Here is a 126,386-nt window from a genome sequence, read left to right as displayed (position 1 = left end):
ATAGATAGATAGATAGATAGATAGATAGATAGATAGATAGATAGATAAATGAGAGGTGAACAATAAAAAGATTCCAACAGAAAAATGGTCAAAAATAGCAACAGTTACTGAAGAAGCAAGTCTACCTAAATCACCTGAGAGTGCCAGGCATGGCAGCTCATTTCTGTGATCTACTGGAAGCCTGAGGCAGAAGGATCTCCAGGAGTTCAAGACCAGCCTGAGCTCCACACTGCAGAAAAACTATCTAATAAAATAAAATAAAGTAAAGTAAAATAAAATAAAAATAAAATAAAATAGAATAAATTTAAAAAAATTGTTTTGGTTTTTACAAGACAGGGTTTCTCTGTATAATAAGCCCTGTCTGTCTTGGACTCGATTTGTAGACCAGGGTGGCCTCAAATTTACAGTGATTCGCATTTCTGAGTGCCGGGATTATGGGGGTGCTCCATTGTGCCTGGCTCAAGAAAAAAATTAAAACACAAGAGAAAAGATGAACGTGAAGGGCTGGGTGTGTGGATGGATAGTGGAGTGCGTGCCTAGTTTGTGTGCAAGGGTCTGGTTTCGATCCTTAACACCAGAGAGAAGGAGAGAGAGAGAGATGAAGAGAGACATTGAAGGAAAGAGAAAGAAAGCAGGGCGAGGTGTAATCCCAGCACTCTGGGAGGCAGAAGCAGGTGGATCACTGTGAGTTCAGGGGCCAGCCTGGTCTACAAAGTGAGTCCAGGACTGCCAAGGCTACACAGAGAAACTTTGTCTTGACAAAAACAACAAGAAGAAAGAAAGAGAGAGAGAGAGAAAGAAAGAAAGAAAGAAAGAAAGAAAGAAAGAAAGAAAGAAAGAAAGAGAAAAGAGAGATCAGGTGAGTGGCTCACACCTATAAACCCATCTTGAAAGTTGAGGCAGGAGGATTGCCTCAAATTCAAGGTCAATCTAATCTACATATACACTTCCTTTCTTTTTGTTCTTATTTTAAATTTCATTATTTCTGCTTGGAGTGAGGTACACCTGCATATGCAAATGACTGGAAAGGAATTGGCCCATGTTTACGGATTGCAGGTGGAGGCCAGAGGACCACTTGGTGGACTCGGTTCTCTCCTTCCACCTTTACATGAGTTCTGCATATCAAGTTCTGGTCATCAGATTGGCAACACAAGGGCCTTTACCCATTGAGTCATCTCACTGGCCAGACCGGTGTCTTTCTTTCTTTCTTTCTTTTTCAGGTTATTTTTATTTTTATGTGTAGGTGTTTTGCCTGCATGTGTAAACATGAGAGCCATATCAAAGCATGTGGCCAGGTCCCCTTGGAATTAGAGACAGATTGTTGTAAACCATAGTGTGGGTACTGGAACTCAAACCTGGGTCTTCTGGAAGAGAAGCCAGTGCTCTTAACTGCTGAGCCATCTCTTTGGTTTCCCCACTGTTGTTTATTTTAGAGACAGAGTCTCATAGAGCTCAGGGTGGCCTTGAACGCAATAGTAGGCAAAGATGAGCTGGAACTTTCCATTCCCCTATATACATTACAGCTGTGTGCCTCCATGTTCAAGCATGTTACATGAACTCTTTACCAGCTGAGCTGCACCTCCAACCTCCTCCAAAATAATACCCAAAAATGTTTGAAGGCAGGGCTGGAGAGATGGGTTAAGAACACTGTTAAGAACACTGGCTGCTTGCTCTTCAAAGGCCCAATGATTACCAACATCAATATGGTAACTCACAGCCACGTATAACTCCAGTTTCAGGGGATCCAATGCCCTCTTCTGGCTTCTGTGGCTATTGCAAACAGTTGTATACAGGTAAACATCCATATACATCAAATAAAAATAAGTAAATAAATAAGCCAGGCCTGGTGGTACACACCTTTAATCCCAGTTCTTGGTACACAGATATAGGTAGACCCCTAAGCTTGTGGCCAGTCTGGTCTAAAACATGAGTTCCAAGACAGCCAGGGCTACACAGAGCTACTGTCTTAGTTAGGAATTCTATTGCTGAAATCGGAATGCATGACCAAAACACTACTTGACCCCATGACCGAAAGATCACTTGGGGAGGGAAGGGTTGCTGTTCGTCATTGAAGAAAATCAGAACAGGAACTCTAACAGGGCAGGAGCTCTAACCTGGAGGCAGGAGCTGATGCAGAGGTCATGGATGAGTGCTGCTTATTGGCTTGCTCATCCTGCTTTCTTATAGAACCCAGGACCACCAGCTCAGGATGGCACCACCCTCCATGGGCTGGGCCCTCTCCATCAATCCCTAAGAAAGAAAATGCCTTGTGGCTGCATCTTATTGAGGTTCTCTCCTCTCAGATAACTCTAGCTTGTATCAAGTTGAGAGAAGACTAGCCAGCAGAGAAACCCTGTCTCAAAAAAACCAAAATAAATAAATAAATACGTATATTTTTAAAGGACTTGGACTCTGTGGAGGTGAGGTAAAATGTATTTGGAGATATTTTGAGTTAGTTCTAGGTTGTCAAGAGAGCTCCTGTCTCCATAGTTGACCCCGTATGTTCTTAATTTTAATACCAAGTAACTGGGAAAAACAACACCCTCAGAATATGAGTCCAAAAGAATCCTGAAGGAGAGAATTCACCCTTTACACCACGGCTGTTCGGAAACAGGAGAGGGAATGTTCACATAATGCTGGAGGCAGAAGCCTAGAGGGAGTTAGTCTCCATGTCCTGTGAAACAGTTCTTGGCCTCAGGAAGTTATTCTTGTTATTAAGATATTACCCAGTCTCGCTGAGCACTCTGGCTTGCCTGAGACCGAAGGGTCACCAAGAGTTTAGGGGAAAGTAGGGTGGGGTGGTGCAGGCTTGTAATCCCAGCACTTGGGGTGGCAGAGGCAGGTGGAGCTCTGTGAGTTGGAGGCTGGCCTGGTCTACAAAGTAAGTACAGGACAGCCAGGGTTACACAGAAAAACCCTGTCTCAAAAACACCAACCGCCCTCCCAAAAAAAAAAAGTGACTAAAGGAAGAGTGCAGATTGTATCATGTCAAGCCGCACTAAGTGCCCGTGATGAAAGTGGGTGGGGGTGGGGTGGGAAAACACCTGTGCTGCTGATGGTGACAGAAAGTGGTGGCAATGCAAGTGCAGGAGGGAGGACAGAGGGAGACAGAGAGAGATATTCAGGCACTCATGCAGAGGAGAGGGCCTGTGTGCTCACCTTCTATCTTGTTTGAGACAGAGTCTCTTTTTCTGTTTGTTAGAGAGAAACCATCCCGGTTCATCTTACCACGTTTATTTATTTAATGTGTGTGTGTATAATCATGTACACATGTGCCTTAACTCCTGTGGAATGAACTACATTAGCCGGGTGGTGGTGGCAGCAGCACCTGCCTTTAACTCCAGCACTGGGAAGGCAGAGGCAGATGGATCTTCTGTGAGGACAGCTGAGTCTACAGAGTGCATTCAGGACAGCCAGGGCTACACAAAGAAACCTTGACTGGAAAAAACCAAACCAAACAAAAATGCTGAGACTCATAACCAAGCTTTGGGCAGACTGCAGGGAATCTTATGAAAGAAGGGAGAGATAGTAACACCTGGAGGGGACAGGAGCTCCACAACAAGAGCAACAGAACCAAAAAATCTGGGCACAGGGGTCTTTTCTGAGTCTGATACTCCAACCAAGGACCATTCATAGCTATAACCTAGATAACCTAGAACCCCTGCTCAGATGTAGCCCATGGCAGGTCAGTATCCAACTGGGTTCACTAGTAAGAGGAACAGGGACTGTCTCTGACAGAGGTTGGCTCTTTGATCACCTCCTCCTGAGGGGGGAACAGCCTTGCCAGACCACAGCGGAGGACAATGCAGCCAGTCCTGATGAGAGGTACGGTCAGATGGAAGGGGGGGAGGTCCTCCCCTATCAGGGGACTTGGAGAGGGTCAAGGGAGGAGATGAGGAAGTGAGGATGAGATTGGGAGGGGATGAGGGAGGGTAGGATTCAGCCAGGATACAAAACAAATAAACTGTAATTAATATAAAAATTTAATTAAAAAAAAACAAAAATGAAAGAAAGAAAAAGACCAGCTGGGGGTAAGGTGGCACATACCTGTAATTCCAGCACTTGGAGAAGCAAAGACAGGAGGATCTCCTTGAGTTTGGAGCCAGCCTGGTCTACAAAGTGAGTCTAAGACAGCCATAGATACTCAGAGAAACTTACTTTGTAGACCAGGCTGGCCTCAAACTCACAGAGATCCTCCTGCCTCTGCCTCCCTGAGTACTGAGATTACAGGCCTGTGCCACCACACCCAGCTTTGTTTTGTTTTTTCTTTTTTGAGACAGGATTTCTCTATGTAGTTCTTGATGTCCTACAACTATGTCGACCAGGCTGGTCCCCAAATCACAGAGATCCTCCTGCCCCTGTTTCCTAAATTCTAGGATTAAAGGTGTGTGCCACTGAAACTGGCCTTATGTGTGACAAAAGCCCAGAGCAACACAACACTCAAATCTAATCAACCCCGGTAGGGAATCCATCACTGACCAAAGTTTAGATACTACCAAAGTCCAACTTGGTGAACCAGTGAGTTTTATTGTGTTACATGTAAGAATATAGGTAAAGGGTTGCTTTACCTAATTTGAACAGTAATGACTCAAAGACAGTTGCATCACCAAAGTCCACCCCAGCATGGGTGACAGCTTACCAAAGCTGGGAACCTGGAGCACACTGCACAGATTTCGGGAAACTCAATAGGTTGGAGAGTGTCCTTTCCAGGTAACTCATTTGGTCTAAAGCTCTTACAGGAAGCTCAGCTGGTTTCTGCTTCTTCCAGGCCATTGGCCTGATGTCATTCTTTGTAGCTTGTCTTGTCTGGGAATCTTCTTTGCAGCTTTTATTGCTTACTCTGGCAAGGAGAGGCTAGTGAATCTTCTCAGTTTCATGGACGTACAAAACCTATTTTGAATTGTTCGCCTTAATGTTTAAGGAACTTTCCTGGAGGATATAATGTTTCAATCTCAGAAGAAACAGTTACACAACTCTGATCAAACAATGATAATACCTGGTAGTGACTGAAAATACCCTGGGCTTGTTCCCAACTTCCTTCAAGGGCCTGGGGAAGACTGTCTTCACAAGACAAAGTGAACTGCCAAGAATAAAGAATAAACTCTGTATCTGAGAATAAACATTTCTTCTGCCCACAGCACATGGGCCCATCTGTTCATCAAATTGGCTACACTTAGTTGCCTGATGTGTTTGTCATAAATCTCGCTATAAGATCCCAGAACTAAAGTGACACTCTCTCTGAAAAGATTAAAAACAGGTAGCCTGTAAATATCTTTTGTTGCTCTTAATATGTCACTATTGTAAAATGCTGTTTCCTTACTCTGTTTTTCTTTTTTTGTGTTGTTTTGTTGTTTTGACACAGTAGTGCAGGCTGAGCACAGAAACAAAACTGTTTTTAGTACCAGCAGGCAGAATAACAGTGTCACACATGGGCAATCCCAAGTACAAGGATCTGGGGATTCTGACTTTTCCAACCAGCAGATTGTCTGTGTGGGGCTTTGATTGTCAGCGCAGGGAAGGAGGGTGCCACTGACATCTAGCTGGTAGAGGATGCTGCAAGCATCTTACAACAAACAGGAGCTCACCAGCCCCAAATTACAAATGTGCCGAATTGGAGAAAAATCTGTTGTTATTATTATTATTAGATTTTTTTTTGAAATAGGGTTTCTCTGTGTAGCCCTAGCTATCCTGGAATTAACTTTGTATACCAGGCTGGCCTGAAACTCAGAGATCTGCCTGCCCCTGCCTGGCAGAATGCTGGGACTAAAGGTGTGCACCACCAAACCTGGCTAGATTTGTGTGTGTGTGTGTGTGAGTGCACGCGCGTGTGTGTGTTTTGCCTGCAGGTACATATTTGTACCATGCATAAGCTTTGTGTGCTTGGAGTTCAGAAGAGGGTGTTCAATACCCAGGAACTGGCATTACAGGTGATGGTGATTCAGGTATGGGTGCTGGGAACCAGACCCAGTCCTTTACGAGAGCAGACAATGATTTCAGCTGCTGATCTTCTAGGGTCCGATTGCCAAAGTCTCTCTTTGCTTTGGCAAGGGCCCAAGGTCTAGGGTAGGATCTGGGATGGAATGCAGAGTTCCCTTGTTTGCTTTATCTCTTGGGTTGCGCAGCTGAGCTGATGGCTCAGGCAGCCGATAACAACTGATCACAGGAGATGATTGAAAGAAAAAGAAATAGAGGAGGGAGCCCAGGATTGATTCCTTCTCTAGGTCTAGGGACTGGCTACATTGCTTCTAGAGAGGAAAACTTTAACTGGTCACCCTTTTCCCAGCAGCCACGACTGTAAAAAGCAGCCTCTAGCCTACACTTACGGGGTTGTAAAAGCAAAAAAACAAAACAAAAAAAATGGAGCTCTTTAATCTGAGATTAGCTCCTGCTTAGAGTGGGGCGTTGGCCTCCATAGGCTAAAGTAAACTTTTTCCTTCTTGTCCTAGGCTGATGGTTAGATCAAGGTTTGTACTTAATTAGAAATTGCTTGGTAGTCCCATTATAATTTGGGTTCATGGGAAGTTTAACCCAACTTGCTTATGCATATGGATCCCTAATGAAGGCTTTTCTTGAAGATGTAGGTCTGTCTCAAGCCTGTCTTCTAGTGAAGCACATAGAGGTCCACAAAGATATTTATTGCAGCCACAAACTTTCTAAAGTGGTTTCGGAAGTTCTAAAACAGTTTAACTTTTAAAATTGTTTAAATCAAATCAGAAATTCTATAATCAGGAATTAATTCATCCGAACAGCAGTAAATACCCAGAAAGTGACGACTCCCACCATACAGATAGTAGAGAGATGCAGCTGTGAAAAGATGAGTGTCAGAGACTGGAAGCAATTCTGGGGTGTATCATAGAATAGACTTTGCAAAGGCCTGGATCCCTATCCAGAAAGCCCACCTGCCTAATGAGAGCTCCTTTAAAACAATGGTTCCTGACAGCCGAGGAACCAACTCCTATTATCTGGTTTTGTTTTTTTTTTTTTTTGGCTTTTCCAGACAGAGTTTCTTTGTGTATTCTTGGCTGTCCTAGACCTAGCTCTGTGGACTAGACTGGCTTCTAACTCAGAGATCTGCCAACCTCTGCCTCCCAAATGCTGGGATTAAAAGTGTGTACCACCGCTACCCAGCATACTATTTATATTTGTGATGAGGTGTGTGGGTTTCTATGTGTATATCTGTGAGTATGTGCCCATGCATGGGTGTGTGAAGGTCAGAGTGACTTATTTTATTGCCCTCCACCTATTTTTTTGAAGCAGGATCTTTCACAAACCCCAATGCTCACTGATTGGCTAGACTGGATGGCCAGTGAGCTCTACTCATGTGTCTTTTTCTGGCCTGCTTCCCTCCTCATAACATGGGCTACAGACACACACTGCCACTCCATCTTCATGCCTCTCTTTTTTGGTAGGTGCTGGATCATAACCCACATATAATGTGTGTATGCAAGTGCTCAGAAGACAATCCTCAAGGAGGTGTCATTGGAAAAGAGTCTTTGCAATGAAAAAGCGCCAGTCATGTGTTAAAGTAAAGAGAACAGACCATATAAAGGCTTTGGGCAGAATTATATTTGTGTGAGTGTAGGGGACAAGCATGAGAGACAGAAGTTAAAGGTAGAGGGGTGGGGAGTGGTGTAGGCAGAAAGATGGCTCATCAGTTAAGAGCACTGGCTCATCTTTTAGAGAACCTAGGCTCAATTCCCAGCACCCACATGGCAGCTCACAACTGTCTGTTACTCCAGTTTCAGGAAACTGGCACCCTCACATATGCATACATGCAGGCAAAACACCAATGCACATCAGTAACAACTCAATTATTTAAATTAAGTTTGAAGCTGGAGGACAGTGTGTGAATCCTAAGCATGGATTTTATTCTTAGTGTGGTGTTTAAGCAGGAGTCATAACACTACAATTCAGTGTTTTTCTTTCCTTTATTTGGTTATTTGTATGCATGTATGTATGCATGTTCACATGGGTATGGCCTTGTCTTCATCACTTTCTATTGCTGTGAAGAGACACCATAACAACAGCAACTCTTATAAGGCAAAACATTTAATTGGGGCTGGCTTACAGTTTCAAAGGTTTGTTCATTGTCATCATGGTGGAGAGCAGCATGCGGATAGACATGGTCCTGGAGAAGGAGCTTAGAGTCCTACATCCAGATCTGTTGGCAACAGAAAAAGAGAAACCCTGGCTTGGGTCCTTGAAACCTCAAAGCTCACCCTCAGTGACATAATTCCCCCCACAAAAACACACCTCCTAATTTTTACAAATAGTGCCACTCCCTGGTGACTCCCTCAAATCTATGAATGAGGCTGTTCAAACTACTACAGGTTATATGTGTGTGAAGGACACTGGGAGTCATCCTGGATGCCTTTTGACCTATTGAAGCAGAGCCTCACACTGAACCTAGATTTCGCTGATTCTGGCTAGTGCAGCCAACCAGCTTGGTCCTAGGATGCCATGTCTCCATCTCCTAAGTATTGACATTACAGTGGTCTCTGTGCCTGACCAACTTCTCCATGGCTTCCGTTTCTCACTCTTGAGGAATAAGAACTCTATCTACTGAACTGTCCCCTCCGCCCAAGTTTTCTGTTTAGATATGGTCTCATATAGCCCAGGCTGGTCTTGAACTCCCTATCCTCTTGCCTTGTTGCCTGACCTCCCAAATGTTGGGATTACTTATAGATCCAGTGAGGTGGGGAATTGAACCTAGGCCTTCATGTTAGGCAAGCACTGTACAAACTGAACCCAAGTAGGCTTCAACTAGGTGTGTGTGTGTGTGTGTGTGTGTGTGTGTGTGTGTGTATGCTCATGTGTGTATATGTGGAGGACAGAGCTCCATGTCAGGTGTCTTTCTCCACCTTTTATTTTGAGACTGTTTCTCACTGAATCTAGAGCTTGCTGTTATGGCAAGAGTGGCTTGCCAGCACACCTGTGGAAACTCCTGTCCTTGAGCTTGGATTACAGGTGCTAATCCCTGATTCAGGGTTGTTGTTGTTGTTTTTTAATTTTAATTTTTTGGTTTTTTGAGACAGAGTTCCTCTGTGTAGACTTGGATGTCCTGAACTTACTTTGTAGACCAGGCTGGCCTTAAACTCAGAGATTCGACTGCCTTCGCCTCCTGACTACTGGGATCAAAGGGTTGTGCTAACATACCAGGCACTGATTCAGATTCTTACAAAGATACTTCTGGCCGGGCAGTGAAGATGCATACCTTTAATCCCAGCATTTAGGAGGCAGAGGCAGGCAGATCTCTGTGAGTTCAAGGCCAGCCTGGTCTACAGATCAAGTTCCAGGACAGGCAAGGCTACACAGAGAAACCATGTGTCAAAAACAAACAATACCCCCCAAAACCAAAACCACCACCATCACCCACCCACCCCCACACACACGCAAGATATTTCTGTTCTATAAAGAATGAACCAAAGATAACAGGGCTTGGTGGTGCACACTTTTAATTCCAGTACCTGGGAGGCAGAGGTGAATTTTTGTAAGTTCTTGAACAGCCTGGCCTAGAATAGCCAAAGTTACATAGTGAGATCCTGTTTCAAAATAAACAGACAAACAAACCAAAAAATGGGGCCTGGACGTGCTTGGTGGTATATGGGTTATTAATCCATTTGGAGGCAGAGGCAGGAGGATCTGTGAGTTGTAGGGCAGCACAGTCTATGCAGCAAGTGACAAATCACAAGTATGACCCTGTCTCAAAAATGACAAAAACAAAACCAGAAAGTGGTTTTATTTATTTAATTTTATTGTGTGTGTGTGTTTTTAAGACAGGGTTTCTCTATGTAGCCTTGGCTATACCAGAACTCATTCTGTAGATCAGGCTGGCTTGGAACTCACAGAGATCTGCCACCTGCCTTTGCCTCCCTGAGTGCTGGGATTAAAGGAGGCAGATTAAAGCATGCACAAGCACTGCCTGGCCTTATTTTATTTTATTTTTTTAAATAATTTATTTAATTTTATGTGCGTTAGTGTAAAGGTGTCAGATCCTTTGGAATTGCCATTACAGACAGCAGTTGTGAGCTGCCGTGTGGGTGCTGGAAATTGAACTCAGGTCCTTTGGAAGAGCAGACAGTGTTCTTACCCACTGAGCCATCTCTCCAGCCCTCTTATTTTATTTTTATTTTATTTTATTTTATTTTAAAGGTTGTGATTGATTAGTCACTGAAAAGGCAGAGGCAGGTGGATCTTTGAGTTCAAGGCTAGCCTGGTCTATAGAGTGAGTTGCAGGACAGCCAAAGCTACACAGAGAAATCTTGTCTCAATAAACCAAATCAAACCAATATAAAACAAAACAAAACAAAACAAAAAACATGTGATTGAAAACAACAATGACAAGTACACAGAAAAAACCCAATGTACTAGGCAGTGGGGTGCATGCCTTTAATCCCAGTTGTTACACAGAAAAACCCTGTCTCAAAAACAAAACAAACAACAAAACGAAACAAAACCAAAAAAAAAAAAAAAAAAAAGGAAAAATCCCAGTGTATTTACTGTAGTGAAGAAAAACAAAAACAAGCCCCCCCCAACAAATTACTTACAATTCGACCACTCCAAGACAATTGCTTGTCAATGTGTTTTCTGCCTAAATTATTTTTAAATTGTGAAACACAATCTATTTATTATTTATATTTTTTATGTGTATGGGCATTTTGCCTGCATATATATCTAAACACTAGGTGCATTCAGTAGCTACAGAGGCCAGGAGAAGGTGTCAGATTTGGAATTACAGACCGATGTGAGCCATCAACCCCTGAGCCAGCTTTCCAGGTCTCCAGCCTCGTTAATTATTATCGCTGTGCGTGTACACAAAGAGGTGTGTGTTCACTTGGACTATGTGTAGATCATTTGACACCTGTGGATTCCTTGTTCTTCTTTCACTTTCTAGGTTTTGGAGATCGATACCTATAGGAACTCAGGTCCCCAGGGTAGTGTGGCAAATGCCTTACCATTCTAGCTATATGGGTCGCTCTTGCTACCATTTGTTTGTTTGTCGAACAAAACCTACACAGGATTTCTCTGTGCAGCTCTGGCTGTCCAGGAATTCGCTAGGTAGACCAGGCTGGCCTGGAACTCAAGAGATCTGCCTGCCTCCGAAGTGTTGGGATTAAAGACCTGCGCTACCACCGCCAGGCTTGCTACCATTTTTTGTTGTTGTTTGTTCTCAATAGTACACGGTTATAATTTTTCCCTCATTCTTGCACACTCTGTCAGACTTCCGTTTCTTCACGAAAACTTATACCTTAGTTTTCTAATTTAAACAAAACAAAGCCCCACCTATTTGATTTCATCACTCGGAACCACGCTGGCGAAGTTGGGGTCCCCAAAGCGGAAGTGACGCATATCATCTGCGCGTGACGATAAGGCGGTCACGGAAAGGGCGGGTCGTATCGGCACGCCGCGCTCACGTCCGGAAGTGGCTGCTTGTACAGCATGCTGGCCGAGCTAGGTTTCATCGGTACAATCGGTGAAAATGACGAGGTCCCGGTTGAGCCCGAGTCGGACTCCGCAGACGAGGAGGAGGAGGTGGGAGTGACGGGGGAAAGACCCGGGGGCGGGAGCGGCCCGGAGCGAGCTGCCGGCCCTAGACGGCCTCAGCGTGGGAGGTGTCTCCACGCAGGCCGTGCGAAGTCGACGGCCCAGGCGGTAGTCTCGGTGTTGGGCGGTGGGGATGTAGCCTTGAGCAAGTGGCCGTCGGGCGAGTCGGGCGAGGAAAAAAAACAAAAACAAAAACAGCTGCGTGTCTCACACTTTCATCTGCTCTCCTGACACGGCCCTTCGGAATGCATGCGTCCTCTGCAGTCCAATTTCCTCTGCAGTCCGATTTTGCTAAAGCTTTGCATCTCAGGATGGAGCTGTGAGCTCGCTTTGTGTTCTGCAGGCCAGTTTAGGCGCTTGTCCAAGGCTTCTGCCCTCTGTCCATCCACACACTTTTTTGTTCCTCCCACTGTTAAGTTACACCTGGACACCTGTAGCCCTCAGGCTCGTGATGCGGTCTCATGATGCGATTCCAACCCTGCAGCTGCTTACCTGTGGCTTTCGGAGTGGGTTAGGCTCTGTTGTCCTTGCCACTGTTTGACTTCCACAGCCCTCCTTGTCATTATGACACTGACATCCGGTTCCATTCATTTCTTTTTTTTTTCCCCAGAGAAACACAGGGTTTCTCTGTGTAGCCTTGACTGTCCTGGGACTCACTCTGTAGACCAGGATGGCCTCAAACTCGGAGATCCGCCTTCCTCTACCTCCTGAGTGCTGGGTCTAAAGGCTTGTGCCACCACCTCTACCCAGGTTTCCCTCTGTGCTGTGTAGGCCAGAGGTTCTCAACTTGTGGGTTGTGATCCAACTTGTGGGGTTGTTGTTGAAGGGATCGCATATCAGATATCCCGTATATTAGATGTTTACATTGCAATCCATAATGTTAGCAGAAATTAGTTCCATTACAGTAGAAACAAAAATAATTTTATACTTGGGGTCACCACAACATGACAAACTGTATTAAAGGGTTGCAGCAGTGGTCTTGATACATCAGTCTGCTCTGGCTCTTTGTTGTGTCCCCCCACCGCAGCCTCAGCTTCCGCCTTCAGTCCTTTTGTGGTACCACTGTACAGGACAGTAGTTTCCTGATATCTGTCACTGGAATGAGGCCTTTTAAATAGGATTCAGCCTCGGGACTGTGAACCTAAAGTGTCTGGGTTGGACTTCACTGTTTCCCTCCTGACGCGTACCAGGTGGTGATCTATGAGCTGCTTAGCCAAAGCATTACCTCTCCTGTAAAGTGGAAGTGCAGTGATGCCTCGCTCGGTTAGAGGCACTGGCTGCTCTTTAAGAGAGCCAGGGTTAGGTTCCCAGCACCCACATGGCAGCTCACAATTGTCTGTAACTCCTGTTCCGGGGGACCCGACACTCTCACAGAGACATACACGCAATGAAGGCACCAATGTATGTAAAATAAAAATAAGTTAAAAAAAGTAAAATGCTGAACAGACATTTTGGAATTATGCTTGTTAGGTGTTTGGTCAGATTTTCTGTGGACTTACTCACTTTTGTCCTTTATAGACTACTGACTACCCACTAACACGTGTGTTGAAAACCTCCCAGGACAGTTGTAAACTGGTCACTTCCTTATTGTCCATATTTGCCTTTTATGTTTCTTTTGTATTCTGTGTATTGATTTGAATTCAGGGCCTAATACTCGATAGGCAGGCTCTCCCCACTGATCTGTGCTGCCAGCTCTGGGTTTTTCCTATCAAGCCCCTTCCCTTCCCCCTTCCTATTCTGCTGTTTCTCCCATCTCAGCCCATCACTCTGACTTTCCTCTCTGCAGGGACCTATTGTGCTGGGCCGCAAGCAGAAAGCCTTGCAGAAGAACCGCAGTGCTGATTTCAACCCTGACTTTGTTTTCACTGAGAAGGAGGGCATGTATGATGGCAGCTGGGCCATGGCTGATGTCATGAGTCAGCTCAAGAAGAAGGTGAGACTGACAGGGATGCAGTTCCGATGATAGGCTGCTAGGGCTACGCCGGAAGTGGGTGTTAGGCTAAACCCTTGTCTCATGACCTTTTACCTTCATCTTATGTTCAGCAGCTTTTGAAACGCTTATAGTTTGTTGTTGGCTTGATGGGGTAGAAAGAGGAGGGTCCAAGGATCCTACAGTCCTCATGAATTGCCAATAGTAGAAAGCACTATAAGGTGGTCTTATTGTAGACTATAGTCAGAAACATAGTAATTTGTCTATAGATGACATTTAGAAGTGTCAGAGGTATCTTATTCCAGTTAGTGAGCTGGTGAGGGCATTTGTTACCCGATGAACTGTGTTTAATCCCTGGAACCCACATGGTAGAAGGAGAGAACTGAGTCCCGCTTGTGTCCTCTGACCTCCACAGGCTCTCTGTGGCTCTTGTCCCTCATACCTGCTTCAATAAATAAGTACGTTTTTTTCTTTCTTTCTTTCTTAAATGCCACCTGGGCATGGTGGCACATGCCTGTGATCCTAGCACAACACAGGTGAAGTATGTATGTAAGTGCACTACATATGCGTGCAGTGCTACATGCCTGTAGCGTCTAGAAGAGGGCATTAGATCTCCGAGAACTGGAGTCACGGATGTTTGTGAGCTGGCCTGGGGGTGCTGGAATGGGACCCAAGTCCTCCAGAAGAGCAGCCAGTGTTCTGAAATGATGAGCCATCTCTAGCACTAGCACCAAGATGTATTTTATTTGTGTGTGTGTGTGTGTGTGTGTGTGTATCTGCAAGGATGTGCAGGGATGTATGTGTATCTGTCAGGCGTGTACAGGTGTCCACAGAGGCCTGGACAATGAACTGGATCTTTTGGAGCTGGAGTAAAGATGTCTGTGGGCCTCCCGATGTGGTTGCTGGAAAAGGCCCTATGATTTGAGCAGCAGGATGGTCTTAACTGCGGAGCCATCTCTCCATCCTCTGCAATTGAATCTTTAAAGAAAGTGTTTGTACTGATTCTTAGTAATCTAGTTTTATTTTTATTTTTTTTAAAAACTACTATCTTTTTAATTTAATGCACTGATGTGCATGTAATGTGTTTGGATCAAATCCTCTTTTGGTTATTAATAGTTTTCAGATTGATTAAAATTTCCAATATTAGATAAGCCTTACGTGGGGTGTAGCACTCTACAGTTTGGCCTGGAACACACTTATGTAGCCGGCTGGCTTTGACTTCATGGTGTCTTGCTTCAACCTCCGAAATGCTAGATTACAGGTGTGAGCCACCATGCCTAGCCCAGCCAAGCCTTTTCTATACTAACATTTGAGTCCTGACCCCGAGACATACTGGTTTGGTGTTCTTTCCTGTCTTGATTTTACCTGCAGAGGGCGGCCACTACCCTAGATGAGAAGATTGAGAAAGTACGGAAGAAAAGGAAAGCAGAGGTGAGAATGAAACACGGCGGGGGTGGTTGTAGGCATACCCTGGACCGTGTCTTACGGCTTCGCTGTCTGAGAGTGGCGGGTGGCAGGACCAGGCGCTCCAGTCTGCGTGGTCGTTACTCCTTACTCATGGCCACACAGTCTGTTGTGGCTGTGGAGCTCAGTATGGCTTCTCTTAGGTTCTGAATTTGTTAGTGTGTGTTTTCAGCCTTGCTTGATTATATTTTTCCTCAGGATAAGGAAGCCAAGTCTGGGAAGGAGGAGGAGAAAGAAAGCAGTGCAGGCTGTGACCTGAAGGGGCAGGAGGATCTGGGAGGGAATGAGGCAGGCTCCAGGGACGAAGACTCTGAGACTGATTACTCCTCTGAGGATGAGGAGATCCTCACCAAAGCAGGTAGGCCGATGCTGAACATTCCAAATGGGGCGGGGAATGGATGGACGCGTGCACCTTGGCTCTGTAGGAGATTGCGCCAACTTCTGTGCTGGCCTCTGCTGTCTCCCCACAGTGTAGGGGTATGCTGCGCTGTCACTACACCTTGGGGTCGGCTTTCTTTACCTTCAGATCCATACAGTGTTGGCTCCTCTACAGCTCACCTGCTTGGGGTGACTGAATTACATTGTGTTCACCTATGCGGGGGCGGGGTTCTATGAGTATTTTGGTAAAATTCACTAACCTGTCACACTGTTGTGTTCTGTTGAGAACCTACTGTCTCCACTGTGCTTGTCAGGCTAGTGTCTTGTGTGCAGTTGTCCTTATCTGTGAAAGAAGGCTGGGAGAGCAGCCTCCCTGGATGCTGATGGACAGCATGGAGGACATGTGACACAGAGGCAGGTGCTGGATAAGGACTATGCTTATGGCTGTGTTTTCTCCATAGACACACTCAAAGTGAAGGAGAAGAAGAAGAAGAAGGGCCAGGTGAGCATGGGTGTGAGGCTGTTGGACAGCTCGCCTTTGAAGCCTGAAAGTACATGCAGGCTCAGGTTGCTTTGTTGAGTTCTCTTCTGTGGTCTGATCTGGTGCAGGAAGCAGAAGGATTCTTTGAAGATGCATCTGACTATGACAAAAGCCTCTCCTTCCAGGACATGAATCTGTCCCGGCCCCTCCTGAAGGTACTTGCTTTGGCAACGGTTTGTTCTTTCTTTATTTACTTCTTGTGTGTGTGAGCGCACACATGTGCTCATGTGAAATGTGTTCTTGTATGTGTACTGGTGCCTGTGGAAGCCAGAAGAGGGCATTGGATTCTCCAGAGCTGTAGTGATTGTGAGCTGCCGTATCTGCTGAGAGCCAAAGTCAGATCTTCTGCAAGAGCAGGAAGTACAGGCTAAGCCATCCCTTCAGCCTGTTCGTTTTAGACAGGGACTCACATAGTCCAGGCTTGCTCTGAACTTGCTGGATAGCTGAGGTAGGCCTTGAACTCCTGCTCCTCCTGCCCTCATCTCCCAAGGGCTGGGATACAGGTGTGCATCACCACAACCAGCTGGCAAATAGTTGATTTTTTTTTTTTTTTTTTTAAATTTTATTTTTTTTCCAGATAGGGATTCCCTGTATAGCCTTGGCTGTCCTGGACTGGCTTTGTAGACCAGGCTGGCCTGAACTCACAGATATCCAATTGCCTTTGCCTCCCTTAGTGCTGGGGTCATAGGCATGTACCACCTTGCCTGGCCCAAATGATTTATTTATTTTATATTATGTTTATTGGCATCAGATTCTCTGGTACTAGAGTTATAGACAGTTGTGAGCTGCCGTATGGTTACTGGGAATTGAACCCAGGTCCTCTGGAAGAACAGCCAGTGCCCTTAACCGCTAAGCTATCTCTCCAGCCCCAAGAGCTGATTCTTGCTGTAAGCTCCTTCTAAGCTCTTTACATTCCTCTTTGACCTCCTCAATGCTGTTGTGTGTTCAGCTTCCAGAGAGCCCTCTTGGGCCATAGGTCCCACCAGTTCTCATGGCTCCCGGAGTCCTGATGTTTACTTACAGACTCTTTCCCTTCTGGTCCCTTTTGAGGACAGTTGTAGTCTATTTTCCTTTGCACTTTCTCTTCCCTCTGCTTGAAAGATTCTTCTTCTGGAAGGCTACTGGAGTGCTCTCTCATCCCACCAGGGTTCAGTGAGTCATTCCCTGATATCCCTGTTGTGACTGACACATCCTTCCCGGTTGTCTCCAGCTCCTTCATGGCTGCATTTATCTCTCTAGAAAGGGTGTTTTTCTTTTGGTTTGTTTCTTTCTGCTGGTTCCCAGAGCTAGACTTTTCTTCTTACGTTTTGTCTCCGGCTGTCCAGAGTGCAGCTGGTGCCTTAGGTTCTGGAAGGTACTCAGAGGAAGTTGTGTACCCTGGGGGCTTGCTGTAGTTACCTTGTTGCTTGCTGTGTCGCACTCCCTGCCCACCTGCCCAGTCTGACTGTCACTTTTCTCTCCAGGCCATTACAGCCATGGGCTTCAAGCAGCCCACCCCCATCCAGAAGGCGTGCATCCCTGTGGGTCTCCTGGGGAAAGACATCTGCGCCTGTGCAGCCACTGGGACAGGTGAAAGGATGGGTGGAACAAGGAGGCCAGAACACACTAGGGTTCTCAGTTGCCCTAGTTTGCAAAATACACTTGGCTTTTTAAAGATCTTACGTGAGTCAGGCGGCAGTGGCACACACCTTTTATCCCAGCATTCAGGAGGCAGAAGTAGGTGGATCTCTGAGTTCGAGACCAGCCTGATACACAGATAGAAAGTTCCAGGACAGCCAGTACTATGTAGAAAATCCCTGTCTCAGAAAACTCAAAATAAAATAAAGATTATGAGTATTTTGCTTGCATGTATGTACAAGTATTATATGTGTGAGAGCATAGTATAGGGCATTGTATAACTGTAACAGGAGTTGAACCTCCATGTGGGTGCTGAGAACCCAACCCAGGTCCTCCGCAAGAGCAGCAAGTTCTCTAAACCACCTAGCCGTCTCTTCAGCCCCTCCACTTGGCTTTTTGAACTTTAGAAGGAGTTTATAAAGCTAAATGTGGTGCTATATTCCTCTAATCCCAGAACCGAGAGAGAAAGATTATAAATATCTGCTCAGCTTGGGGGCTGTAGAGAAAGACTATCTTGAAAAAAGTTAAAAAAAAAAAAAAAAAGAAAGAAAAAAAAGTCTGTAGAAATCTGTATTCAATTGGTAATTTTTGTCATTGTTAAAGATTTTATTTTTAATTATGTGTGTATGTATATGTCTTATGTGGGTATGTGTATGTGTGAGCGCATGTGTGTCCACAGTCCAGAAGAAGATGCCAGGTGTCCTGGAGCTGGTGTCACAGGCCTGGCATGGGTGCTGGGGGCTGCATTCATACCCTAGAAGAGCAGCAGTCACTTTTAACCATTGAGCCACCTCCCCAGCCCCTCAGTTGGTGACTTTAATAGCTTTTAAAGCTATGGGGAAAAAAAAAAAAGCTATGGGGATGCCAGTTAATCTTCATAACAGCATGCTATAGAACATTGAATTTTGGGCCTGGAAAGATACCTCAGAAGTAAAGAGCACTGGGTACTTCTGCAGAGGACCAAAGTTTGGTTCCCAGCACCTATTTGGCAGTTTAATGACTATCTATAACTTCAGGGGATCAGACACCCAGTCTCTATTGGCCTCTGTGGACACCAGGCATACATACATAATAGGCAAAATATTCATATACATACAAAATATAAAAATGAATAAGTAGGGGCTGGAGAGATGGCTCAGAGGTTAAGAGCACTGGCTGGTCTTTCAGGGGGCCTGAGTTCAATTCCCAGCAACCACATGGTGGCTTGTAACAATCTATAATGAGAACTGGTGCCCTCTTCTGATGTGCAGGCATACATGCAGGCAGAATACTGTATACATAGTAAATAAATACATCTTTTTGTTTTTTAAAGAAAAGAATAAGTATTGGGGCTAGAGAGGTAGCTTAGTGGTTAAGAGTACTGCTCTTCTAGGGGACCCAGGTTTGGTTCCCAGTCCCAACATGGCGGTTCACAGCTGTTTCTAACTCCAGTTCCAGGCAATCCAATGTTCTTATTTGGTCTCTGTGGACACACATGTGTACATTCACAGACATATACATAATAACAAATCCTTAAAACAATAAATGAGTCTCTGAGAATGTTGATTTTTGTTTCTGGTATCCACTGGTATTGGGATGGGGCTAGGACAGTAGCTGGGTCCTCGTGAGAGCAGCCTGCCTGGTAACTGCTGAACAGGCTCTCCAGCCTAGTTGTTACCTTCACACTTTTCTTTCAAATTTACATTGACATCATGTGACAGCAGGGAAACACTGCCATGCATAAGTTGTTTGTTCCCATAAGCAGAGATGTGGTTTTCTGGCTCAGAGTGGAAAGTGCTGAACCTGCTCTCTGCTCTGCTGCTGTTCTTCCTCTAGGCAAGACTGCAGCTTTTGCATTGCCTGTCTTGGAGCGTCTGATCTACAAGCCCCGCCAGGCTGCAGTCACTCGAGTGCTGGTGCTAGTTCCCACCAGAGAGCTGGGCATCCAGGTACACTCCGTCACCAAGCAGCTGGCGCAGTTCTGCAGCATCACTACTTGCCTGGCTGTGGGTGAGTGAGGGCTATTAGCCTTTGGGAGATGTGGTGTAAAAGGTAGAGGGTGGGGGTGCTTCACCCAGTCCCCAGATGTCAGGAAGGACCTTTGTGTTGATTGGATCCACCTTAAAGTTGATATTTTCATAGTGGATACTGGAGACAGGGGAAGAGATTTTATTAAGAATGAACTATTTTTTGTTTTGTTTGTTTATTTTTGAGAGTGCTCTATCTGTCTATATAGTGAGTTCTAGACTAGCCAGTACTGTACAAAAACTGAAAGAAGACTTAATCTTAACAAAAAAATTAGGCTTAGGGATGTGGCTCTATGGTAGAGGGTTTGTGTTGTCTCCTCTGCCAGTCTCTGAGTTCAATTCCTACTAACACATGAAAATAGGATTACTTTCCATAAAAACTTTTGTAATCCTAGCACTTGGAGGGAGAGGTGGGGCCCACTGGCAGCTTGGACTACATAGTGAGACTTAATAAAGATGATTGTGGTGGTACACACCTTTTTGTTTTGTTTTGTTTTTTGTTTTTGAGACAGGTGACAGGGTCTCTGTGTAGCCATGGCTGTCCTGGACTATCTTTGTACACCAGGCTGGCCTTGAACTCACAGTGATCCACCTGTTCAGTGCTAAGATTGATTTGTTTTATGTATATGAGTGCTGTATCTGCATGTACTTCAGAAGAGGGCATCAGATCTTAGTATAGATGGTTGTGAGCCACCATGTGGTTGCTGGGAATTGAAATCAGGACCTTTGGAAGAACAGACAGTGTGCTCTTAATCCCAGCACTTGGGAGGCAGAGGCAGGCAGATCTCTGTAACTTTGAGGTCAGCCTCCTGGTCTACAAACAAAAAGTCCAGGACAGCCAGGTCTTACTACACAGAGAAACACTATCTCTTAAAAAAAAAAAAAAAAAAAAAAAAGGAAAGAAAAAAAAAGATGAGGCTTCAAAAATCAGACTTGTTTTTGGTATTAAATCAATTTAGGATAGATTTTCTACTTGTTGTTAGTAATAGTGTTTTGGGAAGGGTCCTTGAAGTTACATTATCAACCAGTCTGCCTTTTACCCTCTGTATATAGATGAAAGTCAGGGATGATCTTGGTCCCCATGTACAGGGACATCATCAGTTTATACAGCTGCTTCTCTCGGACCTTGCAAGTGTCTCCGTTCAATTCTGAAGTGCTGTTTTGATGTCTGTCCTCAGCTAGTTGTAACGAATGCATCTGTCTCGTTCATTGAGAAATCATATTGCCAAGGCCTCGGGCTCTCGTTCCCCATGTATGCTCTACATTTGCCCTGAGCTCCAGGCAGGCAGCACCACTGATGTCTGACTGACTAGGCCTTCTTCTTGGGGTCTCCTGTCTGCAGGTGGCCTGGATGTGAAGTCGCAGGAAGCCGCTCTGCGGGCAGCACCGGATATCCTCATTGCTACCCCTGGCCGGCTCATCGACCACCTTCACAACTGCCCTTCCTTCCACCTGAGCAGCATTGAGGTGCTCATCCTGGATGAGGCTGACAGGTGTGCCTGAGGCGCAGGGGCTGGTCATTGTGCACACCCCCTATGTCCTCTCTAAGGCTTGCCACTAGTGTGTAAACATGTACTGTTCACACTGGGTCTCTGTCCAGGGTTAAGTCACATTTCCCTGTGGTTATGCACTCCCCCTCCCGCTCTCCACCTCTTCTTTCTCCCTTCCTCTCTCCCTCCCCTTCTTACTCTTCCTCCTCTCTGGAGTGGGCTGCTTCAGAGGTAGGAGAGGTCATTCAGGAATAGTGCTGCACGCCTATAATCCCAGCATGTGGAAGGCCAGGCGGCTAAGAGGAAGAATGCTTAGAGTTTAAGTCTAGCTCACAGTACATAGCAAGTCTCAGACCAGCCTGGGTACAGTGTGAGACTGTGTCTCCAACAAAAGCTCAGATAATGTGAGCTCTACCACTTCCTGAGATTTGAAAATGTTATTGAGATCCTTAGAACAAATCTTTTTCTTGTCTGTACCTGGAGATAAGAAAGGTGACCATCTCATGCCGGATACTAGAGGGAGAAATGCAGGCAAGGCAGTATAGCTTTCACGGGCCATGTCCAGGACTGCCCCTCCACACTTCCTGCCCTCCCCATTTACACTTCCCACCCTCTCCACACTTCCTACCCCCTCCATACTTCCTGTTCCACACTTTGTGCCCCCTTCATATTGCCCTCTCTTGTTCATTCATGTCCCCATTGGTTAGTTACTTGGGAAGATGGTTTGCCCTCAGAGTGGAGCATGGAAGAACTGAGCAGTGCCTCACAAGTGCCTCTCTCCTCAGCCCAGCTAACAGCAGCCTGGTCCTTCCGTTGTTCAGCTCTGTGTGTTTCACACCTGGTGCACCCACCATGCGCCTGTTTCTCAGCACAGCACTATCTCCTTAACCTGTTTCAGGCTCCTGCAAACCCTTACCAATCAGCCTTGTGCCTAGTATGGTTTATCAGCCCAGTCACCAGTCACCAGCCCAGTCACAACTAGGCAAATGCAGAGAGAGCAAGGCTGAGGATATTCTAGATAGAGACTAAAGAAGCATGACCACCAGCTAAAGCGCAGAAGCATGGAACAGTGGAGGAGATTAGGTCATGTCCAGATGCTCCAGTGCCTGCAGGTGGTGTGACAGTGTGGTGATGTAGGAGCAGGTTGCTGTCTATTGGAAGTATATGTGGGGGATTTGGGGATGAGCTGTTGTGATCTCAAAGGCCTTGCAGAATAGAAGGGCAAGAGTCCTTGTGGCTCAGAGGTAACTTGGTGAGGGTGAGGTAACAGCAGTCACAGGGTAAACAGGAGTCTTGGTACAGCCTTGGCCTGTGGTGCCCTGACTCTTGATGAAGAGCTCTTCCTCAGCTTGTCTGCCTCCTTTCTTTAGGATGCTGGATGAGTATTTTGAGGAGCAGATGAAGGAGATTATCCGAATGTGTTCCCACCACCGCCAGACCATGCTCTTCTCAGCCACCATGACAGATGAGGTGGGTGTGTAGAGACATACAGAGCATCCCAGCTGGGCAAGCCCCGTTTTCTTCTCCACCACATAGAGCTGAGCATTCCTGATCCTGTACTTGGCAGGTGAAAGATCTGGCTTCAGTTTCTTTAAAGAACCCTGTGCGGATATTTGTGAACAGCAACACAGACGTAGCTCCCTTCCTGCGGCAAGAGTTCATACGGATCCGGCCTAACAGGGAAGGGGACCGGGAAGCCATCGTGGCAGGTGAAGACCCAGGGCTAGACTGGGCAGGGTGGGCATCTGTATGCAAGCTCTTGGTTTTTGTCCTCTGGCTGCCTTCATCATTCTCCCCTGGCTCAAACAGTGGCAGTGCTTGCTACCTAGTTGAAGTCGCCTCTTTGGGAAGGCCAGCTGTACTGCTGCCTCCCATTTTCCTCACTCCATGATGTTGACTACATGTGAGAGTCTGTCTTTGCCTTGGCATGAGAGCCCCACAGGCAGGACCCAGGGCCTGTCTACCCAGTGCTAGCTCACTCTTCTCCCTGCAGCTCTACTGATGAGAACTTTCACCGACCACGTGATGCTGTTCACCCAGACCAAGAAGCAGGCGCACCGCATGCACATCCTGCTGGGGCTGCTGGGGCTGCAGGTGGGGGAGCTGCACGGCAACTTGTCACAGACACAGCGGCTGGAGGCCCTCCGGTAAAACTCAGGGGCCACCCTCCTGGGCAGCGCTGGGGGACTTCCTGATGGAGAGTTTGCTTGAGCAGTGGCAGGGGGCACAAACAGTACAGTGTCCCACCTTAAACACGGTGTCTGCCACCGTACCTGTAGTCCCACAGCTTAGGAAACTGAAGTGGGCGTCACTGATGCCTCAGAAAACGTTTTTGAATCTGAGTGCTGTAAGGTTGCCTGTAGTTAGAACTTGCCTGACCTTCGAGCGGGTTGTCCTCATTGCTTTCCTGTGGATCCGCAGCAGGAAACAGACATGGTCTGTGTGTGGCTTTCCCAGTCACAGGTCAGTTGATTGAGACTCACACTGGGCCAGCAGTCATCTCTGCAGCCACTGTGCTGCGTGGTCTCTGTAGGATCTGTCATTTAATTGTTACAGAGCAGAGGAGAGCTACAAGAGAGGGGCAGTTCTAGCGCCCCTTCACTCCAGGCTGAGAGCTGTGTGTAAAGAAAGGACGTTCCAACCACTGAGGCTCTGACCTCTGCTCTTTGCTGTAGTCTAGCTGGACTGTTTCCAAACTTGAGTGTGACGGCAATTGCTGCCTGAGACAGTGTACACCTGGCTTGGTGTGCTCAGGTTAAGGCTAAGTGTATGGAGGCTGGCATTTAACATTGTGCCCAACAGCCTGGGGGTGTGACTCAGGCAGAGGGCTTACACAAGTCCCGGTGTTACTCTCCTGGTTTCTTTTCCTTGTTTCATCTACCCCCATAAACTAAAATGTATAAGTACCGTGACAAACCACACTCAGCCGCTTGCACTCTCAAGAGGATTATATTATATTATAATTATTATGTTAATTTTTATTTTTGTGTGTGCTTGGATATGTGCTATGGTGCCAATGTCAAGGTCAGAGGACAACTTGGAGGAATCAGTTTTCTTCGAGGGATTGAACTCAGGTCCTCAGGCTTGGTAGCAAACACCTATACCTGCTGAGCCATTTCATGGTATTGCCGTGAGGTAGCTTATGAAACCTCTCTTTGGCTCTTTCGAGGCGCTTTAAGGACGAACAGATTGACATTCTGGTGGCCACAGATGTGGCAGCCCGCGGGCTTGACATTGAAGGAGTGAAAACAGTGAGTCTTCCGTTGCTTGCTAATGGTGGTTGTCCCTGTGCCTCCCTGAGCCTGCCCGCTGCACCTCACTGGTTGTCGGTCTGCTCTTCAGGTGATCAACTTCACCATGCCCAACACTGTCAAGCACTATGTGCACCGGGTGGGGCGAACCGCACGTGCCGGCAGGGCTGGGCGCTCTGTCTCTCTGGTGGGAGAAGAGGAGCGGAAGATGTTGAAGGAGATTGTGAAGGCTGCCAAGGCTCCAGTGAAGGCACGGATCCTTCCCCAGGGTGAGCAGCACAGGGTGGTGGGCTCAGGGAGAGGATGGTGCCAAGGGTCCCGCAGCCAGGCAGCATGGGCTCTGTCACCTCCTGAGTCCCCTGGACAGGCTTTCCTCCCCACCCTGGGCGTCCAGCTATGTGCCAAGGAGTGATGAGAGAATGGTAAAGGCAGGGTCCAGCTCATCAGAATTTCCTTAGGAGTTCATCTCCTTTCTCCTCAGCTACTCCTTCCTGTTGGTGGGCAAGAAGGTGAGGCTAGTACTCATTCTTGGTCTTTCATTCCTTTTGTTCTGTTCTTATGGGCACCCACCCTTCATCCTTCCCCCTTTTTTTTTAACCCAATAGTAGAGATGAAACCTAGGGCCTTGTCATATTAGACAAGTACTCTACCACTAAATTTTATCCCCAGACCATGTTTTATTTTGAGATGGGGTCTCATTTGTCCTCTCTGCCCTTGAACTAGATCTGTGGCTCAAGATAGACTTACCCATTTACTAAAATTGCTTGCTTGCTTGCTTGCTTCCTTGTTTCTTCTCTCCCTTCCTTCCTCCCTCTCTTCCTGCCTTCCTCTCTCTCTCCCTTTCTTCCTCCCTCTCTCTTTTTGCCTCTCCCTCTCTTCTTCTCTCTCCCTTTCTTCCTTTTTTTCTGAGATGGGTTCTTGCTTTGCTATGTAAACCAGATTGGCTTCAAACTCAGAGGCCCACCTGCTTCTGCCTCCTGTGTGCTAGGATTAAAGCGGTAAGCCATTATGCCTGCCTTTGGCTTACCTGTTTTAATGTTGCCGAGTGGAATCCACTCTTTGGAATTAGTGATGAAACAAAGAGCTCTCTCTCTCTCTCTTTTTTTTTTTTTTTTTACTTTCTTTTTTTATTTTAATTTGTTTTGTTTTGTTTTTTGAGACGTTTCTCTGTGTCCTGGACTTTGTAGTCCAGTATGTCCTTGAACTCACAAAAATCCATCTACCTCTGTCTCCCTGGGTGCCAGGATTATAGGCATATGTCACTGTGCCCTGCTTTTTCGTTTCGAGATTCTACTTATTTTTATGTATGTGAGTGTTCTGCCTGTCTGAATGTCCATGCAACATGTTTGTGTGATGTTCTTGGAGGCCAGAAGAAGCATTAGATCATCTAGAACTGTAGTGACTAAGTGTAGTTACAGATGATTGTGAGCCACGTGTGGGTGCTGGGAACTGAGCCTGGGTCTTAGAGAAACAGCTATTGTTCTCTCAGCCCTCTTTTTCCCTATTTTCACCTCCTGTTGTTAGTAAAGGAATAACTTCTGTGTGCCCAGTTTCAGTGCTTTGGGCCTACTAGCCTGGGACTGAGCAGAGAACAGAACAGCTGGTGTTCTGCTGTGAAAGTCGGTAAGTTCATAGTCAGTATGACTGAGTGACAGGAGGAGAGGAGCTCGTTTAGGGAAGCTGGTGATCCTGTTTTTACCTCCTATGTGGCTGTAGGAGTAGCTGGGATCACAGATGTGTGCTGTTGTGCTTGGCTCTATGTGGGGTGTCTGGAGACCTGAACGCGTGTTGTGTCTTCATTCTAGTTTGGCATCTCCAGAGCCTTTGTTTGCTTTTGAGATGACTTCTGGCTCTGTTTTGCTCTTGCTGGCCCAGACTCCTGGCCCAAACAGCTCTCTGCCTCCTGAGTAGCGAGGGCAATTGGCCAGCATCACGGGGCTTTGCTCTTACTGGGAGGTATTCAGGAAGGAAGCATACTGTTTTGTGTCAGTAAGTAGGCGTCTGGATTATTTCCACTAACTGCATAGTAGTCACCCTCGGTTTTATTCTTTGTTTCCTGTAAGATGTTATCCTTAAATTCCGGGACAAAATTGAGAAGATGGAGAAAGATGTATATGCAGTGCTGCAGCTGGAGGCGGAGGAAAAGGAGATGCAGCAGTCGGAATCCCAGGTGAGCTGCATGACCATCTCCCATTGTGCTGCTCAGTGTCGGCGGTGGCGCTCACCTGGCAGTGAGTGCTGCAGCTCAGCCATGGCTGTCCTGTGCCATCTCCACAGATCGACACAGCAAAGCGGCTCTTAGAGAAGGGGAAGGAGAAAGCAGACCAGGAGCCTGAGAGGAGCTGGTTCCAGACTAAGGAAGAGAGGAAGAAGGAAAAGAGTAAGTCCTGAAGGCTTGAGGATCAGGCTGAACATAGGTTTAGTGGGTAAAGTGTTTGCTACAAACCTAAGGACCTAACTTTGAATTTCCAGAACCTGCCTCACACCTTTAAGAAATTAAAATGGCAGCATTCATCTTTATCGCTATCATAGGAGTAGATGTAATTTTTCCCTGTTCAGGGATAGGTTTTCCAATTTCTGCCATTAGGCAAAAAGAATAGGAATGTCATGAGAAACAGTGAACATGTGCCCCTTAGTTAAGCAGGCATGTTTGCTCTGTAGGAGCAACTCCTGAAGCTGAAAAGGTATGCCACTAATTCTAATGGCAATTTCAAAATTATCTCTTATATAGGCTATGCCAGCAATTTTAGAAATTTGATGGGACAGGCAGGAAGGGTGAGTGTGTTAGACTTCTGTTGAAGTGGGCTGTGGTTGTTGGTGGAAGGTCTTGAGTACTAGGTAAAACTGTCTTTGTCCTTCTTAGCGGGAGTTGAGACAGTGAGCACCTTCCGGGTGCTGAGGCAGCTGGGGTTGGTGAGGTTCAGATGACCAACAGAGGAGTGTATGTGGAGGGAGACAGCCTCAGCTGCCTTTCTCAGGTGTCCTGTCATCCACCTTGGTTCATTTACTTGTTTGTTTGGTTTGGTTTTTCAAGAGTTTCTCTAGCCCTAGCTGTCCTGGAACTCATTCCGTAGACCAGGCCGGTCTCAAACTCACAAAGATCCACCTGCCTCTGCCTCCCAAGTTCTGGTACAGAACTCAGCAAATGGCCTACTCTGGCTGGCCAGTGAACCCTAGGGATCAAGCCTGTCTCTGCCACCCCAGTCTTGGGATTATAAACAGATTACCACCACACCCACTCTTCTGGTTTTTTTTGTCTTTTTTTTTTTTTTTTTTTAATGGGTTGTAGTACTTGGGTTTACATTTAACCTCAGCACTCTGATGGCAGAGGTGGGTGGATCTCTGTGAGTTCCAAGCAAGCCAGAGCTACACAGCCCCTGTGTCAAAAGCCAGTTTAAAAAACAAGTTGGAAAAAAAAATAAGGCAAGTGGATCGCTGAGGTTGAGGCCAGCCTGGTCTACAAAGCGAGTCCAGGACAGCCAAGTCTACACAGAGAATCCCTCTTTCAAAAACCAAGCAACAACAACAAAAACGTTGGTTCTGGATATGATATTCAGGTCCCCACTCTTTTAAAAATGTGTATATTTATTCTGTCACAGTTTCATTGTCTGTTAGCCTTCATTGATCACACTCCCCACCTCAAGCTGTCCCCTTCTACTCCTGCTCTGTGCTAAGCCTCTTTCCAGCAGGTTGCCTTCCTGCTTTTCATAGCTACTGCATTTAAGTCTGACATGAGCATGGCTGGGGGTTATTTTCTTGAACACAGGCAACTTTGCCAGTGGCTACATCCTTGCGGAATGTGACTCCATCTTCCCACAACCATTAACTCGGTAGCCCTTGACCCTCATTCTTATCCGACAGGCCCTTTACTAAGTGAGCCATCGCTCCCCGCAGTTATTTTTCATCTTACACTTTAAAGACATAATGAAACAGCCCTGAAACTCCATGCTCTGTTCTCACTGCAGTTGCTAAGGCCCTGCAGGAGTTTGACTTGGCCTTAAGAGGGAAGAAGAAAAGAAAGAAGTTTATGAAGGATGCAAAGAAAAAGGGAGAGATGACGGTGAGTGGCCTCCCTCAGGAGTTGGGTCCTGTGGAGCACTGGTCAGTATGTACTCATCCCTCACTCTGCTCCCAGGCAGAGGAGAGGTCCCAGTTTGAAATCCTCAAGGCACAGATGTTTGCAGAGCGGCTGGCCAAGAGGAATCGCAGAACCAAGCGAGCACGGGCAATGCCCGAGGAAGAGCCTACAGCAGGCCCTGGTAAGGGATGCCCGCACCATGGGAGGAGTCCATAGCATGGCAGTGGTCAAGCTTTAGAGGAAGTGGGGTGTACCAGTGTACTTGGCCTTCCACTGACTTTGGAATCCTCTTCCAGAGCATCAGGTGACTTAGCAGCCTCTGACCCAATTTTTTTTTTTTTTTTTTTTTTTTTTTTTTTTTTTTTGGTGTGTGTGTCTGTGTGTGCAGCCAAGAAGAAAAAGCAGCAGAAGAAGTCTGTGTTTGATGAAGAACTCACCAACACGAGCAAGAAGGCCCTGAAACAGTATCGAGCTGGGTGGGTTTTAAGTGCTGCTCTGCCCTCAGTGTGCTACCAGCTAAAGCATGTGTGTCCTTGCCCACTTTCCACCCTTACCAGCTGAGGCATGTGTGTCCTTGCCCACTCCCCACGCTTACCTAGAGCTTCAGAGTGCCGTGACGTGGCCTAATGTGTAAGGGCAGGAGCGGTGTCAAGTGTGTCCTTCTGTAAGCGTCCCTGCTCTAGAGATCTCAACGGGGCTTCTCAGGAAGGGCCTCTACCCAGACTTTAAAGCTTGTAGCTAGCTTCCAGAAAAGGATATTGTTTTGTACACGCTCACAGGAGCCTGAATCCCAGACACTGAGACTCAAACGGCTGCACCCATCCCACCTCACCTTTCTGTGAGGGCGAGGTGGGGTGACATCATTCCCATGCCCCACAGCCTGCCCATCACATTTCATCTCTCTTACAGCCCTTCCTTTGAAGAGAGGAAACAGTTGGGTCTGTCCCGACAGAGAAGAGGGAACTTCAGATCCAAGTCCAGGTGATGTGCACTGTGGAGGGAGAGGCGGTGTCTGTGGGCGGACAGGCAGCCTGTCGTGGGAGGCAGCACTGCTCCTTTCTGCCTTTAATTTGTTGATTTTCTTCATAGGTACAAGAGAAAGAAGTAGCCCCGGTGTCGTGAAGAAGCTGGTGGGACAGTTTTATATCCCTTCCCTGTGGGAAGTTGTCTTGGTCTGTTGTTTTTTTTTTTCCAATTTGTAAAACAACAACAACCCCTGTTGTACAAGCCTGATGTGGGTGTATTTGTTGTTTTTCTGTCTGGGTGAGTTAATGCCTTACTGTCATTCATTCATCCCTGGCTCCTTTTTAAGTTTTGAGTGTGTCACTGTATCCCAGGTCAGCTTGGAACCCGCTACTTAGGCCTCAACCTTGTGGCACTCTAGATTACTGGGGTTACAGGCATACCCTGCTGTGCCAGGCTGTGGCTTCCTTCCTGACCAGCTTTGCTACAATATACCCAATGCAAGAAGTCCATTTTGTGAGTTCACATTCCCTCACCTCGGTCTGGAAATGGTCACTTCTCCAGCTACACATAATCTGGAAATAAAATCTGTTCAGAAATACTAAACTCACTCACACTATACTCACTCACTCACAGAAGATAGGCTTCTGTTTAGAAGGCTGAGGCTCGAGGGACTTCGAAAAGTATGGCAGAATGTAGGCTGCACAGGACTTTACCCCCACCTCAGTACTCCCTTACCACAGCAGCTGGTTTCCTGGGATTTGGAAGGAAGGAGGCTTGATATTTGGAGTTCTGAGGGATGACTACTATATTGATGTATCAGTGACTACCTGGATGTTTTCTGCCTGCGACTGTACTTCCAAAGGACTCGAGATAGGAATGTGACTGGCCTAACTCTTCAAATGGACCACTGAAGTTCTCTGAAAAATTTCCGCTCTCCATTCCCATTTCTCGGATTTTAATTCAGGCCAGGCTTAGAATATTTCTACATCCCCTCTGCAATCCAAGATAATGGAAGAAAGTCCACTCTAAAGCTCAAAAAAATTTTTTTGTGAGACCAACAAATAGCTGTATGAAAACTATAGGTGTTCATGATTGTGGTTTTGATGTTAACAAAGTAGAAAATTCATTAGGACCAGCAGGTGGCACCGTTCGTGAGTCAGCTGAGCCATCCCATGGTGAGAATGTGACACAAACGCCAAGGATACCCAGCCACCTTTTGGCAGTCCTACTGTTCCTACTGCCGATGGTCTTGATTCTATTGTATTCTCCTTCTATCGCCTGCCATAGAGAACCATCAGAGTCTTAGAACACCAGAGATCCACCTAACTGTTCACCCCAAGAAAGGACTTGTTACTGGTTTTTGGCAAATGTCAGATTCCTGTTTTTTCTTAACCTGATTTCTAAGCAATAACCTGGGGTTGTTGGGGGCTAAACTAGTTGCTGCCTCCTTCACCCCACCCAGCCCTGCCCCTAGCCATTGTCCTAGACCTCTTACCCCCTTACAAATTAAATGGCTCCAGATGAAGTGCTGAAGAGAGAGAAAGTGGAGATTGATCTGGTGCTGGGGGTGTGGTTCAGACTAGGCTATGCCTTTGGCAGAAAGATCCCCATGTTAAAAGGCACGGATCCAGTGAGAAGGCTTAGCTGCTGAAGGCAAGACCGCCCTGAGGACAGGGCATCCTGGGGACCCACACAGTGGAAGGAGAAAACCAAGCCCTGCTGGTTAAACACCACACTCAGCCACAAACAAGTGTATTTTAAGTAGCCAAATGCAGAACTCATTAGGAATATGAACTGCTATATAGATTGTCTTCGGAGACATTTTCTTATGGTAAGGCTACCTGGGTAAAATTAGGCTCATCAGCTGAATGACACCCCCCCCCCCCCCAAAAAAAAATGACACATGCCTCACCGTATGCAATGCCCTATCCACAATTCTCTGGTCCCCCAAGTTGTTACCGAAAGGAAAGTGGACAAGCCACTGGGTAAGGCTTGCGATGCTTGTAGAACATAGCAGAAGCCCTGGGTTCATCAGTTACTAATACAGCAAAAAGCAAGCAGAGATATAGACCATAGACTTTTTTTCAATCATTTTTATTAATTGGCTTTATAGGCTAAAGTGCATAGTAAAGACAAAAAAAGGAAATGCATACATAAGAAAGGGGCTTTTGTGGCCAACATTAGAAAGGACCTGAGATGCCTAACTGTTCTACGGAACAAGGAACACGGAAAGAGATGCGGAGGCAGGCAGTGGGCCTGGGGCCGGGGCCTGCAGAAGCTGCTGGCATGCTAACCCTGCCCAGGCAAAGGCTGCCAGGGAAGGGTGCTGGGATGAAGGCTCGCAGGAGGTACTGCTGACGCTGGACCCTCAGGCAGCACCACCACAGAGCCTCTCCTACAGAGACGCACCCACCCACCCCTGCTATTTGAGTGCAAGATTCAGGACGGTGCAGGGGTTGCTCAGCCTGGGCCTGCTGTGGGAGCCCCACCCCGCTGGGGACAGTGGCTATGTAATGGGGTCAAGAGGAGTTGGTGAAGTGTCTGTCACAGGCCTCCATCTCCGGGAGGGCAGGAGCCCAAGGAGTAGGGTGCCGGCGTTCTTGTGCTCCTTGAAGGGTAAGTGGTTCCTAAAGCTCTGGGCTGCTGTTATTACAGTGGAAGTTAGTCAGCAAGTTAGGGCCTGGCCATAAGAAGCAGTGCACCCTGGGAACACAAAGAAGTGCTGACCACACCAAGACCCAATTACCCTAATAGCCCTGGGTGGAGGCCAGATGCTCCAGGAGTCCTGCCTACTGCAGGCGAGGAGCTGAGAGATGTGGGCTCTGCTCAGTGCTGGAGGTAAAGTGCTTACTCTAGCGCAGGGGTTCATCTAGAATCACATGGGCAAGCCCTAAAAGTGGATCCTTAAACAAGTGCGAAGACTAAAGGGCACTAATGAACTGCTTCCTCCACAGGGGAGCCAACCTGGCTGAGGTGGCAAAAGGCTTTAGGGTGCCAACTTTACATCATCCTGTGGATCTCCTCAAAGTTCATCAGGTTGTTGGCTGTGTCTGACCAGGCAGGGTGCTGGGCTCCATCCATCTCAGGGGCAAGCTGGTTGCTTCTCTCGAGAGTATGATTTTCACCACCAATCACCTCCTGACACTCAGGACAGGTGGCCCTCTGCATGGCTCCCCCACACTCAGTAATTACATAGATGTGGCCATTGGGGCACTTGAACCAATGGCCTTGAGAAACACCCATGGCGGTGACAATCTGCACCCGTTCTTCCTCTGAGATGCCCAGGCCAGAGCAGGGAAGGGTGGTTTTCAGGGCATCCATCTTTTTCTTCACAAGCTGTTCATCTTCCTGGGTGAACTTAGATGTTTTTTCGAGAATATTCCGGATGCTGGAGACCTCTTCTGCTATGCTGTCTTTCAGATTCTCTGCCATCTTGCAGCGCATCAGGAGGTTCACCAAGTAGGTGAGCCTCTGGATTTCACTCTGGAGGTCGCTCAGTTCCTGGCCGCTGAAGCTCAAGCGCTTTTTGGCCAGCCACTCGTAAACCTGTTCCAGTCGAGTCCTCACTCTCTGCTTTTCTAAGTAATGCACCTTTTCCAGAGATCCCTCCAGGTTGGCCAAGTGGTCGTAGAAGCTGATGGAATTCTCCACATGGCCCAGGTCCTTCACTGACAGGTTTTTCCGAGCCAGCTTCTCTTTGAGCATCAGGAATTCCTCAGGACGCAGCTGGTAGAAGAGGGTCTTGCTCTCCAGCAGGGCCTTGAGTTGTTCCTGGCTGGCTGCGATCTCCCCTGCAGAGCCCAGGATCTTGCCCTTGACGATTTCTATCTCTTCCAGTCGCTGTTTGATGCTGGCCCCATACCTCAGGTTTTTGCGGATGGGGACCTGGCAGATGGGGCAGACCTTCAACTTGATGGCAACCTCATCATCCTTCTGCTCGTTCATGTAGCGGTCCAGGGCTTGTACCTCAAAGATGTGGTTGCAGTCTTCCAGCTGTACAAAGCGGGCATCAGGCTCATCCTCAAAGCCAAAAAAGATTTGGGTGACCTCATCCAGTTGGCAGACACGGCACTTCTTGGGACATGGCTCCCCACACAGACCAATGCAAGGGTGGCCGCAAGCCAGCAGCTTAGTACAAGGCACATAGCATGGAGGCCGATCGCAGGGCTCTGAGCAGAGTTTGGTACACTGGTAGTGCTGGCAGCGCCAGACACAGGGCTCCACGCAGGGGCTGCACAACTCCCCACACTTCTTCTTGCACTGGCTGTGGACACAGCGGTTCTGACATGTCCGCTGGCAGGGTGGGCACTCACCAGTGCAGGGCTCCTGGCACTTGTGTGAGCAGATGAGCAGGCGCTTGCAGGGCTGTTGACAGCGCTCATGGAATCGCCCTTCAAAGCAACTGTGACAGGAGCCTGGGCAAGGGTGGCCACAGTCTAGGATAGCGCCACACTTGGTGGCACACTTGACTGGCAGACCATATTTTAGATTTTCCACCTCACCACACTTCACCAGTTGACTGTGCCCACAGTTAAGGTTCACAGTGACCTTTTCTGAACACAGACGCACACAATCCTCACCACACATGTGGCTGCATCTGTGGCCACATCTCAGTACCTTGGGACAAGGCTCCTGGCAACAGAAATCTGACTCTGACATTGAACAAGGGACCATCTGTTTGTGACCACACTGGAGAATGATTTTGGGCACTTGCACCTGACAAGGCTCACACTCCTGGAAGCAAACAAGCGGACACCGGTGCCCATCCTGGCAGATGACTTTCTGGCATGGCTTCATGCACTGGAACTCCTTGTGGGAGGAGTCATATGGGTGGCAGGCACGTGTGCACACATGCCCACAGGCCAACCGGAACTCACAAGGCAGGCTGCAGCCTCCTTCCGGCACTTTTTGGAAGTCAGAAGCTTTGGATACAAGGGTGTGGGTGTCAGGGTGGTTCTGGCAACAGAGGCGGAGGGATGGGCCGATTTGGTTGTTCTCTCGAAGGGTATGGATGATCCTGCTCCACAGAGGCACCTTGGCAAGCATCTGCATGTTCCCGATGCAGTACATCCCCTTCTTGGCCCGGGACAGAGCTACGCAGATGCGGTTGGGGGTCTGGAGAAAGCCCGCCTTGCCCTCTTGGTTGCTCCGCACTAGTGAGAGGAGGATGATGTCGTTCTCTTCCCCTTGGTACTTGTCCACCACATGGACCTTGATGCCAGCAAATGTCTGGGCAGGCATGAGTTTTCGCAAACAGAAGAGCTGCCCAGTGTAGGTGGTGAGGATGGTGATCTGGGAGGGCAGGTACTCCTGGCACAGGAAGTACTGGCACAACTCCACCACAAAGTGTGCTTCGTGCTGGTTCTGGTGGCTTTTGCCTTCTTGGATCTCCTGTTCAGGAAAGTTGTGCTCCACAAAAAAGAGGTTGGAGGAGACCCCCTGAAAAGCAAGGTGGCAGCACATCAGAGACTCCCTTGAGGCGCTTTCCTCCTCAGCACTGCGGATGGAACCCAGAGCCTCAAACATGCTAAGCAGGTGCTGGACCTCTGAGCTAAACCCCAGCTCTTGGCACTCATATTTGTTTTTTTTGTTTGTTTGTTTTTTTCTTTTCAAGACAGGGTTTCTCTGTGTACCTTGGCTGTCCTAGACTTACTTTGTAGACCATGCTGGCCTCAAACTCACAGAAATCCGCCTGCCTCTGCCTCCTAGAGTGCTGGAATTACAGGTGTGTGCCACCACCCTGCCAGGCTCTTGGCACTTCTTTTTCTTACCTCATGGACACTGACCACTGACTCTACCTCAAATCTTTATCTTTGAAGTTAGTGGCCATGTGTTTTATCTCAGGCCATGGCACTGAGATTTTAAATGATTAGCCTATTTTAGCTTTCTAAGTATCTAAATCACCTGTAATGGCCAAGGGACTAAGCAACAGTCGGTGATGAGGAAGCAGCTGATGGTGCTGAGCACCCCACTGCTGACTGCTGCACACAGACCCCTCCGCCTGGCTCGGGGACAAGGCAGAAGCAGTCATTCCCACTGCACAGAGGACTACGCCACCTGGATCTCTTGCTGGACTTGCTCAAGGTCACAAAGCTGCTAAGTGGCAAAACTGAGATTAAACCAGGTCAAGATCCTCTGTCCTGTCCCTCTTCCTAAGGCTTGGCAATCCTGAGCTGGATCTATCCCATCGTGCCCCCCTCTTTTTTTCAGATTCTATATTTATTTTATTTATTTATTTATATATATATGATGTTCTATCTGCACACAGATGCTGGCATGCCGGCATGCCCTCCCAGTTGAGGACATTGGACCTCATCATAGATGGTTGTAAAACATCATGTGGGAACTGAACTCAGCACCTCTGAAAGAGCAGCCAGTGCTCTTAGCTGCTGAGCCATCTCTCCAGACCCATGTTTTTTGTTTTTGTTTTTAAATGTGTGTATATATACCCAAGTGTGGGTGCCCATAAAGACCAGAAGATGCAGAGAGGCCAGGAAATGATCAGTACTGGATGCCCTGGACCTGGAGGTAGAAGCAGTCGTGAGGGACCCACTGTGTGTGGTAGGAATTGAACCTGGGTCCTCTACAAGAGCAGTACACTCTTTTTCTTTGAGACAGAATCTATCATGAAGCTCCTGTTGTCTTGGAGCTCGCTATATGTACACAAGACTTGCCTTAAACTCACAGAGCTCCGTCTGCCTCTGTCTCCTCCTCCCCAGTGCTGGAATTAAAGATGTGCACCATCACCCTGGCAGTATACACTCTTAAGTGCTGAGCCATCTCCAGGCCCTCTACTACTTTTAAAAGCTTTCCCCTCAACCCCCGACGGGTAACAGAAACCTCCTAGGCTGCTGACACCAGCAGAGATGGCCGGAGAGGACAGACTGACCTTAATCTGCTCATACTTGAGGACAGAGGGATGGTTCTTCAAATCCTGGTAAATGTGGGGGGTCAAAAGGCGGGCGATTTCAGGGCGCATGCGGTGCTGGAACAACACGTGTGGTTAGCAACATGAGCAAGACAAAGAGCCATTTCCTCTGGAGGCTATGGATACCAACAGGAAGCCTACAGAGATAACAACTAGGAGAAAGCATGATGCAAGTGGCTTCATCCTGAGAAGCAGGGGACCTTGTGATAGGCTACTTCAGCGATACACCAGCTCTAATTGCTGGCAGGTGGCATATACCCCGGTGCCTTCTCCCCTATGTCTGTCGTAACATGAGCCCAGCCTCACCTGGTGATTCAGACGGACGAAGGGGATGTTCACTTTTACCAGGCGTTCAAACAGGGACACCTCAAGGTTGAAGTTCTTGGCCAGATCATACACATTAGCACTGGGGCGTAGCTGCAGAGAGAAACATGAGAATTCTCTGCTGGAAACACACTGATCACCCAGCAGCATGTATTTCAAGCACCGTCTACTGGAAGGCGGCTGCTAGTCTAGGCACTGACAAGTTGAGGATTAATAGGAACCATGAAGAACCCAGGGAAATGTAAGGGAGAGCCTAAGCCTGAGGGTGGGAATTCTTTGGCTAGACCTCTGAACAGTGACCCGAGTTGATAACAGCATGGAGGAAGTTGCAAAGCCATGAACAGGGACAGGAAGGACAGTGAATCAGAGCCCTAAGCAAATGAGTGAGCCAGAGACACAGGACAAAGACCACTCTTATTTCTGAGGTGGTCTCACTATGTAGCAGCTTCTAGGCCAAGTATGGCTGTGCATGTCCCTGTGATCCCACACTTGGGAAGTGGAGGCAAGGGTCAGGAGCATAAAGCCATCCTCAGTTACCAAGCGAGTTCAAGGCTAGCCTGGGCTACACGAGACCATCTCAAAACCAAAGGAGCTTGATTTTTAACATCAAGAGTGGTGAGAAGCCCCGGGGGGGTTGAATGGTGACATGCTCACATTTACTAAGATTTAAGTTTGGGGTCATTTGAGGCAGCTGTACCAGTATGTGGCACAAACTGGCAATGCCTGGATAATTTACTTTTTTGTTTTGTTTTTCGTTGTTTTCCAGACAGGGTCTCTCTGTGTAGCCCTAGCTGTCCTGGAACTTGCTCTGTAAAGCTGGCCTCAAACTTGAAGATCACCTGCCTCTGCCACCTAAGTGGTGGGATCAAAGGTGTGCACCACCACTGTCAGGTGTGTTTCTGTTGTTGCTTTTAATTCACTTTGGCTCCTTTTAGGGGACAGACCAGAAAGTAGCCAAATGAAAGCAAGACTGAAGGAACTAGCTGGGTGGTGGTGGCACAGGCCTTTGATCCCAGCAATGGGAGGCAGAGGCAGGAGGATCTCTATGACTTCGAGGCGAGCTTGCTCTACAGAGCTAGTTCTAGGACAAGCAGGGCTACACAGAGAAACCCCGTCTCAACAAAACAAAACAAAAAAATTAATTAATTAAAAAAAAAAGACTTAAGGAACTATGCAATTGTCCATGATGAGGGCTGGAGAGATGGCTCTATGGATAAGAGCATTGGCTGCTCTTGCAGGGGACCCAAGTTCAATTCCCAGTATCCATGTAGCACCTCACAGCTCTCTGGATTTCTAGTCTAAGGGGATTTGACACCCTCTTCTAGCCTCCACAGGCACTGCAGGTATGGGGTACACCGACACCTAGGCAAAACACTCATAAACATCAAATAAATAAAAGACACTGTTTAAATAATTTTTAAAGGCATGTTGGGCTAAGCAACGTGGTACAGTTCTATAATCCCAAAGACAAGAGGATTAAAATTGGAGGCCAATCCGATCTGTATGGCTAGGGATGCAGAGTTCAGGAGTAGGGCAGAAGGCCCTGGGGGCAATCTCTGACTAGATTGGGGTTGCAGAGGAAAAGAACATGGATTCAAGGAAGAAAGCAAGCACAGAGTCACCAGTAAGCTTGAAGATTGTTAACTAGAAAGGCCAGGGTCTTCTGCTCGCCCTATTCATGAGAACACCCATCTTCTAAGAATTCTTGCTTTACCTGCTGGTGGTCCCCAATCAGAATGAGATGCTGGCAAGCTTTGCTTAGCGTGGCAATGGTGTGGGCCTCAAGAACTTCAGCAGCTTCTTCTACAATGACAATCCTAGGCTCCACCTGCTGCAGGATCTGGCGGTACTTGGCAGCACCTCAAATCAGGAAAGATGAGAGAGGCTCCTTTGAGCTAGGGGTACAAGACCCAAAGGGTCACCTCTTTTGTACCTTTCCTGGGCTGGCAGAAACTAGGCCTCCCTGCTCATCTGGGGCTGGAGTGGCCACTGAATAAGTGAGGGGGGGTGTGAGGAGTGAGTGAGAGTGGTCCTGAGCTTCACGGTTGTTGGTTGTGATGAGTTTTAAGGAATGCAACAAGTAAGAAAATGTCACCAAGAGTTTCCAAGATCAGGGCAGCTGGCAACAGTTCTCACCATGTTTTCCTTCATCTGATAGAATCTGGGCACAAGGTGAACTTGGTTTGAACAGGTAAATCCCCACACCTTCCTACCTGTGGTTGTCATGCCCACAACCTGGGCGTCTTTAAGGATGTGCAGGTCTTCCTGGAGTCTTAGCTCGGCCATTCTTTCTGCTGACGTGCGGTACTGGCGTTCATAGCTGAGGATCTTCCGGCGAGTGTCAGCTTGGTACATCTGCAACCAGAGCCTGGAGAATGAAGAAGCAGGGAAAGGAAGCCTTTCTTTAGTAAGTGCTCTCTGAGGGAATGATGTACCTGTACCTGAAGTGAACCCTAAAGCCCTACAGGGTTTATAAGCCAGATAGAGTGAATGAGGCCCAGAATTACAGAAACCAAGCTAAAAGGTACTGTAAAAGATGTGCAGGGTCCACAGGAGGGAGGTGAGGACACAGAATAGAGACACAGCTCTATTATTAACGCTTCCCAGTAGCCTTTTCCCCTCGAGCTATATGAGATCCTGCCCAATCTGACCCATCCTAGGAACCCAACAGAAATTCCATAGGAAATGATATAGACTGGCTAGGCTTGGGCACCATACCTATAAAGCTGCCAGCGAGAGTTCAGGTCCAGCTGCCAGACATCATGGATCGCTCTGGCCTCAGCCTCCGTCATGGTGTTCAGTTTGCGAAGCTCAACCTTCACTTTCCTCTTCATTTTCTTTTTCTGGCTGCGCTGGGTCTGTAGATATCAACACCAGTCAAGAGAAAGTGAGCAGGGCCCCAGTACAGAAGCAAAGGGGTTGCCACCCCCAATGAACTCTGTCTCACTCTCCCAACAGCTTCTCCATCAATGAAAAGCTGCACAAAGTTCCAGAGAACTGCCTGGACCCCAAGCCTGTCCTGTCTCTTCTCAGGCAGTGTGACCTGGCTACCAGCTTGGCAATGCAAAGAACCATGGGAAGAAGCTCCACTGGCCAGCGAAGGCTGACACTGGCTGTCTTTACTTGTGTTTCACCTTTTAAAAATCACACAAAGGGCTGAAGAGATGGCTCAGAGGTTAAGAGCACTGGCTGCTCTTACAAAGGTCCTGAGTTCAATTCCTAGCAACCACATGGTGGCTTACAACCATCTATAATGAAATCTGGTGCCCTCTTCTGGCATGCAGGTGTACATGCAGGCAGAACACTGTATATGTAATAAATCTTAAAAATAAAATAAAATAAAATAAAACAAAATCACACACAATGTCTCAGATACTATCATGATATTTTGTTTATTTGTTTGTTTGAGACAGTGTTTCTTTGTGTAATGGCCCTGGCTGCTCTAGGCTCACTTTGTAGACCTGAACTCACAAGATCTACCTCCCTCTGCCTCCCAGTGCTGGGATTAAAGGTGTACGCCACCACTGTCTGGCTCATCATAACATTTTCTAGTAAGTTAAGTGTGTCTGTGCCATGCCCCTTCTACTACTACTCCTGTCTGAACTTGTTTGACTAGCATCTATTTCCCTTTCTAAAATGGGTGTGTGTCATCAAAGTAGAGGAGGCCCAGCTATTGCTCAATGTTTTTTGGGCCGTTGCCTAGGAGCAGGTGCTTAATACAGGGCCTGCCACAAGCCTGTGACAATGGTCCAATGCACTCACAATCTCTTAAGAGGAAGCACTCCCTTCTGGATCTGTCACTGAATGAGGCTACAAGACTGTATGAAGACTGGCATGTGAAATAGATGTCACCACACTATTGACAAAATAGAGAAGCACAATAGGCAGTTTTAAGAAATGGGCCTATGCCTCTGCCCCCACGCTGTGCTATTGACTTGAACCTGTAAGGCACAAAGCTTTAGGTGAAAACTATTGCACCCACATTGTCCTTAAGAGACCATCTCCAGAAGTGTTACAAATTGGGATTTGGAGTAGCCGGTTCCCTGCTGTCGTAGTAACACATAGTAAATGTTTGACCCAAACCAGAGGAAAGTTTACAGGGGACTAACTCACACCACTCTAGCTCTAAGTAAGTGTGGATGCCAGGCTGACTGAAGGATGAAGTCTGCTTTCCGGCTTATTCTCACCCTCTATGCCTGCACTGGCTCTTCTCAGACAACATGACTGAGAAGGTAGGTGAAATAATGAGTCACGTTTTTCTGAAAGCTCCACCCAGGGGAGCACCTTGACACCTGCTTCTCAGGTGTCAATGAACCTGTTGTTCGTTCTTTCTAGGCTCCTCTGACCAACCATAGCTTTCTACCCTCAGGCTAGGTGCACGACAGTACAGCAGCCAGCTGTGAGGATGAAGTGACAAGCAGTAGTAACAGCAGTGGCCAAACCCTCCAAAGCCTGTTTCAGCAGAACCTAACCCAGGTCTGCCTGGTAAAACTGAATCCTCTTCCCTGTTCTGTTGGGGGCTTTAGGGAAGGAAGTTGGTTTACCTGCCACTCTTCTGTAGCTTGCTCCTCTCCAGCTGTAGTTCCAGGTCCATACTGGTCTAGTCTCATGGCCAAAAGCATTTTAGCCAACTCCTGATCCGCCCCATTGTCTTCCTTCTTTCTTCTCCGGGGTCTCACCACCTCTTCCTCTTCAATCACTCGGTCCGCTTGAATCAGGTCAGCTTCCTCTGCAATCTCGATTAGGGAGCCCTCCTCGTCCTCTTCCTCCTCCTCTTCTCCTTCTGCCTGGGCTGAGAGAGGAAGCAGGTGGGACAGGGGCACCTGCAGAAGCTACCACACTAGTCTCATGGCACTAAGCAGTCCTGGGACAGGAACATGGGAAGAGGGCCAATGACAAAGCATTCTTTGTGTTCATTTGTTACACTTTATGATGGTTTAAAAATCATAATAAAGAAGGCTCTTATTTTTTTTTTAGATTTATTTATTATTTATACAGTGTTCTACCTGCATGTGTGCCTGCATGCCGGAAGAGGGCACCAGATCTCATTATAGATGGTTGTGAGCCACCATGTGGTTGCTGGGAACTGAACTCAGGACCTTTGGAAGAAGAGCTGGTATTCTCAACCTCTGAGCCATCTCTCTAGCCCAAGAAGCCTCTATTTCTGTGGGCGATGGTTTTTGTTTTGTTTTTCAAGACAGGGTTTCCCTATGTAGCCCTGGCTGCCCTGGATTCTCTCTGTAGACCAAGCTGGCTTCAAATTCAGAGATACATCTGCTTCTGCCTCTCAAGTGCTGGGATTAAAGGCATGTACCACCACACCTAGCCCTGTTGTTAGTTTTTGAAACAGGGTTTTTCTGGCTGTCCTAGAACTTGCTCTGTAAATCAGGATGGCCCTTAAACTTACAGAGATCTGCCTGCCTCTGCCTTCTGAGTGCTAGGATGAAAGTCATGCACCAACACTTGGCTTTTTTTTTTTTTCACTCTGTGTGTGTGTGTGTGTGTGTGTGTGTGTGTGTGTGTTTTGAGACAAGTTCTCACACAGCCCAAGATTGTCAGTTATATAGTTAAGGTTTATTTTGTGTTTTTGTTTCTGAGATAGGGTTTCTCTGTATGGCCCTGGCTGTCTTGGACTCGCTTTTTAGACTAGGCTGACCTTACAGAGATCCACCGGCCTCTGCCTCCCGAGTGCTGGGATCACAGCTGTGGCACTGTACTCTGCTCTGGTTTTGGTTTTATGAGACGGGGTCTCTCAACAGCCCTGGCTGTCCTAGAACTCACTATGTAAACTAAGCTGGGTTTGAAGACACAGAGATCTATCTGCCTTTGCCTACCTAGTGCTGGAATTAAAGGCATGTGTCACTATGCCTGGCTTGAAGTTGTTATATAGTTAAGGATGACCCTGAACTTCTGATCCTCCTGCCCCTACCTTTTGAATCCTGGGATTACAAGCATGTGCCACCATACCTGGTTTCAGGGTGCTGAGGATGGGACCTTCAGCACCTACAGTGCATGCTAGGCAAGCAATCTACTGAGCTGTATCCCAGCACTAACTCTTCAGTTTCCAACAAGCATGTTCCATGTGTGTACTCAACAACAGTGTTCTCTCATTTGTAGTGCTCCTGATCAGTCTGTGACTCACTTTCCTATAAGGCTTTTGCTGACTGACTTAGATTTGTTAAGTATTCGTACTATATTTGAGTCATGTTGTTCTGGCTTCCAGCACACTCTAGCTCATGGTGTCGTGGGTCACATGGACTTCTTACCTGTGTTCTCAGGTCCTGCTGGAGAAGCATTCTGCGTGAAAGAGCCCACACCAAGCCCCAACCATTCAAGCATCATGGAATGCTTTGAGGGCTGGACACAGATCCAGTCAGCATCCTGTGAAGGAAGAATTGTCAGTCATGAGAACTCTGTGACAGCTAGTATGAAGACAGTGTCTCTTTAAAGGACTTAAAATTCTTTCCTGAGGGTAAATTTCAAGGGCAGGTTCTTGCTTCATTTGAATGAAGCCCTGGGTTCTAACCACAGAAAATCTAAAGCCCAAACCTTACAGTTCCGAGGCTGCTGAGTTGGTGATACATGTCTGTCATCCTAGCACCTGGGAAGTTGGGGCAGGGAAATCAGGCATCTGAGGGCCAGCCTCAGCTATACAGCATGGGCTATACACCAAAGCCCAGCTCTAATACAGGTACCATACTCCCTATGGAGGGAATAATTTCAGGACACCACACATTGGATGGTCAAGTAAGGTGCTCGTCCTCCTGATTCTTGTGAAAACATATTTTCAAATATCTTTAGAAACACTTGAGCTTGCGACCAGCATGGGCTACATGTGCCCTTTGTGCCCTTGTCCTAAATAAAATAAAACTAAATTAAATTCGGAGGTTACAAAACACTTTCTTTAATACTATTTACACAAAATGCTAAAATCCAAATATCTCGCTTGTCTTGACAAAGTCAAGAGGATCATGACAACAAGGAGCTTTTGTACCAAATGGCAGCAGGCAGCTGGAGCTAAGGACACCATCCAGGTGACCACAGACCTCTCTGTCCCATTGCTTCTCACTAGCCCAGTGATGCAAGGACAGCCATCTTACAGGGAAGGTCTTAGTTAGTCATTGCAGGGTCCTCTAGGCAGGCAGTGTATCACACATCTGCTTAGTTGGGATCATACTGATATAAACCCGCATTCAGTCTATACACTCCACACCGTTGACTCCTAAGTTCCTGAGATGGACTATACTTCTGGTTAGGATTTTCTTCCATATGACACTTATAACTGGGCATGATGTCATAAGCCTATAATGCCAGCACCTGGGAGATGGAGGCAGGGGGATTAGGAGTTCTAGGTCATTGTGGTCGTGGGTTACATAATGAATGAAAGGCCAACTTGGATATATAAGACTGTTTCAAAAACAAGCAAATGAGCTGGAGAGATGGCTTAGCAGTTAAGAGCACTAATAGATTTCCAGGGAACCTGGGTTCAATTTCTAGCACCCACATGGTAGCTCACAACCATCTCTAACTCCAGTTCAAAGTGATAGTGCCTTCTTCTGGTCTCTGTGGACACCAGACACAAAAATGGTACACAGACACAGGCAAAACACCCATGCACATAAAAAGAGATTTAAACAAAAACAAAGCACCATTTAATCACAGCACTTGAGAGGCAGAGGCAGATGGATCTCTGTTAGTCCGAGATCAGCCTGTTCTACATAGTGATACCAAATCTCAAACAAAAAAATAAAACAGACAATTCCAAACATAAACTTCACAAAGGCTTATAAATACTAACTTTATGTCCAAATAGTAATCCTCTAACAGTGAAGCTGAGCAGTAAAAAAATTTCCATTTTTGTTGTTTTTTTGGGACGGCATTTCAATGTGCAATCTGAGAACTTACTGTAGTTAACCCAGGCTGGCCTGGAGCTTGCAGCGATCCTCTTGTATCTGTTGCTGGGTGCTAGGCATGTACCACTGTATCTACTCAAACTGCCATGTTTTCCTAAGCCAAAATTACAAGTGGTAGCAATTTCATAGTGCTCAACTTAATGCTACTATTGTCCATATGTGTGTGCTTGTGTGTGTGTGTGTGTCTGTGTGAGTCTCTGAGTCAGTCAGTCAGCCAGTCTGTCTGTCAGTGTGCCTGTACTGGGGACCAAACACAGAACCTTGTTCTCATTAGTTAAGTACTCTTCTACTCAGTAAACCCCAAACTCCAACTTAATGTTATCCCCATCTTAGAGCAGAGTAAACCGGCACATAGATCCAATAACCTGTGCAGAGCAAAGCCATCCAAAGCCAGTAGGTGGCCTGCAGAGCTTTGTCCCTAAGGACCCTCAACTGCTTATTACAACAGGAAGCGCGTCACTCCAGCAGCATTGGGTCTACAGACAAATAAGGCTTCTGTTGGAGCTACCTCCATGTGATGAACACCCTCTGGGCAGCCCTACCTGCATGGGTCCGTTCATGAGGCTGTCCCAGTGCTGGGCAGAGATGTACTTCTCCAGGTACTGTTCCCGAAGGACTCCCAGGGTAGTGCACTCCAGGGTCTGTGCCCCTTCCTGAAGTTTTTGCTCAGACTCCTTCATCTCTGTCACAATCTGCCAAGAACAGAAGAAAGAGGTGATGAAGAAACATTCCTTCCCAAAGCCAGCTTCTGCCCTGAGAGAAAATAAAGCCAAGAAAGAAAAGGCAAGAATGAGTAATAAGTAAACATACCAGTCAACAAACCAGTTTCTCAAGTACATCACAAGGTCTTGAAACCCAAGGACCAGTGTTCAGTGGCCTGGCCAGGCAGTAGCAGGGAGAAAAGGACACAGTGGAAAACAGGCCCCAGGCACTCTGGTCAGACTTCAAGCCTCACAGCCTCTTTCCTTTCTTGATAATAAGACCTGAGTTTTGTTTTGTTTTTTTGTTTTTCTCTACTTGCTTAAGACACAGGTTCTTGCTACATTGCCCAGGCTGTTCCCAAACTTCTGGTTTAACTAATCCCACCAACCTCAGTTTTCCTAATATCTGGGAATAAAACTCTGTGCCACTCTACCCAGTTGTGATTTTGATTGGGCACCCTGCTCATATAAAAAGACTTGATGTCACACACCTTTAATCCTAGCTCTTAGGAGGTAGAGGCAGGTGGATCTCTTAGTTGAGGCCAGACAGGTCTACAGAGTGAGTTCTAAGAGAAGAGGTACACACAGAAACCCTGTCTTGAAAACCCAAGACACGCCCATACTCATGAAATCCCGGGTATGGACCTGGCCAGTATTCATGGTCTTGGCCAGTATTTAATAAAGTTCTATTCAAGTTTGGTTCAAGAAAAGGAAAGAAAACAAAAGAAAAGAATGGAAAAACCAAGACACTTCCCAGTCACTAGCTAAGAATGTGGGTAGTTTAGAGAAAGCAGACTGAAGGTCCTGGTAGGGGCAGGAGAGGAACTTTTTCAACTCTGTCTTGGGCACCAAAAGATTAGCAGGATGAAATGCTAGAAGGAAGCTATGTCCTTCAGAAGGCTGAAAAGCCAGCCAGAAAGCAGCTCCTATGCTATGCAGGTCCCTTGAGCCCCTTGGCTCTTCCAGAACAAGGACTTACACTCATATAGGCCCTTCGAAGGTGCATAGGGAGGACGCGGCGGAATTCCCGCTTGTTCCTCAGCTCCCTCAGGGTAAACTGCTTCAGGATTTCACTGTTGCTCCTTCCACCCACTCGCACAATGCTGGTCTTCTGGCACCTGTAGATGCCTGTAAAGCAACGTGCAGTATTCCAGAGCTGAGAAGGGTGATGTTGACTTTGCTCAGGTGAGAGTTGTGTGTGTCTAGGATCTTATCTCAACTGGTCCCGTAACGGAACAAACTTGTGCTTACAGGATATTCATCCCATTTTGTGTGAGAAGGCAACAAAGAAGATGTGGGCAACCAAGCAGAGAAGCATAAAGCTTAAGAGCAAGGACGTGGGCTTGGACAAATGGAGAGAGGACTCTTGGCCCTGACGCCTAATGCTGTACAGCATAGGCAAGGCAGCGAGGTACCTCACTGGACTGGTGCCTCACTCTGTGTAAGAATTGGAGGCAGGAGGAATGACTGTGTGTGGCTACAGTCTGGATAAGCAAAAGCCTATTTCTGCATCTCCGAGCATGGCCCAGTAGAAGCAAGCAGCCAGTACATGTGACCCATTCCACACATGTAATGGCTGCTTACATGTTGGAGACATGGCTTTTGATATGCTTTCCTGTCTCACATCCTGGCTCATTAAACCACTTACTCCAATAGCTATAGCTCTAATACTTAAGGACCAGCTGCTGCAAAAGGACAGAAAGGACCTAAGCTAGCAGATGGGTGGAGCCTACAGGGCCACATAGGTGGGAAAAGCACAGAGAAATAAATTCAGGGCAATGTCTCAACAAAAGGAAGAGTACGTATTAGTTATTCACTAGGCCAAGTAGCATTAAGAAGATTTATTTTATATGTTTATGATTATGTCAATAGAGACCTACTGGGGACACAAGAAGGTGTCCAGTCTCCTGGGGTTGTTACAGGTAGATTGAGAGGTGTTCAATGTGGGTTCTAGAAACTCTACTCAGGCCCTGTGGAAGAGCAGCCAGCACTCTTAACCACTTAGCCATCTCTCCAGCCCCTAATGTGTACTTTTTATGATTAATTTATTGTATAAATACAGTAAAAATTTTCCAGTCCTTAATGTTTAGAGTCCATGGCACAGACACCCCCCCCCCCAAATATTGCAGGGGCTGCAGAGACTTCTCATCAGTTAAGATCATTGGCTGCTCTTCTAGAGGACTGGGTTTGATTCCCAGCACCCACACAACCATCTGCAACTTCAGTTCCAGGGGATCAGAACCCTCTTCTAATCTCTGACAGCACTAGGCATACATATAGTACCCAGGCAGGCAAATGCCCAAACATAAACTAAAATAAATTAATCTTCAAACATTAAAATACAAAAAGAAAAAAATGGATAAAGGGGACTTGGCAATGGGACAAGTCCACTGGGGTCATTTAAGGTAAGGCTTGAAGAATGAGTTGGTACAAGCTGGGCTAGATGCACTCATGCTGAGGTGGGGAGGGCAAAAGGGGACAGCCTAGGGAGAAGAATTCAAGGACTGAAGGTGATTAGTATTCCTGGGTTTGGGAAGCAGAAAGACAGAGAGAGTGCCCAAGGTGTAGAGTAGGGTAGATCAGCCAGCCTTTTGTGTGAGGATAAGGACTGTGGACAAGGGTTAGAGAGGTGTGTCTCTGTGTGTGTGTGTCCCTGTTTGCTTGTGCTCGTGTGTTGCAGAGGATGGAGGCTGGAACCTTGTAACACAGGAAGAAGTGCTCCACCACTGAGCTACAGCTACAGCCCCGGTAGAAAACCATTTTGCCTGAAGACATTCATTACCTTCTAGAAACTGGTCCAAGGCATGATTAGTGTAACATACGACCAAGATGGGGAACTTCTGAGCATTAATTTGCCAAACAGACTTGTTGGTCAGAAGGGCCTGAACAATTTTTAGACCCACATAGGTTTTGCCTAGAAAATAAGGAAAAGACAAGTTACAAAATGTATATTTTAGTTTAGTATTTTTATTCATTAACTTAAAAGGTGAACGGCTGTGTATCTCAAATCTTATTAAATAAGCATATTCATCTGAAATTTGCCTACATGGAGAAAAACAGGATTTCAAATACCAGTTTACTATCTGCTTAAAAACATTCTCATTGGCCAAATGTGGTGGTGCAGACCTGTAATCCCAACACTTGGAAGACAGAGGCAGGAGGACTGCTGTGAATTCAAGGCCAGCTTAGACTACACAGTGAGACTGTCTTATAAAGCAAAGAAATATTCTTCCTCCTTTCATGAGAACACATTTGAAGATTAAAAGTTAAATGCATAAAAGCTAGATGAAAGAAAAAACAAATAAACAAACAAACAAATACCCAAAACCTTTTCTTTGACAGGTCTCTTATAGTCCAGGGTAGCCTGGAACTCACTATGTATCTGAAGATGACCTTGAATTCCTGCCCCTTCTACCCCTGCTTACCCCTCCCTTTCAAGTGCTAGGATTACAGATGCCAACGAACCATTACATCTTGGTTATTTGGTGCTGGCTTCGTGCATGCCAGCCATGCATGCAACTTACCTAAATGATATCCCCAGCCTAGATGAAAAGTTCTGATGTGAATTTCTTTCACTTTTAACTGTGACAATGAAGACAGAAGGCACAAGTAGTCATAGTTCAGTTAAACAATGCACACAGGACACTTGGTGCCACTGATGCTCCGAGAAGCCTTGGTTTGTCTCCACACTCACTCCAGATCACGCCTTCCTCTTCCCACGTCCCTCTCCTTACAGAAGACTCAGGCTGCCGACTCCTGTCTGTGTGCTGCACACATCACTGACTTACAAGATGGAGACTGTGGCTGCCATCTCATCTTCTGCCTTAGTTGGACCAAGACTGCCTCCCTGTCATCACAGGATGCTGGTCTCAAAATTTACACTTTGCAAGAGGGGTAATAAACTACTCAGAGCGACTACCATTCCTGTAGAGACAGTGTTCAGGCTGCGCAGGCTATGCCTCAATTCCTGAGCCCAAGTGATCCTCCTGTCTCAATCTCTCAAGCAGCTGGACTAGAGTAGGTATATACTGGCTCATAAATTATATGTTTAAAAAGTCCATTTGTTGTTGTTTTGAGATGCCATCTCATGTGGCCCATGCAGGCCTAGAACTCTTGCAACCCCTCACTCCACCTTCCAAATGGCAGATTTACAGGCACATCATAACAAAGGCTCTTTGTTTGTTTGTTGTTTTTTTCTAGATAGGGTTTCTCTGTGTAGCCCTGGCTGTTCTTTAAGACCAGCTGTCTGTAGACCAGGCTGGCCTCAAACTCAGAGATCTGTCTCCCTCTGCCTCTCAAGTGCTAGGATTTTAAAGGCATGTGCTACTACACTCAGCTAATTTTTAAAAATTCTTTCAAAAATACACTGTTATTATTATCATCAATTTATGTATTTATTTTTGTTTTTTAAATAATTTATTTAATTTTATTTTATGTGCATTAGTGTGAAGGTGTCAGATCTCTTGGATTTGGGGTTACAGGCAGTTGTGAGCTGCCATGTAGGTGCTGGGAATTGAACCAGGGTCCATTTGGAAGAGCAGACAGTGCTCTTAACCACTGAGCCATCTCTCCAGCCCCTTTTTTCTTTTCTTTTCTTTCTTTCTTTTTTTTTTTTTTTTTTTTTTTTTGAGACAGGGTTTCTCTGTGTAAGAGAGCCCTGACTGTCCTGGACTTACTATAGACCAGGGTGTTCTGGAACTCACAGCGATCCACCTGCCTCTACCTCCCAGAGGGCTGGGATTAAAGGGGTGCACTACCACAGTTGGGCTTCTTTCTTTGTTTAGATCGTTTGAATATAAGCAGCACATATGAGTCTACTAGAAAAACATACTGAAGCCATGTGGTCTTACCGGAGTAATCTGTGTTAAGATTCCTCTGTGACTGTCCAGACAGTGTCCCCAAGCCCATACATACAGAGACTGAGCTCCTCTCCAGAGACTTTCTCCTTTTTCTCTTTTTCTTTTTTAAAAAAGATACAAATAGCAGCAAATTCTTTTCAGTGTTCTTGTTTACTTTTTTCACTTAGAGTATCTTGGAAATAGTTCTCTGTCAGTCACAAAGAGACACATATCATCTGACTTTTAAGAATTTTAGCCAGCTACTTATTTTTTTTAAAACAGGGACTCCTTGTAGCTCCTCTAATCTCAAGCTCACCATGTGGCTGAGGCTGGCTCTGAACTCCTCATCTTCTTGCCTCTGAGTCTGAGTACTAGCTGCCAACCCAGATGTCCACTGACTACTGATAACATCCATATTGCTCTCAATCTTATTGACAAGGTCTCACCACATAGCCCTGGCTGGTTTGAAACTTGCTAGATAGGCTAGGCTGGCCTCAACATCACAAAGATTTACCTGCTCAGGCCTCTATTAAAATAGAGGCTCTTTTGTTTGTTTACTTTTTTCTTTATTTATTATATATACAGTGCTGTCTGCATGTACACCTGCATGCCAGAAGAGGGCACCAGATCTCATTACAGATGGTTATGAGCCACCATGTGGTTGCTGCAAATTGAACTCAGGACCTCTGGAAGAACAGCCAGTGCTCCTCACCTCTGAGACATTTCTCCAGCTGCTGTTTGTTTGTTTTCCTTTTGTAGCCTTGGCTATCCACCTACCTCTGCCTTCCAGAGTGCTAGGATTATAGGTGTGCTCTTCCATGCCCAGCTGGCAAATTCTTTAGACATGCTTTTTGTATACTATGGTACACTTGGGTTTGTGATGAGAAGAAAAACTCAAATACTTCACCATCAGACTCACAGTTATAAAGTCATTAACAATTGGCCATAAATTAAGTCTAAATTTCTACACTGTGTCAGGCTAAAGTAGCCATTGTCCTCAAAAACTTCAAGCTAACTGAGGGGGTGACAGGAAAATTGTGAGTTCAACACCACACAGGGAATGATTGGTTCTTCATTCTGTTTTTTTTTTTCAAATAGTATATATACAAGGTCCATTAGCAGATGTCAGACCTGTGCAAGAGCAAGAGATGCAGCATCAAGGGAAAGACACAGGACTCCTATCTTCCTGGGCCTTCCACACTAACAGAGGTGACAAAAGGTGACAACCACAGAAACCACTACAAAATTGTGAGCTTGGCAAAGGGAAACTGAAAACCAGCAAAACATATTAGATTGTGGACTATCTCTGGGGCTAGGGAGCCTTTTGGGGGAAGGGAAGGCAGAGAAAAAAGGGTACTTGTTGGGCAGGCTACCCACTCTTATCAGTGAATGGCTGCCAAGGTCTTCCTCCAGCAGGAGAGCTTAGATAAGTGGACAGGAGAGAGGGAGAGGGAATCTAGGACAGCCAGGGTTACACAGAGAAACCCTGCCTCAAAAACAAAAACAAAAACAGACAGGGTCTGGTCTACAGCCTAGGCTGGATGGGAACTCATCACGCAGTTCTCACCTCAAGCCCTAGGCAGCCCCTGTGCCTCGGCCTCTTGAGTGCTGACGGTCACCACTTCCGTGATGGCTCTAATTATTTCTCTTTCTCCACAATCCTGGCTGGCCTCAGAGATTCACTTGCCTTTACTTTCCAAGTGCTGGGATTAAAGGCATGTGTCACCTTGCCTAGCTTTTTTTTCTTTGTTACGCTGGCTGTCCTGCAACTTGGTCTGTAGACCAGGCTGGCCTTGAACTCAGAGATCCACCTGTCTCTGCCTCCAGAGTGCTGGAATTAAACAGGTGCATCAGCGGGCAAAACAAACAAACAAACAAACAAACAAACAAAAACTGTATTCATTAAAAAAATATTTTTATTTATGTGTCTATGCAGGCACTACATGAATGTGCAACTGACTTCAGAGGCCAGAAGAGGGCATTTAATCTTCTGGAGCTGCAGTTACATGTGGTTGCGAGCCACTCTTAATTTAATTAACTGAAGGAATACAGGTTAATCATGTGATTATACTGCCAGAAAACAATGTGACAATACTGCCCCTGTTAACATTACAAATGGAGGCTACAGGGATGGCTCAGCTGTTAGGAGCACTTATTACTCTAGCAGAGGACCTGGGTTCAGTTCCTAGCGCCAACATGGTAGGTCACCGTTGTCTATAACCCCAGTTCCAAAGGATCTAATGCCCTCTTCTGGCTGCTGTAGGTATTCGATACATTTAAATGCAGGGAAAACATTAAAATAGTTCCCCCAACCCCGACCCTCGAGACAGGGTTTCTCTGTGTAGTCTTGGCTGTCCTGGAACTCACTCTGTAGATCAGCCTGGCTTCGAATTTATGGAGATCCACCAGCCTCTGCCTCCCAAGTGCTGAGATTAAAGGTGTGCACTGTCACTACCCCAGCACTGAAACACGTTTTAAAAAATTTAGCCAGGTATGGTAGCACATGCTTTTAATCTCAACAGCCAGGAAGCAGAAGCAGTGGATCTCCGTGAGTGTGAGGAAGGCCAATCAAGGCAACACAGTAGCTGTCTCAAACAACAACAAACAAATACAATTACAAATGGATATTATTCTTGACACAGCTATAGATTTCTCTTCTGGACATACAGTGTTTGAAACATGTCACTGATGAGGGAATTTACCAAATAGCTCATAATCTGCTGATACAATGGAGTCTGTGAGATCCCTTCTGGAGTCACCAGGAACACAGCTCACACACTAATAGGGAAGCATCTCCATGACAACAGAAACAAAGTAACTGCAGAGCAGTGTTATAGCAGGGAAAGCTGAACCCAAGTGTAAATCTGTGTGTGAAGACTCATGGGCTATTCCACGGGAGGATACACAGGACAGCCATTTTTGTTATTTGCTTAAGGAAGGGGCTGGGGTGGTAGCAGGGACTTTGAAAACTGTGAGCTGTTATTTCTTAAAAGGTAATACTAAAATTAGTGAGCCAGAAAACAACGTCTCAGATGAACAAAACCGGGTATCATGCAGCTTGGCCTGAAGAGTCTGACTCACCCAGAATCCAGATTGGAAAGGAAGGCGATCCAAACTGAGCATGAAGAGGGGAAGAGGCACCTCCTCTCCCCTCCTCCTACATTCTGCACATGCTTTCATCAGAGCAGTACTTCTTGTTAGAAATAACTCTCTATTCTGCTTCATGATTTTTTTGTTTGTTTGTTTTGAGAGCAGAGATGTAGCTCCAAGCTGACCTTGAACCTGGTAGTAACTGAGAAAAGCCATAAAATCCTGCCCTGGGTGTCAGGGAACTCACTATAAAGACCAGTTTTGAATACACAGAGATTGAATACATAGAGATCCACCTGTCTCTGCCTCCTGACTGCTGGGATTAAAGGTGTGAGCCATTGGGGCTAGAGAGATGGCTCAGAGGTTAAGAGCACTGGCTGTTCTTCCTAAATGGTCCTGAGTTCAATTCTCAGCAACCACATAGTGGTTCATTAACCATCTACAATGAGATCTGGGGCCCAATTCTGGCCTGCAGGCACACATGCAATACAGAATACTGTATAAATAATAAAAAGTTATGAGTCATAACAACTTTCTTCTCTCTCTCTTTTTTTTGAGACAGGGTTTCCCTTGAACTCACAGAGATCCACCTGCCTCTGCCTCTGCCTCTGCCTCCCAGACTGCTGAGATTATAGGTATGAGCCACCATACCCGGCCGCTTATTTTTTTTTTTTTTTAATTCATAAACTGCTCTTACTTCATCCATACTTTGAAGACCTGCTTCTGCCTTCTTGCCTAGTTTTGCATATGCTTTTGGTGAGTTAATTTAGTAGCCTTTGTATACCTGTTAGCATAAATATGCTCAAAATATATGACATATAAGTCAATGTATACAAGAGTGGTCTTATGTTTGTTGCTAAATAAAAAAATGTACATACAAACACGGGACTAAATACAGGTCAGATGGATTGCTAACCACAGCTACTACCCCAGAGCAAGATCAGAGTGCATGTGGGGAAGTCATGTGTGAGTGAGAGTACTGAAGTGCAGCAAAGACAGCCAGGCCTTCCCATCTAGACTGCCCAAGTTCAAGTCCCAGGTCTGCTCACCTGTGTGAGCTTCAAAACCCCTCACAGCTTTTCAATAAGAGGATGTTTAACCTTTCCTTGACTTAGTCTTTCCATTCACAAGATGACTTTATTTACCAGGCAGGGAAAGCAGGTCAGGTGGTGCTTCGACACATCATGCTGTGGTTATATACTTGACACTACAGGTTAAAATAGGCTAAAGCAAGCAAACGAGAAGACGCACCTCTCTTTGACCCCAGCAGCCATCTTGTGAGCTTGACATTTTGGTCCATGACTATGCTTGCCTATGATCCTCCTGGGAATCACTATGAGTCGCTATGCCATGAACTATACTCATTGCATTCAGGGAAATAATGGTAAATGAGGCATTCTAGACACCTAGAGCAAAACCTCCCTTGCCTGATGTCGCAGGCTGTAAGAAATCCTCTTACCTGTTCCAGGAGGTCCTTGAATGATTGCCAGCTCCCTTGTGAGGGCGAACTGTAAGGCTTCCATCTGGGAGTCATCTAGCTTCAGGGCTTCTTTTGAGGGCCATTGGCTAAAGTCTAAGACATTAACTCTAAGACGTCGTAGGACCTCAGCACCCCTCAGAGGCTTCCCAGTAGCTGAGGGATTCTCCATTAGGGGGGTGAAATCGTATCTGCCACCCATTAGCAAGTACCTTGGCTCCTTCACATGGGGGTCACACTCTACAATGTTCCTCTGGAAGGGAACATCTTCCTCCTGGACCTCCTGTAGTCCTTCCAGGACATGCCGGTAAGCCTCAAAGTAGGCTGTTGTCTCTACCATGAGGAAAGAGTCGGAGGGCTGGACATCTGCGAGCAGCTGCTGGCTCTGCTCATTGAAGCACAGCTGCACAATTCCTCGGCAGAGATCTTCGTGCTCTCGGTTTGAAACAGTGGCAAAAAGAAACGTCTCAAAGTTGTCCTTGGACATGCATACCAATGACCCATAGAGCAGTCGTTTGGAATTCTGCCAGCGAACAAACTTCAGTGGTTTTGTGTCAAATTGCACTTTGTACACGATGCCTGATGCGGAGCACATGGGGGTGATAATCCTGGCATCAAAGTAGATGCGGATGTCATCGAACTTTCTCTTCCTCAGACACTGGTCCTCAAAGCTTTGCAGAAGCTCCAAAATGCCTTCTCGAAGGGGCCTGACAAAATCCTCGCGAAGGAGGCGGAAGTGAGTGTCTAGGTAGACAGCAGTGCTCTCATATTTCCCAGAAATGATGTTGGGGCGAAGGAAGGGCCTCTCATCCAAGTGCACTTCATTGTAGGTGGGGTAGATGGGCATGGCCCGGTAGCTCTCAACTTGGCCTTCTACTTCAGACTGCACTAGCGTGTAGGTGTCCACTCTCAAAGTGCCCTCTCTCCTCTTTTCCTGTAGATGTTCGATGATGGTCTGCACCTTTTCCAGATTCTTCTCTGTCTCCTCTTCTATGTCAACCCCAGAGGCTCTCAAAGCATTAAGAGAAGCTGGCAGGAGAGAGATGAGCATGGAGGTCTCCTGCACAGAGCTGGCAGGGAAGACACTGACAAGGTCCTGGAGGAGGGAGATGATGTTGCTTATGTGTTCTGGATACTGGTTTCGAATGTCAGGGACGGGCTCAGTAATCATTCCCACCACATAAGCTGGCAGGCAGACTCTAAGGAACTTGGAATTGTTCAAGATGCCCAACACGTGCAGAATGCTCTGACGGTCTATCCTGGAGCTGCAAGCCTTCCGGAGAACTTGGCAGATCAACTGGAGGAAGCTGGGTTTCATGGAAGAATGAGAAAGCAGCTCCTTGAGCCCTACACTTGTGGCAAGTGTGATGGCCACCTCAGAGGGCTCTTTCTGCAGCAGACTCTCCAGGAACTTGTAGCCCAGTCTTTTCGTCTGCTGTGGCTGCTCTGCTGGATTCTGAAGTGGCGTCCGCCATTGCTGGAAATTGTTACTGGACCATGGTGGTCTGCGGTTTCTACCCTCTTGGTTGTCATTTCTCGTCCTGGTGTCATTCTGGCTTTGTCTCTGGTCTCTGGCTTCATCACTGGTATGATCCTCCTGGTTTCTTCTTCCTTGATGTGGATTCCTGCCCATTGCCCTAAATCTCTCTTCTCTCTGCCGAAAAGGCACAGGATGGTTGCTGGCCCTAGGATGCCTTCCAGCTTGGTTGGTTCCACCGCGGAGTGCATTGGCTGCTGGGTTATTGGCTTGATTTCTAGCTCTTGGTGGTACTTCTCCATCTACAGGACCTAAACACAATGGGGATATTAAAAAAGCACAGAGTCATGAGTAATGCAGTCCAACGAAGACAACAAACGCTTTCATCCTCCACAACAAACAAGCAGCTCAGCTTTTGCTTGGAGAGATTTTAGGAGTTTCTCGCCAAGGCCTGGGTGATGGCTCACTGGTTAAGATCATACACTGCTCTTCCTGAGTTCAGTTCCCGGCACCCACGCTGGGTAGTAAGAACTGTAAAACTCCAGCTCCATGGGGACTCAATGCCTCCAGCTTCTCCAAGCACCTGCACACATGTGTACTTAAACAGACACAGTTTAAAAAACAGTAAACCCTTTTGTTTTTTCCGTGACAGTCTCAGTATATAGCTCTGGCTGTCCTGGAACTTACTCTGTAGGTCAGGCTGCCCTCGAACTCAGAGATTTACCTGCCTCTGCATCCCTAGTGCTGGGATCAAAAGTATGTGTTACCACATCCATCTTATTAATTTTTTAAGTTTCTCATCAAATTATGTAATAAATAAAAGCTAGAGCTACAGAGCCAGCTGTTGTGACTCATATCTGTTACATCTGAAGAGACCGAGGGCAACTTGGACAGCATAGTTTCTTAGACGCCTAACTTGAGCTACATGGCAGCCCCTGTTGGAGGGTATGGGGTATAGGCAGTGATAGTACACTTGCCTTGACTGCATGAGGCCCTGGGTTCTATCCCAGTACTACAAGAAAAGATGGTTATTACTGCTGTACAGATTAGGAAAGGACTATTTTCCTGAAATGTACAAAAGAAAAACTGAATGAGCGCCTGGAAAGTGCCTGGTAGGTGTTGGAGAGAATATCTTATTTCATGCCCCATGCTGGTGCCTAACTTTCAATTTTGGTTTATTTATTTTTTATGTAGATGAGTGTTCTAGCTACATGTACACCTGCATGTCAGAAGAGGGCATCAGATCCCAGTGTAGATGGTTGGGAGCCACCATGCGGTTGCTGGGGATTGAACTTAGGACCTCTAGAAGAACAGGCGGTGCTCTTAACCACTTAGCCATCTCTCCAGCCCTGGTGCCTAACTTTCAGAGGGTTCTAGTCTGGCTGGCACAAACATCAGAACACAGGGCAGCTGGGCTTGACCTCTTCCTCACCGTGTAGCTTTTTGGTTTCTTAGTGTTTGGTTGCTATAGATAAATGTTTATAAAATGTCAGGTAGATGCTGCCAATGTGTATCTCAGTGTTTCATGCAGACATAATCAGAGGAAATTTATTTTAATACATATAAAAATTATAAAATGTTTGGCGCTATTCTTGGGACAGTCTTGTGATTTCTGAAGCTACACTGCTGAAAACTTATCATAGGCAACAAGGCCAAGTGGAATAAACCATGAAGGAAGCACTACCCGACCTTTGCCCAGCAACAGGAAATGCAGCCTGAATGGGAACAAGGCAGGCAGCACTTCCCCCCTCCAAGATGTTTTTTACTTTTGTGGCTGACAGATTGTGTAGAGAATGAAGCACGCACATCCAGTTCCCTTGTAGGAAACTGAAAACTGAAACTTAAACTTTGATTCAGGAAACTGAAAATCGAAACTACATTTGTGCCCCAGTCCCCAGCTTATGAAGTGCCCACCTCATGAAGGAAGCCAGGGAGAGATGCAACAGCCTCCCTGGGAGCCAGCACCATGAAGGCTCAAAGTCACTTCCTTTTCCTCTAAAATGACTCTAGAGCTGACCTTAGCAGAGTGGTGTGGAGAATTGCAAAACACAGGCTGTGCACAATTTAATAATAAAAGTTAGGAAAGCTACCAATGTACGTAATACTTAAGACTAAAGATGACTGGATTAGCCAGGCAGTGGTGGCACATGCCTTTAATTCCAGCACTTGAGAGACAGAGGGAGGCAGGTCTCTGTGAGTTCAAGGCCAGCATGGTCTATAGTACCAGGATAGCCAGGGCTACACAGAGAAACCCTGTCTCAAAAACAAAGATGAGTGGACCATTCTATTACATCAGATGCAAATATCCTTAAGTGTTTTTTTTTTTTTTTTTTTTTGTTTGTTTGTTTGTTTTGTTGAGACAGGGTCTCACTGTGCAATCCTGGCTAGTCTGCAATTCACTATGTAGACAAGGCTGGCTTAAAACATACAGAAATGTGTCTGCCTCTGCCTTCCTACTACTGGGATTAAAAAGTGTCCCACCTGGATAGGTTCTCCGCCCACCCCCTGCCCTTTTTGAGATAGCATCTAGCCCTGTAATCCAAGCAGGCCTCTAAATTTTTTAAAAATTTATTATTATTTTATGTATTTGAATGTTTTGGTCCATATATGTCTATATGTGCATTAATTCTCATAAATGTTAATATCTTAATTATGAGGAAGTTAAAGAAATTAGAGCATTACACTTTATTAAGTTGCTATTAATTTAAAAAAAATTCAAGGTCAGTGCAATGGCTCAGAAGATAAGGGCACATGTTACCAACCCTGATGATCTGAGTTCAGTTCTCAAGATCCACATGGTGGAAGGAAAAAAACTCCAACTCTTGTGAAATGTCCTCTAATTTACACACACACACACACACACACACACACACACACACACACACACAGTCATAAAATTAAATGTTAGTATTTACCTTTTAAATTTCCTAATGATGCTATTAGAGGTTAGAAAGCAGTTTTTAGCTGTACCAAGCTTCTACTGAATAGCCCTGCTACAAACCAAGAGTCATTTTGTTTCTCACATCCCATCATTTTTTTTTTTTTTTTTCAGCCTCACAGTATCAGGGACCAAACAAGAGCCTTACGGAGGGCAGGTACTGAGGCAAGTGCCCTCGTTTTTGAGACAAGGTTTCACTAGGGAGCTCAAGATGGCCTTAATCTTACTGTTTGGCTGGCCTGAAACTCTTAGCTTTCTTGGCCCCCTGCTGGAATGACAGGCCTTCTATCAAAGTATCATTCACAGGTCTCCTATGAAGAATAGCTGATTTTCATGCCATTCATGCTGTAGCTAAGGAGGTCCCTTTTTTGTTTTCTGAGACAGGGTTTCTCTGTGAGGCCTTGGCTGTCCTGGAACTTGCTCTGTAGACCAGGCTGGCCTCAGATTCAGAGATCTGCCTGCCTCTGCCTCCTGAGTGCTGGGATTGAAGGTGTGTGCCGCCACCACCAGGCAAGAAGGTCCTTATCAACTGAAAAATGCAGGCCATCTCACACAGGCTTCGCCTCCTCACTGGGTAAAAACGCTGCTTACCTCTGTGGTTGGTAGGGGGATTCCTGGGCCTGGCCTCCAGATGTGGTCTTCTGTCTTCCATGTCGGAGTCCCGGGTTCTTCCACACTCACCTGACTTAGTTACCTGTAACTGTACAGGCTGAGAGTCACCAGTGCCCTTCAAATGCAGCCAGTGCCCAAACACCAGGAAGCCAGCCCTTCTGCCTTTATATGTTAATGATTTATTAACTAAGAGTAACATGCAGATTTTAATCATGGGCATGAGCACTCAACCCTGTGGATTCCCAAATGTGATAAAAACTCTAAGCTAAACTCACAATTTAGGTAATTCCAAGTGATCCAATTCCCCATTCTTGGAATCCTTCCACTTGTCTGGAGTCAGAAACAGTGTCATCAACTCCCAAACTAACTATCTGGTTTGCCTTCAACCAGGTTACTTAATCCATTGCTTAGGTTTCGTTTCCTTTCTTACAAAATGATTGCTGAGGCAAAAGGAGTTCACATGTGTCAGTCAAAAACCAGGCACGGCCTAACTGCAGTGTTCATTCATGTCAGCCCCTGGGAGGTGGAGGCCGGGGGGTCAGGAATTTAAGAACACTTGGGAAGGAGAAGCAGGAAGATCGGATATTCAAAGACAGCCTCCACTGAGTCTTAGGCCAAGATGGACTAGATGAGACCCTGTTGACACATTACCCAAGAGCTCACCATCCTACTGGGCATTCCTATGACACAGCAGTCTACAGGTTCACCCTACCACCTGAAAATAAGTGAGCTACTAGTGCTACCTCTTGGGACAAGCTACAAGTCAGCAAGTCTTGCCTTTCCTCCGTCCTGATAATTTCTGAAGCTGGGTGAAGAGGAAGGCCCTTCAGGGAACTTCTCAGTAGAACTCATGCATGTCATGTGGGTGCAAGGGGGTGGGGGGATGGTGACTCAGTTCTCAGCAAAAGGAGTTCTGAGACTGTCCTCACAGTTTTAAAATATTCATAGCTGGAAACTGTGAATAGATTTGGCATTGTGTGAGAGGTAGCTTTTATTCTTATCAGAAAAAGAGTCCCTTTTCTTCCCCCTGGGAATATTTTTGTGGTGTCTTTTCTCCTCAATCTTACCAAACCCTGTTCTCATGCTGCAGGCTCAATGGTTAGTGTTTGTTTTTAATTTTTTTCTTAGACAAAAAACCCCTTCTTCCTTATTTTGAAAAATACTAAAATAGAATGCCAGCAATTTGGGAGTGTTAAAAAAAAAAAAGAAGGAAATTAAGTGCTAGAGAGGCAAGGAAAGAGATGGAGGATCACAGAGGAGGGGAATGCTTTGTTTAGGGTTTTGAGGGAATCAAGGCAGGGAGGATAGGAAGAAGATCAGCAACAGTAAAGCAGTTGCAGGGACAAAATTTAGAGAGCTGTAATTATGGGGTGAGAGGAATAAGGATGGAGCAAGAGGTGGCAGCTACGCTGCAGGGTAAGTTTCAAGTCCTAAGAGAAATCTCCCCACCATGCATCCCTTAGAGAAACACTGTAAGGTGAACAGAAAGCAAGCGTGATCTGGGGGCTTAGAGGTGGGGCAGAGCTTAGAAACGGGGAGCCCAGGATAGGATGCTCTGCAGATGCTGGGTGAATGAGGTGAAAGGGGTGAAGCCAGAGGCAAGGGTGGTTGTAGCAGAAATGGGGACAGAGATAGGGAGGAGAGATGGAGGGAGATGGTGAGGCTCCAGAGGCTGGAATCACAGGCAGGATGGAAACTGTGGGGATGAAGTGGAGAGCTACAGGGGACGCTGAGAAAGGCTCCCAAGAATGACTGGGTGCTGAGATGATGGGTCAATCAGGGTGGGGATAGGTGAACTAAAGAGAGGGGAAGGAGGTAATGGTAGTGTTAATGTCTCAGGAGGCGCTGGGTGCTGTGGGGAGGAGACCCTGACTCTGGAGGTGATGGGGGCTGCTAAGGAGAGGAGACAGCAACTCTGGGGAATGATGCTGATGCTGATGGAAAGGTACAGGGATTTAGGGGCGATGAGGCTGCTGAGCAGAGAACAGGGACTGGGAAATGGGCTGCTGATAACCAGATATACTATATATATATATATACACACACACAAACTGAGGGAAGGATTGAGGGTGATGGTGGGAGGCAGGAAGCAGGACTCTAGGGGTGGCAAGGAGAGTGGGAAAAGATCCTAGTGGGTGATGGGAGCTAAGGGTGCACTGAGGAAAAGGAACAGGTACTTCGGGGATGATAGGAGAACTAAGAGGGGCAGAGAGGTACTCTGGGGGATATAGAGGAACTGAGGGAGCAGACAGCAACCCGGGGGCTATAGGGGAACTGAGGGAAGGGGACAGGGACTCCGAGGGCTATAGGAAAACTAAGGGAAGAAGACAGGGACTCTGGGGAAGATAGAAGAACTGAGGGAGCAGGCAGTAACTCCGGGGGCTATAGGGGAACTAAGGGTACAGGGGCTCCGGGAGCTATAGAGGAGCTGAGGGAAGGTGACAGGGACCCCGAGGGCTATAGGGGAACTGAGGGAAGGGGACAGGGACCCCGGGGGCTATAGAGGAACTGAGGGAAGGTGACAGGGACCCCAAGGGCTATAGGGGAACTGAGGGAAGAGGACAGGGACCCCGGGGGCTATAGAGGAATTGAGGGAAGGTGACAGGGACCCCGGGGGCTATAGGGGAACTAAGGGAAGGGGACAGGGACTCTGGGGAATGTAGAGGAACTGAGGGAAAGGGACAGGGACTTCGGGGGTGATGGGGACGCTGAACGGGGCAGACAGGGACTCCAAGACTAACCTGACACCCGGCCAGAGGCAGAGCGGGGCGCCAGCGGTCGCAGCACAGCAGAAGCAGGTGCGGGATGGGGCGGAGGCTACTCACCGGCTCCGGAGCGTCTTCGGCAAGGCTAGCGCTCAGCTTTGGCCCTGGCAGGTCGCGGCCCCGCCCGGCGCCGCGCACTTTCGGTTTCCAGTCCCCGCAGCCCCTGGGCGGAGCGAGGAGCCGGGTGGGCGGCCCGGAGGAGGAGGAGGAGGCCGCGCAGGACGAGGAGGCGGTGCCCCGGGCGCCAGCGAGAGGCTGGGACGAGCTCGCCTGCGCCCCCGCCCTCGGGGCGGGCGGAAGGGCGGTGTCGCCTCAGCCCCCGCGGCGGCGGCTGGACTGGCGGCTCCCGCGGGCGCGGCTGATGGGAGGGCGCGGCGGGGGGCGGGCTGACTGCGCCCCGGGCGGCCGCAAGTTTCGGCCCGCCCCAGAGCCGGGGGACGCGGCGGGCGGCTCGTGCGTGCCAAGCGCGACATGGCGCGGAGGCCGAGCAGTCCCGGAGGCCCAGTGAGCACGGGGAGGGGCTAGAGGCAGGCTGGACAACCATTAACAAGCTGGGGCCGTGCGGCTCGGGGACTACATTTCCCAGGGGGCATAGCGGCCGCTACCGGAAGCAGCTCACATTAGGCCCAGTACGCAGGCGCACGAGCCGCCCTGGTCTATATAAGGAAGGTTCGCCGCGTTCTCTTCCTTTTCGTTCTTCACACGTTTCCAGTGGTCATTGTTTGTGTGGCATGTCTCATCCCTGCGGGAGTCATCTACAAATGGTGAGTTAAGGTCTCACAGCAGAATTTTCTGTTCACTTTTTACCAAGTTTAGTTCTGTGGCTGGTCATAGTCTCCAGGCATGGCGTGTTCAGCGCCAGCCCCAGGTTGACCTTCCGGGAGGTGGAAAAGATGCCTATCTTCTTGTTTGGCCTATAAAGCGTATTTTGGCTGGTGTAAATGATGACCACTTTTTTCCCCGTCATATCGAAAATGCTGATTTCTTAGAAATATTTGCCAGTTATTTCTGATACACCAGCCCCCAAAGTCTTTATGCTGCTTTGTTCTGGTCGAGACAATATGGCGACTGACGATTTTCTTCTGTAGGTTGGCCTGGTCAAGCGATGCGGAATGGAGAATGGCGGTCGAGGAGATATCACCTTTGGGCTTCCAGGAAGATGAGAAATCGCCTACCATCTTCGGTTTCCTAATCTTGTATGTACACATGTCTTTTGGACTAATGTAGGGAACACTGAAGAACCTTTTTAAGTGGGATTTGAAATGTCGTGCAAGAATTAACAATGAGATTAATGGTTTTAGCCAGTGCTGGAGATGGGTCCACTGTTAGTATTAAGCATGTGTCCTGCTTCTCAGCTATTTGTTACATGTCCTAATGAATGGCCAGGTTTAAGAGAAACATCCAGACTATTAGAAACCCTCTTGGTACGTTTTCATGTCATCAGAACTGTTGGGTTCTGGCCCAGACAAGGAGCTGAAGTGCCATTTCAACCAAAGGGGACCTGACCTTCAGGTTCTTCCAGCATTCCTCAATCCCTAGGTGGCTGGCATACCCCTGCCCTCTACCCTGAACTTTTTTTTTAAGAAGTTATTTATATATATATATATATATATATATATATATATATATATATATATGTCTGTCTCTGCCAGTAGAGGGCACCGGATCTTATAGGTGGTAGGGAGCTACCATGTGGTTGCTGGGAATTGAACTCTGGACCTCTGGGAGAGCAGCCAGCCCTCTTAACCTCTGAGCCATCTCTCCAGCCCGTACCCTAAACTTTATAGCCAAGTGGTAGGGGCTTCTCCCTCTTCCCTATATATAATTCCGAGATTTTGGTTCTTCTGCTTCTTTTCTCCCTCTGCACATGCTCTTGTCTACCTTGCTTGATGACTACTCTGCCCGTTTTTTTTTTTTGAACCAGTGAGCCAGCCTAGAGCCCCTCCCAGTAAACCTGCATTTATATGCTTGTCTTGAATTGGCTCATTTCACACACACACCCACCACCAAAAAAAAATCTGTCAGCTGCACAAATGGCTTACTTGGAAGGGAACAGTGACGGTCAAGTATGAGATAGTTGTGTACTTAGCGTAGGCCTTATTGCTGTAGTCAGTGGGCCTTGACCACACAGACCATTGTGCAGGCTTCTATTGTACTTCATACTAGTCTTGGGAACAACCAGCTTTCCTGAGAAACATTGCTGTGTACTAATGCTGAAAGGACCACAGCATGCTTTTACAATTGCCTATAAAGGAGGGATCTGATCCTAACTTCTGCCAACCTATCAATTGAAAGATTAGACTCCTGTGGGTTAGCGGGCATGTGTGATGACAGAACTTTTTTCCCCGTCAGATCGACCATGTTGATCGCACTGTTTTCTAAGCCAGTTTGTCTGACATGCCTGCTTGAGCAGCACCTCCTGCCGTTGTATCTCACAGTTCTCGTAATTGATTGGAGATTCTTTTCTGCATTTTATCTCAGGTTTGCAGACAGCCAAGATGAGGCTTTGAATGGAAGGTGAACTTGGCAAGTAGGAGACTTGGTAAGCAGTTCCCGTGTGTCCCTTTCCAGTATAGAAGTTTGGCTGGTGCAGCTGATGACTTCACTTTTTTTCCCCATCAGATCGACCCTGTTGATCTCATAAGCTAATAGCCAGTTTTTGTCTGATGCATTGGTCCCAGGAATAATTGCTTGTTTTGTTTTTGATCTGTTTCACTTATGATTTTCGCTTCATCTGTTTACTATTTACAGGCCTGAGGGAGCCATGGGTGCCAGTGTTGGTCTGATCTTCCTTGATGTCAGGTGAGGTTCTGTTGCTGAGAGTTTTGACCCAATTCTGGGGATGTTAGTAATGGGGACTCTTGCTGCTCTGCAGTAAAGTTTCCCAGAGAATTTCTTTGGCTTGCAATCATTTGAGACATTCAGATTTACCATGCTGCTAAATGAGAAACTGGAGGGGAATTATGCTGCCAGAAGTTCCCAGGCATTTGCCTTATTACCTTGGAATGGGCCGAAAAATGAGTTAACCAGACATGGGCCAGACAAGACCATCAATCTTTTACTTTCTTCTTAGGCACTTCTGGAATGCAAACCTTATTAAAGATCAGCCCTGTTGCCTGCTTTCCAGTCCAACTCAACGGCTGTGCAGAATGCCAAGAAACTCAGTCTGGAGTGTGGTGTAGCATGTACTGCTGCTGGAAGTAGACACAGAAACAAACTTTGCCTCCTATCTGTAGAAATAAAAATCTGACCAGGTATCTATTGTGTTGATTCATTCCTGGGTAGTGCCTGCAGCTGCTTCCTGTGAACATCCTGGTACTTCTCCGAGTAGTTACTTGGGATGGACCAATGAAGTTGGGCCCAGCGGTTCCCACCCTAATGCCAGTTTGAGTTATAGGTCAGCCTGGGTGTGCATAATTTATGCCTGTCCTGGCTTCCAGAGTTGGAAGGAGATTTCATTGGTTTGCCTCTAGTACCAGATAAGGGATTTCTTCTTGCCTTGCTCATCTTGAAATAGGGGTGCTGTGTCAAACAGTGCATAGGCCTTGGAGTCTTCAGAGTGCTTTACCTTTTCCACTGGTTTTATCTAGGACCACACTGTCCCTCTGATCCATCCAAACCTCAGAACAACCTGGAACAATGAGGTCACTTGCTTGGTTCTCCATCCCTCCCATGTTTAGAGGCAGGGCAGTGAGTGGAGCATGCCAGCACCTCCCCTTGCACAGGTAGGGAGATTGGCCCAGAGCTGTCATTTTCCCAGCTTAACCTGGTGTGGTGTCCACTCCTAAAGCACTTTTTCTTCAACTTTGGAGCCATTTCCCCTGTGGTTAACATCAGTTGTCAGCAGGGTCTAGCCAGGGTTGGTCTGGGCATACCTAAGGATTTTCCCACTGTTGCTGCAAGCACCTACCGCCTTGAGCTGTGAGTGATTTTTCACCTCCCCAGTGGTTTCTAGTGTCTTTCCTGGTGAACATGGGAAGAAAGCCAGTTTCCCTCAAACTGGTAGCCTGAAGATACTGGAGTCTGCAGGCTTTCCATTCAGGGTAGCACATCCCAGGGTCAGCATGTGCTGACCTCCATGGCATGCACATGAAGGTCAGAAGACTGCCGGTCTGTTGTTCAGCTTTGTGGGTTCCAGGAATCATCACACTAGGGCATTTGTGGTAGTCCCATTTGTGTTGACCTCAAGCCTACAGAGATGGATCCACTTGACTACTGGGATTAAAAGCACCAGCCGCATGTGTTGATTAAAAGGGGGGGGGTAATGGATGGGTAGATCCTTAACAATATGCTTTAAGCAAATGTTTTCTGGAAGTGGACAAGTACTCTGTTGGCGGGAAAAGGCTGGGGGGGCCAAGTGGGTGTGGTGGTCTTTATAGGTCCAGGTGCCTCTTTGGGTGTGGTTGCTACGGGGTTTGCCTGGCCACATCTGACCCCTTTACTTTGTAAGGGTGATAACCACGGTGCATATGTATCAGGCTCTGTGCCATGCTTAGCAGCTGTTAGGCAGTCCCCACCTCAGTGGTAGCAGGGGAAACCTTTGGGTTTTCCATATCAGGGTTTACATTTACAGATGTCCTGGTCAGACCGCTCCTGCCTGCCTGTTCCAATTGGCTGAATGCCTCAACCTGTGGCTCTTTTTTGGGTTGCCCACCTAGGGCTCCAGAGGGCAGCCTCCAGGCTCTTATCTGCTGCCAGCTCTTCTCCCTATAATATCCCCTCCTTTTTTGGAAAAAAAAAATTGAGACATGGTCTATAGCTGAACTTCTATCCTCCCCAAGTGCTGGGATTAACAGCATGCCCCACCTTTTGTTTTTTGGGTTTTTCTCGGTTGTAGCCCTGGCTGGAACTTGCTCTGTAGGCCAGATGGACCACTGATGCTGGAGATCCACTTGAGATCTACCTGCCTCTGTCTCCAGAGTGCTAGAATCCTAGCACTTTTTTTTTTTTTTAATTCTTAATTATATGCCTGTATAAAGGTATGCTCATGTGTATGCAGGTGCCCGTGATTGCTAGAGTTGAAAGTAGAGGTGGTTGTGAGCTGCCGAGTGTGGTGGCCGGGAACAGTGCACAGTTGCTCGTAACCACCGAGCCATCTTCATGGCCCTTACACCTGATCTCTTTTGGGTCTCTGGTCATTGCTTCCATTGTGACCCCTGCAGATACAGGGCTCCCTTACTGTTTCCATTTCCAAGCTTTGTACTGGTTCTTGTGTTATTCTGGAATTATGCTCTGAGCCACTCTGTTCATGACTTAGGTATGGAGATAAGGCTAGGATTTGAAACCCAGACTTCACAATACCCTCTGCCAGCTACCTCCTGGGCTAGTTGCTTCTGTCGTTTTCATCTTGCTTGTACCTGCAGGGAGTGTTGTCAAATGCATTTCCATACTTTCTAGGCCACAGACCTTAGAAACAGTCCTGTTGGTGTTATCTAGCTTCTGGTACTCTCAAGCAGGTAGTTCACACACCCTGTGGGCAAAGCATTCAGCAGAGCCAGAGGTGGCAAACACATGTCCATGGAAGAGATGTGCTAATAGCTTATCAGTGGCCTCACTGCATCTGACAGTCCTTCAGATTGGGAAAAGCTATGTTCTTTCCTTCTCTTTTCTTTGGATCTACTCCTCTACAGTGTGTGCTCTGCTGGGCCAGCACACACTCTAGGCTCAAGTTATTGGAGGGGCTGACTGCATGGTGGACTTCAGAGGGGAAGTGCTCAGCTGATACTTTAAGGCAAAGACCCAGTATCTGATAGTAGTTTCCCAGGATATAGTGAGGGCTGGAGAGATGGCTCAGAGGTTAAAAGCACTGGCTGTACTTCCTTCCAAAGGTCCTGAGTGCAATTTACAGCAACCACATGGTTATGAGCCATGGTGGCTCACAGAGCCATCTATAATGAGATTTGGTGCCCTCTTCTGGCATGCAGGCAGTACAGAAATACTGTATAAATAATAAAATGTTAAGAGTATTGTAGTGAGAATCTTGGAATCTGTGGCTTTAAGAATGTTTTCGTTTTAATTCCAGGTATGAGGATGCGGGGCTGCTTCAGGCTGTCCACAGCAGCTGACTATGATTTGCCTCATGCTCTAGCAGAGCCGTGGTTTTGCCAGTTTCAGATATTTTCTGCGATTGTGTTATGTTTGGAATTCTGGGGACTTTTTAGATGGTATAAATGCTAGCTAGAGTCCTGATAGGTAGGGTCCATGGCTGTTGGGATTGGTTGGTTGGTGTCGATCAAGGTTTGTTAAGTGGTCATGTGCAAAGAAGAAACAAGAAAGATATCCCAATGTCAAAGATCAAACTTTCTCCAAGGAACTCCATACCCCTATTCGGCAGGAAGTTGTCCACGTTCCAGCCCTGACTTTATTCAAGGATTCTCTTTCCTCTATCCCTTTTTTCTCACATCTCTAGTGACAGGGGGTTAAAAGGCTGGAAGAAAGTCCACAAAGTAGTAAAAGTCTGGCTATAAAGCCCTTTTAAAAATTTTATGTGTACAGATGTTTTGCTTGTCTGTCTGTCTGTGCACTACATGTATGCAGTGAGAAGACTCTCACCCTGAGGTCACAGATGGTTGTAAGCCACCACGTGGGTGCTAGAACTCCAGTCTGGGCCTTCTGGACCACTGGGCTGTCCCTCCAGCTCTTTAAAGCCCTCTTAATGCCTAAGAAATAGCTCCCAGGTGACGGCCCCTGATCCGTAGGAGGTGCAGGAGACCACATCCCTCCAGAATCACTCGCTGCTTAGACGGCATTTCATTCTTGGTCTTTCCCATCAGCATACGGCCATTGGAACAGATCAGGGCTACTGGGAGTGAGAAGATGTGTGACGGTGGCAAAGCCCTGGAACACGAGGGTGAATGAGCACCATGGGCTCGCAGAATGGTCGCCGCGGCTTTTGTTTTCTCAGCTTCCTTTCCTTTTTTGTTCAGTCTTTTTTTTTGCTATGCAGCATGAGGACTTGAGTTTGGACTCCAGCACCCACATGAAACTGAGCAGTGTGCATCTCTGAACCCAGTGAGGAGGGTGGGGAGACAGGAGAAGCTGGGACTTAATAGGTCAGTCGGTATAACCAAATCAGTGAGCTCCAGGTTCCGTGAGGGCAGCTGTTCCACAAAATATGGTGGGAGCAGTGAGATGGCTCAGTGGGTAAATGGCTTTCCGAGTAATCCTGCCAACCTGAGTTCCTTCCCTGGACCCAGGGTAGAAGGAGAGACCCAACTCCCACTAGTTAACCTCTTGCAGACACACACACCACAACACATGGAACCACAGACCAAGTCCATGGACTATTCAAACCTTTCTTTCAAGCTGGCTATGATGGCACCCACCTTTGATCTCAGCACGCAGGAGGCAGAGGCAGTCATATTTCTCTTAGTTAGAGGTCAGCCTGGAAATCCTGTTTCCAAAAACCAACCAACAACTTTTTTGGAGGGGAGGGAGGTGCTCAACTAGTTTTTTTTTTTTTTTTTTCTTTTCTTGTTTTTGTGTCTTGAGACAGGGTCTCACCATGTAGACCAGGCTCAAACTCAGAGATATGCCTGCCTCTGCCTCCCTGTCTCATGAGTGCTGGGATTAAAGGCATGTTGTCACTGTGCCCAGCTTTGTTCTTGTTTTTAAAAGTGTTTTATGTGTATGTTTGGGCTCCTGTATGTATGAATGGGTACCACATGTGTGCCTGATGCCCTTGGAGGTCAAAACTCCAGTTGTGAGCTGCCATGTGGGTGCTGGGAACCAAACCTGGGATCCCTGCAAGAGCAGACAGTGCTCTTAACCACCTAGCCATCTCTCTAGTCCCCTTCATTCAAGTCTTGCTTTTTGCTGATATCTCGGGAGCACACTTAATGCTCTTACACATCTCCCTCTCCAGAGGATTTTCTATTAAAAAATTTTTTTCTTATGTGAGTTAGTGTTACTTTGGAATTGGCATTACAGACAGTTGTGAGCTGCTATGTGAGTGCTGGGAATTGAACCCAGGTCCTTTGGAAGGACAGACAGTGCTCTTAGCCACTGAGCCATCTCTCCAGCCCCCAGAGAACTTATTTAACTTGGAGCAGTATCTTGCTTTTTTTGTTCAGGGTTTCACTATGTGATCCTGGCCTGGCAGGCCAGGAACTCACTATCGAGACCAGGCTGGCCTCAGACTCAGAGATCTGCCTGCCTCTGCCTCCTGAGTGCCAGAATTAAATGCATGCACTGCTACACCAGGCCCAAGACATTTTCAATAGACATGTTTCATTTATTTGAAAACTTCCTCATCTCTAACTTACAGGGCTCTGACTCACCCCAGTTTCATGCTCTGCCAGGGAGGGGTGCTGAGCTGGAATATTAACACCACAGAGAAAGTGAAAAATTTAGGCTTTACCCTGAACTTTACCATTCACTGGTCAGGCTGGCCAGATGTGTGGATGGAATCGCTTGTGTCCAAGGGCACCATATGCATTTTGGGTTACCCAGCGCCCCCACACACCTGAGAAAATAACCCTTGTATCAGGCACTCTCTTAGTTCTTTGAGGCAGGGTCTCACATAGCCCAGGTTGGCTTCCAGCTCACTATGTAGCCAAGGATGACCTTGAACTTGTGCTTCTACCTCCCAAGTGCTGGGGTTGCAGGCCTGTGTCACCACAACTGGCTTTCGTGCTGCTGGAGATCCCAGGGCCTCCTGCGTATGAAGCAGGCATTCCATCAATAAGCCTCACCCCTTGCCCTGATGCTGCATCTCTAACACCCTGGGCAGGGCTGGCCTGGACTGGGCAGGGCTGAGCTGGATGTGATGCTGTCTGCATTGATAAGGGCCAAACCAAGTTACCCTTGAGGTATGTGTGGGACTGCTGGGAGGTCATTCCCTGGATGCTTCTGGTGCTTAGGACAAAGGGAAGGGTCACAGGGGACAACTCCCTGGCCACCCAGAGCACTAAGATTTAGGACAAGGTTAGGAAAAACAGAAGAGCACAGGCGGCCAACACCAACAGAAGTGCCATCTGTTCCCAGCTTCCAGACACTGAGAGGGCTGTGTTTACCCGAGCCTCGGACCCACCTCCTGGTCAGAGCAGGACCTCAGTTAGCCTGTCACCCAGGAGCCACTTCTCTGAGCAGCCAGGCATGCATCCAGAGATGTCTCCTCCTCTCCCTACGGACATGATAGAGACAGGCCCTTGGCTGCCAGCAGGTTAATTACCCAGATGGAAGCTGACGGGAGAGCTCTGCCTGGGCAGAGATCAACAGCTCTATTCCCTTCTCGGCAAGCATCCAGGCTGGCCCGGAGTACAGACACAAAGTGCAGGGAAGCCATTGCTCTGAGCACGCAAACTAGAATTAAGTTTTGCTTTTCAGAGAAAAGCCTGCTGAGTGATTAACTGCCGATTCCACACACCTCCTCAGTGTACCTGACCTGTGGAAGCTGGATTTCAGCAAAAGCCACTCCTAGAAACCCCTGGCTCCAGGAGCTCCAAAATCCAGGAAGGGATTTTGTTTGGCAGAATGACCTGTTGACGTGTGACAGGCCTCCTGAGTGTTGGGTTGAAGCCTGGGGACAGAAACTGTATAGACACATAAGTAAAATGTGCTTGTGGGCCAGTGAGATGGGTCAGGGATTAAGGCTTTCATTTGGCCAAGCCTGACAACCTGAATTCAATCCTCAGAACTCACGTGGTGGATGGAAGCATCAATCTCCCGTAAATTATCCACATGTGTGCAACGGCATCACCTCCAACAAGCAAGCAAACAAACGAACAAACAAACGATTCAAGTTGATAATGGGTAAAGATGGTGATGGTAGACAACCTAACTCCCCCCGCCCCTTGTATTTATCATAGTCACTCTCCCTGTCTGTTAGTCCCTCTTGACCCTCTCCCACTTAACTTCCCTTCCTCATCTGAATTAGTATGACCCAATGAATTTCATTAGTTTGTTTTCAGGCAGGAACACGGGCACCTTGCAAGCGGCTGCACGACTGAAGGGAATTACTGATTGTGATAGTATTGTCAAGTTGACAGAATCCAGATCCTCCTAGGACACAAGCCTCTGGGCATGCCTGTGAGGATTTATCTAGATTAAGTTGACTAGGCAAGGAGGGCCCCGTCCCTCCTTGGGACGGGGTAAAAAGGACAGAGGGAGCTGGGCACCAGAATTTATGGCTCTTTGCTTCCTAACTTCAGATGCTCTGTAACCAGCTCCATCACACCCATTACTTCTCCAGCCATGGTGGCCTGCACCCTCGAACTGTAAGCCATAATAGACCCTTTAGTTACTTTTGTCAAGTACTTTGGCACAGCAAAGATAAATATAACTAATATACTGTCGTGACAGACGTTTGGAAATTGAACCCCTACCAGGTTGTTGGGAGATGCCTCTCCCTGCTCTCTGTGTCTCTCTTCTGACATTATCCTAAGTAGTTGTCCCTACAGTAGCCAAAATGGCCATAATCGGGACGCCTTAGGGACCTACATACCCCACCATCCCTTTTCTTTACCCCCTGAGAATCATTAACGGGAACAACCCGATTGGTCCTGCTTGGAGCGCAGCTTCATTTCTGAGCCAATCACCGAGTTCAGGAAGAAAGGGAGCCGTGATTGGTCCACTCTGGCGGAGGGCGTAGCTCCTGGACCAGGCACCTTTGGAAATCGGCGTTGGAGGCTTCATGCAAGGACCGGGAGTCTCCTCCCGGTCAACTCTAATAGGCAGAGCCTTCGGAAGGCAACTCTTGCAGCATCGCGGGCTGCTGGAGGGCACAGAGGGGCAGAGTGGGAGGGGCTAGGCAGCTTTGAGCCATCTCTGGAAGAAGCCTTTCTACGCCTTCAGGCTGCCCAGCGGTGGGGCCACCAGGGGGCAGCATCACCTCGTCGTCACCGCGGTCTCTGCAAACAAGAGGCTCTTTCCAGCAGGGGCGCTCACCGTTCATCTCCTTGTTCTCTCGGACAGAGCTGGGGAGAAGTGAGATGAGGGGCAGATGGCAGTCTTATTTCGGATGCGTTGGAATGAGGAGCTTCCCCTAAGGCTTTGAAATTTTCCTTTTGAGACAGGGTCTCACCTAACTGAGGCTAGTTTCAACTCATTAGGCGAGGCAAATCTGGCTTTGAATTTAGGATCTTCCTGCCTCTACCTCAAGCATGTCCGGCAAGCACTCTAAGCTCGCTGGACTTGCACCTGCGAGATTCGCCTTTAATAGTTCTCGTGGCACTTCTTTTCTATAAGTGATCTCTTGCAAAATGCAATGTCGAGCACAAGCCTTCAAACCGCCCTTTTCCATTTGGGTCTACAGCGGGCCCGGTCTTTATCAGCTGTATGATTCTGGCTTCTTGCTTTCCTGTAGCCTTGCAGGCTTTCCCCACCCATCCGATGAGATGATTTGTTCAGCAAATCTTATGTCGTTGGGTGCTGTCTGGGGATTGAACACAGAAGCTTAAAAAAAAAAAAAAGGCTGGGAGACGGCTGTGTTGGTCAAGTGTTTGCTGTGCAAGCAGGAGCCCTTGCGTTTGAGACAAACAGAAGAGGCAGCTGCCACCCAAGCCATTCATCCTGTGTGCTGGTCCCTAGTAGGCATGTCACAGGTCTCCCCAGTCAGGCCTTATGAGAGCAGTGTTACTCGTTCTGTTGTTATTTATATGAGACAGTGTCTCATGTAACCCAGGCTGGTCTCTTAACTGGCTATGTAGCTAAGTGTGACCTTGAACACTTTACCTGAGCCTCCTGTCTCCATCTCCCAAGTTCTGGGATTATAGATATATACCACTGTACTCATATTTACAGTTTTTTTTTTCATTTTTATTTGTATAGGTGTTTTACTTGAAAATATGTCTTTGTGCCACGTGTGTGCCTGGTGCCCTTGGAGGCTAGATGAGGGTGTCAGATCTCCTGGAACTGAAGTTACAGATGGTTGTGAGCTGCCGTGTGGGTGCTGGGAATTGAACCCAGGTCCTCTGCAAGAGCAGTCAGTGCTCTTAACCACTGAGTGATTGATCTCTCCAGTCCTCCTGCTTCCCCTGCCTCTTTTTGAAACAGGGTCTGACTATGTAGTTTTGGCTGGCCTAGAACTGGATATGTAGACCAGGCTAGCCTTAAACTCATAGGGATCCTCCTACCTCTGCTTCCCAAGTGCTGGGATTAAAGGGGTGTGCCACCATGCCCAGACAGGCATTTGTTTTTTGAGTCTTACTATGTAACCCCAAGAATACTAGTCTTGTATTCTGGATCCTCTCACTCCATCTTCCCAGTGCTGGGATCCATGCTTATCTTACCTTTGAAGATTGGGCGATAGTTGTTTGTTTTCTTTCTTTCTTTCTTTCTTTTTTTTTTTTTTTTTTCTGAGACAGGGTTTCTCTTTGTAGCCCTGGCTGTCTTGGAACTCACTCTGTAGACCAGGCTGGCCTCAAACTCAGAGATCTGCCTGCCTCTGCCTCCCGAGTGCTGGGATTAAAGGTGTGCACCACCACGTCCTGCTTTTTAATTTTTTTCTTTCTTTAAGAATCCACTTTTTAAAAGATTTATTTATTTGTTTTTTATGTTCATTGGTGTTTTGTCTGCATGAATGTCTGTGTGAGGGTGTCAAAACCCCTGGAACTGGAGCTAGAGACAGCCATGTACGTGCTGGGAACTGAACACAGGTCCTTTGGAAGAACAGCCAGTGCTCTTAAACACTGAGCCAGACACAATATTTACTTATTTATTTATTTGGACAGGGTTTCTCTGTGTAGCCTTGGCCATCCTGGACTCACTTTGTAGGCCAGGTTGGCCTCGAACTCACATAGATCTGCCTGCCTTTGCCTCCCAGAGAGCTGGGATCACAGGCATGTGCCACCGCACCTGGCTCTGATATTTATTTATTTATGTATTTATTTAATTTTTTATTAGTTAATTCAATTTACATCTTGGTCATAGGCCCCTTCCTCATCTCCTCCCAGTCCCACCCACCCTCCCACATCTCCTCTCCCCTATTCCTGAGAATAGGGGAGCCCGCTACCCAGACACTCCAGCTCATCTAGTCACATGAGGACTGAGCTCCTCTTCCTCCCCTGTGTCCTGGTAGGGAAGTCCCATCAGGGGGAAGTGATTAGAAAGCAGGCAACATAGTCCATGTCAGAAATATCCCCCACTCTTCTAACTAGTGGGCTCACAGGAGGCCTAAGATGTCCATTGGACTTATCTTCTTGGGGTCTGTGCATCTTAGTATGTCTACCCTGTATTGTATGACTAAAATCCTCTCATAAGTGAATATATATCATGTGTGTCTTTTTGTGTCTGTGTTATCTTACTCAGGATGATCTTTTCTAGTTCCATCCATTTGCCTGCAAATTTCATTATTTTCTTCTTTTTAATGGCTGAGTAGTATTCCATTGTGTAAATGTACCACAGTTTCTTTATCCATTCTTTGGTTGAGGGACGTATAGGTTGTTTCCAGTTTCTGCCTATAAGGAATAAAGCTACAATGAACATGGTTGAGCAAATGTCCTTGTTGTATGGTGGCACATCTTTTGGGTGTATGCCCAGGAGTGGTATAGCTGGGTCTTGAGGTATGGCTAGTCCCAGTTTTCAGAGAAAGCACTAGATTGATTTCCAAAGTGGTTGTACAAGTTTGCACTCCCACCAGCAATGGAGGAGGGTTCCCCTTTCTCCACATCCCTACCAGCATGTGCTGTCACTTGAGTTTTTGATCTTAACCATTCTGACGGGTGTAAGATGGAATCTTAAGAGTCATTTTGATTTGCATTTTCCTGATGACTAAGGATGTTGAATATTTCTTTAAGTGCTTCTCCACCATTCGAGATTCCTCTGTTGAGAATTCTCTGTTTAGCTCTGTACCCCCTTTTTAGTGGGATTATTTGGTTTGCTGGTGTTTAATTTTTTGTTTTATTTTTTTTATATACATTCTGTATATTAGCCCTTTGTCAGATGTAGGATCAGTGAAGATCTTTCCTCAGTCTGTATACTGCCGTCTCGGTCTACTGAGAGTATACTTTGCTTTACAGAAGCTTTTTAGTTTCCAGAGGCCCTATTTATTAATTGTAGATCTTAAAGCCTGAGCTGTTGGTGCCAATATTCTATCTATCTATCTATCTATCTATCTATCTATCTATCTATCTATCTATCTATTTTTTGAGACAGGGTGTCTCTGTGTAGCCTTGGTTGTCCTGAATTACTTTGTTCTGAATCACAGGCTGGCCTGGAACTCATAGAGATCTGTCTGCGTCTCCCTCCCAGAGTGCTGGGATCACAGGTGTGCGCCATCGCACCCAGTTTGGAGGATATTTATAAATGTAAATGAACAAATGTTCAGGAAGGAGACACACCCAGGAAGAGATCAGAAACTGGCCAGTCCCACATGGCCCAGCATCTCAGCCCTCTGCATGGAGGGGACCACAGTTTGCCTTTAGACATAGTGCCTTTTGGGGTCTGGGCCTCCGGTTCCTTCCCAGGTTTATAAACACAGGGATTTTGTTTCTTGATGTAACTGAGATAAAGCAGAATGTGTCCTTGGGTATACTGTTACTTTAGCTTACATAAAGGTGGCCATGTACCGTGTGTGTGTGTGTGTATGTGTGTGTGTGTGTGTGTGTGCGCGCGCACTCACGGGTGTGCACAACTGGAGGTAAGAAGAGAACTTTCAGGAGTCAGTTCACGCCTTCCCCTGTGGGTTCTAGGGATCAAACCCCCATCAATAGATTTGAGCTGCAAGTCCTTTATCTGTTGAACCATCTTGTCAGCCCCAAATACATCTACTTTAAAAGGAAGCTTATGTTGCAGGATGGACTGCATACTTTGTCCAGATGACTGCAGAACATAGAAAGGCTGTTGCTACTGTCACTGCCTAATAGACCATCATTATTGGCTTTTTTATATAAATGGAAATATATATGCCTGTATAGGTATAGTATGAATTTTTTGAAATGCTAGCTGTGATTTACAACTTTGGATAAAGTCACCCATTTTTTGTTGTTGTTGGTTTGTTTGTTTTTGTGTTTGTGCACAGTTGTCATAGAACAGAAGTCAACAGCCACAATGGCCTAGAACCATGGGTTGTTCTAGGACCTTGTCCCTGATTTGTACAAGGGTAGAACACTGTCCCAATTATGTGAATTCTTATTCACGAGGGTTTGATGAGAGATGCTAATAAAGGACTCTCTACATGATGAAAAGCAGTTGTAACCCTGTGAAGAGGAGATGTTAGTTCAAGTTATAAATGACAATGAACAGGGGCTGGAGAGATGGCTCAGAGGTTGAGAGCACTGGCTGCTCTTCCAGAGGTCCTGAGTTCAGTTCCCAGCAGCCACATGGTGACTCATGATCATCTATAATGGGATCTGTGTCCTTTTTTGGTGTGCAGGTGTACATGCAGACAGAACACTGTATAAATAATAAATCTTAAAAAAAAATGACAGTCAACGGAGTTCAGGATGTGGCTCAGTTGACAGAACACTTGCCCAGAGTGCAGGAAGTATGGGTTCTACACCAGCATCAGACAAACCAGGTGTGGTGGCCTCTAATCCTGGTGCTCAGGAGGGTCAGAAATTCAAGGTCATCCTCAGCTACAGAGCAAGATGGAGGCCAGCCCTATATAACAACAAAAGACACCTGTGACCCTAGCACTCAGGTCCTGGGCATCAGTCAGGAGTTCTAGGTTGTTTTGCTTTTCCTGTTGGTGTGAGAAAATACCCAGACAAAAGCAACGTAAGGGAGAAAGGGCCTATTTTGGCTCAGAGTTCAAGGGCGCAGTGCAATCACTGCAGGGACTGCAAAGCAGCATGAGCCTGGGGCAGCTGGTCACATTGCATTCACATTCTGGAAGCAGACAGCGATGGATGGATGGATGGATGGATGGATGGATGGATGGATGGATGAATGAATGAATGAATGAATGCTGCTGTTATGTCACTCTCCAGATCAGGGCATGGTGCCACCCGTAAGTGTGTAGGTAGTCCCACCTCAGCTAACCTAATCGAGATAACTTTTCACAGGCATGCCCAGAGGCCCACCTCCCAGGTGCCTGTAGGTGTCATCAAGTTGACAACTGAGGTGATCACAAAGGTCATCCTCAGCGAGTTTGAGGTCAGTTTGGGCTACCTGAGACCCTGCCTCAAAACAAAATAAAACGAGGAAGCCATAAAAACAGCCAGACCATTTGGCTTCTCGAGATGCTATGTGTGAAGCCTCTTCTTGCTCTAGCAGGAAGCTCTAGCGGGAGTGTTAGATGACTGGGGTCCATCAAACCCTAGGGAGGGGTGCCCCCAGAGGACTGAAAAGCCAAGAGAGGCTTCAGACAGCCTGTTCATAGGAGTCTGCTGGATGGAGCCACCCTCCGTTGATACCACACACAGGCAGGCACTGCACTGCTCAGCCCCGAATGAGCACCGTTCGGTCCTCCCGGCATCCCACCCACCTTTGTAACTATCACTGGAGCTGCCTTAATCTCTGCTGCTCTGAAGAGGCACCGTGACCAAGGCAGCTTATAATAGAAAGCATTTAATGGGGCTGGCTTCCAGCCTCAGAGGGTGAGTCCGTGACCATCATGGTGGGGAGCAGGGCAGGGCTAGAGAACTAATTGAGAGCGTACATCTTATTTTCAGGCAGTATAAAGGAGAGACAGAGACAGAGAGAAACTGGGCCTGGCATAGGCTCACCCCCAGTGACACAACTTTCCTGACAAGGCCACACCTCCCAATCCTTCCTAAACATTTTCACCAACTGGGAACCAAACATTCAAATATATGAGTCTATGCGTGTCATTCTTATTCAGACCACAGGATCATAATTTTGGAACAGGTTTGCTCCCATCCAAAAGAAATCCTGTCCCTGTTAGGGTCACCCCTCCCTCATTCCTCCCACCTAGCCAGCCTTAAATGATGGATTTGCCAACTGTATGAATGGAATCATGTGATTTTTGGCTTTTTGTGCCTGGCTTCTCTGACTTGTGAGATGTTTACCCAGTGCCTCCGACTCTTGTCGGGTCTGCTCCGGGGATCATCTACCGAACACCTTACATCTTAGCCCCAGGTCAGGGGCTCTGGGGGGCCTGGGTGGGGAGGGGGATCAGCAATTAATCAGGTGGCCTGAGACGATGATGAGGGGGGCATCCAGCTGTCCTTGGCCTGGTCAGGAACTGGCTTCGGTTGCTGTTACTTGATCCTCCTGCCTAAAGTCGGGACTGATGCTGTCCCTACTCTGGCAGTGTGAGTCACCCAGTGAACATCTCCTCAACACCTGTGTGCCAGTCTGGGGTCAGGGGCTGGGTTACAGGAACTGAGCAATGCACCACACTGCCAGGGGCCGGCAGGGGACTGTCCCACTCACCTCAGAACAGACTCCTGTCTCCACTGGCCGTTGTTTTCCTTCAAAATTTCTTCTTTCTCAAGCGGGACTCTGAGGGCCTGGCTGTGGCTCAGGCTCTGAGCACACAGAGTCCCTCAGAGCACCTGCCAAGTGCCACTGCTGTCCCGCTTCATTCCCTTTAAGCAGCCCTCGGCACAGATGCTCTTTCCCCATGTGGTTATAAAGATGTGAAACCAGCGGTAGCAGAGCAAGCTTGCAATCCCATCACTGCTGGAAGGGCAGAAGCTGAAGGCTAGCCTTGGCTATATGGGGTCATACCACAAAGAAAAAGAAAACCACAGTGCAAACAACAAAGAAAGGAAAGGAAAAGAGAGAAAGAAAGGAAAAAGGAAAGAGAGAGTGAGAAAAAGAAAGGAAGGGAAGGAGGGAAGGAAGGCAGGCAGGCAGACAGGCAAGCAAGCTAGGCCCAGGAAGGACACAGGATGTGTTGAGACCGTAGGGCGGGGGAGGCTGGATGGAGCTGAAGTTTGAAAACGACTTGCCTGCGCTCCTGACCAAGCAGGCAGCAGAGGCTGTGTGGCATACAAAATGGTCATGGGCCAGCAGTTGGGTGCCATCCCATGGGGTTGCCTCTGAGCTGTGTTGCTGCTGTGTGACGGGTGGGGGAAATTCTGGGGATGGGGAGAGTCACCCAGCACCCTGTTTTGGAGTCTTGTTCCATAGCTGAAGCCTTTTGGGGGGATGAGTGACAGAACTCAACCAACTTTGGCAAAAGGGTGAACGTACTCATCCGTGTAGTTAAGCACTCTGGGAACTCTGCTTTTAGGTGCTGCTGGCTCCAGGGGTTTACTAGTCAAAGCCTGCTGTGTCACTTTCCTTTGGCCATGAGCTCCCTGTGTGCCTTCCATTCTTGAGTGGTCACCTCACTCAAGACAGTGACAATGACAGTGGCAGAGGTGGCTGCTAACAGCTCTGGGTCTTGTTCCCTCCAGGCTGAGAGCACAGAAAGATGGCCTCATTTCAATGACCCCGGTTAAGTGGCGAATGAAAACCCTGGGGGTTATTGCTTACCAACCTGGTTCATCTCTCTGGCTTCAGCCACCTGAACCAGTGGGGTAGGAGGGAGGAACAAACTGCTCTGATTGGTTAGGACAGAGCCAGGTGTGTGCCCTTGGACACAGAGAAGGGTCTGAAGGCAGGGAAGGTTTGATTCCCAGTAGAGATTCAGGATCCTGAGACCAGAAGCAGAGGGCATGCTGGATGGAAAGGTTCCAGGCAATGGCATCTTCAGGACAGCAGCGGGGACTGCCACCCAGCTCTGTCACACCCGTCCATATGACTGCTTCCCTTCTCTGTGCCTCAGTTTCCCCATCAGAACAGAGACGACCTCAGCGCTCTCCCAGTTCTTACACTCCTAAGGCCAGCTGATTGAGCAGCCCTGCAGTCCAGCATTCCAGTGTGTCAGAGCTGAGCTGGGAGCTAGGAACATGATCTGAGGATGAGCCTGAGGCCTGCACCTGGCCTCCGGTCCATCCCACAGGGTACAGCCTGTGACGAGGAAGGAGGTTTCTGAGGACGGCTTCGAACATCCCTAGCATTCTTCAGCTATAATCGCCTCCAAACGACATGATCTCATCCCCAAGGAAGGAAGGCTGGGGGCTGGACGTGGTGGCTGCCAGCAGCTGACACAGTTTATGACTAAACCACTTCCCCACGGGAGGCAGGGAGAGATGTCCACGTTCTCAAAGACAATGTAAAAGTTTGGGGTGGGCGGTGGGGGGGATGACGTAAAGGATAGAGGAGGCACCTCCTTCTCCAGCTTTGGGGAGGTCCATGGTGTCTCCACAGGGGTTTCAAACCAGGTATGTCCTGACCAGTGCTCACGGTGAACTCAACCCCAGCGCAGGCCATTAGAATTCCCTACATGTTGAGGTAGAGGCCTGGCCAGCCCCTTAAATGGCATGTCTCTCCTGGATTCCTGGGCTCATTTAAATGCCCATACATTAATTTGGAAGGATAGGCTTGCGGGAAGCCTGTCGCTGCACCATCTGCTAGGCGTTTGTCACGGCCGAGTTACATAAGAAGAAAGACATTTTTTTTTTTTTTTTTTTCAAGAATGCTGCTGCATTTAGTAATTGGATCGCCGGAGAAGAGCCGGGGCCCAGGCATTTGGCACCATGATTCAAAGATGCCACAGGCTTCTCTCCGGGGTGTGGCCTCCCCAGATTCCACGCAGTCTTGGCAGACACCTGAACGCAGCCTGGGTTTGGGAATCAGGCTCAGAGACCTTGCCTCATCTCCCTTTTCTCCCTCTCCCCTCTTCCCCTGGTTACATCCCTGGCGGCTCTCTCCAGTACCAGCAATAACCAACTGGTCTTTCTCTCCCAGTCCTAATTTCCATGACCTGGGCCACTGGCCTACATGTTCTGTAAATGAGCAAAGGAAAATGGGGCCTCGGTTTCTCTATCTAACTGTAAGGTTCTCAGAGCACCGCCTGAAGGTGATGGGTGAGTTTCAAGGGCCTATGGTGAGTGAGTGACAAGAGCCAGCTGTTTTATAAAGCCTGTCTGATACCAAGTAGGTACCAGGTTTGCGTTCAGTTTCCTCTCCCCTTTAGGAGACTCAAAAGTACTGAGGAAGCGGCCCTTGCTGGAGCAGAGCTGGCTGTGAGCACAGGCCCCAGCTCAGCTAATGCACCACAAATGACCCTAAAAGAAAATCAGCGTTTTATTTTAACTAAATGATTGTTTTTGTTTTTGAGGCATACTCTTGCTCAGCAGCCCAGGCTGGCCAGGAACTCACTGTAACGCAGACTGGCAAATCTTCCATGGCAATTCACCTACCTGCCTCAGCCTCCTGGGTACTGGGTACTGGGGTCATACCCAGCTGAGTCAATATTTATAATCCATCCATGGAAAAGACATGGCTTTGTTTTGAAAACTCCAAATGCCTCACTGTGGCCATTTGCATTTTCATACAGCCTATGAGGAGGAGCCTGACCCACCACTGTCCCCATATCAGCTGTTGGCTAGGACCATGGGATGGATTCAGCTTGGCCAGGCAACAGTCATGTGACCTCAGACAAGGGCCCTTTCTTCCTTTAAAATTTTCAAGAGAGAGAGAGGGAGAGAGAGAGTACATCTGTCACAGTTCAGGAGTTATGGTCAGAGGACAATGCTCAGAAGTTGTTCTTTCCCTTACCAGGTGAGCCCAACGCACACTGTGAGGGTTGGCAGCAAGCACCTTTACCGCCTGAGCCATCTTGTCAGCCCTTTAAAAAGGCTCTTTGTGTTTCTGTCTCTCTTCGGGTCGTGGGGTCACACTGCCGCATAAAGGAAGCTCTGGAATCTGCTCTGCTCGTTCTTTTGAGGTCTCTTGGCAGAGCAGCTAAGACAGCAAGGCAGATGGTGGCCACGCCAGGGGCAGGGAGCTGGACCTGCCGCAGCTGTCCGGGAGGACCTCTCCTGCAGTCTTGAGCGACACCCCACATCTCTGCTCACTTTTCCTTCACCTGAAGGGGCAGCATTCACCCTGAGAGTTACAGGCGTCGTTCTGAAGGAAAGCCCTTCAGCCTAGGCCACGAATGGCCACCTCAGGGCCTTTGCCCTGCGCTCTTGCTTTCTATACTGCTGCGTCTGGATCTTTCATGCATCTTGGCCTTTTCATTCTGGTCCAGTTTGGATTGCTGAGGGAAGCCTTCCCTGTGAGACCAGGAAGAGCAGCCCCGACCTGCTCACACATTCTTCCCAAGTGTTGCTGTCTTATTCTTGAGGGCTGCTCTATCCTGACCACTGCTGTGTCCCCAGCCTGGCACATGCTGAAGGGGAGGGAAGGAGAAAGGAAGGAGGGAGGGAGGAAAAAAAGGAGGAAGGAAGGAAAGAGGTTAGGAAGGAAAAGGGGTGGGGGGAGTGAGGATAAAAGAAGGGAGCTTTTTAACTCCTATGGCCACACTGTGAAGCAGAGCTAGAGGCCTGGAGAAGGGATGGTGACCAGCCAAGAAGGGGACCAGAAAGAAGGGAGGGACCCAGGCTTTCTGTTTCTACACCTTCCATGCCTGTGTACCCTCACAGGTAGCAGCAAAGTACAGAAGCAGGCCGCCAGCCCACAGGCCACCCAGAAAGGGTCAACTTCAGGGGGTCATGAAATGAGCTGGGTAGGCAGTCAGGAAGCCAAACTGTTTACAGGGGCTGCTGGCCATCGCCATGACAACTGAGGCCGGTCACAGCTTCTGCAAGGACGCAGGTTTGGCAGGTTTGCCGCAGGCAGGGACATGAGGACAGTAGCTGGGAGGAATGCTGGCAGGAGGGAGGGGACCACAAACACCCATTGTGGGGAGAGAAATTCCCAGAATTGCCCTAGAACTAGAAGAGCCTGGTGTTGCTACACTGAGTGTTTCTGTGTGTATGTGTGCCTGTCTCACTGTGGAGCCAGGGTGACCGGGTGTCAGCTTGGGGATGCCTGTGCTCTGACATCTTGAACAGGTGACTTGCTCTCTTGTGCCTGTTTTCCTCCCACATAAAGCAAAGGTGGCCAGCAATGGCACCCTAAAGCTCCTGTGGGGACACCATGGCACTGGAATTGTGTCTCCTATGTTCATTTTACTTTTATTTTTGGAAACAGAACCTCACTAAGCAACTCAGGCCGTTCTCAAACTCTCCACCCTCCTGTTTCAACCTCTGGAGTGCTGATGTTACAGGTGTGCGCCGCCATGCCTGGCTCTGTTTAGGTCTTTGTGTGAAGGTGGGTATGTGCGTGTGTGTGTGTGTGTGTAGGGTTCTTTTATCTGCCATACCACCCTTCTCCATCCCAATCCCTACTAACATCCCAAAACCAGGTAGGAGAGACTGAAGGTTAGTGGGGAGAGGGGGCACTGAGATCTTTCAGACTCCTTCCTGCTGATTAGGGACGCTGAGTTCCGTGGGGTGAGTCCAATCTTTGTCATCAGGGTATTTCCAACTTCTTCTCATTTCTTTTCTCATGACCACTTGACAAGTGGCAACAGTAGCACCCAGGATCATCAGGGGAAGGGGCAGCTGCCAATCTACAGCTAGCAAGAAATCACGCCCCTGCTAGTGCACAAGGCGGCAAATCATAGCCACCAGCTGTGAAGCAGCCTCTTATCCCACACCCGAGATTAAAACAAAAACATATCCACATAACATAACTGGATTTTCAAAGAAACTAAAACTCTCACTGGGACAATATCAGGTGTCTTTCTCAGTTGTTTTCTACATACACACACACACACACACACACACACACACACACACAGGAGTATATGTACTTATGTGTGTGTATATAATATATATGTGTATACATGCATATATATGTATAAATGGACGTGCACATACATGCACATATATGTTTAAAATTAGGCTTATTTATTTTGTATGATTTTTTTTGTATATGTGTGCCACATGCCTTGTGCCCACAGAGACAAGAAAGAGGGCATCCTCCTTGAAACTGGAATCACAGATGTGAGCTACCATGTGAGTGCTGGGAATTGAACCCAGGTCCTTTGCAAGAGCAGCCAATGCTAAAAGCCACTGACCCATTCATTTCTCTAGCCCTCCACCTTAATTGAGACAGAGCCTCTGACTGGGCTTTCTGATTGCTTGGCATTTGAGCTCTCTTGTGGTCCTCTTATCTGCTTCTCCAGCAGATAAAAAACTTTCTTTTTTTTTTTTTTTTTGTTTGTTTGAGGTTTGTTTAGTTTTGTTTTTCGAGACAGGGTTTCTCTATGTAGTCTTGGCTGTCCGAGACTTGCTTTGTAGACTAAGCTGGCCTTGAACTCACAGAGATCTGCCTGCCTCTGCCTCCCAAGTGCTGGGATAACAGGCATGGGCCACAGTACCTGGCCAGCATTTCACTTATACCTGGCCTTCTTACTTGGGTGCTGGGGATTCAAACTCAGGTCCTCATGCTTGTCCAGCAGGTACTTTCCAGCTGAGCCATCTCCCCAGCCTTGTTCTTCACTTCTTGAGATGGACTTCCATTTGGCTTGAGGCTGTCTTCAAGGAGCCTCATTCCCCAATTTCTCTCATTCCTTTAACAAGCACCTACTGAGCGCCAGGCAGGGTTTCAGAGGCTGGCATCTCAGTGAGTAAAGCAGAGAAAGCCCCTGTCCAGGTAGGTAGACATTATATCATGTCAAGCAGCACTAGATGCCAGGGAAGAAAGTGGGACAGGGACAGGGCAACATCTGTGTTTCTGATGGTGACAGAAAGCGGCAGCGATGCAAGTGGGTGAGGGAGGACTTCACTGAGCAAGTGAATGTTGAGCTCAGTTTGGAAGAGGTGAAGGAGGAAGTTACTGGTTATTTGGGGCGAGAGCCTTCCAGGTGGAGGAAACAGCAAGTGCAAAGGGCTGGAGGTGGGAACAAGAGCTTGAAGCTGTGTTTTTTTGTTTTTTGTTTTTCTTAAAAAAAATGAAGAGGATTTGTCTGTTGTTTGTTTGTTTGTTTTTGTATTTTTGAGGCAGGGTCTCTGTATGTAGCCCTGGATGTTCTGGAACTCTTTGTGTAGACCAGGCTGGCCTCAAACTCACAGGGATCCACCTGCCTCTGCCTCTCGAGTGCTGGGATTACACATGCAGTTTTAATTTAAAGAAGAGTTACCTTGTTTTCAATGTTTGCATGTGTGTGTGCACCTGTGTGTGGGTCTGTGCACATGTATGCAGTGCCCACAGAGACCAGGAGAGGGTGTTCAGTCCCCAGGAACCTCAGTTACAGGTGACTGTGAATCATTTACTGTCCTCTACAAAACCAGTGTGTGCTGTTAGCTGCTGAGCCATCTCCCCTTCTCTGTCTAGGCCTGCGTGTGTGACTTCGTGTGGCTGACAGGCAGGGGGACTCCTTCAGCTAGACAGCACAGTGGCCTCAGGGTATCAGCAGTGAGCACGGTCAGACACGCCCGTGAGCCACGTGCTCATGTGTACTCAGGATCCTTTGGATGACACTGACGTATGTACATATGTGGATATCATTATTTAAACTGCTGGGCGCAGTGGATCTTCTCTCATTCTAGCACTAGGGTGGCAGAGGCAGTGAGATTAGGAGTTCAAGGCCATTCTTAACCACCTATTGAGTTCAAGGCCAGCCTGGGTAACCCAGAGACCTTGTCACAGGCCAACGGACAACACACAAACAATGTGGCTGGAGCAATGAAGAGCTCTGGCTCCTTCCAGAGGACCCAGGTTCAAGTCCCAGCACTCAGCCACAACCATGTGTAACTACAGTTCCAGGGGATCTGACGCCCTCTCCTGACCCCCACAGACACGACTGGGATGCACAGATTCACATTCCCTCAAATCACCCACACACATAAAAATACATAAAATGAAAACCAGCAATGTGAAGCGATTTTTAGAAGACGGGGCTTTTGACGATCTACTCATTTTTATTTGTGTGTAGATGCCTGCCTGTGTGAGTTTATGTGCTCCGCATGTGTGCCGGTACCCTGGAGAGCTGGAGGAACTCTAGTTACGGGCAGGAGTGAGCCACCTGATATGGGTGCTGGGCATCAAACCCTGGTCCTCTGGCACAGAAGCCAGTGTTCTCATCTGCTGATCCGTCTCTCCAGGCTGGCCTTGAACTTGCCACGTTAGCAGAGGATGATCCTTCTGTTTCTATCTTCCCAGCTCTGAAGATTCTGGGCAGGCAGGACACGGAACCCAGAGCTTCAGGCATGTTAAGGATGGCTCTGTCCTGTGACGTTGGTGTTTTGTTCCCCAAAGGTTTTTGTGCTAGTACGGAGGATTCCAAAAGCAGCACTGATGTTAGTGATCTGGATTCCCATGTTTGTTGCATGAGTCCGTGATGGACACATCAGTCTTCTCATGCTGGCTGAGTCTTCAGAGAAAGGCCTGCCTGCTTCTAGTGCCTTAGCTCATCAGCATGTGACCAGAATGTAAACACACCTGGGAACATTTTGTTCCTTTAAGAGGAGACAGTTGGGTGGCAGTGGCGCACACCTTTAGTTCCAGTACTTGGGAGGCAGAGGCAAGTGGATCTCTGAGTTTGACGCCAGCTTGCTCTACAGAACTAGTTCTAGTATAGCCAGGGCTACACAGAGAAACTCTTGTCTTGAAAAAAAAAAAAAAAAAGAAAGAAGAAAGACAAGACTTTGAGTAGGGTGTGGTTGTACTTGGAAGCAGAGGCAGGAGGATCAAAAGTTCACGTCTAGCTACCTGGTAAATCTGAGGGTTACATGGGACTCTGCCTCAAAACAAAACCAGAAACAGGAGCCCAAACTCAACCAAACCAAACCAAACCCAAACCATGGGAACTGGGATGTGGCTGTTGGGGGGTAGATGGGTAGAGCCAACATTCAAGAAGCCTGGGCTTCCATCCCTAACACCATGTGTGATAATGGAACAGACAAGGGTCCAGGCTGACCACACGCCAGGACTCAGCCTGTCTCTCTTATTTCAGGTTTTCTTATAGCCACTCCAGGGGAAGACATTTGTCTAGTCCATCAATGACGTGTGTGTGTGTGTGTGTGTGTGTGTGTGTGTGTGTGTGTGTGTGTGTGCGCGCGTGCGCGCGCTCGCGTATGTCTCCAAGGTCTTTCTGTGTGACCTCAGCAGGTACTCCTACAATACAAGCCCCAGTTTCCCCACCAATAAATGATGGGCATGGTGCTGCGGCCCACTGGGTAAAAGTGAGGTGCTCAGAATAGGGCTGGTGAGGGCTGATGAATGTGGGGTGTTGTCATGGTTCTGCTTTCCTTGAGAGGAGGGGTCTGGAGCTCCCAGCAGCCCTTGGCAGCCCCGTCATCCATCTTCCACCAGACGCCAGGCCCCAGCGCTCCTATCCAGGCGGCACTTGGGAGTTGCTCCCAAGTTCCTCTTTTAATTTTCATTATGTAAATTCCACATTTCCTGGAATAGGGATCTTGACTGTCTGCACTCATTCGGAAATTGAGTCAGCAAAGGCCCTCATTTATATTAATGGGGCCTAGAGTCTCACTCGAGGGGAGCCCAGACAAGGATAGATGGCAGCAATTGCCCTCCGAGCCACGCAGGCGCTACTCATGTGCTGCCAGGGGAGCAGCTGCCTCTGACTGGAGACTGAGGCTCATGCTGAGGGGCTCCTCGCCTGGCCTAGATTCCAGCTGTCTCTGCAGCCCATTGCTTAGCACCTTGTCAAGAGACAGCATAACGGTCTTCCTGGCTTCTCTCTCCCATCTCCTACCCTCACCCTTTTCCTCCCCATCCATCCCTCCAGCCACACTCCTGCCTCAGGGCCTTTGCATTTGCTGGACTCTGCTCCAGAGTCTGTTGTCCCCACTCACCCAGTGGCAAGCTCCCTCTTGGCAATTCAGTTATATCTCACCATCACCATCTCAAAGAAGCTTTGGATTGTCCCTCTGGGACCACAGTCTCCAGTCACTCCAGTCACTTTCTCCATCGTGCCTAGTGACAACCTATTCTCTTGTCTGCCTGTGTATTTACTTAGTGACAGTCTTAGTCCATGAGAATATAAACTCCTTGGGGGCATCTTTTGTCTCCCTTGGGCCTGGCTTGGAAAGGGCATCTCATGAGTCTTCATGGAGCATTGTTTGCTCAGCAGAGCCCTTCTGAGCACCTGTTCTCGGTGAGGTTCTGCACCAGGCACTTGGAACACAAGGTGGAATAAGACAAGATGACTACCGGCATGGAAGGAGTGAGAGACAAACTGTGGCAACTGACATCAGCTGAGTGAGACAAGGATCGTTATAAAAGAGAACTCAAACTTAGACCCTGGATCCAGCCGTGGCATATACCAGCTCACAAGGCACAGAGAAGTGAAATCACTTACCTGAGGTCACACAGCTAGATAACAAAGCAGCCAGGCTCAGAGTCTGAGGCATCTGGCTCCTACCTCCTTGGGTTTATTGGCCTGTGCAAGAGATGGAGGTTAGAATCTGGGGACTTAAGGGCTGTATTTGGAGAGGTTTCAGAGGCTACAGGAGGCCAGAGGAAGCCAGGCTTTGATGGAGGGAGAAATGAAAAAATCCTGAAAATGAGGTACCTTGGTTGTATGTTCTAGATGGGTTTCCATGCCGTGATAAACAGTCTGAGCAAAAGCATCTTGGGAGAGACAGGCCTGTCTCACTTTGTAGATCACTCCATCACTGAGGGTTGTCTGGGAAGAGGACCCTGGAGGCATGGACTGAAGGAGTGAGTGTTGCTTCCTGGCTTGCTTCCTTCCCATGGCTTGCTCAGCCTGCTTTCTTATACCACCTGGGACCAACAGATGAGAAATGGGCCACCCAGAATTCTGGAGGTGGAAGGTGATGATGGCTTGCAACTGTGCACTTCAAAATGGTCAGGTCAGAGCCAGGTTAGTGGCTCATGCTTGCCATTCCAGCACTCTGGAGGTGGAGACAGAAGGATCAGAAGTTCAAGGCCATTCTCAGCTACACAAGAAGTTTGAATTAGCCTGGGCTACATGAGACCCTATCAAAGGAGGAGAAGAAAAAGAAAAAGAAGAAGAGAAGGAGGAGGAGGAGGAGGAGGAGGAGGTGGAGGAGGTGGAGGAGGAGGAATAGAGGTTATGGATGACAAATTTGCTGCTAAATGTATTTCACCAGAATTAAAAACTTGGAGAAAGAGACCAAGACTTCTGTTATTGGTTTGTTCACTCTGGGGAACATCAGTTACTGGGACACTTTCCCAGCAGAGAATTAGATGAGGTTCTGAGGCCTCTGGCCTTCAGATCCACACAGCCACCCCTTGGAGGACTGAGCATCATCTTAGGGGAACTTCTACTCCGATGACTCCAGGTCTGGCCATCTCTTGGCAGCACGTCACCAAGACCCTTTGCAAATCCACACGTGAAGACACTCCGAGATCTCTGATCTCCAGAAACAGGGAGGTGGTAGATGTTCACCATTATTCAAGCCACCGAGGCACAGAGTAACTTGTTTTCCAGTGACAGACAGAGGCGGCTCATCTGTGAAGGAAAGACGACGGTTTCATGGGTTGTTGATTGTAATGAATCCCTCTGTGGTATCTCATGGGTTGTTGCTCTGAACGAATTAGTGAATGCGCAAGGCACACTCGGAGTAGTGCCTAGAGTGCAGTGGGTGCTTACTAAATGCTTACTAGAACGATTTTGTGTTTTCTAGGACTGCTGACACTGTGAAGTGCATGGCCTGGGTCACAGAGTCTCAGTAAGGATCAATTCTACATTTCAGGCTGCAGTGAGCATACCGAGGAGAGCCACGAGCAGGGAGGGGGTGGTAGGGCACACTGGCACCCCTAGATTTTTGTTTTGTTTTTCAAAGAGGACCCCCCCCGCCATGAGCCCTGTTTCACACAGGGTTTCTCTGTGTACAGCTGACTGTCCCGGAATTTGCTCTGTAGACCAGGCTGGCCTCCGCCTCACAGAGATCTGCCTGGGTCTTCCTCCCATGTGCTGGCATTAAAGGTAGACACCACCACTGCCCAGCTTGATTTTTGAGGCTGAGGCAGGATTTTGAGTTTGAGGCCATCCAGAGCAACACGGTGAAACCCTGTCTCGAAAAACCAAATAAGCCAGGCATAGTGGCTTGCGCTTTAGTTTCCCTGCTCAGAAGCAGAGGCAGAGGGATATCTGTGAGTTCAAGGCCAGCCTGGTCTGCAGAGCAAATTCCAGGAGAGCCAGGGATACACAGAGAAACCCTGTCTCAAAAGCAAGCAAGCAAGCAAGCAAACAAACAAACAAACAAAACCAAAAGAAGAGAAGACAGTAATGATAGGGGCTGGAGAGGTGATTCAGCAGTTAAGTTTGTCTGTTGTTCTTTTTAAAGCTCTGGAATTTGGCTGCCAGCACTCACATGAAGGGGTTCACAACTATCTATAACTCTAGCTCCAAGGGATCCAATGCCCTCTTCTGGCTTCTTATGGGCACTGTGCGCGCGCACGCACGCACGCACACACACACACACACACACACACACACACACACACACACACTGCTACCACCATCACCACCCACCACAAAGAAAACAAAACAAAACCATCCAAAGCTGATACAAAGAGGCCTGCCACTATTGAGTACCTACTGCATGCCCGTTCTCAGGATAAACACTATAGCCTTTCACTGAAGCCTCAGCAGCATCCCACATACCGTTTCCTCATTTTAGACTGGAAATCCAAAGAGGTCCAGACAGGGAAAATTAGAGCCCTAGGTCACATAGCAAAGATATCGTGTGGATAGCACTTGAACTCAACTGCTTCAAACTCCCAATTATCTTAAACCGTAAGGCCTGAAATGAAGCTGGGCATCTCCCCAAAGCTCACTGCTTCCATTCAGTAGCCTCTTGCTGCCTGGCACAGGGCCTCATTGTCCAAGTGTCTGACAACAGGATCATTTGTTCCTTTACTGACCCCTCCTCCATCTAGATAAGTCTTTCCCCGTGGGCAATGGGGGAACAGTCTTGGGAGCCGCCTTTTGTCATTCTGGGGTTCCTCTCCCAGCCGGTGGACATCTGGATCAGGAACGAGAGAATGGTATGTGGGTGCTCACACAGAAAGACCAGGTGTGCCTGCCAGGCCCTGCTCCCTCCAGAGTTTCACTGGGGTCTTTAAGTCAGCCCGAGGTACCTCCAGGTCCTGCAAACTGGCTCTGCACAAACAGCTCTCCAGAGAGCTGCTGGAGGCCAGTGGCTGGCAAAAGAACCAGGTCTCCAAACAGGCCCTGAGCTCAGATCATGGGCATGGGCGCAGCCACACCTACGCTGAGCAGGGAGGCTAGGCAATCATGACAACATGGCTTTTTTTTTTTTTTTTAAATGGGTCTTAAGTGTGTATACTTAGGCACAGAATGAGGGGAGGCAGGGCCCAGACCAAGCCTGGCGGGGGCTCAGAGGGACAAAAACATTTCCAGCTGTCTGTGTTCTGGCTAGGGCTGAGCTGGGCCCTTTGTCCACACACTGCTGTCTCTTAGATCTTTTGTTTTGTTTTGTTTTGTAGACAGGCTTTCTGTCTGTGTGTAGCCCTGGCTGTCCTGAAACTCAGAGATACATCTTTCCCTGGCTCCCAAGTGCTGGGAATGAAGGTGTGCACCAAAACACCAGGCTGTGCTTCACAGACACTTTTAACCTTGAGTTGCAGGAAGAGGCTCGTTTCCACCACAACTGTAACATACATGCGTGTGTGTGCACAGCAACGAGGCTTTCATGAGTCTCAGTTCCCAATTCTGAGTGATGTGTGTTGACTTTGACTCTGTATTCTATTCTATCCTATTCTATTCTTTATATTCTACTGTACTTTATTCTTTAAAAGGACCAGTCTTTGCTGGGTGCAGTAGCTGACACCTGTAATCTCAGCACTTAAGGAGGCAGAGGCAGGCATGTCTCTGTGAGTTTGAGGCCAGCCTGGTCTACAGAGTCTAGGACAGGACAGCCAAGGCTACACAGGAAAACCCTGTTGGTTCTCTTCCTGCTTGGGGACTGTCTCCCAGCAGCCCACGAACTCAGGAGGGGCACTAGACGAAGATTGTGCCTGGAATGAGCACGGTACAGGGATCATACACCCTGGGAACCAGCTGATGGCTGATATGACTTTAATTCCAGAGAACAAAGGGGGAGGAGCTCCAAGAATAGGTGTACATAACTGACTGGAACTAGGCCCTCCATGCATGCTTGAGCTGTATTATACAGCTCACTCCTATCATATGAATGGGAACACAGTACCTAATGATCATATCGGTGCCGGGAGGGGAGAGATGGCAGGGAGATGTGTCAGAGGCCCGATAGCAAATGTGGTTAGGGGTGTGTGTGTGTGTCTAAAGACAGTCTCCAGATGAAGTCAGACAGAGAGCAAAGGGGCTCTGCTAGGAAAGAGGGAGTCCTGCCTCAGAACGGCTACAACTTCAACCAGCAGGTTGCCTCCAACAAACCCTGTCCCCAAACAGTGAATTAAAAAAAAAAAAAAAATGACAGCAAGGTGTAAAAAAGGGCCCGGAAAGAGAGAAGGGAGGCCAAAGAAGGGGGGGGGGGGGCGCGAGAGGGTTAAAGGGGGGGGGGGGGGGGGGTTAGTTGGGCAGGTGACATTGGAAGTGGAAAAGCAGATCCCAGCTCTGTGGAGCCCAGAAGAAGCCCCGATAGGCCATTCACTTCAGCACTGCTTGTTGTAGGGGAAGGATGGCTGCAACTGGAACGCCTGGCCATAGACACTGGCCACTGCCACAGGCAGGATTCTTATATGGATGTGGTCCAGGATGTAGCCAATGCGGGTGTGAGGGGCGGGGCAGGCCGATCACAGGTGACTCTGAGGTGAAACACAGAAAGGTAAAACAAAACACTCTACACACGCGTGTGCCACCACCCCCTCCAAGAAGGGCAGGCGCATGAGAGCTGTAGGCAGGGATAGCCTCTAGAAATGGGGGGCTAGGACCCAGAGGCAGGAGGGGGACTTTTGGCTTTGATGTTTGATCCTGTTTTAATGGACCTCAGCTGGAGGTAATTTTGCCCTTTCACTCCCACCCTTCACCCCACCCCCACCAAACCCTCAGAGGCAGCTGCTGGAGATGTAACTGCAGGAGGGTGGTCTGGCATCCAGGGCTGGGGTCAGTGAGGTTGCTAGCATCTCACACAGCCCTCAGGACTGCTTCAGCTGAGAGGGAGACTGAGGCTGCAATGTTTGATCTGCATGGAGGCAGCCAACTCTACTTCTAAAGGACAGCCTCTAAGCCAAGGGTTTGAAACATCCTTTGTACTAAAGGCACTGGTCATGGGCCATGGTGTGTGGGTGCTCACTTTAGCATCTTGCCTTAGGAAATAAACCATTAGCAAGGCTTCTTTCCTTCCTTCCTTCCTTCCTTCCTTCCTTCCTTCCTTCCTTCCTTCCTTCCCTCCCTCCCGCCCTCCCTCCCTCCCTCCCTCCCTCCTTCCTTCCTTCCTTCCTTCCTTCCTTCCTTCCACTGCTAACCTTCTTGCCTTCCTCTCTGAAAGCTGTGAAGACAGTGTGCCTGCTCTATGCAATGCTGGGGATAGAACCTACATGCTAGGCAGGTTCTCTACTGATGGAACCACATTACCCACTGGGAGGGGCAGCTTCTGAGCAGCATGTGGCTGAGTCCCAGTAGCATGAATGACATCAAAGTCACCCAGGTAAAGCTGCTCCTGGCCTTCAGTACCATAAAAACCACAGGAGAGCAGGTGCTTCAAGTTGCTAGGTTCTGGGGTTATCTGGTTCACAGCAGTTGGAAACAAATGGATGTTCTTTACCTTGGTACTCAGGTAAAAGCTCAACACTGGTGGCTATTTCTGATCCATAGTTCTGATCAGCCTATAGCTATGGCCGATAGCCTGTGGCTGTGACTGGCCTGTGGCTATGTCTAGCTTGTAGCTGTGATGAGCCTGTGGTTATCCGTGGCTGTGGTTAGTCTTTGGCTATAGCTGGCCTCTGGCTGTGGTCAGCCTGTGGCTGTGGCTGTGGTCAATTAGTGGTATGGCTGTCCTGCACATGTGCCTCCATTGGCCAGTATACGTAAAGGAACTAGAATTCATCACCAACACTTAAAAGTTAGCAGATCTCTTGTAGAATGATTCTTTTCCATCATTGTTATTATTTACATTTATCTATTTGAATGTGTGTATACGTGTGTGAGAGACAGTGAGAGAGAGAGAGAGGGAGAGAGAGAGAAAGAGAGAGCATGCCACAGTATGCCTGTAGAGGTCAGAGAACAACTTGTGGAGTTTCTCTCCTTCTACCATGCGGGTCTTAGTGGTCAAACTCAGGCCACCAGGCTTGGCAGCAAGGGCATTTACTTGCTGAGCCACTTTGCCAGCTCCAGATTTCTGGTTCTCCTAAGATTCTTATGACATTGAAATCCTAGGTCCCTAGGAGATAAAAATCAACTAGAGATGATAGGTTGGTAGGTGTGTCCTCCAGATGACCACACCCACCCTTTCGTTATTCTTGGAATCCAGGTTGCTCTGTACATCTGTCACCCTCTTGGCCCTGTGGTTATTTAAGCAACTTCCTTCTTTGACTGTTATTTTGTTTTGGGTTTTGGGAGACTTGAGTCTCCCGGAGCCCAGCTGCCTAGAGCTGCTGCTCCTGCTTCTCCTCCCAGGAGTGCTGGGATGACAGGCATGCACAATCTTGCCGAGTTTATGGAGAATCATTCTTACGATTTGGAAAGGGGTACCCAGGTAGAGCACATATAAAAGCCACATGGGCCAGCAGGGGGATTTGACTCATGGACACAGCCTAAGATGGCTTGTGTATTGGGGGTGACAAGCCCGTTGCATTTTTATGCACTCCCTTTTCCAGGGAAAGTGAAGCCAACCGGCATGGACCCTCCAGGTCCTCAGACTCTCAGATTCAGCCTTTCTTACAGCCACCCCAGCCACCCCAGCCACCCCAGCCACCCCAGCCACCCCAGCCAGAAATAAACCAAACTCCATGCTCGTTTTCTCTGGATCTTTTTATTGAACGGCAGACTTCATTAAGGGACCATTTGCTTGAAAATTCTTAAACACGTGAACTTTTTTTTTTTTTTTTTTTTTTTCACAAGACAGGACAGCAGCCAGAGGCCACACAAGGGTCACAAGTCCATCTTGCCACATGCAGAAGACGACACAGGGTTTTGTTGGTTTCCTTGTGTGTGCACTCATGTGTACGCATGAGCACACCAATGTGCATTGTCACATGTACAGGAAGGGCCAGAGCCTTCCATCCATGAAGGTTGAGCAAGACTTATGAACACAACCCAAAAAAGAGTGGCTGAGGACCCTGCTGGAGTATGGCTAATGTGATTGGCTTGGCCCCCTTGAAGGGTGGGGCAATCAAAATGGCTTTGCTGGCAGAACCCCAGCTTTCTGCTGTGGGAGGGACGGAGGGCTTGAGATGATGGGATTGGGGCGCTTGTCATTGTAAGGGGGCCTTTGGGGGCTTGGAGAAAAGGAGAGACCATTTGTTCTTACAGCTCAAGAAATGAGATCCGGTTGCAGACACTGGCTCCCATGTTCCTGCCCTAGTCAAGTCCCACACAACAACCCCCCCCCCCGCAATTCCTTGGACCCTTGCCTTGGCCTACTCAATAGCCACTGTGGTCTGTAGGTGACTTCCCTGTGAACAGAAGTAGAGCAAGCAGGAAGAAAGCCGGTGCTGGCCAGCCTCAACATGGGAGGCGAGATTCTGAGCAGGCCGCTGCCCCTATCAGTATGTGGCTACCGGCTACCGGCATCAACTGTGGGCATTATTGTGACTCCAAAAATGATCACAGAAGAGAGAGTATTAGTGGTGGCAGTTCAAAAAAAGGGGGACCCCATGCTTTCCTTCCCATCCAGGTGAGAATCCAGCAATGCTCTCTTCACTCATCCACCCATCCACTTACCATTCACACATCCATTCACCCCAAAACACAGGCTGGATGACCGCTGTGTGCCAACAGCAGACTGCAGAGAGCCATGAGTTCTGGTGTAGAAAAAGGGGACTCCTTGCCTTTTAGTTTGGACTCAAGTCAAATGGGCCTAAAGAGAAAAAGAATAGTCTCCTGGCACAACCTGTAACTACATTTGGCTCTTGGATGCCTGCTGGTCTTGGGGGGGGGAGGGGTCTCAAACCTTGGGGAATCCCAGAGGCTGGGAGCTGTGCTGTTGAGCTAGACCCTTGAGGCGGCGCTCTTTTGTGATGCAGCCCTGTCTATTCAGATGGAGCTTCGCTCAGGGAGGCAGGAGGTCCCTGAGTGGCTTGGAGCGCATCTAAGTGGAACAGAATTAGGCGGTCCCCACATTTCCTTCCACTGCTCTGTAACTGCAGCTGAGTGTCTTGGGCAATGCCTCTGTGGACTGAGATTTTCAGAACTGGTTTCTGTCTAATTGAGTTTTAGAAGAAAGTGGTCCAGCCGATTCTGGACTACCGGCCTACCTTGCCTTTCAAAACCAACTGAGGCCAACTGGACTCGGGCTCACTCTGAAGTTCACATGCCACCTCCTCCACACCCACCATGTCCAATGAGGGAGAGCCTGCCAGCTCTGGGCTGAGTGGAGGCAGACAGTAGGAGCCAGGCCTTTTGGGGATGGATGTGCAGGTGCAGGCTCTCCTCTTAGAAGCAGCTGGAGCCTTGTTTCCCCACAAAGCTGGATTATAGCTATCTGTGCCTTTTTATATTTTTTCTGGATTTATTTCTGGGGCAGAGACCTTTGGAGATCTTGACTAGGTTCACTTTATTTTAATGAGAAAAAAAGAGCCCTTTGGGAATGGCGCCATTTGGGGTTGCCTGGGCAGTGGGTGGCTGGCTTGTGGGGCGATCACTGAGTCTCTTTGAGGGCACAGGGTCTAGGGGAAGGGGCTGAAGCACCATGCCGTGGCCAACCACAGGTGGGACTTTGTGGTTGGCCCTTTGCTGGCCGGGGAAAGGGCAGCGTGCATCTCTTCCCTAAGTGGTCCTTGTTAGGCCACTGGGAACGGGTTGGATCAATGGCTGGCAGGGTCAGAAAAATTGCAAGGAACAGGCTTAGGAAATTGAATCCTGCTTTGACCCTCCTGCTTTGGTGCCTCCTGAGAAGGCTCCGCCCTATGATCTGAGGTCCCACTAGCTGTGCTCCAAGCCCTTCTCTATGAGCGAGGCCTGAATCTGGACCCAGAATGGTCAAGACACTTGTGCAGGTACCCACATGTGCACACAAGGCCATGTACATACACACACACACACACACACACACACACACACACACACACTAAGAAAGAATTGCTTTGAGTTTCCAGTCCCATTTTGTAGTAGTTCCAAGGCCCATTTGTGCATTATCCAGCCTCCCTGGGAATAGCTGCAATACTCTGGAGCCCCTTACCCATCATGCACTGCATTCCAGGAGCAGATCACCGACCTGATGAGAAAGGGCTTCATTGCTTTGAGTAGAAATGGACCAATTCATACTGAGTGGCTAATACTTTGGGTCACTTCCTTGCCCATGTTCTCCTGCTAGCTTTCAGATTACTTCAGGACCTTGACTGAGAGGGACAGACAGAGGTAGGGCTAGATGTGGAGAGGAGGGCTCACTTGACTAACGGCCCTTCCAAATTCAGTTAAAGTCACCATGTGGAACTTTGGGAGAAATTCTAGGGCAGGGAGAGAAGGTCAGAGCGTAGCCCCTCTTTATTAAGAAGACAGCCAGTGTTTATTTATCTGAACAGGAAACCTAGGAAACAACAGGACAGCAATTTTTAATTTTGTTCTTATGCAAAAATTACACACACACACACACACACACACACACACACACACACACACACATGCGCGCGCACCAACCCACCCACCCACACCCACACACACCCACGCACACACATGCACACACACAACATCTTGTCTGTTTTATTTGGCTCTGGAACAAACCTGATTACCAGGGATTTTAGGGATGGGGAAACTTATTAGAATCACATTCCAAAATAATACATTCAGGGGCTGGAGATGGAGCTCAGGGCTGAGTGCTTGTCTGACACAGCCATGGCTCTACGGTCCCCAGCACCGCAAGACAGAACAAATCCAAAGGGAAGAAAAGAGAGTCCAACCACCAGAATAATAAATTTGTGTGTGGGTTAGCATCCTCTTGGCATTCTTTCAGTGGGGACATCCTCGCTGTCTGAGATGGGGCTGTCCTGGCTTGACTCAAATCTCTGGTGCTGGCAGAGGTTATAGTCCAGAGCTGAGGTAGGCAGGTGACTGGCTGAGCATCCCTTTCACTTTGTGTGCTGTCTGTGCACCACCTGCCCCAGGCTCAAAATCGACTCAGATGAATGTTCAGGGCTGACCAAGGTCTGAAGGCTTGGAAAAATGGAAGTTGGAAAAATACTGCCACTCTTGCCGAAGATCTCTCACTTGGCACTGCCGAGAGGGACTGGATGGGGAGGTCGCAGCTTTGGGCTGTCGTCTGGCCACTGTTTTTTGTTGAGACCGTGAGAAATGGAATAGAGATGCAGTACATCCTTCTGAGGTTTGCCAGAGACTGCATATGCCCTGGTCCCTGGATCCAGTTGGTGGCTCTGGGAAGCAGGAAGCTGGACCTCGGTACAGTCTGGCCAAGGGGGACTCAGGAATGACCCTGAGCTCAGTCATTGCTCAGGGACAAGATTGTTTGTAGTAGGGTCTTGGCTCCAATATCTGGGAACCAGAAAGCTCAGTCCTTTAAGATCAGGAGAGGGAAGGGTGTGCACTCTCCCTGCCCAGGTCCCAACTGTACCACTGTGCACCTGATTTTCTTCTGCACATCTGGATTCTTAAGAGTAACAGCCAGGGGAACACATACCTGATAAGGGGACACAGACAACCACCCCCCGCAGCGCCAGGAACACAATCTTCCAGGATGTCAAACCCCAGTCTTTGCCCACCCCCAGACTGGAATCCCACAGAAGAAAAGAAAAAAACAAAACAGCCCAAGGAACGAACAGTAGAAAGGAATGATGGAGAGCAGAAAAGACCAGCTATGAGCAATGATAAAACCCCCAAGATATTACCGTTACAAAAGAAATTAGACTCAATTGCCCTATTATAAATATACTAAAAATACATATATATATATTTATATGAACAAAAAAATAGTCTACTCTGAGATGTGTGGATGTCCTAGGATATAGATGTTTCTGGAGCCAGAAAAATGGCAACAGAAAACACAGAGGTAACTCTTACTTCCAGGTGTGGCCAGGGCTGGTTTGGGCGGCCCTGGCCTGGTGACATGAAAGCATTTGGGTGTTGTCATATAAACAGTAATAGGTTATGAGATGCCTGAAGCTAGAGTGTTCTATTGTCCTGCTGGGGACCTGGGAAGCCCCATCTTTCTCCTGCCAACTTCTCAGCTACAAACACACAAAGTACGTCTCTGAAGGAGTGTGTTCTAGAAGCTTTTCTGTGCGCCCTCCTTTGAGTTAGTGTAGCCTGTGGTCACTTCACTTCAGACGAGTTGGCAGAGAAATAAGGAAAGGAGAGAGATTTATATATCTATAGCTATCTATCTATCTATCTTTATATCTATAGAGAGAGTGAGACCTGGCTTTAGGGACCCTTGTCTGTGAATTTTAAATATCCCCTTGTTCATGGACTAGGCATTTCAGCCATGACCAGAGTCAGACAAATATGTAATAATTACAAATATCAGCAATACATTACAGTTGTAGAGAAGAGGATGCTGTTGAGTTTTTTTTTTTTTTTCTCTCTCTCTCCTTAGAAAGGCGGATCTTTTCAGGAGAAGGGGAAGAGACGAGGCTGCAGCTATGGAACACAGAAGAGGTGGAAGAGAAGGTGAGACTCAGCTGGAAAGTAAGCTCGGATTCCCAGCAACTGTTGGGGCAAGTGGAGTGCGTTAAGGGTGGCTTCCTCATGACTTTGGTATCTCCTCTCTCCTCGATGACAAAAGTCCTCTTCTCTTTTTCTCTCTCTCCTCTAACGGTGCTGAAGATGGAATCCTGGAGAGAAATCTGTAGCCCAGATCCACTGCTCTGGGGGCATCCAAAGATGAAAAGGTGAAAGAATTGGCTTCTCCTCACCTCTCCCAGGGGTCAGATTTCCCAGTGTGATGGGCAAGCACAGCTGCCTGATGCCTGGCCTTTTCTGATGACGTGATGGGTGCCGGAACTCAGGTTCAGCTGGGTTCTTGATGGTCCTGTTGATTTCATAATCTCCACCATCAGGCCCTGGTGTTATTTGGGTACCTCACTTCCTTTTGCTCTGGTTGGGTCAGGCCAAGGATGAAATGGACCACCAACTTCAGGTGGCCTCTGCTTCCACACCTTGGCTCCCCTCTTCACTACTCAGACCCACCTGCCGTATTCAGCTTCATCTTGGTGAGCCTTATCCAGCTTACCCCACACTTGTAAACACAGGTACCCAGGTCAGGTACATGCGGAATGAAACTGTGTTCCTTTTTAGCAGGTAGAGGGCTGGTAGGAAAAATTTACAGTAGTCTAACTTGAGTCACACGTGGGGAAAAAAGCTATATTCCCACACATACGTAAGTGCAAGAAAAAAAAAAAAGCCAACAAAAGCCAAAACAAAACGGAAAATTTTTACGCATAGTTTACACTGTTTCAATGATTGTTTGTACAGGAACTCTGTCGGACTCTGCCTATTCAGCTGGGAAGGGCATTCTGAATCCGCCATTTGCTCCGTAAAATGCTACTTTAAGGTCAGACAAAGCACAGGAGTGAGGGACAGGCAGGTCCTACGTGACACAAGGCAGAAGGGGCCTTTGGTTACAAGGAAAGTCGCACCAAGTGGTTCTGAAGAAAGAAAGAAATCATTCCTACTCTGTACACCCACCATCGGTTTAACCAACAAATGAAATGCCTTGGTTTGAAGAAGGGGGCGGTAACTTCCTTCTGGCTATATATGGCTATGTTAAGACGTGTTTACTTCCTGATATGTAAAATAGACTATATCATCAGTAGGAGTTTTTACAGATAGCTCTAAAAATATCTGAATCCGAAATCACAACTATTTACTTTTTATCAAAAAAAAAAAAACATTTGTTTGTTTTCCCTGAATTTTCACATTTGTGCTGATGGGTGACGTCTATGGTGATGAGAAACAAAGAGACATGGGAGGTGGTCAGCAGAACGGTCCCACGGTCACGTCAGCAGGCCCCCTGCACCAGGCTGAGCTCAGCAAGGGGGCTCTGGAGGCTCCCTGCTTCCTGCCTCCAGGGTGCTTCTGGTGCAGGTGACATCACGGTCTCGGCCCCTGTGCTGTTTTGAGAAAGCTCTGAGGACGGTGACACAGAGCCAACTTCTCTCTTTTTTTTTTTCTCTTCCTCATTCACACGGCAAATACCAAGTTTCGCCCTCTGGAGGGAGGGGGGACCCTGGTCTCTGGAGAGAATGAGAAGTGTCGTGAACGGTAGAGACGTTTAAGGATGGCGGATGACCGTTTAGCATCCTACCTGGGACAGGTGGCCCGACCTCAGCCGTGGAGACGAGAGGAGGCAGAACGTTGTGACCTACGTGTGCTGATGGATGGATCACGCCATCGAACCACCGGGCAGATCAGCCACACGTTCTACCGAGGACAGGTGATCAGTAGCATGTCACTGCCCCATCAGGAAGACACACACCTGTCACTGTTCTGAGGACAGCGAGGAGGACACTACAGCATTAGGGACGTTATCCACTAACACTATGGTAAGAAAACCACATTACCCCATTGTACCACAGACAGACTGACCAACAACACCGCCGCCATAATGATAGCATCGCGCAGACTGGTGTCACCGAGGAAGGGCCAACAGCACTGTGCCGCTGGGTTACAAGCCGGCAGGACGACGCCAGGCCAACACGCTAGGACAGGAAGACTGACACCAGAAAGTACACCGGAACCTCTAGGGATACACATGGGTACTTATTGCTTTTGGCTGTGCCGTCTGCCTAGATGGCTGCAGGAAGGAGCGTCGGGCTTTCAGGACAGACAGAACACACAATGGCTGGTTGACAAGGAAGAACGGTACAACACCCGACACCCAACTCTTGCCGTGCCCTGCTGAGACGCGAGTGCCTCCTGCACACAAGACTTTAAAGAGAGCCCTGCCTCAAGGGCTGAGGACCCCTCCTGACCCATGAGGGGTGATCCTGAGGGACCGTGAAGGAACCCCAGACTCTGATGTGGTGACAGTAGACCCACCGTGGCCAGAAACGGGCACAAGTAACACCCCAAGTGCAGGGCCAGCATGCGGCCCAAGGGAGATAGTGCTTGTTTTAAAGTGGGAGATCTTGACACTGTCCCTGGCAGAACCTAGATTAGAAAAACATAAAGTGCTTTTTATTAACTTATTATTATTAGCTTGAATACCACAAGAAACAAAGAAAAAAAAAAAAAAAAAAAACTCCTTTCATAGTAGGTGTTCCCTGCAGCAGTATGCAGTCACAAGCCTGCACAGGGCAGTTCAGTGAGGCTTCTTTTTTTTTCCCTTCCTTTTTTCATGTAGAAAATGAAGTTTATTGTTTGTTTTTTTTAATGCTGTTTTTCAGTCACGCACAGTCTCTTTGAATAAGCTATCTCGGTTTGCATATTTGACGCGTTCATATCTTTTGAGCCCAGGCTGGAGCTGTTTGGAACGCTCATCCCTGTGGCAGCCCAGAGACAGTGCCCTGGTTTATCCCCTCGGCTGCGTGCCAGCCGTCGGAAGCCTTCCTCGATCGCCAGGTGGGCAGAAGGACTTGAGTCCAAACTGTCAGCTTACCCTGTCGGTGTCTCGGAATACAGCCCCAGGGACCACGGAATACTGAACCACCGAAGTCCCCTGCTCGTTTAAGGTTGTGCGTTGGGGGTATGGCTGATGGTGCCCAGAATTCCTCACGATCAAGAGTCCCCTGTACCCTTCCAACAGGAGGATCCTGGTTTTTGGGGGTGACTAGGCGACACCCAGTACTACTTGGTCGGCTCACTCTTTCACTAGCAGCCCCTTGCTCCAGCACCCTCCTCCAGCTGAAGCCATGAGAGACGGTGGTGGCTCACTCGAAGGCTGAGAGAGCCTCCAGAGGAGACTAGGAAGTACGTGGCCCAGGCTAGGTCTTAGTGGTGGCTGTCAGCTCCGCTCATGTCATCTCAGGAAGATGCTGTTAGCTGTGGTCCCCGTGGCTGGTCACGTGCCCACGGACCCGGCATGGCTCTCAGGGTCTCTCCTGTCACTGGGATTCTTCAGGGCCTGTGTCTCCAAGTTCAGGCCGAACTCAGCGGCAGGCAAGCCAAACATCCCTCCTCCCCGATTTCTCTTGCAAATCCCTGATTTCTCTGTGGTGGGGAGCTCAGATACTCTGATCCCGGGTGCTCCCGTGTGATCCTCCTCCAGGCAGCATGTGCACGTCCGGGGAGGTGTGGTTCTCCAGCTTGCATTTCTCTTGAGCCCCAGGCCCTTTCCCAGTCAACCCTTCGGAGGAGTAGACACAGTTGGGCCGTAAGAACTTAGGGGAGGTGGGCAGGGGGGAGCTGTCAAAGTGGTTCTTCTCCGTTCTAGCTCCAATGCCGAACTTGGGGCTGGTGCTCCCATGGAGACTCTTGGGAGGACTGGAGTCCACGCTGTAGAGCAGCTGCCCCTCGTCGTCTGTGTCTGTGTCTATGTACTGGTGGACGCCTGCCTCAAAGTTGAACGCTATTGCTGTGTGTTTCTCCGGAGAGCGAGGAGGTGTCCTGGCACTTGCTGTGGTGTAGATGGAGGACTCTGGGCTCAGCACAGGCTTGTCTAGGAGGGAGGCGCACTCCAGCCCTGCGACAGCTGCGGCCGCACCGCCCCTGTTCCTCAGAGAATCATGATACATTCCCAGAGAGGGCAGCAGCGGGCTGGGATCACCCTCCATGAAGTTGACCTTGAGCGCCCGAAGCTTCACGGGGTTGTTGATCTTCATGGAACTCCTGGGGCTCTCAACAAAGAAACCAGAGCGGCTGGCCTCAGGGGTGGGGTTGGTCTCCAGGATTCTCCCACCGCTGGCACCCAGAGGCCCCCGCCAGCCTGCCTCTGGGGCTGTGCTGCCCCCAGCCTTGCTGGAGAGGGACGCCAGAGGACTGTGGGAGAATCTTGTGGCTTCAGGGAAGTCCGTGGCACAGCTGATGAAGCTGTCGATGCTGGACATGCTACGCATGTCAATGACGCCCTCTGTGCGTGTGGGTAGAGGGGCCACGGGGCTGGGCATGCTTCCCATCTCCAGTTCCTCCTTCGGCTTGCTCGGTGGTGCCATCTCCTTGGTGTTGAGGATGGGTTGAGACTGCGCCTTGGCCATCTTATTGTACATGTCTTCCAGTTGCTGGACGTTCAAGTGCTGAGGACTAGAAGAGGATCTGGCCTTCTCTGGGGACCCCTGCTCCTTGGTTTCAAAGGACTTACTTGAGCTGGTTTCGGACAGTGCCCTCTTGGTCCATTTCCACTTGTTGGGAGACAGGTGGCTATCTTGCACTTTATCCTTCTTAGCCAGGTTCTCCCCATTTTTCTCCACCACGATGTCCATCATCTCAATGCTCCGGGCGAAGGCATCCTTCATGTTCATAGACACGATGCTGCCATTCCTCTTGGCCCTCTCCAGAGCCTCTCTCCGCTTGATGGCTTTCTCCTGTCGCTTCTGCTCCTTGTAGAACTCGGAGAAGTTATTGACGATGATGGGGATGGGAAGAGCGATCACCAGGACCCCGGCGATGCAGCAGAGGCCCCCCACGATTTTCCCCAGCAGAGTCTTAGGATAGATGTCCCCATACCCAACGGTCGTCATGGTGATGGTGGCCCACCAGAAAGAGGCGGGGATGCTTTTGAACTTGGTGTCATCCTCATCCTTCTCGGCAAAGAAGACCAGGCTGGAGAAGATCATGATGCCCATGGCAAGGAAGAGGATGAGCAGGCCCAGCTCATTGTAGCTCCTTCGCAGTGTGAAGCCCAGGGACTGCAGGCCGGTGGAGTGTCGGGCCAGCTTCAGGATGCGAAGGATGCGCATGATGCGGAAGATCTGGACCACGCGCCGCACATTCTGGAACTGCAGCACACTCTTGTTGGACTCCGTGAGGAAGATGGTGACATAGTAGGGCAGGATGGCCAGTAAGTCAATGGCATTGAGCGGCCCCTTAAAGAACTTCCATTTCTTGGGTGAGGACAGGAACCTCAGCAAGTACTCCATGGTGAACCATGCGATGCACACCGCCTCCACGTGGGCCAGCTGCGGGTTATCCGTGCTCTGGCCGAATTCGTCCAGGCTTTGCAGCTCAGGCAGCGTGTTGAGTGACAGGGCGATGGTGGAGAGGACGATGAACATGATGGAGATGATGGCCAGGATCTGTGGGGAGAAGAGAAAGGCTCAGTAGGCACCCACAAGAGAAAGCATGGCCTTCACACATGGCCATCACAGCATTCAGTGCATTTTAACATCTCATCAGTTACATCATGGCTGGCCGAGTGAAAAAAGATAATTTCTCTAAACCCATTTGTGACACAGATGTGAAAACTGAGGCTAGAAAATGAAAACAATTTCAAGCTTGTCAGCGAGCAAACCTTCTCTACAAAAACAGAGGAAAAATGTTGGCTGTGGCTGTGCACCTCCAGCCTGGACAAAAATAAAATAACATAAACATAAAAAATAAAAAAAAAAAAGAATGAATGGGTGTGGCTGCCTCTCAATAAAATGTTATTTACAAAAATGTCAGGGGGCTAAGCGTAACTGTGGGTATTGTTCTGAGGTGAGGTGCTGATGTCCAGTGCTGAGCTGGGCAATTTTTGTCTCATGGCTTATTTCATTGTCATTTGTTTTTGCAGACGGGGTTTATTCTTGTTAACCAGGCTAGACTCTCCCTCCTTCCCCTCTCGCCTCTACCTTCCCAGTCCTAGGATTATGGGTGAGACCACCACACAGAGCTCATATATCATTTTTAGATCAACTCTATTAAGTGCTACTCACACCAGGAATCTGGGCTTTATGAGATACCAGCTCCCCGGCCCACACACCAAAGGAGGCGCCCTTAGCTCAGCGGAGGAGAGAGAAAGTTGGCATATGAGGGTCTGGAGAGATGGCTCAGTGGTTAAGAGCACTGGCTGCTCTTGCAGAGGACCTGGATTTGATTGCCAGTGCTTGCAACTGTCTGCAACTCCTTTTTCAGGGGACAAGAGCCCTCTTCCGGGCTCTGCTGGCACTGCACACGTGTGGTACACAGACATACATGCAGGCCAAACACCCAAGAGAGTAACTACAAATCTTAAAACTGTCAGATGAGCCCTAAGGGTCATCTGCTAACAGAAAAAGCACAAGGTCTTTCGGGCCACTTTCCCATGGGTGCAGATGCCCCACATGTGTTTGAAGAAGGGGAGGGCAAATAGGAACTTTTAGGCTCAAGGGCCCAAGCTGCTTTACCAGCTTCACCATTTAGTGCCCTGGGTCAAGAAGAGGGCGCCAGGGCTGGTGAGAGGGCTCAGTGGGAGAAGGTGCAATCACAAGCCTGGCTGGAAAGAAAACTGACACCACAAAGTTGTCCTCTGACCTCCACACAGACACACACTGTGGCTCACAGGCGCACGCGCGTGCGCGCGCGCGCACACACACACACACACACACACACACACACACATGATGATTATAGAAGAGGACTGGCCAAGAGAAGGGGTTCAATGAATATTTGTTGAGATCAATGAATCCAGTTGCAAGTAGATACAAGGAATAGCTTCAGGGTCTTCTTGTAAAAAACATAAATCTATACTGGGTGGTGGTGGTGGAGGTGGAGGCGCACACCTTTAATCTCGGGAGGCAGAGGCAGCTGGATCTCTGTGAGTCTGAGGGCCAGCCAGGTCTACAGAGTAAGTTCCAGGACAGCTAGGGCTACACACACACACACACACACACACACACACACACACACACACACAGTCTTGGAAAAAAAATCCGGTGACATTAATTTCTACTTAATGCATTTCCACGACTTCTCCGTGCAAACCTGAACTCTCAGCCTGTCTGTCACAAGGCCTGCATGTTCTCATTGGCCACCCATCCCCATCCCTCTGCTACTGCCTGGGGCAGGGTGGGGCAGCTCACAGGTTTGTGCTCTTGCCTGTTGCTGACTGGTTTTGGGGTGGACAGGAAACTCAGCCTCAGTCAACTCATCCTAGAGAATCTATGCTCAGAGACCCAGGGAACAAATGGCTTGTGGGAGTTCATCACATGGCAATCCCAAACACTATCGAGCACCTCCCAAACAGTAGGAGATGAGAAGCCGTAAAAGTTCAGAGAGGGAGTCGGGGAGGGGATTCAGTGGGCACAGAGCTGGCCTCGAATGAGGGAGGTTGTGGGCTCCAGCCCCAGCACCGCATGAACCAGATGAAGTTGTGAACACCTGGAATCTCAGCCGTTTCTAACCAACCCTAGAGGTTGGGGCAGGAGTTTGAGGGCACCCTGGCCACATAGTGAATTTGAGGCCAGCCTGGGTTAAATGAGATCCTCTGCTCACAATAAACAAACAAGCAAGCAAGCAAGAACACCAACCTACCAACCAAACCCAAACCAAACAGAAACCACGCCTGTGCAGTCCTTTCCCTCCCTCCAACATGGTCCCTGCTATCCCTGGATACAAGGGGCACTCCACCTTCAGGCCCTGGCTCTGTGCTGCTGTACCATGGGGATTCTGACGCCTCATTCCAGTCGTGTGTGAGCGTATGCACGTGTGTGTGGATGTGTGAGTACAGGCGCACTTGCACGTATGCCCATTGCCGCCCAGAACCTGTCGGTGCCAGGGAAAGGGCTGACCCTCAGCCTTTTTGGGTATCCTGCTCAGGCTCGGGCATCAAACGAGGCAAGCTGAGTGCCTGCAGCTGGCCGAGGACCAGCACAACACCAGCCAATCGAGGAAGCCCATCCCCTCCTCCCATCGCTTGGCTTTCCCACAGCTGCCTGTTTCTCTCAGTCGGACACCAAATTGAGCGTGTTCCCCTGTTACCATAGTACTCTGGGAAAAATTCACTCACCTTCTTCATTGCAGCCACTTTCTACAAAATGACACGCTAACCTGCCCATTTTGCCTATCCAATGACAGATGCGTTAATTCCAAGATAATCATGTCATCACTCTTCATGAGCAGTTGTGCCCGGCTTTGCCATTCCTGGCCTTGAGTGCTGGGCCCCCTCCTTGCCTCAGTGTCCTTGTTTGTACAATGAGGCGGCTACTTAGAGTGCACCTTGCCTTGGGGACACTTAGGTACGTGGCTGCTCCAGCCCACAGGAGGGGTGCAACTGGTATCAGGAGAGGTCAGGGGTATCACCCAGTATCACAATGCACAAGGTGACCCTAGAGACAGAACATTATCCGGGCTAAGGTTGTGAAACTCTGGGGCAGACCTGTGGTAGTTTTGGAGGGGAGACCTGTGTCACCCTTAGCACAGGCTAGGCACACAGTGGGCCTGAACCTGGTTAGTACAAGCACAGGCCTTAGGCTGAAAGCTGCTGGCTCCTGCTCCCATCTCTGCTCCTGCCAGGAATGGATCTTGGGGTCTGTCCCTTTAAGAGCTGGAAGATTCTGTTTCCTCAGAGGCTGGCAGGGAAAGCCTCATTTCTAACCCCAGACAACTCTGAGCAGCCCCACATAGCGAATAGTCCATGTAGGGACTGAGTTATAGATGAAGCTATCCCATACCCGCCTGTGAAGGGTCTGTCACAGGAGGGAGTTATGGATTTGGCTGTGTGAACCCCATGGCTTCTTACCTCAAGGCTGTATCCCCGTGCATCCAGAGACAGGCCCTCCAAGTCCTAATCCTGGATCTTAGGGAAGAGAGAGGGCCATTCAATCATGGGGGTGGGAGCCCAAACTGGCCTTGCTCTCTGTGGGCCTGAAAAGTCCCTGCTTTCCTGGGATTGGAGAATCACTGGGTCAGAGCAGGACTCCAGGCTCCAAACTCAGAGGCAGGAGCCAGCCTGAGATGGGGCAGGGTCTGTGCCCACATTCTCTTCCCATGGCAAGGTCCTAGGCCTTGGAGTCCCCTGAGTATGCCAAACAGGAGAGGAACATAAGAGGGACTTAGGGCTGTTTGGATCAGGTTTTCTTCAATGGCTCCAGCCTAGTGACTGCTCCTATTGTTGCTGTCACCTCCCTGTCCCTTCTTTGCCCTTCCAATAGGGTAGGTAGATAAGGCACCAAATGTCCAAATAGCATAGGGCTCAACTCTGAGAAGACTCAGCAGGGAAAGGAGAGGACGCACCCATCGTCACTCGGCCCACTATGCTCAGCAGAGATGCAAGGACCCTTGGCAAATTACTTAGGGCATTTGGGGCTCCTCAGTCGCTTCTCCTACCTGTATCTAATAACTGTTGTTCCTCAGGGCTGCAGAGAAGCAACAACCAGAAGCCATGATTGGACAAACCAAAGATGGTCCATCCAGGGATCAAAATAGCCCTGAGCAAGCACCTTATGCCACACCCTCAAACAGCTCAGGGAACGCTGTGAAAGAGGCATGAACTGAGAAGGGCTACAAAGCCCTTTCTTTAGGCTCAGTACAGTCGTCATAACCATGACGTCACATCCCCTGCACTGGGCCCACACAGGACCAGTCCTAACTGCCAGTCAGGAAGAGGAAGGGACTCACAGGGGCCTCAGCCTTCGCCTCCGAGTTACCAGTCACCGGTAGATCCTGGGAGAGGGGGATTCGGGGAAAGGGGGATTGTCTTCAGTTGTGTGGCTGCTGCTGAGCCCAGCAAGGTCCAAGCAACAGCTTCAAGGCCACACAGATAGCCTTGTTTAATCTCAGTGAGCCGCAAGGCAAAAAAAAAAAAAAAAAAGCTATGAATGTGAGAGAGGTTTGTGGGGTGGGCGGGGAGGATGAGAGGAAGGTGGGAGATGAGAGGGGTCAGTGTTTAAAGTGAGCAGATGTGGAAATGTTAACAATAATTTACAAAATTAAAAACAACCATTGCATTGTACAGGAGAAGTAAAGCAAGCTTCAACAAAATACGATAGGGAGTCATTTTCTGCAAAGGACATCCGTTGCTTTTAGTCCCCATGACCTCAGGAGTGTCACAGGAGGGAAGGAGCTCCTCTGTTGTTATCTTTCTCAGACAGGGTCTCGTTATGTAGACCAGGTGGGACTCAAACTCAGGATCCTCCTGCCTTGGCCTCCTGGGAGTTGGGGGTCACAGGTGGCTGTGAACCCCCGGCTAGCTAGGGGCTTGCTACTTGCAAATGACGTCCTAGATCCTCTACCGTCACCAGCCACCACTGAACACTAAGTAATGTAGTATCAGTGAGAAAGGGAGGTCTAGGCAGGCAAAGACACACCTAAGCCAGCCAAGGAGCAAAGGTGGGACCTGCCTCCTTCACGGTGCCCCCAGCTCCCAAGTCAGTGCCTGGCAGAGCGGGCGCACAGAGCTGAGGAGGGAATGAACACACCAGCCTCTGCCTTTTGGGGTCACTCAGCGGTGGCTCTGGGATGTGGTTTCAGGCTGCGGGGGCACCCCAAGAAGTGCCCAAGGACGAGGGAAGGGGCTCCTTTTATGGTCCTTCCGCTTCCTGGGATTTAAGGGGGGGGTAGAGAGGGGATTACATCAGGGAGTTTTAATTGGAAGGGTCACAGGAGCAGATCCGATTAAGGGATTGGGAGCAGCCTGAGGGGCTGTCCTCTCCCTGCCTGCTGCAAGGGCTGAGGGGGGAGGCTGGAGTGGCAGGGGATGCTGGTGGGCACATGGGCCTGGGCAAGAGAAGCTGTCACAGGGAGACAGGGGTTCAGGACACTGCCCAGGGGCCACCCATCCAGCCAGAGCCATTTGCCTTAGTTGTTCATGTTTCAAATTGGGAGTTTTTGTTTGAGACAGGGTCTCATTGTGTAGCGTCTGCTGGCCTGACACTCACTACACAGACCAAGATGGCCTGGAATTTGGGATTCTCCTGAGTGTTGGGATGGCAGGCATGCACCACCACATCCGGCTAAATTGGGAGATTTCACATAAAAATCCAGGTTTGCTGGATTCCCTCAGCAAAGCAGAGGCGCTCCACCAATTTATACTTCCAGTGATGGACACTAGGTGGTGGTAAGGAGCAGCCACCCCTTCCCGGAGGCAGGCTCCTAGGGCCTCAGGATCTTTGCCCCTCACCTTAGTTAGGCCTTCATACCCGTGTGCTGTTGCAGTCCTGGGCCATCCTGGTGCCATGACAATGAGAATAGCTATTAACAGACCTGCTACTATGTGTGAAAAAAAAAATGTTTCAGAGATCTGCATAGAATTACAGCCTCTGCCTCTCGGGGTCACTCAGCGGTGGGTGGCTCTGGGATGTGGTTTCAGGCTACAGGGCACCCCAAGAAGTGCTCAAGGATGCAGGAAGGGGCTCCTTTTATGGTCCTTCTGCTTCCTGGGATTTAAGTGTGTGTGTGGGTGTTCTACCATCCTTCCTTATTTTGCCCTTATTCACATCTGGCCAATTCCTGTTCACAGACATTTCCAGACTTGACCTTTCCTCTCCACCACAGGACAGCCATCACCCTGTCCCAAACCATCACGCACTTCATTGGTATAACTGCAAACAGTTGTCTCTCCTGGCCCCTCAAGATCCCTGTAAAGAGCACAAACCCCAGTGTTAGTCTTTTCCTTCTCCCATTGCTGGGCATGGGCCATCTAGGATAAAGGCTCTATCTCCCAGCTTCCCTTGCAGCTATATGTGGTCCTGTGATCAGGTTTGGGCAGCAAAAGGCACCTGAAACTGGTGAAGACCCCTTCTCCTTTCTCTGTCTTGACGGCTGGGAGACAGACTGAGCTTAACCCCAGCACCAGACTGACCTTTTGGGGAGAAGCCCACCAGCTCTTGCTCTGTGTGGTTTGGGATCTCCAGCCACGGGAGCTTGGTCTGTATTCCCAGTGGCATCCGTCCCATCCACCCCAACTGTCCCCAGAGGCACAGGCTTCCCTTCTCTCAGAAATCTTCACAGGGTATTTCGGCAGCATGTTTTCCAGAGATACTTTCCAGTTTGTGGGTATGGACTGAGCCTCAAACGTGAGTCCCTAGGGCCGATGGTAGACCTCAGCAAAGCTGCACAGAACAAAGATGGGCATGGTGGCACACACCTCTCATCCCAGCACTCAGTCTAACGTGGGAGAATTGCTAGTTCCAGGGCAGCCTGGGCTACGCAACAAGACCCCATCTCAATGAATGAATGATGGCCTGGATGTGGCTCAGTGGGTAGAGCGCTGATCTCGCATGCGCAGAGCCCTGGGTTCCACCCCCAGCACCGCAGAAACCAGCTGTGGTGGGGCTCTCATCATCCCAGCGCTTGGGAAGTGAAAAGGAAGGTGAATCACAAGTTCAAAGCCACTAGAAATACAGCTCAGTGGTGGAATGACTGCCTGGCATATTTGAGGTCCTCAGTTCAGTTCCCAGCACCACAAGAAACAACCAACCAAACAAAAGCCCAGCGCTGGGCCAGCAAGATGGCTCACTGAGGAAAAGTGCTGGCTGCAAAGCGTGGCGGTCTGAGTCCTCTCCTGGTGCCCACACGGCTGAAGGAGAGAACACATCCTCACAAGTTGTCCTCTGACCTCCACGTGCACACAGTAGCATGCACGCACGCATGCGCACTGTGGCCCGGACGCATGCACTCACAGTGGCACACACGCATGAACACTGTGACACAATAAAATATCCTTTAGGATATGGAACATAGGTGAGCAGAAGGAAGAGGTTTCCCTGTGGAGGTCAGGGGCTGGGGATCGTCTCCCTCCTGTCTCCCGAGCGACCGAGCGAGAGGGAAGCAGAGGTCAACCCTGGTCTGCCCGGGGAGGGTGGGGAGGAGGTGCTCTGAAGGTTCCTTCCTGAAAGGGAAAGCCAGGGGCTCTGCCCTTCCCGCTGGGTGACTGCCAGTCCCCTAGACCTGCGGAGGACACGGGCCGCCAGGGGGCCGATGGGGCTGTCAGTCAGCACTGACAGATGGCGCAGGCTGTCCCTGCTGTAGAGAATACAGTTAGGAGGGGGTGTGCGGCTGGCTAGGCAGGGTGGAGTCCACAGCTTCTAGGGCCTCAAGGCGGTGCCTTCGACCCCTGGTATGGAGGGATGGGGATACAGGGGCCAGTCCCTGAGAAGCTAGCCATAGCGTTCCCGTAGCTGAAAGCGCCCCCCCTCCCCATGGGTCAGGAGAGATGCTGGGGGAGGGGGAGGGGGAGAATGTGGGGGAGGCGACCGTGCAACAATGGCTATGGCTAAATCTACAGCAAGGGCCCCAGGAGGGCCACCCTCACTGCCACATTTGCTGGCAGACGCCCGTGAACACGGAAGAGCACCGGCTGCCGGAGTGCTTTCTCCCGTCATCCACCTACACCACGGCAGAGGAAGAGACAGCAGACTACGTTGTCCAGGCTGGCCTTGAACTTACGATCCTCCCGCCTCAGCTCCTGGTCCGGCCGGGATGGCAGGCCTGGGCCCAGCCTCACCCCTGTCTTTTTTCTTCACAAGTTTAAAACAAGAAGATGGAATGAATAAAAAAAAACCATTTCGGCACTGCAGCGGATCGAACCCAGGCCCGTGCGCACAGGATCAACCACCTCTGGAGATGAATGGGAACCTATGTCCAGCAGGAGGGGCCGGCGAACGTGCTGGTTAAGACCCTGCGCTCTGGGCTGCAGTGTGGCTCAGTTGGTAGCGCCTGCCAAGTGTGCATGACTGCTACCTCAAATAGCGGCTTAGGTGTTTAAAACGGCCCATTCAGTCTTTTCACTCACTCATTCACTCACCGTTCATTCATTCATTCATTCATTCATTCATTCATTCATTCATTCACTCATTCACTCATGCATTCGCTAGCTCATCTGAGCTCAGGCTTGAAGGATAAGGAGAAGCATCCAGGTGATGCAAAGGTCCCGGGGCTGGGCAAGTGTGTTTGGGTCGAGGTGGGGGAGGAGGGAGAGAGAGCTGAGGGGCAGACACGAGGGGGTCCTTTAACCCTAAGTGCAGCCCGAAATGACTGCTCTCAGCAGAAGAGCGTTGCAAGGACAACCTGGAGAGCGCCACCATTTTTGTCCTTTGAGAGAAGCCGGCGATGTTGAGCTGCTCCCACGAGGTACTGTGGGCAGCAGAGTGCAGCCCCTCAGAACGAACATCACGGGGAGGCTTAGTCATGGGCCTGGGGGTGCTGCGTTGCCGTTCAGGGAAAGGAAAGGAAGCTGTCGGGGAGGGGAGCTCCAGCTCCAACGCTCTGAGCTTGGGCCTCTTGCTCCCGGAATGCTCGCTCTCCCTACCTCCTCTCTTCCCCCATTCGCTGCATCTCAGGGGTGAGCTCCTCGTGGGCCCAGGGCCACTTGAGGAAAGCCGCGTGCTGCAGACAGCAAGTGCCCATGTGCTATTCTTTCATACCAACAGAACCCCAGGTTTCAACTGCCTAACAGATACCCAGCTTGAAGATTACATTTCCCAGCCTTCCTTGCTTCTAGATGGTACTCATATGTTTGGCCAGCAACACGGAGTGGGAAGGGTTGTGTGGGCTCTCGGAAATAGCTTTAAAACAGAGAAGACTGCTTCCTCTTTCTAGATTTTTCTTCATCCTGCTGCCAGGGATGATGATGTGATGGCTGGAGCTATTGCAGCCATAAGGCGTCATCATGCTGAAAGCTGTACTCTCCAGGAGAGGCTGAGAAAAAAGACGAGATGAGCCTGGGGCTGTGTGGGGGTTGGAGAGATGGCTCAGTGGTTAAAAGCACTGTCTGCTCTTCCAAAAGACCCGGGTTCAATTCCTGGCACCCACATGGCAGCTCACAACTGTTTGTAACTTCAATCCTAAGGGATTTGAAATCCTCACACCAATACACATTAAAAAATAAATTATTAAAAAAAAAAAAAGAAGCCTGGGGCTGTGATGACCTTATGAAGCCGCCACAGCACTCCTTGAGTGCAGGAGAGAAATGCACGTTTCTCTTTAGAATCTAGACAGGAAACATCTAGAGACTAGATGTCTCTGGTAGGAATCTGCACAGCAATGGTTACCCCAGCAACACCCCAGGAAATGGAGACTGTGGAGGGCTGCTTGCACGTGGGACTGTCCAGCCATCTGACGGGTGGTCCCACTGAGGCAGGAGGCACCCAGTCACTCGGAGACCTCAGGCAAAGGAGCCACCAAGAAGGGCCTGCAGCTTTCCTCTCCCTCCTCCCCCTGTCCTTCCCTGGCCCCAGCTGGCTTCACTTTTCCCTGTTGCAAAGGGGAGTAACACAGGCTTCGGTGCCGCCCTGTCTGCTGACCCCTGGGCTGGCCCGGGAGTTCTTTCCCTTGCGGTTCACATGGGCGGAAACGCCACCTCCTCAGGAAGGTCGGAAGTGGCTTTTCCAGGTGGAGTCAAACACTCTTTCCCGGTGTCCTGTGCTTACTGTCCCACCGCCACGTTCCCGACAAGCGACAACTAGATCTTGTCCCTCCTTAGAGTCCCGCAGTGGCTTCCTGTTGCTCTGAAGCCACAGAGGCTCATGTGGCCCTGCCTGCGCTGGCCTGGCTGGCCTCTCAGGTCCCCCCAGTCTTACCCGCCGTGTCACCTCCTCTGGTCATACCAACCATCTGCCCCTCCACACGCCAAGCTCTCAGGCACAGGTAACAATAAACAAGTAAGATGGCGGAGACATGAGCTCACACGGCCTGTGGCCTGCAGGTGCTCTGAGGAGGTGATCTGTGAGAACATGGAGGAGCCAGAAACTTTCCAGGACAAGTTGGCAGCAAGGGCAAAGATCCCAAGGTTTCGGAGAGATTGACGCCCGTGAGAAAGAGTAAGGAGAGCACTGGGCCTGGAGCACTGACAGCCTGAAGGTGAAGGCTGTCAGAGGATGAGGCCTCACAGACCTGAGGAGATGCATTCTGGGAACCCCGGGAGCTATGGAGGGCTCCCTGGTCAAGCTGGTAGGGGGTAGTGTGGCCTAACGGAGCTTTGGGACCTGACATGCCCCTTCCACTCCCTGCGTTTAAAGACAACCTGGAGGAAGGCTGGAGTGGAAGCAGGGGTCTGAGCGAGGAGGAGGCCAGAGCAGGTGTTCGGGAAGGCGATGGTGGATGCTATGGACTCAGAAGCTGAATTCAAGGCATAGGCTGGGCTGAGGCCAAGCAAATCACTTGTGGGGCAGACCTGTAGGGCGTGGGCGAGAAGAGCCACCGGGAGAGCGGGGGCATTTCCTGAGACAGGGATGGTGTGACAGTGGCCTGCTCTGCGCTCACTGCGGGCAACAGGGAGCTGTGGGGACTTCTGAGCAACAGTGAAGTTATTCAGCCTTGGTGAACATTCACAGACCATCCCCCTCCTCCTCACAGATAGCTAAGCTCCCTCCAAGCAGCCATAAAGTCCCAAGGCACACACCTGCCCATTGCCAGGTGGGCACAGGGACCCTCGCTGTTCCCAAAGGCCTTCCTTCTCTTCCTCAGCTGTTTTCCTTTCAGAAGGTCATTTAGGATGTGTCCCTTCTTTCATTGCCTTCCCCTCTACGAGCTTCATGAAAGGTGTGAGCTTCTTGTCCCCTCTTTGTCCCTGCATGGTCTGCACACAGTAGGTGCTTAGTAACTATCGAGGAACCAAAATTTCAAAATAAGTAAGTGAGCAGCACAAGGTCACGGCAAAGGACCAAGAGAGACACAGGGTACCATGTCCAGTATGCAGCAGGTGTCTAATAAATGCAGGCAAAGCAAACAGAGACATGTTCACAGGCCAGGGTATAGTGTCTGGAGGGTGTTGAGGCTATCCTAGAAAAGGAGCCTGGAGTGGAGGGTGGCCTGTCCCACACACTCTAGTCCCTCTTGGACATGCTGTCTGTATTAATCCCACTAAGCGTCACCCAGGGTGAGCACGCACCCTGCTGGCTTTAGTGTGACCTTAACTGGAGGTCCTGAAGCACCATGACGACCCAAGGCCCCAAGGCCACCAACAGCCGAGACCCTCTCTACCCCTGCACCTCTGCACCACGGTTCTCCCGGCTGGGTGCTGTCACGGTTTCAGGGATGGTGTCAGGCCATTTGTTAATTCACTCACTCACTCCTTCAGCAAGTGATTACGAAACCCACATCACGCTCCTGGTGCCATCCCATAGCTGGAGGACACAAGAGCAACCAGGCAATCAGACCCTGTCTTCGTGTGTGTGTGTGTGTGTGTGTGTGTGTGTGTGTGGCGTGTGTTAAAGTGTATGTGTTTGTGTGACATTTTGGGCAGGAGAAGCAGACACGCCTCTCAGGAGCAGACCACTCTCATCACTTCAGAGCTTCAATTGCAAGAAGATGTTGGCAGCGGTGACCGGGTGATGGAGCTATTCACTGTGATGACAGGGGCTTCTCTGAGGAGTTGCTATGGACCGGATGCGCTCTGACCCCCAGGGTTCACCTGTTGGAGACGTGGCTCTCAAATATGGCAGTGTTGAGGTGATGGCATCTTTAAGGGGCTGGTGTGTGGTGGAGTCTTGGGTCTTGGGACTCTCACATTAACCCTGGGGAGAGGACTGATTATAAGGCTGGCCCTCTGGCCCAGCCTCCAAACCCCCCTCCTTTCCCAGCCTCTGGGTCCCTAACTTCCAGCCCTCTGCCACGGGATCTCTCGTTTCTCTCAGATGCCAGTCACTGCAGTGCCACCTGCCAGGAAGCCTTGCAGCCAAGGGACCCTCACCCAGGCCGGCTCTCTGCTCTTCCAACCCCAAACCTGTGACACGGTGAGCTAAATAAAGCTCCTTGCCCCAGGGATTTTCTTACAGTCATGGAAAGCAGACTAAGAGTGGAGCGGCTGTCTGAATGAAGAGCAGAGCTGTCTGCAGCCTGGGAGAGGCACATCCGGGCAAAGGGAGGGAGGGGTTTTCATCACCAGCCCCATAGTCCCATGAGTCTGTGCTGTGACTTCCATTCTGTAGACGGGAGAAATAATACTGTTTGCTGAGTGCACTCACGCACCGTATGCCACGCTCTGTTCTGCGAATGTCACACACGTCACGTTCTGGGTGCTGGGAAGGTGGCTTATCACCTCCAGCTCCAGGGGACCCGGTGCCGTCCTCTGCCCTCCTTGCCTTATCTTCATTTCTTTCTAGCAAGTTCTTACTGATCCTTCCATTTCTGAGGCCCCAGGTCAGCTGCTGTGGGTAAAATGACGCCCAGTTCCTCTGGGACAGAGCACATCTGAACCATCGGAGGGGTTCCCATTTCCTGTCCCCAGCTTCTCCGGAACCCCTCAAGGGACCCCAGTCTCATCTGGGCACACAAGGTTTCAGCCTTGGCCCCCGCCGGATTCTCTTAGGAACAGTATCTTTTCTCAGCTGTACCCAGCCTCTTCCTGCAAAGGACACAGTGCTGTGCCCAGGGCACAGAGACTGCACGCGGCCTGCGTTTAGAATGAAGACGCTGCCCGGCTCCTTGATAATAAACATCGCAGACGGAACACCTACTGTAGGCTGGCAAAACGGGGGAGAACGAAAAGAATGAGCTGAGATTGCTGTGGACAAGGCTCCTTCCCAGCCTGCACTTTGTCATTTCTGCTGGGAGTCGGCTGAGGGGAAGGGCCGTGGAGGAGCTCTAGGGTCAGGCCTGGAGCTGGGGACTGAGGACACATGTCCTGTCCTGCTCTGGCCTTCTTGGCCCTGATCTGCTAATTGTAGGCAACAGAGGGTTAGGCTAGATCCTGGTTCTCTACTCAGCTGGGCACTGGTCTTCCTGTAGCCTCCTTCCCGAGCACGAGAGGACGGCCTGGCTCTCACCACCTTGCCAGGCACCCCCAGAACTGAGCCAATGGTGCCTGTGGGATTGCGGCTGGGGCTGAGCGGCAGGGTGAGGCCCTGGGTTCCATCCCTGGCCTGATCTCCCCTGCCAGGGTGGGGACCCCTGAGTCTTCAAGTCCTCATGCCCCAGACAGGCTGGGTCTAGGGAGCTTCCTGTCATGTTTCAGAGGATGAGGAGTGGGACAGTCTCCTCTTTCCTGCCAGAGGGCCTGATCTCTTTGTTCTGCAGGGACCATGGAGGAAGTGCACAGGGCTTGGCCAGGCTGGGTGTGAGACTCCAGGAAGGGCGGGCAGCCCTCATCCTGAGGACCTGGGGGTGTCTACAGGGTGGCCTGGTTATCCTGCTTCTCAACAGAACCCAACAAAGAGGGCTATTATACATATAAATCTAAACATATATATGTACACACACATGTTTATAGTGTGTTTGTGTGTGTGTGTAAGCACTCCAATAAATTAAATTATGTGAGTGAGCAAAGCCAGGCCTGGTGGAGCATACGGTTGGTCCCAGCACTGAAGAGGCTGAGGCAGGAGAATTGTAACTTGGAGGTCAATTTGAGCAAACGTAGTTCAGCCGGAGTCCTCATGTTTTCACAGGTGGAGTCTGTCTCGTCCTCTTATAGCACCTTCCGGTTGCTAGCCGGGTGTCCCTCCCTCCCTCCCTTCCCTACATTATTACGAGCCAGAGCTCATTGCTGCCGAGCACGCAACAGTAACTACGGCAACAGTCAGCACAGAGAAGGGAGGGAGGTGAGGGTGCCACCGGGTGGCAGAAGATGCTACACAAAGGGCCCAGAGAGGTTAAACAGCTTGCCCAAGGTCACACAGCTAAGTGACAAACTGGCTTTGTGCCCAGGCTGTGTGACTCAAAAGACTATGATCTAGCCCAGTGACGGTGCACTGTCTCCTGGGAGGCGTTCTGGAAGCACGGGGGAGGGCAGAGGTTTCCGGTTGCCACGGTGCTGACATGCGGCGCACAGTGGCTTTCAGTGGTGCAAACCAGAAGTAAGACCATCCCGTGAAATGCACGTGGCCCCGAGTCACGCAGTCACACCCTCGTCCCTGTGTCTACGGTGCACTACATCTCTTTCTTTCCCACGGTGGCATCCATAGCTGAGTGCCAGGTGAATCCCGATGAGGGGGGCACCACCAGCACCCCAATTTTATAGAAGGGGATGCTTCGGACCAAAGAGAGGAGGGGACATGACCAGCTGGGCTGCAGGTAGGGCGAAAAAGTTAAGGACACAAATTTTGGAGCGATGCCCAAGACCTCAGTTCACGATGGAGCTCTGCCCTGAGAAGCTGAATGTTGGAAGCAAAACCCCAATGATACAGGCCTCATGGTGGTGGCACACACCTTTAATCCCAGCACTCAGGTGGCAGAGGCAGGCGAGTCTCTTAGTTCAAGGCCAGCCTGGTCTACAGAGTGAGTTCCAGGACAGCCAGGGCTACACAGAGAAACCCTGTCTTGAAAAATAACAACAGAAAAACAAAAACCCCATTGATACAACTACCAAACTTCCCAGCAGAGGCCAACCGCTTCCCAGTGTACCTTTGGTGATGTGGGGCGACCTGTCTGGAGTTTTCTCTTCTTTTTTCCCACCCCCTTCCTTGGGTTCAACAACCCAGAACCTTGCACATAACAGGCAAGCACTGTACCACTGACATTTATATCCTATCCTTAATGCGAGGTTTGTTTGTTTGTTTTTTAATGGTCTCATTAAAATACTCAGTCAGGCCTTTAACCTTGATCCTCCTGTCTCCAGCTTTTGAACAGTTGGGTTGGAAGGCCTCTGCCTCTAGGACAGGCCAGCCCAAAGAGTTGGACTGTCAGGCCACACCACACCTCAGAAGCCTGGAGAAAAAAAAAAAAAAAAAAATCAGGATTCAAAATTGCAAGTAAGGTGTCCACCGAATGAGTCACTGTCACCCACCATCAACCATCACACGAATTCAACATGTGGTAAGTCAAACCACTCCCAGCCGGGGATCGCTCGAAATATTCTACAGGCGATTGCTTTGTTTAGGAGACAAGGTCTCAGTAGCTCAGGTTGAACTTAAACTTTCAAATCTCGTGTTTCAGAGTCCCAAGTGCTGGGATTTCAGGCATGTTCCACTGTGCTTGGTGTAATATTTTTAAAAAAGGTCCAGCTAAATGGCTCTAGTTTCCAGAGTGCTGGGCCAACATGCGTGAAGCCCTGGGTTCATTTTCCAGAGTCACATCCACTGGGCATGGCGGCCTATGCCTGCAATCCCAGCACTTGGGAGGCGGTGGCAAGAGAGCAGCCTTGGCTGCATAACAAATTCCAGGTCAGCCTGGGCTACATGAGACCCCATCTTCACAAGACTTGACACAAAATGCAGGGGGCTTGGATCAGCAGTACAAGGCTCACCTAGCATGTACTTGTGGGTGCGCACATGTCATTAGAACAATCCATAATGATTAATACCCTACCCCCCCCCCAGGCCTGGTGTGATCCGGGAGTCCCCTCTCCTCCCTCCACTGTGGATCCTGGCAGGCGTGGTTAAATATGGGCTGCCAGCCACGCTGGTCTGTAACGCCGGAGGCAGACAGGCCTGTCATCAGCGCAGGGCAGCTGGGCGGCTGCGCTGCTGCAGGCTCTGAGCTCCACACCCTGAGCTTCAAGTAAGTGCTGGACGGAGCTCCCAACACACCCGCCCTACTGCTTGCTTCCCTGTCTGGGAGAAAGTGGCATAGACAGCTATTTCTGCCCCGAGAAAGAGAAGATGAGTTTGTGGCAGGGTGCCGAGCTCCAGTCCTGCCCCTCACTGCTGGGTGGCCCTGGGTAAGTCAGGGCACCCTCTGAACCTGATTTCGTCTGCCCGTGGCAGGGAGGGTTAGAAACCCCACACAGCCATATTGGCATCAGCTCGGCTCCATAAATAAACAGCACAAGGAAAAAACATTGAGTCTCTCTCTCTCTCTCCTCTCTCTCTCTCTCTCTCTCTCTGTGTGTGTGTGTGTGTCCTGTGAGGCCAGAAGGCCTCAGCAGATCCCTAGGACCTACTTGTGGGTGCTGGGAGCCAAACTCAGGTCCCCTGGAAGAGCAACCAGTGCTCTTAGCCACTGAGCCATCTCTCCAGCCCCACAAAATGAAACTGTCACTCAGTTTTGATAGTGAAATCCAGAGGGCACAGGCCCTAGAAATTGTGAAAAGCCAACAATTTTGTTTGTTCTGTTCTTTTCCTTCTTGAGACAGGGTATTGCCACTTAGCCCAGGCTGGCCCAGAACTAATTATGTAACCTAGGCTAGCCCTGAACTTTCCATCCTTCTTCGTACACTGCCTAAGTGCCGGGATGGCCACACCCTACTCCAAGGCCAGCAATAACGAGCTTCCTTTTCTAGGCGGCCTCCATCTCTGAGGCAGGAGAGTGGGTGGTCCATGCTGTGGCAGAGGGTGTAACATGGAGGGAGGAAGAAAGGGAAGGGATTTTAGTGACTTCTTAAGTGAAATTAAAATCAGTTTTCAGAAGCTCGATTACACAGTGCAATTTCTGCAGACCATTTCTAAGGTCCCCAGCCTCCCACATACTCGGGAGCAGCGCTGTCCCCTAGCTGGCTAGTGAGAACGGTGCTGCGGAGACATCACGGTGGGTTGTGTCGGGGCTGCTGGCTTCCCTGGACTCAGTCCACCCTGGTGCTTTCGAGGCCTGTTGACCCCCAGGACTAATTGATGGAGGATGTTTGGGCACGGGGAAGGGACCCTGACAACAGCCCTATAAACAACAATCCACCAGTCAGCTACCAGCTGCTACTACCCAAGTTATCCACGCAGGGTTGGTGTGGATCAGGGTTGGGTCCAGGATCCCAGCTAACTGTTCTGGAAACCCGTGAGGATGTCCCATGACAGCAAAGGATGCCACGGGCAGGCGTGCGCAGGAGCTGGGGTTTCCAGGGACCGGAAGACAACAGATGGGCCTGGTCCTCAGAGCAAAACTCTGGTCTTGATGGTGACAGGCTCTCCAGGTGGTGACAATTTATCTTATTTCAAGCCTAGATTATGAGGTTTTTGCTCTTGTCTTTTTGAGACTGGGTCTCATGTAGCCCAGGCTGTCCTTGGACTCCCTCCTAGCTGAGGGTAGCCTTACATTTCTGGCCCTCTCTCCTCCCTGGAGCTGGGATTACAGATGTGCTGGGTGTGGTTCCCAGGGCTCTACCCACTGAGCCACACCCCCAGCCTTGCTGTGCTTTTTTTTTAATGTATGCTGAACTTCCCAGAAAATGCACTGACTGGAGAAAGGAAGGGACCAGAACTGCCTTTCTTTTAGTTTAGACCTCACATGCCAGGACTGTGGCACAGCCAACAACCTGTCTCTGTGTCTGTCCCTGTCCCACTCTCTGTAGAGTGTGAACACCTGGCAGCTCAGTGGCCTTTTTGTTATCATTTTTGTGGGCAGACATTTGCATATGCAAATGAGCACACATATACCTCACCTCCTTGAAATTCCCTGTTCCCACGAAGTGAGGCTTAAAAAAAAAAGTTTTATGTGTAAAAAATGTGGATTTTTTTTTGTTTTTGAGACAGTCTCCTTATGCAACCCAGGCTAGTCTCAAATCTGTGATCCTCCTGCCTCTGCTTCCTGAGTGCAAGTCTACTATATACAAATGTACAGTCTGATGACCCCCGAGGGGATGAGTCAAGAAAGTCTCCACAGATGGAGGGACCTGTGGCTGGGTGTGGGAAGCCACAGGGCCTCTGTGCCCATGATCCCTCTGAGCTCCTGCCCTTATTCTGCACTCCCAACATGTCTGAATTCTCACATATCTGTTGTGTACACTGGACCCCATAGGCTGCTCCTGCTTCAGGCCCAGGTACTTCTCTTCCAGCCTGCAGCCAAGTGACACACACACACACACACATACAGAGAGAGAGAGACAGAGAGAGAGACAGAGAGAGAGAGAGACAGAGAGACAGACAGAGAGAGAGAGAGAGAGAGAGGATGCTCTTTTCTGTCTTGCTCATGGTTGAGAATTTTCACAGCATCATTTTGACATAGCGTTCCGGAAAACACATCCAGCTAAACCATGTTTTTCTGTGATAGAGACGTGTCACCTTCCCAGCACTGCAGCATGTACGATGACAGCCAATATTTGTCACTCAGAGATGAACCCAAAAAAAAAAGAGTAAGAAAATTTAGTGAGGAAGGAAGCAACAGGCAAACTGCATGTGCTCCCTTGCTCATTTTCATTCACCGACACTGCTGGGTGGGCGGCCGTGGACTCAGCTGCCCACATTTCTTCCTCAGAGACTATCAACAAATAAGGTAACCTCAGCCCATGACAACAGCCTCAAGGGAAGCCAGTGATGGAGGAGGGAAGCAAGCGGGCAGAATATGGCTGTGACTCATCCACCCCTTCCATCAACACGTAGGGAGACAATGGCCTCCCAGAGTAAGGATGCGTCCTGCCTCCCTTGCAGCTAGAAAACACCACGTGACTCTGATTGGCCTTACAGGAGACGTGAGTGGATGAGTGCAGCTGGGTTTGTCCTTAACACTGTGTTGTCTACTTCCCTCTCTTCCTCCCAGCTGGGGACTTTCTCTAAGACTTACGTGCACTTTGTTTGCTTGGATTTTGGTCTTTGAGACAGGGTTCATGTAGCCCAGGTTAGCCTCAAACTTTCTACAGAGCCAAGGGTGACCTTGAACTTTTAATCCTCCTGCCTCAACCTCCTAAATATTAGGGGTGTATCACTATACTCAGTTCAATGGCTTCCTTCCTGGGGATTGAACTCAAGGCTTCATGCATGTCATCAACTGAGTCATATTGCTCAGCACCTCCCCCCTTTAAATTTTTTTTGAGACAGAGTTTTTCTCTGTAACAAGCCCTGGCTGTCCTCAACTCACTTTGTTGACCGAGATGGCCTTGAACAGAGATCTGTCTGCCTCTGCCTCCCGAGTGCTGGAACTAAAGGCATGCACCACCACTTTTGGGGAGCATGGGGGCATTGGGAACTCACGAGCCACTTCCATCTCGTCTAACTGGACACTGGGATGTTTGCTCAAGGCTCCCAGGGCTGGTCCGGGAGCTGAGGAACCCACGTATGTGTGAGAGGAAGTGAGGAGGGAGGTCCATGCAGAAGGCAGGGAGAGCACAGGCATGCAAACACAGACACAGCTGCCCGAGGGTCTACGGGGAAGCAAGGTTCCACTGCCTCTTGCCCAGCGTCACACTGGGGACGAGGCTTACTGCGCCTGCCCAGAGTGTCCCAGACAGCCACCAGCAGGCAGAGCTGGCCATTGGAGTGAATCTGCTGTAGGTGCCAGTCTTGGGGACTCCCTGAGGCCAGATGGAGTCCCTGACTCCTGTCCTTGTACCCCGCCCTGGCTGTTCCTATGGATGTCTATTCTTTGCTATTTGAGGCATACTCCTTTAAAGAACCCATGCTCTGACTACTTTCCCACACCCACTGCCCTGGCCCATGCCACCTACATCTCCTGCAGAGACCACTGTGTCTCTCTCTTGTGTCCCTGCATCCCTTTCATCTCTATGGCCCACGCTCTCCTCAGAACCAGTACACATGAAGTTCATCCCAGGACTCAGGAGATGGAGAGAGGAGCATCAGATGTCAAGGGTCAATCTTGGCTACATGGAGAATATAAAGCCACCTGGGCTATGAGACCCTGTCTCAATAAACTAACTAACTAACTAACTAACTAACTAACTAACTAACTAACTAAC

At 48.8% G+C, this 126,386-nt stretch overlaps 3 protein-coding genes, 1 long non-coding RNA gene and 3 other non-coding genes across 8 annotated transcripts; 5 read left to right on the top strand and 2 right to left on the bottom strand.

Moving 5' to 3' along the window:
* The first annotated feature begins 11,410 nt into the window (after window positions 1-11,410).
* Window positions 11,411-29,531, top strand: Ddx27 (DEAD-box helicase 27). The gene is made up of 21 exons (XM_055596194.1): window positions 11,411-11,532; window positions 13,331-13,477; window positions 14,846-14,905; window positions 15,137-15,296; window positions 15,778-15,818; window positions 15,926-16,012; window positions 17,321-17,426; window positions 19,290-19,463; window positions 20,823-20,973; window positions 22,341-22,440; window positions 22,538-22,679; window positions 22,964-23,117; window positions 24,140-24,221; window positions 24,313-24,490; window positions 26,285-26,391; window positions 26,499-26,601; window positions 28,187-28,281; window positions 28,357-28,480; window positions 28,688-28,775; window positions 29,209-29,280; window positions 29,389-29,531. The coding sequence occupies exons 1-21, from the start codon at window positions 11,440-11,442 to the stop codon at window positions 29,405-29,407; spliced, it is 2,283 nt and encodes a 760-aa protein (XP_055452169.1). The 5' UTR covers window positions 11,411-11,439; the 3' UTR covers window positions 29,408-29,531.
* A 1,817-nt stretch (window positions 29,532-31,348) lies between these two features.
* On the bottom strand, window positions 31,349-62,495 carry Znfx1 (zinc finger NFX1-type containing 1). 2 transcript variants are annotated; one of them, XM_055595994.1, is made up of 14 exons: window positions 62,305-62,495; window positions 59,543-59,651; window positions 54,519-56,324; window positions 47,914-48,045; window positions 46,111-46,259; window positions 44,973-45,122; window positions 42,784-42,898; window positions 41,062-41,309; window positions 39,236-39,375; window positions 38,731-38,885; window positions 38,232-38,377; window positions 36,500-36,610; window positions 36,155-36,250; window positions 31,349-34,704 (listed from the first exon to the last, which is right to left on the bottom strand). In XM_055595994.1, the coding sequence occupies exons 2-14, from the start codon at window positions 59,601-59,603 to the stop codon at window positions 32,266-32,268; spliced, it is 5,748 nt and encodes a 1,915-aa protein (XP_055451969.1). In that variant the 5' UTR covers window positions 59,604-59,651; window positions 62,305-62,495; the 3' UTR covers window positions 31,349-32,265. The 2 variants fall into 2 exon arrangements, with proteins under 2 accessions (XP_055451969.1, XP_055451968.1); XM_055595993.1 differs by having other exon boundaries at window positions 62,389-62,495.
* A 460-nt stretch (window positions 62,496-62,955) lies between these two features.
* LOC129668218 (uncharacterized) lies at window positions 62,956-65,585 on the top strand. The gene is made up of 5 exons (XR_008718884.1): window positions 62,956-63,092; window positions 63,417-63,524; window positions 64,810-64,870; window positions 65,080-65,130; window positions 65,402-65,585. It is a non-coding gene; the product is annotated as an uncharacterized LOC129668218 (long non-coding RNA).
* Window positions 63,260-63,349, top strand: LOC129668337 (small nucleolar SNORD12/SNORD106). Its single transcript, XR_008718897.1, has one exon. It is a non-coding gene; the product is annotated as a small nucleolar SNORD12/SNORD106 (small nucleolar RNA).
* On the top strand, window positions 64,643-64,733 carry LOC129668336 (small nucleolar SNORD12/SNORD106). Its single transcript, XR_008718896.1, has one exon. It is a non-coding gene; the product is annotated as a small nucleolar SNORD12/SNORD106 (small nucleolar RNA).
* Window positions 64,912-65,004, top strand: LOC129668338 (small nucleolar SNORD12/SNORD106). Its single transcript, XR_008718898.1, has one exon. It is a non-coding gene; the product is annotated as a small nucleolar SNORD12/SNORD106 (small nucleolar RNA).
* Window positions 65,586-100,119: 34,534 nt separating the features above from the next.
* On the bottom strand, window positions 100,120-108,974 carry Kcnb1 (potassium voltage-gated channel subfamily B member 1). The gene is made up of 2 exons (XM_055595925.1): window positions 108,966-108,974; window positions 100,120-106,296 (listed from the first exon to the last, which is right to left on the bottom strand). Exons 1-2 carry the CDS (start codon window positions 108,972-108,974, stop codon window positions 104,290-104,292), a joined length of 2,016 nt encoding a protein of 671 aa, XP_055451900.1. The 3' UTR covers window positions 100,120-104,289.
* Between the last annotated feature and the right edge of the window lie 17,412 nt (window positions 108,975-126,386).

Source organism: Psammomys obesus, unplaced genomic scaffold (assembly GCF_907164565.1).
Source record: "Psammomys obesus unplaced genomic scaffold, mPsaObe1.curated_primary_1811, whole genome shotgun sequence".
NCBI lineage: Eukaryota > Metazoa > Chordata > Mammalia > Rodentia > Muridae > Psammomys > Psammomys obesus.
Note: the sequence above shows the minus strand (reverse complement) of the source record. Positions and strands in the feature narration are given on the sequence as shown.

Bases quoted from the DNA above. Each gene is read 5' to 3' on its own strand.
- Znfx1 (XM_055595994.1), bottom strand. From the start codon at position 59,603: ATGGAAGACAGAAGACCACATCTGGAGGCCAGGCCCAGGAATCCCCCT. The intron at 45,123-46,110 runs GTAAGTCCTTGT...TGTTCTTGGCAG, and splicing joins TTCGAAGGGCCTATATGAGT to ATTGTGACAGAGATGAAGGA. The intron at 39,376-41,061 runs GTAAACCAACTT...TGATATCTACAG, and splicing joins AAGCTACAGAAGAGTGGCAG to ACCCAGCGCAGCCAGAAAAA.
- Ddx27 (XM_055596194.1), top strand. From the start codon at position 11,440: ATGCTGGCCGAGCTAGGTTTCATCGGTACAATCGGTGAAAATGACGAG. The intron at 15,819-15,925 runs GTGAGCATGGGT...GATCTGGTGCAG, and splicing joins AGAAGAAGAAGAAGGGCCAG to GAAGCAGAAGGATTCTTTGA. The intron at 23,118-24,139 runs GTAAAACTCAGG...GGCTCTTTCGAG, and splicing joins CAGCGGCTGGAGGCCCTCCG to GCGCTTTAAGGACGAACAGA.